A 144,179-nucleotide genomic window follows, 5' to 3' on the forward strand; every position below is an offset into this window, starting at 1 on the left:
CCCACCTCACAGTGTCCATGGATGGTCATTTCAAATTCGCTTACATCTGTTTTAAGAAGTAATTATAATGAAATACCTTTCCAGCCATTATGCTAATTATAATGAGCTAACAATTTACATCCATAATTAGGAAACGGGGGAGTGAGCGGTTCCATTGCTTGAAGAGGGAGGGCGCGTGTGTTCCTCGAGGTAGAAACCACACAGCAGTGTCAAGAATGAAAATAGCGCAGCAGCAAGGACTGAGAGCCATCAGGCAGGGGAGGCCTTTCTGGAGACACTTTCAAGGTCCCAGAATTTTCCTGATGAGATATTCCAGTGAATCTTTCAGGACAAGGATGGAGTCAGTGAGCTTTAGTGCAGGGGTGGGGGGGGGGCGGGGGGGGGTAGGGAGGGAAAGGGAGGAGAAAGTTTTTTTTTAATTAAAATTTTAAAAGACCCTTGGGGCTAGAGCGATAGCATAGCAGGTAGGGCGTTTGCCTTGCATGCGGTCGACCCGGGTTCGATTCCCAGCATCCCACATGGTCCCCTGAGCACCGCCAGGAGTGATTCCTGAGTGCATGAGCCAGGAGTAACCCCTGTGCATCGCTAGGTGTGACCCAAAAAGCAAAAAAAAAAAAATTAAAATTTAAAAGACCATTTTATTAAAGCACCATGGCGTACAAAGTTATTCATAGTTGAGTTTTAGACATACAGTGTTCCAGCACTGAACCCACCACTTGTGTCAACTTCCTTCCACAGGGGTCCCCTGGTTGCCCCCTATACTCCAACGCCAGCCTGCCTTCTTGACAGGCACCATCTTAAGTTGAGTTGTTCAGGGGCTGGAGCAATAGCACAGCGGGTAGGGCGTTTGCCTTGCACGCGGTTGACCCGGGTTTGATTCCCAGCATCCCATATGGTCCCCTGAGCCCCGCCAGGGGTAGCTCTTGAGTGCAGAGCCAGAGTAACCCCTGTGCATTGCCAGGTGTGACCCAAAAAAACAAAACAAAAAAAGTTGAGTTGTTCAAGTTTGGCCTCATGACTTCAGAGTATCGCTTACTCTGTGGTTTGGGTATTTAGCTTGATCATTCCTTAACATCACCTTTGTACCTGACTTGGTTCCCATGACCCCTGCCGTGGTTCCTTCTCATCTGTCTCTTTTTCCTATTCCTCTCCATCCATTTCTTTCCTTCTCCTCCCTATACTCTGGGGCACGGGTGATGTGGGCATAGGGGAGGAAGTCTGTTTTTGACACCCTGAGGTTTTCTGACTTGGCCCTATAGCTTAAACTGATTCCAGCCCCTCCTCCCCTCCTCCTTCCTCCCCCCCAACCCTCCCCCCCCACACACACACTCAGATAAACAAGAGAAAAGCTAACAACTTTGTTTGTGGCCTGGGAAAATTTGTAAAGCAATAAGAAACCCCCACCCCCAACCTCCGCACCCAATAAAAGCAAAGCCTTTGGAAGGGAGGGTTGGGCTAAACTCAGCAGCATTCAGGGGTTACTCTGGCTCTGTGATCAGGAGTGATGCAGGACTGTATGGAGGTTGAACTGCGTCCCTGGTGCTCTCTCTCCAGCCTGAAAAAAGCATTTTTCTATTAGATTTGCTGTGGAGTAGAAAGTTGGGGGAGCCCATTTCTCCGCGCCCGCACCCCCAGAATGACTGACGAAGAGGACGGAGCTGCTTGGGACACCGGCAGCCCACCAGCAACCTGCAGTATGTGACTTGAGAGTTTCCGCCAGGTCCCCCGTGCGGAAATCTCTCTCTCTCTCTCCTTCAACTTTCTCCCTGGACTTTAGACAGAAACCCAAAACCGCGCGGCCGCGCGACTTAATGTCATCTTAGTATCAGCAGTATGTAATGGTTCCTTCTTAATGGGTCGGACTTTTGTGGGTGATCCTAACAAGAATAGTAAGTATTTTGTTGAAATATTGAAGGCAATCAAAATGGTAGCCATCTCTCTAGACTGAACTAAGCTATATCCCCACGCTGGCTGAGAAGAAATATCCTTCTTTCTCGGGAAGAAACGTGGCGTGGTGTCAAACATAGTGTGATGTCCATTAAGCAAACAGACCTGGTGGCATGGGAATGGGAAATAAGGGGAAAAATTAGGTACATGGACCAGCGGGACGCTGGTGGTATCTCGAGTCGGAGCCGATATCAGCGCAAGAGCTTTGGTTCCAGAAACTGCTTCCAGACACTCTAGACTATCAACTAAGCCAGAGCCCCACGCCGGCTGATGACGGGAAATAACCATCCTCTTCGGTTTTTTTTCCCTTTGTCAGACAGCGTGGCGATTACTAAACAGGCGTGAACTCGGTGGCGCGGGGCAAGGGGGAAAAAGAAAAGTTATGTAACAAACAGCAGGACTTAATATCTCTATATGCTTAGTAATGGAGAATTATCAAATGCCTCATTGGCAATAGGACTGTCTTTTTCTTTTTGGGGGGAAACCCCAGCAACGGTAGTGAGTTGTGTGTTGAAACATGGAATGTAATCGAGATAAGCGCAAATGAAGTGAAACCTATCACGTATAAGGGTGGGGACTAGGGAGGTGGGAGGGGGCGGCAGATAGACTGGGGGGGTTGGGAATGTAAGATGGGCACTGGTGAAGGAAGGGGTATTTGAATATTGTATAACTGACATAATCCTGAGAACTTTGTAACCCTCCACTTGGTGATTCAATAAAAAAAAAATAAATAAATCAAAAAAAAAAAAAAAAAAGAAAGTTGGGGGAAACATGATGGGGAAAAAGGGGATGAGTTAAAGGAAAGGGGAGCCTGGGTTTGTCTGGATGCTTTTCAGGGCTTCTCAATCTCTGTCTTTGGAGCAGGCGGTTCTCAGGACCTCCTTTAAGGGCGACACAGGAAGTGGAGGAGATTGCCTTCTCTTTCCCAACTCCTTCGATTAAAAAACAGCCTCTAGTTCTACGCACCAGGTTCGAAGTAGTTGGTTTTTTTTTCAATCTTTCCTCCCTGGCAGCAGCATACAACAAAACCAGAATAACCAAACTTGAAATCTCCCTTATCTCCAAGATAATTTAGTTCATGTTATTTAAAATTTTGTTTAGAAATGAGTACACTGTTTGAAAAAAGGTTTGGTTCCAATTCAAAAAAAAAAGATTGATGGGGGCTGGAGCGATAGCACAGCGGGTAGGGCGTTTGCCTTGCACGCGGCCGACCCAGGTCCGATCCCCGGCATCCCATATGGTCCCCCAAACACTGCCAGGAGTAATTCCTGAGTGCAAAGCCAGGAGTAACCCCTGAGCATCGCTGGGTGTGACCCAAAAAGCAAAAAAAAAAAAAAAGAAAAAAAAAGATTGAAGAATTGTAACTTGTGAGTCTCTGCTTGGATTAATGTTTGATGGCCACACTTAGACATGGAAAGCCGGGCTCAGGGGATGCTTTGGAGCACTTACCAACTCTTGACTCTGACCTACGTGGAAAAAGTTTCTGGTTCCTATGGAATTTTGAGTCTTTTCTTTTCTTTTTAAGTTTTTCCCTTTCTCCTTCCTTCCTTCCTTCCTTCCTTCCTTCCTTCCTTCCTTCCTTCCTTCCTTCCTTCCTTCCTTCCTTCCTTCCTTCCTTCCTTCCTTCCTTCCTTCCTTCCTTCCTTCCTTCCTTCCTTCCTTCCTTCCTTCCTTCCTTTCTCTCTTTCTTTCTCTCTTTTTTCTTTGCCACATTAGACAGTGCTCAGGGCTTATTCCTGGTTTTGTGGTCAGGGATCACTCCTGGCGGTGCTTGGGGGATCATATGTGGACCCAGGGATTGAACTCAGGTTGGCACATGCTAGGCCAGCACACTAGCCATTGCACTTTGCCCAGGACCTTGAGTCCTTTCTATATGGCACCTTTGCCAGTGATGCAGGTGAACATGAAAAATAAAAAGAGAACCATGCTAAGGGGACCAGCTCTCCCCTAGGGCTTGATGGCTCTGTCAGTGACAGGCTGGGGGTACAATGCAGTTTCTCTCCAACTAGGTAGGGGTTCCAGCCAGACACAGTCAGCCTCTGCTGTCCAGCCCAGGCCTTCAGTGCCCTGCCACTCCCCATGACATGGAACCTAATGGTAAGATTACAAGGAACCAGACAGTTGGCACTAAGAAGTTTACCAAGGCTTTCCTTATTATTATTGTTTCAAATTTCCCTTCTGTGGGATTTCATGTTTATGAGCCTGTTCTCAGGAAGGTTGTAGCTGCTATAAACCAGCAATGATGAGTGTTAGAGTGGGGCATCTTTGTGTTCTCCTCCCAGTTGATTGAGCACACTGGTAATGTTTGTCCCTAGCAACCAGGACACCCAGCGTGGGGAGGGCTTGTACTGAGTTTGATGCTGTTCCCAGAAGCCACCGAGAACAAGTTCCCTATTATTATTTTTTCCTAGTGGGGCTCTGAAGTTCACTGCTGCTGATTCTTAGCTCTCTCTATTTTTTATTTTCATTTCATCTGAGTCTTATTGAGCTAGGGAAAATAACAACATAAGGAAATTTCATCCAACAGTTAATTTTCTTCTCTCATCATAATTCTCCGAGGAGTAAATAATCGCCTATAAGGGATATCAGCCAAGCTTTCTATCTTGTAAGAGTCTAAGGAATCAGTATATTTATCTTTTTCCTTATGTGCTCTTATTTGTATTAATAAAATGAAATTATGTTTTTTTCTGGAGAGCCAGATAAATGAAATCACACAGCTAGAAAACTGTGTCTGCAGGATAATGACTATCAATGATGTGGCAGATAAATGACTTGATAATACTGATCTAAATGCATTTATCTGAGTTTTTCAAAGTTTTCCTTTTTTGCCTAAAAATAAAGACTCTGAAATCAAAAGGAAAGCTAGACACTAACTCAGATTTTTCAAAGAAAGGAGCCTATAAATAAACTAATTGGACTATCACTTGATTTGTATGTCAGATATGTAAGTACTTAGAGAGAACACTGTTTGTTTCAGCTGTTCTCATCAGTATGATTAATGACTACTTAAAAGTGCTTGATTCCATTTGTATGCCAGCTGTTCTTGTGTAAAACAAACTGGGACTTTCTCAAGATAATCAGAGTCCGACTGTCTGCAGGATTTGGGGGCTGATACCTATGATCTGAAAAGGGAAATGAATGCTCTTAGCTCAGGACCCTGAGGTCAGACCCAGAGACTCATGACTGAAATATACTCTAAGCTGTCCCTCATTTCTAGGGACTCTTGAAAACCGGGGCCCGCCCCTTTGCAGGTTCTGGTTCATTGAAGACAGTGAGTAAATGTGGAGCCCTGTACATTATTAGCAAGTCAACGTGGACCTGTAGTTTTAACTACACAAACTAATGGTACTTTAAAAAACATGAATAGGTGTGTTGAGGTGTGAATCACCAACCAGCTAGGCCAAGTCCCAATGTGAAACCATGAAACTGTGGCAATAATGTGGTGTGCTTTCCTCAGGAAGCAACAGTGCACAGCTACACACACACACATATGGGGAAGGAACTCAGATAAAGTCCCAAAGACAGTGAGCATGCCTGTATTTTAACTTCCTCCCGCACAAGTCCAAGAGTACTGTATGCGATCATGTGTCCACTACGCCAAAATGCATGAGGACATCCTACTCAGAGATGTAATTTTCTTTATTTACTACCAAAAGTATCAATATGAAGGCGAAAAGTAGCAAAAGTCCCACTAAGTCTGTAAAATTTAAAGTATAAAGATAGTCAGCAAATACTACTCCTGCCATCTCATGCCAGTCATTTTGTGAGTAAATTTGCCAGCCCTGAAGCAAGCTTTCCATCCCACTGGATGAGGTCAAGGCATAGCAGCTAACAGCTGTCAATTGCTTACTATGTTTAGCATTATTCTGAGCAACTGTATTTGCACTATCTTATTCATCAGAGCAACAATTTTTAGGTCATTATATTTATTAAAAATCATATTAAGGTAAGGAAGCCAAGATATTTGCTCAGTATCCCACAGTTAAGAATAGTAGAAACATGGGGCCGGAGTGATAGTACAGTGGGTAGGGCGTTTGCCTTGCACTCTGCCAACCTGGGTTCGATCCCTGGCATTCTGTATGGTCCCCCAAACACTGCCAGGAGTAATTCCTGAGTTCAGAGCCCGGAGTAACCCCTGAGCATTGCTGAGCATGACTCGAAAAGAAAAAAAATAGTAGAGACAGGATTTAAACTCAATTCTCTCTGACTTTAAGAACCAGGCTTTTCCCTTAACTCCTACCTGTTATACACATGCTTTAGGGAAAATATTTTATAAGTAGTGCCAGGTAGTAAGCACATGGGAAAATGCCTAGATGAAAGTTAATGAGGGTGTCTTAGAAGTTCATCAGTAGAACAAAAGCCATCTGAGAAGATTAGGGAAGGAGGAGAGGCTTAATCAGGATTTGGATTTAGCTTGATATAGGAAATTATGACCATATTTTCTCACCAACACTCCTTTGGCACTGCCTGAGAAAGAAAAAAATGGCCTCATGAGTCACTGAGTTCAACTATTATGACCTTTCTCAAGCAACTATAATTGTGTATATATGTAATTATAGGATAAACTTTTACATATGTCAGCTTTTATAAACTTTAACATAAATGTGTATATAATTATAGGGGATACTGGTTAAAGTCAGTTCACAGAGCTATTTTTTGTTTTTAAGTCAAGAAACTCCATAAAGCCATGTATACTACAAGACTTGGTAAAGCTACTGGAAGACAATTTTTCATGAGTCTCTCTCATATCTTTATGTCTTACAGAGGTTTTCTGACCACCTTTTATCCCAGATTATCTTTTCAAGGCTGCTAGGGGAGATGCAATATCTCTCTGGTGAAAAAAGCAGGCATGCTTATTATAAAGGATTGAATTTTTTATGCTCTGGGTTTTTCTCCCATACAGAAATTACTGCACTAGCCAGCATGCATCTGGGTCTGTCCACCTTGTTCACAAGAGACTTGGAAGCAAAGAGAATCGGCCAGTCTGCTGTCTCACTGAGGTTTGCGCTGCCCTGAGTAATAAAGCCCTTTGTATTTGACCCAGGGAACCTTATGTTTTCTAACTGCAATTATGAAACTGACCTTCTAATGACCACAAAGCCTCAGACCCTTCACACTTCAGAAGACTGGAGAATTTCTTTACTTTTTTTTCACATAGGTCAACTTTATTCTCATCCTTGTTGGAAAAATAAGGTATCAGCTCTGGCATTCAGAGAATGTGATGAATACCAAGTAGATCTGGTTTGGAGCCTGGAGAAATCAAGGAAGACAAAATTTCCAGGGTGACAGTTTTTGAAAACTTAGTCCAGATACCTAGGGACACAGTTAAGGAAAGCACAGTCCCTCCCAGGTCTGTACTTTAAAAAATGCTCATCCTCAGAAGGAGGGATTGAAAAAACAGCCTGTAAACCAAACCTGGCAACACTTCTTAAATATTGATGAAGTGTTATTATTATTTGTTGTTGTTGTGTTGGTCACACCTGACAGTGCTCAGGGCTTATGCTTCGCTCTGTGCTCAGCAATCACTCCTGGAGGGCTTGGGTACCATATCAGATGCTGGAGAATCAAACCTGGGTCAGCTGCATGCAGAGCAAGCACCCTGCCTGTTATACTCTTGCTTTGGCCAGAAACATTATTTAAAAAAATCTTATCTATGGCCACATTTGTGCTACACAGGAGAGTTGGAGTGGTTGCATCAGAGACTGAATAGTCAGCCAAGTCTCACATACTTCTGGCCCTTTAAGGAAAATATTTGTTGACCATAATCTAAATGCAGAAACAAATAAGGGAAGAATAGAGAATTCCCTCCAACACTTTAAGTGCCCTACAACAGGTGGAATGGATAAAGAAGAGGTGGTTTAGACAAACAATGAACTACTATCACTCAGCCACAAGAAAAGATAAAATTCTGCCATTTGCAACAACCTAGATTGTCCTAGAAAATGTGACGGAAACAAATGCTTAGGGAAATAAATCAGATGGAGAAGGGTAAACATTGTATGATTTCACTTGTCTGGGGTTTATAAAGAAACCACATAAATGAACTAAGAAATATATGCTTAGACTATAAAATTAAATTGGTGGTTATCAGAAAGGGAGAAAGAAGAGAGGATGTTAAATGGAACAAAAGGGGTCAGTTGTATTGTGAATGCTAGAACTGGACAATCAGTGGTGAACTTGATGTACTATGTATAGATGTTGGTTGACAATGATAAACACCTAAAACTTAATTGCATTTTTAAATTTAATATGAATTATAGTAATTGGTCTTAAAAATTTCCTTAAAACATGTAGGACATAAACGTATGACCACAACATTGTATACACAGAGAATTAAGAATTATAAATGCAAACACATAAATATATACCTTCCTGTTAGATGCACATATACATCTGTCATTTGCATGCATGGCTCTGTTTCATTCTTTGCAGCTTTACTAGGCATATAAATTGGGCTCATGACCTCTGGAGGCAAACTAGGCTCAAATGTAAAACAGTCACTTATTAGCTGAATGAACCTGGGATAAATTACTTAACTTCTCTGTATGTCAGTTTTTTCACTTGCCAAATGTGATGGGACCTGAAACTCAGAGGGTTGCTGGAAGGATTAAGTAAAGGATTAAATCAATAGTCTCGGATATGTAGCAAACATACAAATATTTGTTGTTGTGAGTCTCTGTTTTCCAGGATAGTACAGGACAGAAAGATTCAGTAGTTTTGTCAGGAAGAAAAAGGTAGAATTAGAACTTAATCTCGCCAAGCCCAGGTACACGGGATCAGCAAACACCAGAGCTCAAGGGACAGGGGATATGCCCGTCTTCCCCATCTCCCTGTCCCTATGGGTCCCCGGAGGTCATGCCCATGAACTGCCTCGGGCTGCTATTTAAGCTCCTTAATGGCCATAATCCAGAGACATACAAAAGAATCTTGGAACAAGCAGCTCAATGCAGAAATTTCTCCAGACCCTAATTATCTAAAATTTTAGAATTCCAGGAGCACGTGGCCACAAGCTTATACTATTCATAACAAGCAATACAAAAAAAAAAGTTATCTAGCATCTGCCTTTTCGGCAGGTTTGAATGGTGGCGGGAAAACTCAAAATAATGGTGATGCGAAGGTGGAGTGGTGGTGGGACTGGTGTTGAAATATTGAATTGTAATCCATTATTGTGAACAACTTTATGAAAATTAAAAAAAATTTAATCTCACCTATGAACCCAAATCTGGGCTTTCAAAAAAATGAATATTGCTATTATATTGCCTCTCAATATCTTCCATTATTGGGTTTATAAGTAAAATAGCCACCATGCTATTTCTTTATTCTCACTTGTTTTGTTCATGGACTAAACCGGCTATGCTCAGGGCTTACTCCTGGCTCTAAATTTAGACAACACTCTTGGTGGTGCTCAGGGGACCACACGCGGTACCAGGGATTGAACCTGGGTCAGGTTCATGCAAGGCATGCAAGACAAGTGCCTTACCAGCTGTACTATCACTCCGGCCACTAAATATATCTTTCTTTATTTGCAAACTCTATAGGTTATTGTATGATGTGAGTTCTCCAAGAATCTTACTTAAATTCACTATATTAACATATTCTTGACTCTGGAGATAGGCTGTAAAATTGCATCCAGTTTTATTACTAAAATGATCATATTTTTCTGGTTTTTAAAATAGAGCAAATAATAGTATTAAGTTAACTTTAGAGAAAATTACTTTTAAATACTCTAAATGATTTGATGCTATTTTGTTCCCCCCAAACAAACAAAAAACTGAAAGTCGTGATATTTCCCATAGTCAATCCTACTGTTAGCATTTAGTTGAGATAAAAACAACTGCCATCACGATATAGATGACAGTCTGTGAATCACATCTCCTGAAACTCACCACAGCTAATCTCAGATGATTGCTTTAGGTAGAGTAGCTGTAGGGCAATATCCTGCTGGAAAATAAACCACTATTGTAAAAATTCCGTGCCAATCAAAATAAAAATCAGTATTCATTTGATTTTGCATACCCTTTAGGTCTGCTAGAAAATGTGGCTTTCATAGATGACTGAAGATTCTTTGACCAGGAAATAATACGTTTGAAATTTGATGTGTACTTAGCAAAAAAATGCAGCACAAACTTGCATCGTTGCTATGTAAACTTGCTCAAAGGCGGAAAACCTGGCAAGAGGATTTTACTAGACCGTTTACTTCTTTATTTGATCCGTGATGTTTATGAGAGTTAGATATTACTTTTAGTGAAATGGTTTGATCTTCAGAAGAGAACTGGAGCTTGTGATCCTGATAGGGTAATAGTTGCTTTGTAAAAAAAATATTTTAAAATCTGACAGCCACAACGTTTGCCAAAATTTCCCGAGTTTTGAAGATTCTAACACAGATCTCCTTGGTTGCAGACATGTTCCATCCCACCCAGGTTTATTCTGACCAAAGAACATGTGATTCCAGCAAAACCTATAATTCCTATAGGAGATCTTAGTGTAAGCCATGTAATGTGAAAGAAGACACAATGTGAGGTCTGGAGATTGTTGGCACTAGAGATGGCCCACTCACATACGGGTGCCTTTACCGTATCCAAGTAGATTGTCTTTTCCTCACTGGTTTATAGAAGCATTCTGTTTATTAGAGATATGAAAATTGTATCTGTCACATATGCATTTTATTAGAGAAATGACAATTTTTGTCTGTTACAAATGCCTGTTATACTGTTACAAATTTTTCTTCCTGTTTATAATTTTGTTTATGCTTTGGTTTGCTAAAGATAAACATTTTTGCTTATACTATACTTTTCTGATTGAGAACTAGTCGATAGTTTTGGAGGGCTTGGAGGACAGTATGGGAAATTGAATCCAGGGTGTCATATAAGGCAAGGATTCTACAACTGAGATAAGGCCCTGGCCCTTCAAATAGGAATTTAAAAGTTTTCTGTAGCCAGGCTTATAATTCTATGAATTTTAGTTTTTTTGTTAAAAATTTCCAAGATTGCAATTTTGCCACTGGCATTTATTTCCCCCTAGGGGCAGAAAAGCTACTTTTATCAACTAAATCCCTACCTGTATATGTAGTTATATAACTGGACTTATAATATTTTTATGCCTGTGCCATACTAATTATACTTATTATTGATTTATATTTATATTATTATATATGATGGATATGGTGCACATTTATTTCTATTTCAAAAATAATATTGATACTCATATGCATTCATTCTTCTAGAGAAATTAAATTTACAGAAGAGAAAATACATTTGTATTCCAGTTAAAATGATATTAACAGCACAGATAAATATGGGGGACACTAAAATCTTCAGATTGCTGAATTTTCCATTAAAGAAAATCATATGTATCTTCATTTATTCACATCTCACTAAGATGTCATAGTTTTTCTTGTATATTTGGTACATCTATTGCTATGCATTTTATAATTTTTGTTGTCATTGTAGATGTGTTTTAAAATAAATAGATTGGCTTATTATTAAATTTTATGCTTCTACACTTAATTTGGTAATACAAAATAGATAAAAATCAAGACCTGTCTGAAAATAAACTCTCCTATTGAATAATTATCTAGGAGCTAGTTGAGAGTATATCTAATTGTTTAAAAAGTGTAGTAAAACAGCAAAATGTGTCTTGGGCATCCATAAGATGGAAAATAATGTGGTGTCTACTGAACCATTTGGCAGTGGCTGCATGGGGCACTTTTGTCGTTTTGATATTAGACTATTGGTTTATGAAAACTCTTCAGAATTTACTAGGAGGTTGTTTTTCAAGGATGTTATTTTCTATATTACATTTGTCATTTATATGAAACTCCCAAAGAGGAATTCCCCTGGTCTTTGTTTCTCCTGAGAAACTGCTTTTCCTCTTTAAGCCAGAGGACCCTGTTATAAATCATGAACCTGATAGCATTTCCCTCTGCGGTGGCTGCTAGGAAGCTTAGAGTCAAATTTTCACTCTCCTCTAACAAATGCATCAAGCTTGCAGGGAGGCATTTGCATTTCAAGCTTCTTATTCCTGGCTCTGCAGAACTTTTTTTTACAACACTCATGCCTGTTTGTCATTTGTTTTTTCTCTCTTAGTATTTCTTAATGTGTGTTTGTAATCCACTTTAAATGCTTTCTGGATCAAAACAGACTTGAAAACATGGATTGGTTTGTATTTTATAATCCATACCCTAGATCAGAAAATTGCACGATAAAGATCATTGCCACACCACTTGCTGTAAAAACCTTTATTCTGAAATTTAAAATGCTATGTTCTTGAAATTAAGAACTGGTTCATACAGAATACAAATCTCAGAACTAATTTCTAAATTCAAACTCGTTTCTGAAAAGCTTATAGTCAACTAATTATACACGTAAACTTGAAAATAAAGTCTGGCCAAGAAACACCTATTTTATGCAACATGCTCATACTACTTATCTTGTGACCATTTGAAATGTGTTCACCATTTCATGTCCAGGGCTGAAAACACAATACCTCAGCAATGATTTTCTCTGTTTCTGTATTTCAGGTTTTCCCCCACAAGACTTGAAGTGATGGGAATTTAAATATTTCTTTTGTGACCCAGCATGAAATTTGTCAAAGTAAATCAAAATTGTTTTGGAACTGAAGATGTATTTCTAAGTCAACAGAGAGAAGACAAAGACAAATACAACTTATGAACAAACTTGCTAGAAATATTTTTATCTCGGGCAAGTATATTAGGAAAATTTCAGAAAGCATTTGCACTCCTAAAAATAGATATATAAACATTCAAATTTATCAGTAACCGTACTTTTTGAAAGTGAGACTTAGGTGGCCGAGGCACTTTCTGAAAAAGGAACTTTGTCTGGGCAAGACTTCCTGAAACATGCTGGACATAAATATTGATGGTCCTGAGGCCAGTGAACTTTCCTGGGCATAGCAACTGGCACCCTGACACCTGATTTCTTGAGGGCAAAGATGCCACTGTGGGCACAGTAGGGTGAGTTAATGCTGACAGTAATAAGTTTTACATGAGGGACATAAAGTTAGCAAATGGATCGACCTCTTGCCAAAAACCTAAAATGGAAACATGTCTGAGTTTAAGCCATTTCTAGACAGAGAGTGCTTTTCTGATATTTTTTATTTAAAGAGATTAAAACAATGGGGGAAATTCACAGGATGCACATGTCCGGACGGCTTGTTTGAGGCTGTCTTGTTCTTGCTTGGTAATTTAGAGATACCTGTACAGATCTGCCTCTTTGCTTCTTAGCTTCAACAGTGTTCCCGGAGAGAACATTAGGTCAACTATGTATTCGTGAGGGGGCAGGAAACCCCCGATCTTCCCCTTACTCGATTCATTCATCAACTTAACTTCATTCCAAGCTCTGCCATACTCCCCTCGAACCAGAGAGCAGCCGACAGCGATTCTATCTGCCAGAGCCTGTTGGGGGCGGGGGGAGGGGAAATTGGCATGATCAACCAAGAGTAAGAAGCCAGAGGGGCGGAGAAAACTGCTGAGCTGTAAAACCCTTCCTTGGTCAGAGGTGAAGTAAGCAAGTCTTGCAAAGAAGTGCTCAGAAAGGAGCTTGTGGGTTGAGGGTGGAATGTGGCACTTTGTGAGAGACGCCAACAAAATGCCCCTCATTCCTCCAGATTCTGTGTTACTCAGAATCTTTGTGTAGATCCTGCTGGGAAGTGACATTTTCCAGGCAATTCCTCCTCATTGTATCAGCACAAGATTGATAAGGACATTGCAGCAAAGCTACTCCACAGGCTTGCGGCACTGGTGTACCTATCAATCTTCCCAGGCTGCTCCGGCTGCTGGGGGTTGTGATATGCAGGGGAGCTGAGTGGTGGGGCCCCACTTTCGGCTGATTTATTCTGTGTGATGTAGGCAGGGGCAATGGAGCAGAATTTTGAGTGGGTGTTCTTGGCTGCCTGCAGCCACATGCACCAGGCTTACTTAAACGTTCATTGCAAGCTGACTCCCCAGTGAGTCCTGCTTTTAAGGTAAGAAAAAAGCCCCTTTCCAAAATAACCTGAAAAGATTTTAGCCACACTATGGTGGATAAGAACCAGCTCGGTCTGCCTGGGTTTGCATTTTGACTCAGCTGCTTCCTACACGCTGTCATCTCCAGTAAGTGACTCAGTCTCTGTGTTTCCTTTACTTCTGCTGTGAAATGAGGTGATGACAGTACAACCACCTTAGTCCCAGGGTGCAGGGGGTTAATAGGTGTCAAGTACTTAGAGCTGGGAGTTCGGGCAGAGCAAAGTACTCTAAAAATGTGGTAAAATGGTGTGGTTGTGATGGTCTGTAATGGTTTATATTTGAGTATAACTTGCTGACTTGTAATAAGGAACGAATGCACCAAGGAGCCAGTAGGCCAAGGTCTTTGAGACATGGTTGGCATTGTAAAGCCTTCTCTTCTGTCTAGTCTGAGTGTGCCTGCAACAGCCAACTATAGAACCACAACAGATGAATGTACAGAATTCTGTGAGATTGTGATTTATATTAAATACACATTTAATATAAATACACATATAAATTTATATTAAATGTGTATTTAATATAAATACACATATAATATACACATATAATATAAATGTAAATGTTCTGAGGGGCTGGAGCAATAGCACAGCGGGTAGGGCATTTGCCTTGCATGAGGCTGACCAGGGTTGATTCCCAGCATCCCATATGGTCCCCTGAGCACCGCCAGGAGTAATTCCTGAGTGCATGAGCTAGGAGTAACCCCCGTGCACCGCCAGGTGTGGCCCAAAAAGAAAAAAAATATGTTCTGAGTCTTCATCCCCATTTTTCACCCGAGCTTCTTAAACCAGTGGGTGTTACTCTCCATGTCTATAAGCTTGTAACTTTCTCACGGTGACTCAATAAAATTAAAAAAAAAAAAACAACCCGTGGGTGTTCTGAATCAACAAGTGCCACAGAAGTATCTTTTGTTCTATTTGTGATGTGACTGTCTGAGAGGGTGTCACAAAATGGGGATGAGTCATGTGACTGGAGGGAGGCTAAAACTTTTAGCCCTACAGAAAGGGAGAGGGGCTGGATATTAAATACAGTCACCAGTAGTCAGGGATTTAACCAATCATGCCATGTAAGAGGTCGCTATAAAGAAGAACAGAAGAGGCCCTGGAGAGTTTCTGGGTTGGTGAGCAAGCAGAGATTTGGGGAGAACGGCTTGCTCAGAGAAGACATCACAGCTCCGTGCCTTTGCCCTATACCTGGCCCTTGCACTTATACTATCTGGCTCTGCTGAGTTCTAGCCTTTGGAATAAATATGTAATATAATAAGTATAAATGTTTTTGTGGGCCACTTTGGCAATGTAATCAATCTGAGGCAGAGGGAAGCTCATGGGAATCCCCTGTTTAGAGCTGTGCTGTCAGAAACACAGGTGACAAACTGAGTTTGCAACGGGCACTGTGATTCTTATTGAGAGTGAGCAAATGCCAGTGGGAAGTGACGGTGTGCCAAGCAGCTGAGAAGATCGAACATTTTGATCAGAAATATGTATCTATGGGAGGAAAGATAGAGTAGCTTTTTAATTCAGATAGGATAAATTCGTCCTCTAAGTATCAGACTTTTTTGTCATTAAACTTTTAGTATTTCTGAAACTCTACAATTATACTAACCAGTCATAGCCCAGAACATAGGCTAAAAGATGGTGATGATGGTAACAGGAATGAAAGGGAAGGAGATAGATCTATACTTAAGTATATACTTAGGAAGAAGGAAAAATTGATAAAGCAAGAAATATGAGGAAAGAATGGCACTGGACTTAAATAGAACTCATGTAGAACTAAGGCATGAGACATGTAGATGTAATATTTATAAGTGTTTGGGAGACAGTAAGAATTTTGTACATTCAGTCTATAGATCACAGGGCACACTCCACATCAGGTACTGGGTGCAATGGAGCACCACCACCACCACCAACAACAACAACAACAAAAAATCAAACCACTCATAAACTGGATCTTTCTCTAGAGCTTCCCATGTCTCAGTGAGTAATGGGCCTTTGTTCCCAGCTGCCCAACCCACAGTGATCGGATATCATTTTGTTCTTCTTATGCAATCTCTCACACTGCATCTGACCAGTCACCAACTTTTTTCAATTATATGTGTTACATATAACTACATAAAATGTTATAACTATATGTAATAACCCCTGCTCAATTCATCCCCTCCTTCCCAGTCTTGTAACTGTGGCTGGATTATCTTACTCCAGTTACCTTCCAATTAGTCCTCCCGTCTCCAGTCTTGCCCCTGGTCTAATTCATTCCCTGATCTGCTGTCCGAATGGTCCTTCAAAAGCTTGTGATTGCCTTCCACTAATGACTTGCATTTCCTACTCCCAGATTTGAGGTGTAAGTGCCAATGAGATGCTTTCTGATCTGGGCCTTTAGCATAATGCAACCCTTCATATCCAACAAATACCTCCACATCTCTCCAGAAGCATCATTAACTCCTTTACCTGCTGTTTTGTACATAGTTCTTGCTTTGCCTAGAATCCTTTTGCCTTCCTTCTTTTGGGGAGTTGGGTGGGTTACACACATGGTGGTATTATGAGTTACTCATGGGGATTACATGTGATATTAGGGAATGGGTCAGGCAAATGCAAGGCAAGCTCCCTACTGGCTGTACTGTCATTTCAGTCATTGTCTTCCTTCTTTACCTGCTGAAATTCCATATAACTTTCAATATTCATGCTACAAGCTCTTACTTGCTTCCCTAAAACTTTCCCTGACATCACCTTATAGCCTACAAATCTAGTTTATGTGCCCCTGGCATTAAGGGACTATTAACTTTAGTATCTATACTCCCAGATCCTAGAAGAAGCTCGTGCCTATAGCAGACATGAGAAAATCATTGAGTGGATAGAGTTTAGCAGTCTGATTAATAGATATGAATATATATGTAGTATATAGGTATCTACACATATATGCAAAACTTAAATATATTTAGTATACCTTTAATACTATCCAGTTAAACACTAGCCACTGATCCACTCCATTATGATACAGATAAACCGTCTTTTCCTAGTGGCAAAATTCAGCTTACATACCTTAAAAAGCAAAGCTCGGTGGTAAAAGAATCCTTTCTTGACCAGTCCAATTGGGACTACGTTGGATTTAAGCTGATATTTTAGTTCACTTATATGCAGTTCCCAGCTGAAATCTTGTAGCTTCTCTTTTGGAATTTTACCACCCATTTTTTCTGCCACATACCTGTGTCAATTACATTAAGATCAAATCAAGTTTCACATTTCAGTTTGGAAGCTTTAAGTGTTGTTAAGTTGCTTTTGTTCTTCCTTTTATACTACTTGCTTTAATTTTAAAAATATACTCACTATATTTCAATTAACATGCTTACTGCATTTAAACTACCAGGTATAAAATGAAATTATAACAGTTCCATTTAAGACATAAAATAAATGAATTTTAATTTTCCCAATATTTCCAAAAACAAACATATCAACATGACACTAAATTTACACCAATGCGGTTTCAAAATTTAATGTTTATCTAGAAAAGTATTTTTACAGTTTTAATCTGAAGTCCAAGATATTGTACTCTCATATGATCCTTCTTTTAAGGAGTTTAAATTCAAGAGAAAAGATAACCATAAAGAAAATTTCCCATTAAACTTACAAATAGTTTCAAGTTTAAGCCTTTTATTTAAATTTTGTTAGTCTTTTTTTTTTCTTTTTGGGTCACACCTAGCGATGCACAGGGGTTACTCCTGGCTCTGCACTCAGGAATTACCCCTGGCGGTGCTCAGGGGACCATATGGGATGCTGGGATTCGAACTCGGGTTGGCCGCGTGCAAGGCAAACACCCTACCCGCTGTGCTATCGCTCCAGCCCCCTAAATTTTGTTAGTCTTATATTTTGTGTACCACTATATCACTGTCATCCCATTCTCGTTGATTTACTCTATCGGGCACCAGTAATGTCTCTATTCCTCCCAGCCCTGAGATTTTAGCAGCCTCTCTTTACTCGTCTTTCCCAACGATTGGTGGGTCTTTCAGGGTCAGAGGAATGAGACCTATCGTTACTGTTTTTGGCATATCAAATACACCATGGGTAGCTTGCCAGGCTTTGCTCGTGCGGGCGGGATACTCTCGGCATTTATTTTTCAATACTGTGTGCACTCATGCTTCCTAGATCTTATAGGTATGAATGCATATTTTTGGAAATACTGTGCATGTATTTGCAAAGATTTTTAATATAATAATCATAAATATTATTTTTCAATAGTATTTCAATAGTATATTTTGTGTAGACAAATAAACTGTACTTGGGTAATGCTGTAATTCAAAAAGAGAGGAAAACAGGAAAAATCAGTATAAGAATCAGGTTGGATGGGTTGTATGCTTGAAAATTGCTCCCAGGTTTTTTGTTCTCAGGAAGATAGCAAACACACTTGCAAGGATCCTTTGTCAAGTAAGGCCATAGCACTCTTGAAGACTCACAGTGCACATTGCTGGGAAGGAATTTCTTTGTGTTGTATACAGAACAAAGCAAAAGATGAGATTTTCTTTTTTTTTAATTTATTTTTTTTAAATTAGTGAGTCACAGTGCGGGTACAGTTACAGATTCACACATTTTAGTGCTTGTTTTTCCCTCATGCAATGTTTAAGAGCCCATCCCTCCACCAGTGTCCATTCTCCACCACCCATGAAACCAGTATCCCTCCCACCCTCCCAGTCCTATCCCCCCACCCCACCCCGCCTCTGTGGCAGGGCATTCCAATTTGATATCTCTCTTTCCTTTTGGGTGTTGTGGTTCCAAATAGGGGTATTGAGTGGTCATCTTGTTCAGTCTCTAGTCTACTTTCAGCATGCATCTCCTTCCCACACAGGATCTCCAATCACATATTACTTGGTGTTCCCCTCTCTATCCGGGATGAATTTCCCCCAGTGTGTGAGGCCAGCTTCCAAGCTATGGAGCCAACCTCCTGGTATTATATACTACTATTCTTGGGTATTAGTCTCCTACTCTGTTGTTCTATATTCCACAGATGAGTGCAAGCTTTCTATGTCTGTCCCTCTCTTTCTGGCTAATTTCACTTAGCATGATACTTTCCATGTTGATCCACTTATATGCAAAGTTCATGACTCCATCCTTTCTAACTGCTGCATAGTATTCCATTGTATAGATGTACCAAAGTTTCTTTAACCAGTCATCTGTTCTCAGGCACTCGGGTTTTTTTCCAGTTTCTGGCTATTGTAAACAGTGCTGCGATGAACATATAAGTGCAGATGTCATTTTGACTATACTTTTTTGTTTCTCCAGGATATATTCCCAGAAGTGGTATTGCTGGATCAAATGGAAGCTCAATTTCTACTTTTTTGAGAATCGTCCATATTGTTTTCCAAAAGGGCTGGACCAGTCAGCATTCCCACCAGCAGTGGAGAAGAGTCCCCTTCTCCCCACATCCTCTCCAACAGCGGTTGCTTTTGTTCTTATGGATGTGTGCCATTCTCTGTGGTGTGAGGTGGTATCTCATGGTTGTTTTGATATGCATCTCCCTGATGATTAGTGATGCAGAGCATTTTTTGATGTGCCTTTTGGCCATTTGTATCTCTTCCTTGGGAAAGTTTCTGTTCATTTCTTTGGCCCATTTTCTGATGGGGTTGGATGTTTTCTTCTTGTAGAGTTCAACCAGTGCTTTATATACCCTTGATATCAACCCTTTATCAGATGGGTATTGGGTGAATATCCTTTTTCATTCTGTAGATTGCCTTTGAATTCTGGTCACTGTGTCTTTTGCGGTGCAGAAGCTTTTTAGTTTAATATAGTACCATTTGTTTATCTCTGTTTCTACTTGATTGCTTAGTTCTGTGTCATATTTGAAGATACCTTTAGCTTCAATATCGTTAAGGGTTTTGCTGACCTTGTCTTTGATGTACCTTATGGATTGTGGTCTGATGTTGAGGTTTTTATCCATTTTGATCTGATTTTTGTGCATGGTGTCAGGTCAAGGTCTAAGTCCATTCTTTTGCATGTTGTTGTCCAGTTATGCCAGCACCATTTGTTGAAGAGACTTTCCTTGCTCCACTTCACATTTCTTGCCCCCTTATTAAAGATTAGATGATCATACATTTGGGGTTGTGTGTAGAGATATTCCGCTCTGTTCCATTGGTCTGCGGCTCTGCCTTTGTTCCAGTACCATGCTGTTTTAATTGTTACCGATTTGTAGTAAAGTTTTAAGGTTGGGGAGGGTGATGCTTCCCATCATCTTTTTCCCAAGAATTGTTTTAGCTACCTGTGGGCGTTTATTGTTCCATATGAATTTCAGGATTGCTTGATCCATTTTTTTTGAAGAATGTCATGGGTATCCTTATAGGGATTGCGTTAAATCTGTATAATGCTTTGGGGAGTATTGCCATTTTGACGATGTTCATTCTCCCTATCTATGAGCAGGGGATATGTTTCCATTTCCTCATGTCCTCTTTTATTTCATGGAGTAGTGTTTTATAGTTTTCTTTGTAGAGGTTCTTTACTTCTTTAGTTAAGCTGATCCCAAGTTATTTGATTTTCTGGGACATGATTGTGAATGGGATTGCTTTTTTCATGTCCCTTTCCTCTGTCTCATTGTTTGCATTATAGGAAGGCCATAGATTTTTGGGTGTTGATTTTATAGCCTGCGACTTTACTGTACAGGTCAATTGTTTCTAAGAGTTTCTTACTAGAGCTTTTAGGCTTCTCTAGATATAGTATCATATCATCTGCGAATAGTGAGAGCTTGATTTCTTCCTTTCCTATCTGAATCCTCTTAATATATTTTTCTTGCCTAATGGCTATTGCTAGTACTTCCAGTACTATATTAAAGAGAAGTGGTGAGAGTGGGCATCCTGGTCTTGTGCGTAATCTTAGAGGAAAGGCCCTTAGTTTTTCCCCATTGATGATAATGCTTGCCATAGGTTCGTGGTAGATGGCTTTGACTATCTTGAGGAAAGTTCCTCCAAAACCCATTTTGGTGAGAGTTTTTATCATGAATGGATCTTGGATCTTGTCAAATGCTTTCTCTGCATCTATTGATATGATCATATGATTTTTATCTTTATTTTTGTTGATATGATGGATTATGTTTATTGATTTCTGAATGTTAAACCATCCTTGCATCCCTGGGATGAATCCCACTTGGTCATGGTGTATGATCTTTTTGATGAGTTGTTGGATTCTATTTGCTAGTATTTTGTTGAGGATCTTCGCATCGGTGTTCATCAGGGATATTGGTCTATAGTTTTCTTTGTTAGTGGTGTCTTTATTTGCTTTTGGTATTAGGGAGATATGTGCCTCATAGAAACTGTTCAGGAGGGTTCCTGTCTTTTCAATTTCCTGGAAAAGCTTGAGGAGAACTGGCAGCAAGTCTTTAAATGTTTGGAAGAATTTGCCAGTGAATCCATCTGGACCTGGGCTTTTGTTTTTGGGAAGACTTTTGATTACAGTTTCAATTTCCTTGATATTTATGGGCCTATTCAGGTATTTCAAGTCTTCTTGGTTCAGTCTTGGGAGATTGTAGGAATCAAGGAATTCGTCCATTTCTTTTAGGTTCTCTTGTTTTGTGGCATACAGACTTTCAAAGTAGTCTCTGATGATCTTTTGAATCTCCTTGGTTTCTGTTGTGATGTCCCCCTTTTCATTTCTGATTCGGTTTATTGGGGTTTTCTCTCTCTCTTTCTCTGTGAGTCTTGTTAGAGGTTTATCAATCTTAATTATTTTCTCGAAGAACCAGCTCTTTGTTTCATTGATCTTTCGGATTGTTTTTCGGGTTTCCATTTCATTAACTTTTGCTCTAAGTTTTATTATTTATTTCCTTTGATCTGGTTTGGGTTCCTTTTGCTGGTCCTCTTCTAAGATCTTGAGCTGCGAAGTCAAGCTAGAAAGATGAGATTTTCATCTTTTGAGGTTGGTAGATGGACCAACCTATGGTTTCACCCAGCTGGGTATACTGTAATAAAAGCTCAGGAACCAAAGGCATGGAATACATCTCTAGCCTGATGTGAGCTCAAGTTAGAAAAATATTAATGGTAATCATAAAAAGTATTTCTTTTTAAAATTTTTTTCTTATTAGTGAATCACTGTGAGGTACAGTTACAGACTTACAAACTTTCTTTTTTGGGGGGCGGTCACACCCAGAGATGCACAGGGGTTACTCCTGGCTCTGCACTCAGAAATTACTCTTGGTGGTGCTGGGGGATCATATGGGATGCTGGGAATCGAACCCAAGTTGGCCTCATGCAAGGCAAACACCCTACCCTCTGTTCTATCACTCCAGCCCCCACAAACTTTTGTGCTTGCGTTTCAGTCATACAATGGTGAGTGCCCACCCCTCCACTAGTGCCCATTTTCCACCACCAATGGTCCGAGCAACCCTCCCACCACCCACACCCCGTCTTCCCCCCACCCCATCCCGTCTCTGCAGCAAGGCATTCCCTTTTGTTCTCTCTCTCTCCTTTTGGGTGTGTGGTTTGCAGTAGAGATATTAAGTGGCCATCATGTTATAGTCTACTTTCAGCCCACATCTCCCATCCTGAACCAGCCCTCCTAGCACCCTTTACTTGGTGGTCCCTTCTCTATCTGAGCTGCTTATAAAAAGTATTTCTTATAGGGACAAAGCATGAGGAAACTTGACAGATGATGCAATGAGGCTGAATCAGCATTCTGCCTGACTCATCATTTCTCAAGGACATCAAGGAAAACTTCAGTAGCCAGAAATGTTTTCTTTCAGTTCTGGTTGACAAGATTTCAATGATCTGGCGGCTGTGTTTCTTGCAGTTGTCACCTCCAGGTTTGACGACTGCAACTCCCTTTTATTGGAGTAGGTCCAAGCTCCCACAGAGACCGCAGCTGTTCCACCATCCAGTAGCTCACTTACTGCTTAATGTCAATCACGAAGGCAAGAATCACAATCCATTTCTAGTGATTCCTAATCCCTTAAACTATCAAGTCCCCAACTTCTCTTAGTGGAATCGGATTAAATGCTCTAATTAAGACAACTTCACTGGCTTAGAGAGTGCTGAGTCTGTCCAAATAACCATCTCTTAGAATGGTTAGCAGCTCCAACTTTTTAGCAAAGCAAGCCACGATATGTCAGACCTAGAACATTAAAACAGGGGAAAGTGATTTGTTTTATTAATTTGAAATAACTTGTGAGTTTACAATGAGCTCACAATAGAAAGCTTAAAATTCTAAGGACCCAATCTACAGCAGGAATCATTTAAATTCCAAACTTTTTATTCATTTACAACATCTTCAGGATTATACTGAAGGTTCTAATGTTTTAGTTGAGAAACAGCACAGGCATATATGTACACACACACACACACATATATATATATATATATATATATATATATATATATTAGAAATGTCAATTTTATTTCAGTACCTAGTTTCATTTTAAAATCAAAGTTGTGGGGGCTGGAGCGATAGCACAGCGGGTAGGGCGTTTGCCTTGCACGCGGCCGACCCGGGTTCTAATCCCAGCATCCCATATGGTCCCCTGAGCACCGCCAGGGATAATTCCTGAGTGAAGAGCCAGGAATAACCCCTGTGCATCGTCGGGTGTGACCCAAAAAAAAAAAATAAAATCAAATCAAAGTTGTTGGGCAAAGTTTCATAATTTAAAATTCGTAATAAGATTGATAACAACATGAATAAATGATTATTACGTATTGACATCAATAAAATTAGACCAGACATATGTAAAAATGTTTAATTGTAAAAAGGTTACATACTTGCTTAACTGAAGCAAATATATTTTATCTCTTTATTTCCAATGATAACTCATTTCATTTAGCTTTCTACCCAACTATTGCTCTACACAATTTTTTTCAAAATTTGGTAATTAATTAATTAATGACCAAACTGTAATTCCTTAAATATTCCTTAAAATAAATATATATTTAATCTTTTTTACTCCATTAACCTGTTTGATAAAAAAAAAAGTAAAGGACATCACTAACACATGAGTTACAAGGAAAGGGACAAAGGTCAAGTAATAGCTGTATTATTCAGTCAGCAAATGATCTAATAATCTGGTAAGATACTTTAACTACTTCTGATACAAATGAGATAAAACTAGTTCCAAGGTACTTAACAGGCTTAGTATATTTTTTTGCCAAAAATTTAATTTTCACTGTGTTGTGGTCAAACCTTTAAGGCAAGTGTTCACATCTAAGAAAAGGCAGTGTTTGTAGGTACAAAAATTATTATATCCAGCAGATGGCATCCACATGGTCAAGATATATCACTTCACTCAAGTTATATCTAAGAAGGCGGCAGTATTTGTAACTACAAAAATTATTATACCCAGTAGATGGTATTCTACATGACCAAGATAAGAGAATCCTTTATAAAACTAGATTTAAATTTTTTCTCATATCTGATATGTGATAATTACTAGCATCTCAAAGGCTAAAATTAGAAAAAATCAGAAAATAGAAGCACTCATTTATTAATACTTTTTGCTTTGAGGAAAATAGAAATTATTCTACTCCAAGAAACCAGCAAAATGAGAGAACTATAACTGACATATTGTATCTTTTTATGCTGTATGCTTTATGTGTTCACATATGAGATCAGTTTTGATTTTTCACATTCTTAATTTCTTTTGTCCAAGAGCCCACAACAAAGCCATTATTTAAAAGTTGTTCACAATCAAAGTCATTTTTCTCCACTGATATTTTCATGCTAGTACATAAACTACAAAATGGCAGATGACTAAACCAGTTATGAAGAAAACGTAGCATAACTAAATGTATATTTACAATGACTCTCAACAGACCTCTACAGGAAGCCTAACAGTTGCTATAGCATGAGGTCAAAATGAACATGATTTCTTCCATATGTTCATACTTCACTTACAGCATCATAAAATCCAGATAAGAAATCTTAGTGGATCCTTCCCAAACTGCATAATTTTCCAAAAGATTTTTTTCTGGTTGTAGAGTATGTTAATTTTTTCCAGCCATTTTTTAGACACTTAGCTTTTACTCTATCTATCTATCTATCTATCTATCTATCTATCTATCTATCTATCTATCTATCTATCTATCTATGTGTATGATGTGTGTATCACTGTATCATGTCATCCAGTTGTTTGTCGATTTACTCGAGCAGGCACCAATAACGTCTCTATTACACTCGGCCCTGAGATTTTAGCAGCCTCTCCTTACTCGTCTTTCACAATGATTGGAGGCTCTTTCAAGGTCAGGGGAATGAGACCTATTGTTACTGTTTTTGGCACGTCGAATACACCACAGGTAGCTTGCCAGGCTCTGCCGTGTGGGTGGGATACTCTTGGTAGCTTGCCGGGCTCTCTGAGAGGTATGTATATATCTGTCACTGTATTTGGGATATGAGTACACCACGGGAAGCTTTCCAGGCTCTCCCGTGCAGGCAATAAGCCTTCAGTAGCTTGTTAGGTTCTCCAAGAGAGAGAACTAGGCTGTTAGATGTTCAGAATTTGGTTTTATAGTCTCTGGATGTTGGCCATTGATGGGATTACAGGTCTGTGGAGACAGTTTGTGGGTGTGACTGCCTAGCTACTGGAAAATGGGGGTCTGGGTGGAAGAAGTCCAATCCAATCTGAGCGGCCTTGGAGATCTCAGCCCCGCGCCCTGTACACCTGGGTTCCTCTGCCAGTACCTTCATGCATGAGGCTTATCTGAGTGTGTGGAGAGTGGCCTTGAGCATGACTGTGGGTGGGTTCCAGAGGTCTTCAACTGTCGAGGCTCTGCTCGGGACTCGGAGGGAAATGCAACCCACCCTCTCCGAGGAGCCCCGGTGAAGACAGCCAGGTACAGGGGCAAGAGACTCTTCGTCGCTCTCTTCCGGGAGTTTGGTTTTATAGTCTCTAGATGTTGGCCATTGATGGGATTACACATCACCGAGGGCAGTATGATGTGTGTATATATACACACATATATGCATATATATGTGTGTATGCTATGTGTGTGTGCATATATATGTATGTATGTGTATATACATATATATATATATATATCCATTTTTGTTTCTTCTTTTCCAGGACTGCACTTGCTAGAAACAATGGCATACTGGTCAAAATAACCATTAAAAGAAAGTCATATGGGTCCTTGGCAGTCCATTCTCTGGTACTCAGTCAAAGTCTTAATAGGAAATATCTTAATAATAACTTTATGCATGAGTTAATCTCTATGTCCTGGGATTATTATAGAGCCAATCACAACTTCAGATTACTTTGATTGACTGTCTTCTTTACCTCAGACTTCTGAGAACTTAAAAAGGTTTGGCCAGCCAGCCCGAAACAGAAGGCAGAGGCCAAAAGGTGAGATTTGCAGCTGCAGCACATAGAACTTGCCTGTGGAAGTCAAAGGATCGGTGTCGGGCTGACCACGCAGCTTCTGGATGGGTTGGCATTGTTCTTTAATAAACAAGTCCGAGCTACTAGTCCTGATTCCTGGCACAAAAATGACTGAAAATAGAAACTGGGGATGTTTTTGAATTCATTGCCTTTCTGCTCAGAGATAATGTATGTTAAAAAGTTCTTTTATCATAATAAATGCTTGTCTAAAACTAATGCACCCCCTCCCACCCAACCAAAAAAGTTTGTGTACATGTAGAAATAGCTGTATGCGTATAGTAAACTTACTTTGCAAGACTCACAATCTGGTCCTTAATATTGATGATGGGGAGTATGGATTTTGTGACTTCATACACGTAAATGCAGAAGTCAGGGTCAGGGGGCAAATGCCATTCTCGCTCTGCTGTTCCTTCATTTGACTTTGGTGTTGCCGGGACCTCTTCCTCCTCCTTCACTTTTTCCTCTTCTTTTTTCCCCCTGCCTTTCCTTCGAGAGTAAAACAACCACCATAAAAATCAGAAATGAAAAAGCACTGTCTACTCTTGAGTTCATCAGAACAGCAAGACAAAAAGTCAGCATTTTGTGCCTCAACAACCATACCACCTAAAGTTTTCAGTCTTTCACTCACAGTGTTTGAGTTTGAGGATTTCTAAACTGTGCGAGAGAGCAGGTTTTGTTTGTTCTTTATCTTTGGGTCACATTTGGATGTGCTCAGGAGTTACTCTTGGCTCTGAACTCAGAGATCACTCCTTGTGGGCTCAGGGGACCATACAGGGTGTTGGGGATCAAACCCAAGTTGGTCATGTGCAAGGCAAACGCCCTACCCATTGTATTATCACTCTAGCATCAGTAAAGCAGTTCTAAAGCTAAAATTATTTAACTGCTCACAGTTTTAAAAAAAATGTAATAAAAATAGGGCTTCACAATTGCTGGCATAGAGTAGTATGTAATACAATATTTTTTTAAAAAAATTTTATTATTGAATCACCATGTGGAAAATTACAATGCTTTCAGGCTTAAGTCTCAGTTATACAATGCTGAAACACAAATTCCACCACCAAAAAAACCCCAGTATACCTCCCATCCCTCCCCTGACCAACCTGTGTATCTGATAAATTTCACTTTACTTTCTCTTTACTTTGGTTACATTCAATATTTCAACAAAAAATTCATTATTATCATTAGGAGTTCCCCACTAGAGACAGACCTGCTGTGGAGAGATATGAGGCCACGATTGTGGCTGCGTGGTTTTGGATTTCTGTATTTTAGCAACTAAGTCCAGGGAAATTTCTTCCAAAAATTGGATCATTGTGAGCTTGTATCTCTCATTAGTAGTCCTCATAATATGGCGGTCGCCACGCCCTTCCCCCCCCAGCCAGGAAAAGGCAAGAGAGAAAAACCTTTCCCCTCCAGGGCAGACATGGGGCCGTGCCTTAGTTCTCAGTCTGGAGATATTCTGCAAGGAGCTGCTGGTACCAAAAGGATTATAATTGCCAGCAGCCGCTGCGTTCTGAGATTGGTTTCTGTGCCTCTAGGATAATGGACACCCAGGGGTGGCAGCACCATTCCTGAGCATATATTTTGTTTATCAGGAAAGGTGGCGCGGCCGCATAAGCAGCTGCGCGGTTTGGAGGTGTCCCATTCCCACACACCGGAGCTGTGTTAGTAGCTGCTCAGTGTCGCCGGGGCTCCATCAGGAGAAAGCGTGCCAGCTGTACCTTCTCCGTCTGGTCCCCTGGTGTTGTTGGCCTGGTCTGGGTTCCGGAGCAATCTCCAGCCGGCAGTGCCTGCTGGAGCGGCCCAAATTCTTCACTGCTGTTATGGCAGGATGCTGAGGGTGGGTCGAGGGTATGACTTTACAATATTTTTTGAATTGAAAAAAAAACAAAGGTTGTCCCCACCCCATTCCAGGGCCTGTGCCAGTCTTATGTAATCTCTGGTTTCAGTTGAGACAACTGGATTTAGATCTTTCTTTCTTCTTCCTTTTTTTTTTAAAAGAAAAATTGCCAAAGAGGTTGTGCTATGAATACAGAATGAAATCTTACACAGTTATAAGAAAAGATGGAATCTGATCTTTTGCTACAGTGTAAAACTAGACGAGAATAATATTAAGTAAAATAAGTCAAAAGAAGAAATAAAAATGCCCGATGGCTTCTCTCATGTATGGTATCTAAAGAAACAGAAAAAGGCAATAGATAAAATAAAAAATAATGTAATATAATTTAATAGTCTAATATAACGCCCTTGGATTTTGACTAAGGGAAGGAGGTTATTGGGGATGGATGGAAAAGGAAGAGGTAGACTAGAGGTGACATAAGGACCCCGGTGGAGGGATTTTGACACTGTGGTTCACAAAACCACAGTTTTTTGGGGGTGGGGACTGCTATCTGTTTGAAAAAGGGAAATTGGGTGCATGAAGCAGTTTTGTTAGTGATTTTGTAGGCTTTACATGGACACCTTTGTAACCCATATTTGCTCAGGTGTAATTGAAAACATTTTTCTTTGTTTTATTAAAGCACCATGATTTACAAAGTTATTCATAGTTGGATTTTAGACATACAATGTTTCAGCACTGATTCAGCAGCCGTTGTCGACTTCCCTCTACCAGGGTCCCTTTGCCTGCCCTCCCACCCCCAGCCTGCTTGCTTGTCGGCGCCTCTTTTAGTTTGGTGGTTTAAGTTCCTGTCTCATGATTTCAGTGTTGTTAACTCTGTGGTTTGGGTATTTAGTTCTATCATTACATTAAAAATATTTAACCCAAACTGGGGCAGAGTGATAGTATAGTGGTTAGGGTGTTTGTCTTGCATGTGGCCAACTGGAGTTAAATCCCTGCACTACATATGTTTTTCTGAGCCTAACAGGAGTGACCTCTGACAGCAGAGCCATTGGCAGATGTGGTACAAAAATAGCAACAACCAAAAAGAAGATTTACTCAAAGCATGGCAACAAATATAGATGGTACATTATTCTTACTTTTTCAGGACATCTGAAGTTTATATATTCAAATAAACTTAGTTCTCTACTTAGGGGAAATGTTATGTACTTACTAAATTATAAAAAATATTGCTTAAATAGGAGGTATTATTATTAAAAATTCCAGAAGTAGGATAGTTGCAGTTAGCAAAGATTGGTGTCTGGTATAGAAGCAAGTCTTCAACGTTAAAATGGAAAAGATATTCCCCCAAATTACAGTTTATTATCCTGTAGAATATTTACCAGTGCTTTTAAGTAAATCAGCAATCTTTTTCTAAGTTCCTGGTTTAAATTGGATATAACTTCCTTGCTCCTCAAATGTTCTTTGAACCAGTATTAATATTTCACTGAATCCTTCCTGAATTAATGAATTGAATAAAAACAAGAACCTGGATTCACATTCCAGGTAGCACCAAGCAAGCATATTGGTCCTGTTATCAAAGAAAGTCCTAAAAAGGGCCAGAGTAATACTACATCGGGTAGGGAATTTGCCTTGCATGCGGCCAACCGGGGTTCATTCCCCAGCATCCCATGTGGTTTCCTAAGCACTGCCAGGAGTAATCCCTGAGTGCAGAGCGAGGAGTAGCCCCTGAGCATCGCTGGGGTGTGACCCAAAAAGCAAAAGGAAGGAAGGAAGGAAGGAAGGAAGGAAGGAAGGAAGGAAGGAAGGAAGGAAGGAAGGAAGGAAGGAAGGAAGGAAGGAAGGAAGGAAGGAAGGAGGGAGGGAGGGAGGGAGGGAGGGAGGGAGGGAGGGAGGGAGGGAGGGAGGAAAGGAAGGAAGGAAGGAAGGAAGGAAGGAAGGAAGGAAGGAAGGAAGGAAGGAAGGAAGGAAGGAAGGAAGGAAGGAAGGAAGGAAGGAAGGAAGGAAGGAAGGAAGGAAGGAAGGAATAAAGAAAGGGAGTCCTAAAACCTGAACAAGGTATATGCAAAAGGGACTTGAAGATTCTGGAAAGTAAATAGCCAGAAGTTCTATAAAGACTGATTTGAACTGCTACTCAACTGAAGATGAGTTTACGTGCTATTTTTTCCCCCTATATGCAATGCTGAACTAAAACCTAGTCCAAAACCTACAAGTGGGCTTTAGCACAGAGAACTAACAAAGAAGCCCCTTGAGAGACAGCAAAGAGGAAATATGGAGGAAGTTTTGTTTTGTTCTGAGTTGTGTTTCTCCATTCTCTAGTGATACAGCCTCTGAGGAATCCTGTGAGAGCTCTGGTGACATTGGATTCCCAAAGGAACCTAAAACTGTTGCATACTCTACAAAAAACTACTCTAGCTTTTGCCTGTACACGAGGGTATAGGTCCAGGCAAGAGCAGGGAAGGGCATGCTGAATAAAGTTGTCTGTCCTGGGAGTCAAAAGCTCAAGGAACCGGAAAAAATAAGGGCAGCCTGGAGAGAGGGGATCCCAGGAAAGCAGCCCTGCAAACTTGTTTATGAGTTCCTACACTTTCTCCTAGGCCACACATTCATAGTTCTGACTGCAAATACTATGTCCAAGATTGTGAGAACTTGAGACAGACCATCAAGTTTCAAATTGGACAGATGTGGACACATGTGCAGAAATGATCCACAAAAGCACTGCAAAGTGGACAGCGGAATTTTTAAATTCCAACCCAAGAACACACGTTGGAATTTGAAAACTGATACCAACTGGGTCAAAAAATAGAAACATTCTTAGAATGTCTACACAGTCTGTAAATAAGGCCTGTAGGATTCATGATTTAGTATTACAATCTATTTAGCATATGAAGAAAATCATATGCTAAGGAAATCTCAGTTCAGGGGAAAAAGACACTCAATTCACAGTGAAGCCAAGATAACTTGTATAAAGTGCTATAAGGTCAAATGCTCCAGCTATGAATAGGAAGTTAGGAAGCTTTAGATATAGAAGATAAGAAACCAAATTTCAAGCTGAGAAACACAATAGTTAAAAATAATTTAAAGCCCTCATAATTCCTCAAATTACTAGCATAATGGAGATAATGGAGAAAAGTACCCCCAAAATTGTCCAAATCCAAGTAACACAGAGAACAAAACATTGAATGGGCCACTGGAGAATATTCAAGCATCTATAGTACTGCAAGAGAGATCTAATATTCATGTCATCAAAAACCTAGAAGAGATACGGGATGAAGTAAAATATTGAATGAATTAGAGTTCAACTGGCTTTCTCAAATGGTTAAAGACACAGAGTAAAGATTCCCAGATTTATTTGACCTAATACCCCCTTTTCAAAAACAAAACTACTTAGTGCCCCCAATCTCCCTTTTTAAAACAGATAGTAACCTCCACTTCAAATTGCATCCAGCTATTGCTGCCTCCATGGGTATTTCCAGTGTCTGTCCCCCACAAGTAATATCAATCACTTTGGTCAATGTTGGTCTACACAGTGAAGAATTTTACAAAGCAAAGTAAATCAAAGAAATTCATTCCCAAATACAGCAAAAATAAAAGATTGAAAGTTAAAGACAACACCTATACACAGTTGTTCATGAAGGATATCCCAAGAAATAAAACAAGAGCAAAAATCCTCAATGTAAAAAGTGTGTTCATCAAGATCTCAATTATATAAGCTCAACACAGAAATCAGTTATGTTTCTCCAAGTAACAATGAACAAGTGAAAAATAAAGAAAATAATTTCAAAACAGAATACTTACAATTGTTCCAAAGAAAATGAAATCCTAAAAACTTTGCAAAACAGGGGCTGGAACAATAGCACAGCAGGTAGGGTGTTTGCCTTGCATTCGGCCGACCCAGGTTCGATTCCCAGCACCCCATATGGTCCCCTGAGCACCGCCAGGGGTAATTCCTGAGTGCAGAGCCAGGAGTAAGCCCTGTGCATCGCTGGGTGTGACCCAAAAAGAAAAAAAATCTTTTAAAACATGTATAAGATTTCTGAATTTCTGAGTACTGAATATTAAAAAATGCTGTTTAAAGCAGTCAAGGAAGACCCTAAATAAACAATGAGGTACTGTTTCCAATATTTAAAGATGCTACATACTAAAGATGCCAATTCTTGCTCAAATCATATGTTTACTTAATGCAATTCCTATTGAAACCTGAGCAAAGGTTTCTGTAGACATGTGTTATGTGGGGAGAGTATGATCCCGGAATTATCTAAATAAATTTTTTTTTCTTTTTGGGTCACACCCAGCGATGCTCAGGGGTTACTCCTGGCTTTGCACTCCTCAGGAATTACTCCTGGCGGTGCTTGGGGGACCATATGGGATGCCGGGGATCGAACCTGGGTCGGCCGCATGCAAGGCAAACACCCTACCCGCTGTGCTATCGCTCCGCCCCTATCTAAATAAATTTTAACAAAGGATCAAATAAGAAGTAGCATGTTTCTTGGTACAAAGACTCACTATATAACAGCTATGGTAATCTAGAGTGACTGGTATGTTAGTTATGGAGATATTCGAATTAATGTAAGAGAACAGAAGATTTAGAAATAGGTTTACAAAACTAAGCTTAACTGAGTTTTTCACAAATGGGCAAAAGCAATTCGACCAAATGATGCTGGATCAGTTAGACATCAATGATACTTGAGACATAACTCCTTATCACCCTACATATAATCATATGTACACAAATGTACATGTGTGATAATATTGTATGGAATTAAATTCACAAACATAAAAACTGAGGAAACATAAATAAAATTGTATTCCTTTTGTGATCATACTATAGTTTTCAACACACAACCACTGGGGGAAACTAGACTATGGGTACATGGATTCTCTATATTGTTAGAACAACTATTGAATCTATAATGATTCCAGATAATTTTTAATTAAAATTCCATGTGCATAAATTAAACATAATTTAATATTGGACTCTATTCTGTTTATTAATATGTCTGTTTATCATCCATAAATACTGTACTATATTTAGTCCTACAGTTCCTCCCCAGCTGGTTTTTTTTCCCTTCGCTTCTACTTTCCAATAAACCTTTCTATTCTTTTAAAGAAGTACTGTACTATATTCACTATTGCAACTTTATAAATAAGTCATAAAATCAGATCAAGTAGTTCTTTTTCTCCACCTCCTCCTCTTCCTTCCTCTCTTCCTCTCCTCTTCTGGTTTTGAGGCCACACCCAGCAGCCCTCAGGGCTCACTTCTGGCCTGAGTTCAGGGATCACTCCTGCTAAGCTTTGGGGACTGTATGGGGTGCTGGGGATCAAACATTAGTCAGTTGTGTGCAAAGCTAGTGCCCTATCCACTGTACTATCTCTCTGGCTCCAAAGTTGAGTAATTCTTTCAATTGTATTCTTATTTTTTTTAAATTTTTATTAGTGAATCACCATGGGGTCAATTGTATTCTTTTAGAGAATCTTTTGTATACCATCATTTATTTATCTTTTCATAAGAGCATGTCTATATTAATAGAAATTTTAACTGGAATTTTAATGGAATCTTATAAACTCTATAGATTACTTGAGTAAAAATGGTCTTTTTTCATGTTAAGTTTTCTAATTTCTGAACATAAGTGAACATCTCTTGACTTATTTGGTGATTCTTGGATTTCCTTCCTCAGTGGTTGAAAAAATTTTTTTAAATTGAAACAACATGAAATACACAGTTACAAAGCTGTTAATGATTGGGTTTCAGTCATGCAGTGTTCCAACACCCTTCACTCAGCCTCTGCATATTTCCCATCACCAATGTCCCCAGTTTCCCTCCTGCTACTGTCCCCAACTCAGTCTGCCTCCTCTATGACAGGCATCTCTCTCTCTCCTAAGTTATGGATTCACAAGAATGCAGAATACTGTTCCATATTCTGTCTCGCAGCAATATAGGGTAAGAACTATCTTAATTTTTTGAGGGAGTCAAATTGGCAGTGCTCAGGAGCTACTCCCAGTAATATTTTGGGGACCATGTAGTGTTTTGGGGTTGAATTCAGGCTTCATACATGCAGACCATATGCTCTAGCACTTTGATCCATTCCCTGGTCTGAGAATTATCTCTCAATATTACTTGAAGCATAAGATGGAAGGGGAAATGACTGAAGTCCATTTGAGCTTTTTCTGCATTTTGAGAGGAAAAATATAGAAAAACCATTCTATCAGTAGCTACTGGAGAATTACACAAAACTATATGTACCACAAATATTAAATGCTTTATATTTTATAACTCAATATTACATTTACTTTAGTTAAATAGACTCAAATAATATATTTAAATGGATCTATAGTGATAAAAATATTTAAACAATAATGCCTATTTCCTATCTCATATCATAAAGAAATTGAACAGCTTCCCATAAATACTAAAACTTGGGTGAATTACGAACCAATATTAGAAAGGTCAAGTAAAATAGTGGGAAGCATAGATTAGCTAAAATTAGAGATAGCTTCATAAGATTGGAGAACTGTGATTAGACAGACCCATCTACAAAATAAAGCAGCTGTATTTTCCATTGAAAGTGTTGTCTGAAGTAAGGAGAGTCATTTGGCCTCTGGAAGATGCTATCCAGTGCACTGGGATAAATGCATCAAGCTGATTAAAAAGAGATAATTGACTGAAACTCCTCAATGTAGTCTCCTGCTGCTGTAAATAGAACTGTTTTATTTGGACTTCTTTCCCATGAAGGTTGCCAAGTTGTGTTAATAAGGACTTTCATTTTTAAATAGGGAAACAAGAGCTCGGAAGTGGTAAAATTAACTCCTGCAAAATTAATCCTCAGGAAGAACCTCAGTATGTGATTAAAGAGCAGAACTGTTTTCCTTTCTTGAGGGACTTTAACAAAACCAGCTCAGAAAACAGATGTATGGTGGAGACCCAAATCAATATGGATATTTTCTATGCATCTAGATGGGCTGAGTGGGTGAGCAGATAGAGGAATTTATATGGCTTCAAATTGTGTGCTGACATTTTCAAAGTGTAATATTATCCTGCTTCTTTTTTGATACCATCAACTACTTAAATAGTTAGAAGTTATAGGGTAAACCTGATGGGAGAAACATAAATCATAAACCCGGCCCTCTTGGTATTTCTGTTTAGATTTGGGTTTGTGAAAAGTAATTATAATACTAGGAAATATTTGATAAGTTCCACATTAGTGATGAAGAAAAAATGGATAGAATTCTGTATTGGAAAAAATCTATTCCCATTGGGTATTCTCTTCTACCTGATTTATTCTAAAAGGATGAGGAGGGATTGTTGTACAAATCAGGATAGGAATTATTCTGAGCTTAGAAGAACACAGTGTGTAAACACGTGTGTGTGTGTGTGTGTGTGTGTGTGTGTGGTGTGTTTGGTTTGTTTTCTATCTCCCCACTAGTAAGTTATTTGAAGACAGAGGGTTATTTTGTTTACTTCTTTATCTTCAACACCAAAACAATTATTTCTGGTCTCTAGTAGGTGCACATTACTTTTTGAAAGGTGAATAAATTCAGGAAGGTGGGAGGGTATCTTCAGGTATCCCACAAGATCTAGGACAACCGAATATTCAATGACAGAAAGTGGGTAAAGAAATTATTGTCAACATACACAATAGAATCCTACTGTTCAGGTATAAGAAATAATAAAATCTGACTGTCCAACAGGCTCTAAAAGATGGCAGCCACTGCACTGCTGGAGTGGGGGGAAGGGTAGAAGGGATAAACACCTTTCCCCACCCGGGGTGGCATGGCGCCATAGTTTAATGCACAGTCCAGATGACAACCAGGTATGAGATGCAATGACCAGACACAGGGGCCTCACGGGATGGGTGGGTGGAATCGACCCTTCTCCGTGCCACAACGAGGCCCAAGTTGCTGCCCACAAACGGCTCCCGACTTACTAAAATATCAGAAATCCAAAATTGTGCAGCCACTATTGCAGCCATGCGACATCATATACTCTTTATAATCAGCAATAGAAAACAAAGTATATACTGATGCCTTTTCAGCAAGTCTAATTGTTGGTGAAAATTCCAAATAATAATGGTGGGTCTCTTGTCGAAATATTGAATGTAATCAAAGTAGAGAGATAGTGAAGTGGAAATTATTTGCCACACAGGCAGGGGGAGGAGTGGGCTGGGGGGTATACTGGGGGTTTTGGTGGTGGATAATGTGCACTGGTAAAGGGATGGGTGTTTGATCATTGTATGACCGAGACAAACTTGAAAGCTTTGTAACTGTCCTCACGGTGATTCAATAAATAAAAATAAATAGTTTCTTGATTATTTGAGATCCAAATTCTTCCTAGTGAAACTGATATGTTAAAACAATCTCATATTTCTTTTGTAATTCTCGAAGCCTAATATTTAAGAAAATATCAAAAATAGACTAGAATTCAAATAAAGTTATTTATCTACTTAAAAAAAAGAAATAGCACAATCTTGCTCTTTGAGACTACATGTATGAAATTGGATGGGTTGTAAAACAGAAGGAGAAAGACAATTCCAGACGATCACATGTGGACCTGGTATACAAAGAAGCAAAGTATAGGAACAGAAAAGAAACCAATGTAAATAAATATGTGGGCTTCGACCATGGAACTGAGGTTACCAGAAATGAAGTGGGAATTAAAGGTGAGAGGGGTTCCAGGGACTGGGGTGAAGGGCTGGTGGGTGTGGTGTAGTAATATATGCTCTAAAGAAGCTTGAAATTGTGCCCCTAAAATACATACAGTTGTGGGTCTGGGGTTTGTGGCTTAGTGGTAGAATGTATAATGCCTCAAACATGTGAGAATATGAATCTGATCTCCAGCACCTCTCCACATTACTGAATGCAACCCTAGTGGCACTGTCATTGTGATCCCTAACACCATAAAAGTGTGTCACCCGTAGGCACCACAAGAACCACAATAACAAAGAGAAAAATGAAACAAAAACCCAAAGCAAAATCACACACCATTATGCAAACTAATGCTATCTCAATTTTTTTAAAAAAATAACTAAGAGACAATACCTATTTCTGAAAGATTTTTGCATTTAACCAAGATATGGTGAAAGAATAAAAGCAACAACCCAGAACGACAAATAACAATAAGAGGACTTGAGGGTTTGTTTTAAAAACAAAAATGTTTTAGGAAATCACTGTGGTAGAGATCAAGATTATTTGAGCAGTGGAAATAAGACATATGCTTTAAACACATAAAAATAGCCAGAAACAAGCAGATTGGAAGAATATGAAATAGGAGACAGAAAACAATAGGTGTTTAAATGTATATAATGAATTCAATGTAATCAGCCTAATATTTACCAAAACGAATGAAAAGTCAGTACATAGAGAGCATATACAGATAGCTGGGTCCAGAGCAATAGTACAGCAAGTAGGGCACTTGCACGTGACCAAGTGTACAAAGTTTGATCCCCAGTATCCCATATTGTCTACCGAGCCCTCCAGGAGTGTTTCCCAAATGCTAAGCCAGAAATGACCCTAGAGAATTACTGGGTATATCCCCAAAATAAAACAAAATAAAAGAACATATACAGATAGAACATATAACACACTTCACAAATTGGTATAGAAAATGTTTCTTCTGAAGAGAACGGTGACTCTAGAAGAGTGTTGGAGAGGGCACATGAGAGGCACCGGTAGTAGTGAAGCCTATGAAGAAGCAGAAAGGGAACCGCACAAATTAAAAATAATGTATCCAACACCTCTCCTAGGAGTAATTTGTCTTGAACCCAAATCTCCAGACATAAAATTAATATGGTTGTTGGTCACTGGATGAGAATCTCTCACTTAGGAATCTCAATTTACATGGTACATGCTAATAATGCTTAGGAAAAAGAGAGTAACATTCTTTGCTTTCCTTGTTCACAGACGCCATGTCATACATAATTGACTCACTTGCTTCCCACATCTTCTCTCCATTCCCCTTTTTAAAAAAATTGGCAAATTGATGGCATAAATGTTTTATTACTCTTGGTCAGAATTTCTTTTGTCTTTTTGTTAACATTAAGCATTTCTTTCTTTCTTTCTTTCTTTCTTTCTTTCTTTCTTTCTTTCTTTCTTTCTTTCTTTCTTTCTTTCTTTCTTTCTTTCTTTCTTTCTTTCTTTCCTTCCTTCCTTCCTTCCTTCCTTCCTTCCTTCCTTCCTTCCTTCCTTCCTTCTTTCTTTCTTTCTTTCTTTCTTTCTTTCTTACTTTCTTTCCCTTCCTTCCTTCCTTCCTTCCTTCCTTCCTTCCTTCCTTCCTTCCTTCCTTCCTTCCTTCCTTCCTTCCTTCCTTCCTTCCTTTCTATTTATTTATTTTTTATTTTGGACCATACCTGGCAGTGTTCAGGTCTTACTGAGTGTTATTTTGGTCTCCACCACATCACCAGTTTCTTTAATTTTTTTTTCAGACTTACAAATTTTCTTGATTGCGTTTCAGTCAAACAATGTTCAAGTACCCTTCCCTCCACCAGTGCCCATTCTCCACCACCAATGTTCCTAGTATCTCTCCCCCAATTCCCACCCCTTCCCAACCCCTTTCTCTGTGGCAGGCACATTCCCTCTTACTCTCTCTGTCCTTTTGGGTGTTATGGTCTGCAATACAGGTATCAAGTGGTAATTGTGTTTGGTCCATAGTCTACTTTCAGCACGCATCTACTATCTCAAGCGAGCCCTCCAACCATCATTTACTTAGTGCTCCTTTCTCCATCCCAGCCATCTTTTCCCCCAGCACATGAAATCGCCATGGGGTAACCCGCCTGACCCTGATTTCTACTATCCTTAGGTGTTAGTCTCCTATAATATTATTTTACATTCCACCAATGAGTGCAGTCATTCTGTTCTGTCCCTCTCTTTCTGACTCATTTCACCTATCATGATACTCTCCATGTTGATCCACTTATATGCAAATTTCATGATTTCATTTTTCTAACAGCTGCATAGTATTCCACTGCACGTCACCAGTTTCATCTGCCACAAGTGCTCCTAACCAGGAAGGACTTGACCCTATTCTCCTTTGTCCCTCTGGATGCCTTTTTAAAGTGTCAGAAAGTCAGATGGGGATGGGGTGGCTGCCATCCACGGTGGGGCTCAGTGCTGCTGACACAGGGCAAAATGTCCAAGTAGCTGAACTTTTTTTGGGGGGAAGTCGGGTGAGGGACTGCCTCCCAAGCATTTGTTGGGGCTCTGGGGCCTAATCCCAGAGATATTTAAGCAAGCAGAACAGCATTTCAGTGCTCTGGTAGTGTTTGTGACCCCCAGAACTACATGTAGTAATACCCAGAGGCCACAGGTACTGGGGGATCCAAATGATTGGGTCTTTTGGGTCTATAAAAAGTGTCAGTTTGGAATTAAAATAACTTGTAAATTATACCTTGTGAGTCCTGCCTAGGACAACATATGGTTCGCATCTGAAACATTTCCTATGTAAAACCTCCCCCACCCCCCACCCCTCACCCTTTCACCAGCGTGATTGGGTAGCAATGAAAAATGGACATGATCACAATGAGAAAACTACATTTCCTACCTTGGTCCTCTATCTCTAGAGCCACTTTTGCTAATAGCAGTATTTCTCCCAGACGTCGATTCTGATTTCTCTTCTGTGGGAGAGGCAAACCCAATACTAAAAAGGAAGAGTAGAGTTTTTGGTTTTGATATTTGAAGCAAGCTGATCTCAAGCAGCGGTCAAGAACCACATAGCACCTCATATAATTTATAAGGCGTTTGCTCTCCCATGTTACTATCACCATTGGCAAAAAACAGAGTGCCAGGCTCAACTGAGGAGGGGAAGTATGGTCCCAAGGAATAGACCCTGGTCTCCTTTTCACAGGGACACCAATAGTCACCCAAGCTCACAGAACCAGGCTTCCTGGCTCTTTTGTCAGACACCTTTTCCACAGCCATTTTAAGCAGCGTTAATGAGTTTTTCCTTCCTGCTAGTTCATTTGCCTTAGTTATTTACATTCTACTTATGAGAGAAACCATCCGGTCATTGTCTCTTTCACTTCCTGTCTTCCTCCACTGAGCATACTTATGCAAATTTATGATGATTAGTGGAGAGGATTGGAGTGATAGCACAGCGGGTAGGGCATTTGCCTTGCATGCCTCGGACCCGGGTTCGATTCCTCCGTCCCTCTCGGAGAGCTCAGCAAGCTATCAAGAGTATCCCGCCCGCATGGCAGAACCTGACAAGCTACCCGTGGCATATTTCATATGCCAAAAGCAGTAACAACAAGTCTCATAATGGAGATGTTACTGGTGCCCCATCAAGCAAATCAATGAACAAAGGGATGATGGTGCTACGGTGCTACAGTGGAGGGAAAAGGAAATGAATAGATCTGAGTTTTTGGTGACGGGATGGTACTGGAATTTGGCTCTGGGTGTGTGACTCCCCGACACATAGAGGAGGTTAAGTTACATTCTTGACATCCTATAATTTCATATAGTAATGAATAAATAAGAGACAAAAGAGAGTCCCTGTGGGACTTTCTAACCCATTTCAACATTTTTTAAAAAGCAGAGGAAATTATAGTAACATAAGAAGAATAAATATGAAGTTGCCCAAATGTACCATTTTTTTACTCCCAGACTTAGGGGAGAGTTAGGTGAGTATAGACAAAGCATCACTTACGTGATCTTTTCTTTACTTCCTTTCCTTAATGAAGATGCAGTAGAAACACTTCGTCCATAAGCTGTATCCAGTGGTTTATCTTCTGTCGGTTGAGGTGAAACGCTAAAATTTTGCATATTTGAAATTAGGTTTAAATTAAAACAACTTATTTGCTAATGTTGGCTTCGTCTTACAAAACATTTCTTTATGAGTTCTACATGTTATTTTAAAAGTATAGAGGAAAGATCTAAGGTAAGACAAAAATTTTAGCTGCATTATTTATATATACATATACTTTCATATATGTGTATCACTGTATCACTGTCATCCCATTGTTCATTGATTTGCTTGAGTGGGCGCCAGTAACGTCTCCATTGTGAGACTTTTTGTTACTGTTTTTGGTATATTGAATACGCCACGGGTCGTTTGCCAGGCTCTGCCATATGTGAAGCTAGTGAAGTAACTAAAAATACTGAAAGTGAAAATGACTTTTATAATTTCTTAATTTTATATCAGGGTAAAAATGGCTTTGTAAAATAAGTTTGGAAGAATTCCACCCTCCTCAATGTTTTGGAAGAATATGAAAAGGATAGGAACTAATTTTCCTTTTTTTTTTTTTTTTTGCTTTTTTGGTCACACCCAGTGATGCACAGGGGTTATTTGTATATATATATATATATATATATATATTTATACACATGCATGCATATATACATATATACAAATACATGTGTATATATACATCTAGATGCATATAGATGTATATAGATGAATGGGCAGTAGTTGTACACCTGCATGTAATTCTGGAGCTTAGTAAACATGGTTCAACTTGATTTGACTAATCTACTGATATTTTCTTCAACTTTCCAGAGAGTAAGGGAGTCCTGGCAGAAATAGGACATATGGAATTGATTGTTAACAGGCACGGGGAAGATCATAATGGTGGTTATTCAGAGGCTTCTACTACAACAGGCAATAGATTTACGGAGTGCAGCTTATTTTCATGGTGGTGTTACATCCAGGGGGGATAAAAATGATAGTCTGTAGTCATGATGGAAAAATTAAAAAATCCCATGAGTCATTGCATCCCTCTTCCCCACCCAAACGCACACATCAGAACATTTACTGTTAATTGAGAGCACAGGACGATGATCATTTAGCTCTTGTGACCAGAGATCCTTCAATGGTGGAAGCTTAGTGCCAGGATTTATCTGCAAACAATTAAAAGACTGAAAAGTAATATCTGCATAAGCACATTAAAAATTAATATCATTAATACATTCAACTTTTGAGGTGTCTAATTTCACACACACATATGTGAAATGGGAGCCTTTTCCTTGTCCCCTCGCCTTTGGACAGAAGATATTCCTAGTTTCTCACTACATTTGAATTTGAAAGTCCATCTTTATATATGAGATAACTTATTGTCTGTGATTGTAATTACTAACTAAACAAACAACTAAAAATGTTATAATAATACGTGAAAATAGGATTGGCAAAGTCATGTGCTTAGATCTTACCAGCCCAGGGAACAGGGTTAGATGACATTAGCAAGGTTTTTTTTTCTGTTACATTAGAATTATATCCCTCTTTCTTCCAAGGTTCAGTAGTAAAATTTGGTCCAGTCCAATTAGATCATAATAAAAATATGCATACTTTATCAATAACCCTGACTCCTAGAAGTAATAGAACCTAGAAATTAAAAATGTTTTTCTTCTATATCTAAGACATTAAGACTGGCATTAGCAAACTGATTTAAGTTTTTATTAACATTGAACACAACACAAAATGCTACAGTCAGATAAAGTGAAAGAAGTCCTGATCCCAAATTCCAGTCTATAAAAAATATTTAACTTAGGTAGTTTTACAATTGCAACAGAATGGAATCATGACTAAACCTGAAATCATTATCATACGTACTAAAGTGTGATTTAATGTTGCCACTTACCCGACCATAGTCATAGAATCCATCAGTAATTATGTTACTTGATGACAAATAGCAGAGCAGGCTATATTTCAGAGATAGATTATAGTTGAGTAATTTGTTATAAGCTAGCTCACTGAATTTATTTTTCCGCCTTACTGATTGATTGATTTCTTCAAGTATCTCCAAAGCCCTATCAATAAAAGCAGTAGGTATTACTTGCTTCATACAAGCAATCCAATATTAAGTTCCCAATAACGTGCCAAGCTAACTTCCAGAATGAAGACTGGGAAGGAAAACTTAAAGCCACCTGTAGCTCTTATAGATGAGATGCTGCTCACAGAATTATAAAGACAAAGCAGGTCGGGGCTGGAGCAATAGCACAGCAGGTAGGGCATTTGTCTTGCACGCAGCAGACCTGGGTTCGATTCCCAGCATCCCGTATGGTCCTCTGAGCACCGCCAGGGGTAATTCCTGAGTGCAGAGCCAGGTGTAACCCCTGTGCATCACCGGGTGTGACCCAAAAAGCAAAAAAAAAAAAAGACAAAGCAGGTCTTCAGGAGAGCACATATATAGCTGTATGAACACCCTGTCAACTAGCTGAGAAGCTGTTCATTTAAATTAGACTTGGTTTTGGACTCCAAATTTAACAGCTAAGCAGGTGATAGTCAAACCCTGTTGCTGATTGACTAGAAGCAACAAACTCATCAGGTGCTGGGAAGGAGAAGGCATCTGATGAGAATCATTAAAAATAGGGAATGGAGAGGCAAGTCCTGGCTTGACACTGAGGGTTTAAAGAAAATAGGGTTGTACTTACCAATAGCAGAGGAAAGGGACTGAGAAGCACTTAACAAAACAGAAAGATGGAGAGTTGGTCAAGTGAAAAGTATCAAATGTCGGCTGGAGAGACAGCACAGAGGTTATGGCTCTTGCCTTGCAAGTGACCTTCCATCCTCAGCACATAGGGGAATAGCCCCAGAGTACCACTTAGAGTGGCCCCCAAATAAAAAGCAAGGGCCAAAGAGATAGGACAGAGGGGAAGATGCTTGCCTTGTATGTAGCCGATGTGGGTTCAATCCCCAGCACTCCATGTGGTCCCCTTACACTGCCAGAGTGATACTTAAGTGCAGAACCAAGAATAAGCCCTGAGCAGTGCCGGGTGTGGCCCTCCCCAGCAAAACACAAAAAAGATTCAAAACAAAACAAAAGGGATCAAGTGTATGGCAGCAGATGAAACTGGTAATGTGGTGGTGATTGCAATGTACTATGTATAATGTTGAATTCTAGTGCTGTATACCCGACATCAATAGAAAGTGACACAGCAGTTATTTCAATGAAAATTTTATCAATAAAAATTCAGTCATAAGAATAAAATACGTTTTTGGAAGGGGACCCCAGGCAGGGCGCAGAGGACTCAGAGACCACACCAAGATTCTTAGCCTGGCTAGATGGTCTGCACTGTTCTGAGCTCACCAGATGGTGCAGTGCTGCTCAGGCCCAGTAGCACTGGAGACCTCCAGGACCACCCCGGCAGTGCTCAGGGGACCAGGCAGTGCCTGGGACCCAACCAAGGGCCTGCACAGGTGAAAGATGTGCTTCAACCTGCTGAAATCTCTCCTTGGCACCTAAGATACTTTTTTTGAAGCCACCAATATTCATGTTAAAACTGCATTTCACTTGCTGCTGAATTGATGAGTTGGTTAAATTGATTAGAAAACAATTAGGATCTGCATAGTGGGTCCTCTGGACTAGAACACTGGCTAAACCACGCATTTAAAGAGGGAAGGATAGAGACAGAAGCATTGAGAAGGATTTAGTGAAGGTGGGTTGAGATCTTTGGGATGGGGGGTCGAGGGGGTCCAGGCAGCCCCGTCTGAGAGGAATCCAAGCCTGCCTGCAGTCTTAAGGAAACAGACCACCCTTGCCTTTCCTCGGGCTTCCTTATCTTCTCCTGAGCCAGAAGCCCGGAGCAGCAGCCACTAACCCTAATCTGTACAATTCCGTGCTCATTGACTCATCGCTGGCGCAGACCATGATGGCCCAGCTGGCGTTCCTCCGGACCTCGTCATTCTTGGAGTGCAGGAGCTCCACGAGGGGCTCCAGCCCCCCGGAGTTTTTCAGCTGGAACAGACAACCACATTTCATGCATTGAGGGTAGAGAATAGAAAACATTTATGCCTCTTGGGGTGACAGCACAGCGGATAGGGCATTTGCCTTGCATGCGGCCGACCTGGGTTCAATTCCTCTGTCCCTCTAGGAGAGCCAGTCAAGCTACTGAGAGTATCTCGCCCCCACGGCAGAGCCTGGCAAGCTCCCCATGGCGTATTTGATATGCCCAAAACAGTAACAACAAGTCTCACAATGGAGATGTTACTGGTGCCCGATGGAGCAAATCGATGAACAATGGGAGGACAGTGCTACAGTGCTATGCCTTTTGGGGAAAAAGAGTATCTCATTGTTTGGTTGCTAACGGGTTTATTTAAACCAGGTCAAGAAACATTAAGGGATGTGTCCAGAATAAGTTTTGTGAACTTCAGAGAGAAATAAATCAACGGCAAAGCCTTACAGAAAGGATCGCGGTTTTCTACTGGTTGCCAGAAGGATTACAGTATAGTTATGAGGGAAGGTGCCCCGGGAAGCGGCAGCTTGGCACGTGGATTAGTTGGAGATAAGGTCAAACGGGGTCAAACAGACCCTGGAGAAACGTTTTCCACTGCCTTAACTAGAACAAAAATTTGAACGCAATGCACAGATTGAGAGTGACCTCCAGAAACAACCCTTCTATTAGAGCTGTCTAAACAACAACTTAGCTTTGCATATTTCTAAATGCTAAAAACACGAAGTCCTAAGTGTGTGAGTGGGCAAGGGTGGTGCGGGCGGGAGCTGCTGTCTGCAGCCCAAGTTCATTTTTACTACTGTGCAATTCCGTTTTAAGACTTGATCCCAATTTCTTCACCCCTTCTCTTAACTGGACAAATAATAGTGTGTCTCCAGAGGTTTAGATCATACAGGAAAAAAAAAAAAGACCCTCCTCACCTCCGTGCGGGCGTCGTAGTCGCAGGCGGTGGCGGCCACGGTGAGCGCCGCCTTGCTCTGCACCTCGGTGTTGGCGGAGCGCAGCGGCTGCAGCAGGGCCAGCATGATGCCGCAGCTCTGGATGCTGGCGCGCAGCGGCTCCTGCAAGGCCATGTTCGTGAGGACCGTGGCGGCGTTGGCGATGGCCCCGTCTCGCTTACTCCGCAGGGTGTTTATTAGGGGATCGATGCCGTCGGCTTCCGCGGCAGCGCTAGGTGTAGAGAAGAGACGAATGTCATGTGTCTGAATTCTAGGGGTGATCTGGGGAGCCTGGGGGCTGGCTGAGGACCTAAAGACAATTTTAGAAGTAATTTACAAGGCAACGAACTCAATGAAGTTGAGCCGCTAGGATTCTGATGGAATCTGGGAAGATGATCTATAGAAATACATTTTTAACATCCTTTCTGACGTCCATCAACAGCTTTTGGTCACTCTAAAAATATCTTATTTTATTTTTTGCACCAAATTCCCTGGTCAATTAATTTTTAGGGAAAAATATGTGTGACTACTTCTTAGAAACCCTTGTACAAGTTTCCATTTTGAAAATAAGGAATATTTCTAAGACCAGGGCATATTATTCAAGAAATTCTGCTAAGGACTGGTACAGAGGGTAGAACACTTGTCTTGCACACCGCTGACCCAGGTTCCATCCCTGGTACCCCATATGGTCCCCTGAGCACCACCAGGAGTAATTCTTGAGTGCAGAGCCAGGTGAGTGAGCTCTAAGCATTGTAAGATATAGCACAAAAACAAACAAACAAGAATTTCTGTTAAAATATCCCTAACCAGTAGGAAAACAAAAGTTTGAGCAAGAAGAAAAATTATGAATCCCTAATATAAGTTAAAAATATTTAGCTCATCTTCCTCTTTTTTCAAGTTAGGTTGCTAACTGCAGGCAGACGTGAGCTTGTTTGAAGTCAGCAAATTGTTCTGTCGGTGAATGTTGCTTTGACAAATTAAACATTCAGGACTAAGGCTACGGTATTGACATCATAATGTAGTACTGTAGACATACTCAGTTGTTAAATTTCTACTATAAAAAGAATAGTTATCCACTAGCATATTAACATTCTTGTCTCTTAGAGTGTCTAATCTTTTAAGAGTACCATGTGTCCTAAAACTCTTGCTTTGTAATCACTTAAAAAGTTAAAACAGCAAAAAACATTTTCAAAGCTCACTTTACCACGTGCAAGATGATTTAATTATGCTTTGTAATGGAGCTGCCTTAGGAACTGCTTCAAGTAAGAGATGCCTTAAGCAATAAGATAAATAGAATACCCTGGTTTTAAAGGAAAACCACAAATATAAATCCATTTACATCTATCATGGTAACCTAGGTAATGAGACAAAAAACAGAAACAAAAGAACCGCTACTCCAACAGTATCAATATTTCCATCTCTTTTTATTTAGGATCGTATTAATAACCCGAAGTGAAAGCAGCCATCGGGCTATCTGATTTAGCTCATCTCTGTGGACTTGGGTGAATTCGATTGAACTGGGTACTGTCACTTCAATTTGCTGATTGTGCAGGAAAACTGACAATCGCAAGAGCAGAAGTTATCACGTTGGCCCATCAGAGTATCGGAGCGTGGGGAGCAAACAAAACCTCTAGCAGGGGATTAGTAGCTCCAGGAGAAAGGACAATGTGATGGTCTGAGGTGCAGGGAGCTCAGACTAGAGGGGCGCCTCCCAAGTAAGGGCTCAGCTGCTGCTAACCTTGGCAGCACCTCCCAACACTGGCTTAGGAAATCCATCCGGAATTCCCAGGGTACTGAACCAGGCAGAGTAGACGCCCAGTCCCACCTGGCCTGTCCTCCAGTTCCAGTCCCTGCTGCACGCCAACTCTTCTTGTCGGCTTCTTCCATTTGTAACTCTGGGAAAGAAACCCTCAAAACTAAAATTTGGGTGGATGCCAAATAAAATTGTATACTTATTTGTAGCACTGTGGCACTGTCATTCCGTTGTTCATCAATTTGCTCAAGTGGGCACCAGTAACGACTCCATTGTGAGACTTGTTACTGTTTTTGGCATATCGAATATGCCACAGGTAGCTTGCTGTGTGGGTGGGAAACTCTTGGTAGCTTGCTGGGCTCTCCGAGAGGAATGGAGGAATCAAGCCCGGGTTGACCGCATGCAAGGCAAACACCCTACCCGCTGTGCAATTGCTCCAGTGTACTGGGGAAGAAAAGCTTGGGAGGATTCTCAACCAGGAACATCTGTGCTACTAGTGACAAGAGCCTGACCTGGGGGTTCTAGGGATGGAACTTGCCAGATAGTGAAAAAAAAGCTCAAAGAAACTCTTTGAGCTTCCTCGCTGGTCCCAGCAGTTTCACTTTTAATTCTATTCTTCATTATAAATTGACATGGTGTCCATTTGATTTTGTGAATGTGGCAAAAAGAAAATCTTCTAATATCAACGTCATCTCGGTTTTTTACTTGGGAGTAGAAACAATTGAATTTCTGTAACCGCCAGCAAGAATTTGAAGCCTCAAACCTTTTCCAAAGCCATTTCCCCCTCCCCCCTCTGACTTATTAGAAACTTAATGGCACAGACCCCTTAAACCAAATACTTAGATCTTAATCTTTATAAACATTGGCTAAAATGCACAATTCCTTTGTCTCCTCTTGGTTTTTCTCCGACCGCATTCTCTTTTGAATGACTTCCTCTTCATAGGGGTCACACACAGCAGTGTTCAGGCCTCCCCCTTGGCTCTGTGGTCCAGGATTGCTCCTGGACAGCATGGAGTGCTGGAGATGGAACCCAGGTCAGCTGTGTGCCAGGCAAGCACCCTGGCCATCGGACTGTCTCTCTGGCCCTGCACGGTTCATTCCAGCACTGTCGTTGGGTACAAAGAAATAGCAGCAACAGCAGCGTGTCAACGGGGGATGTCAGAAGCCAGAGCATCTCAGGCAGCTGCAAACCTGCTGATTCTCAAAGCCTTGGTATTTCTGTGTACTAACGGAGCTTGTTTTGTTTTGTTTTCAGAGAAAGATTTTTTTAATAAAGAGTACAGAGCACCACACTCCATCATTTAGCTTCTCTTTACTGTAAACAAAAACAAAGCACTGGCTCTAGGAGATGTCGGGATTTCACTGCATTTGCTCCTGCTCGCAGCCTCTTTGCTGGGTTTTCCTCTCCTTTCTCCTTCACCGAGGCGATCCGGGTCTGAGTTCACACACGCTTTTACCTCTGCTCTTCTCTTTGCTCTTTTGTGGGAGAGTATGGAATACAGGAGAACCTGGCTCTTTAGAAAAATAATAGTAATTCCAGACACACAGTGGGATATAGCTTGCTTTCTTTGTTCTTGAGCCACGCCCAGTGGTGCTCAGGGCTCTGTGCTTAGGGGTCACTCCTGGTGGGGCTTAGGGGACTATGTGTGGCGCAACAAAATCTAGGTCAGCCCTGTGCAAGGCCAGCACCTTACTCCTCTATGCTACCCAGTCCTGGAAAATAGGTTTCCAGAAACCAGCATGAGGACAAATCAGGCAGGCAAAGCCGAGATTGCACTGTAATTGCATGACAACATGTCTGCCTGCAGTTCTTCTGCACAGCTCTGTTTACATGTACAAAGCACAAGCAGGTCGAATTATGATGGTGAAAAAATATTTATTCTTACCTTAAAAACCTAATTTCAATTACAGAAGTAGAGTGTAGAATTTGTACTTTTCCTTTAAAAATTGCATTAATTTCATGTCTTTCAAACCCAAGACATTCTGTTTTGGTTTTTTTCCCCCTGTCTTAGATGTACACAAGCTGAAACCTGTCATATTTTTAAACACATCCACTTCCTAGATCGTATAGTATTATCCAAATGAATGGGACAGCAGTCAAACGGCTTTGTTACAAAATTCAGAATTAGAGGGCCATATGTCATCACAGTAATCTGAAAATATTTTCTGATATTTACTCTCATTAGCCTCCATCCAGTTGGAGTTAAATCAAGTAAGAGTTTAATATGTAAATTTCAAAGGCAACGAACTAAAACATCTGCTTATAGCATTTGATATATGTAAATTGAAGTCAAGTTTGACATGTCATATGTGTCCAATTTATATTTTCCTCCTCCGTATTCCTCAGATCTCTTTTTTCTCCTTCTCTCCCACCAAAGCCACCGCAATATTGTCTCCCGAGGATTGATATGCTCTCCTAACAGGTCTCTCTTCTCCCCTTCCAAGTCTTTTCCCGTCTGACAGATTAAAAAAACTTTAAAAATAAGTGGAATTGTATTTCTTCCCTGCTTAAAATTCTCGCCATTTCTCATAGCTTGGAATGAAGTCCCGGGTTCTTCACCCGGTCTCCAGGCTCCTGTGAGAAGTGACTTTCTCTTCCCACCAGGATCCTTATCACCTCCTTCCTGCTTCTCTGGACTCCAGGGTTCTCTGCTGTTCTGCAATAAGGAAGATCAACTCCCCTCGGGGTCTCCTTGCCCCTGCTTCCACTTTCTGATGCTCCCTTCTCCTGGGAAAGTCCCTATTGCATCTTTTAAGCCTGGACACAACTTTCTCCCCCTTAAGGAAGACTAGCTCGATCCCAAACTAGGTCTCTTTTAAACATGAGCTCAGAACATTTGTTTGCAAAACACACATGTTCCTTTTTGTTTAAAAAAGTACTGGTTTGGGATCTAGAGATATAGCACAGGGATTAAAGTGCCTACCATGTACCCAGATAACCCTGGTTCAATCCTTGGCTGCCCATATGGTCCACTTAGGCATGAGACCAGCCCAGGGGTAGGCCCTGAGCACTAACGGCGGTGACTCCCAAACCAAAACTACCACAACAATTAAAATTGAACTTAATTATTCACAAACAGGGACACAGTATTATTTTATAACACTTGTATGAAAAAATATTTGGCGCAACATTTTTTATACGTTTCCACATTCCACAATGAAGCGGCACTTAGAACATGAATGAGAAGAACATGAAGAAACCCAGTCACACAATGTATACTCACAGCTCACAGAAAATACTACACCTTTGTGTGGCAGATGTTGTAGCGTTCCTGTTCCTTTTGATGCAAACAGCCTTCCCCCACCTCACACCTCACCCTCACCTCCGCTCTTCAGACCCTGCTCTCCTGTTGCTTCCTCTCCTTGGTGATGATGGCCATCACCGCCCTCCGCCTGCTCATCATTCAGTCTCGGGGCTGTGTCTGCACCTTGAACCCCCTCAGAGGCAGGTTGAGCTGTGTGGAGCCACTTCCACACGGCAGCCGCCACCTCTGAGGCATGGGCAGATGATGAGGAAATAGCTATATACCCACAAGACCAGAGCCCAGGAGGAGGAAGAGGGCCAGGGTGCAGCAGGGCCTAAAAAAACAACTGACATGAGTCAGTGTGAGGATTCCAGTGGCTCGAGTCAGTTTTTGACTTCTTCCATGACAGGGGCCTTCTGTGATGGGGCACTCAGACTAAAACAAATGATGCAAGGAGGCTTGGAAATTCCAAGAAATCTGTTAGAGAAATGAAAAGGCGACAGTCAGAAGTTGCATGTCTGTACCACTACTCCGAGGAATGCTCGTCTGTCTGCCTCCCTTCTGCTTCCTTTACTTCTACACCCTGAGACAGTGAGAGCAACCTCCTCACCTGTCTCATCACAGCCCACTCAACATGAGGATGGGGGTCGGGGTATGAGGTTGGAGCCCTTAGTGATGATCCACTTTCCCTTAAAGAGCAGCAAAGACAAGATCTGTGCCCTGAGCTGCTCTAGTTACCGGCTGGCTCCCCAGCAGAGGCAGCAGTTAAGATTTGGGGGAAGCCAATTCCCTTCTTAAACGGTTCTAGGATCAACTGTATTTTATTTGGATTGAGTCAACAAGGCAAGTGACAAAGAAAGTGCCTTCATGATGGAGAAGGAGGGAGGAATGAGTAGCCAGCTTGATTTGAATCTACAAGGGGTAGGTCTCAACAAAAATGAGATGTCCACGTTGTCACATAATATGGATGCTCAGAAATCAGTTTGTCCCCTGTATACATGCAATAATTCTCTGGAATTCTGCAGTGAAATAAATTTTGTATGGAGTTTAATATGTTAAAGCCTGCACTTTTAGACAACTTTTGGAAGATATATCCTTTTTTCCTTGTCAAGAGAGGACTCTGTGTATGTTTATGTGTTTATGTATAATTATTTTTGCAGTTATCAGTTGGGTATTTTGTAGTGGTTGTCCAAGCAGTGCCAGAGAGTGTCCTGGCATAACTCAGCCTGGGACTGTTCAAGCCCAGCAGTGCTGGGGGTCAAGGGCCATCTGGTTGTGCTGGGGTCGAGGGTCGGGGATAGGGACGGTCAGTGTCAGGAATCAAACCTGGTTCCTCTGCGCAACGGGCATGTGCTCCTGCCCTTGAAACTGTGTCTCTCGCTCCTTTGCCGCTGTTGTTGACCGGGCTTACCTCTGTCATCGGAGAATCCCGGGAAGCCCCTTTCAGAGTGTGGACCTTGCTGCAGTCTGCAGGTTCCCATGGCGCACATCTGCAAAGGCTGGTTACATGCATCAAGGGTGACCTTGGGCTGTACAAAAATCTGTTTAACAGAGCCCACATCCTGGGTAATATGTGGGACTCCGTGGAACAGATGGTGATGTTGGCAATGAGAACCTTGTTTGTTAACAGTGATTACAGCCGTTCCCACCCGCATGACTTTTCATCTGTCTCAGAGAGCTTTGCCACCAGGAGGATGCTGGCGCAGACACCCTGGAAGTGGTCAGGCTGACGCCCCTACACCTTGCCAGCGCCCTGTGACCTTTGCAGGTGCAAAGGCGTGGACGGATGAACAAGCCACTAGGTTGCCCCCGCCAGAGTTCAGATGCCACAAACAAGGTTTTAAGATTCCAGAGCCCTGTTCCAGCCATTTCTGAAGGGACCTTGTTCAGGAGGGTGCCACTTTGGCCCATGTCACACTTTCTGTATCCATAGTGGAAGGACACAGGTCTGTCACGAATGAGCTGCCATTATGAGAGAAGTTTCTCTATTTTCACATGGCTGACTTGTCTCCTGATAAAGTAGGCATGATGGGCTTGGTGTTCCAGTCTTCATCAGTGAGTGGCTTTCACTGTTGTCCAATGTTTCCATGTCACTGAAAATGTCCATTTATCTATCTATAGATGATCCCCAAATGGGACAAGAAATAGCATGTTGCTGACTTTTCTCAGCCCCGACGATGAGACTGATGTATGTTCTGGGGTGAGAGAAGTCAAGTCCTCCTGCCAGGCCCCTCTCCAGCACTCGACAGTTTCGTGAGCTCTCAGGGGGTTGCACCCCCCTTTCCCCACACATTGCGTCTTATACTTAGCCTGCACTCTAATCATTTCTGAAACCACCTTTCTAGAGTCACTCATGTGTTGTCTCCCTCTTGCGCTAAGTTTCAGGAAAGTAGTTTTTGGGTGAATCTTCATCTTATCACAGCCATAGAGCCTTAGAGCAGCGTTGTGCTTGGCATAGGAAGAACACTAGAGCGAAATAATGACCCGCTCAACCTAGATCCATAGGAATAAATGATTAAAACTTGGGCATGAAATGATCAAACTGGTTCAGACTGGTCCATCTGAACCCTAAGTGAAAATAGTGTTTCAGGCTCCCTAGAAGGCTGGACATAAGAAATCCCTTAGAGGACCCTTCCTCCAAAGAGAACATCTAAGATAGATTTACTCCTTCTTTAGAGGTAGAATGAGGAAATGAAGAGAAGCTAAAACCTGTACACAAAACATATCCACCAACATGGGATTGAAACTGTAGTTTCTCTTAGTCCATTACCTTTTTACAACTCTGTCTCTTGAGCTTAAGAAAGCAGTTTATTCTAGTAAACATTAAAGAACAAAAGACAACTAAGCCAGCCTGTTTAACATTGCATCATTCCTCAGGGAATGAATGGAGGGACCAATCAGACTTCCAGCCTAGCAGGAAATTCTTATCACAGTGGGATATATCTCCCCATTTTCTTATTCTTTCTATGGGAGAGGGAAATAAAACACCCAGGGAAAATATGGGAAGGGGGTAGGAAGGAGAGGGGAGGGGAAAAGGAAGGGGAAGGAAATATAAAAGCTCAACCTTTCAAAGGTACCCAGTGCCAGTCTAGACTGGAGGTGAGGAGAGCTCAGAAAAGCTCTTATCAGAAAAGATAAGGGGAAAGTTTTGGTTAGTCAGTTTGGGGGAAGTTCAGCGTCGGGGAGGCACTGAGCAAGAGACCAAGAAAAGATGCAATGCAGGGGGCTGGAGCAATAGCAGAGCAGGTAGGGTGTTTACTTTGCACACAGCCGACCCGGGTTCGATTCCCAGCATTCCATATGGTCCCCTGAGCACCACCAGGGGTTATTCCTGAGTGCAGAGCCAGGAGTAACCCCTGTGCAGAGCCAGGTGTGACCCAAAAAGCAAAATAATAAAAATAATAATAATAATAAATTAATTAAATAAAATGTCTCCTCTCTCATCTGGTAATAAGTCAGCTCTACTCTAATAGACTTCTTTTAAAAAAGAAAAAAGAAAAGATGCAAGGTGGGAGGCTGGGAGCTCTCTCTCCAGCCAGTTTCCCCAGGGATGTACGCGTGGCTTCGCTTTCTGTAGTTTCATTTGCGGAGATCAACCATGGCCCCAACATATCTCCTAACTGATGTTGTGAGAGACCACAGTCACAAGCCTTTTATTACACTATCTGATGGTAATGGCTATTAGCTCTTCCTGTGTCTAGCTTACACAGAAAATAGAATCCGGGGCAGGTAAAAGAGAAACTATAGTCTGTTGTTTGATACATGCTTGGCTTCAGGTATGCATGGAAGGTCGGAAGGTCGTGGACTATATTCCCATACATTAAAGTGTTCTGGTCTACACCTTACCATCCTGGTGTGTGTATGTGTGTGTGTACCTCACTTTTGTGACCTGGAGCAAGGACTATGTCTCATGGTCTGTGGAATGGAGATGACAAACTTATTCACTACACATGCCAAATCCTTATAGACTAAATTCTCTTTCTCCTCCATCTCTCCCTCTTACTCAAAGAGATTTTCCTGTCTCAAGTTCTTGGGTCATGGGGAAAATATACTGTTTGCGAATTTGCGTGCATGTACCCAGTTTTCAGTTTCAGCCTCCCAGCTGGTCAGCCATCTTCCAACATCTCCTCAGGCATTCACACAAGTCTTTCCAGTCAGTACTAATCAGTGAGTATAAAAGGGTGTTTTCCAGAGGGAAGAAAATCCACTGAAAAGGATATAAAAAGTCAAGTGAATTGAGAGAGAATTCATACAAGTATAAAGGTATCAAAATGATACCTGGATACACTGGAAATTAGACCTGAAGGAGATCCTGATAACTTAAAATTTTAAGATTCTGCAGGGTGGGTCCTGGTTCTTGGGTTTAAAAAGTGGCAGGTAAAATATTCTAACCAAAAACTTCGAGGGGTTCGCCTGGCCCCATAAACCTAGTAACTAATGAAATTTAAACTTTTCTTGAAGGTGGATTATGTTTCCACACACAAAATAGAGATGGGGTAAAAACCTGTTTATTCAAATCCAACCTGGGTTTCCCCAACCCAGTAAAATTCATGTTTGCAAGGACATTCTATCAAGTGCAGAAGGAATTTAGATTCTAAGGGGTAGAAATTAAAAGTATTCACTGAAAAAACGCAGTAATATTCTTTAGTTGACCCATACAGACTCTTCTATAACCTGGTGTATGACCCTTGGTAAGCCTTCCTGATAAAAATGTATGAACACCACAGAAAGATACATGTGTTAGGATGATGATGACAATGATGAGGATGATGACGATGATGACGATGACAAGACAATGACAACAATAAGAGGAAGGAGTCAGGAAGGGAATAAGAGACAAAGACAAACCAAGCAACTAATAACATTCACTTAGCAATAGAGTCTTCGCTTTAAACGCATCATAGAATAGCTTCTGGATAGTATTGCTTTATTAATGCTTTTAAATCGCTATTTTAGATACACTGCAGAATATTTCCAATCTAATTTGTTTTTCACTAGAATTCAGAGCAATTCTTTCTTCACCTTTTTTGCCCCTCCCCCAATTTCCTTCTGAAAGGCCACTAGGGGGCAGTATGAAAACGCAGTTCCTCTTACTGATCAAAGGGAAAATGAACTCAAGGGGGAAAAAAACAAAACACAACGATCTCCCCGTGGAAAAACCCCTTTAACAACAAAGACAATAACTGCACAAGTCTGGCGTTATTAAATCCAACCGATGCATCCAGTCTAGAACACAAGTTTGCATTTTTCAGGAGCTGGCATTTGGTCAATGTTTAATATAGTATTTCAGGCGACCAGGTTACTTCTAAGTGAATTTGTGCTTATTGGTTCTAAAGCGAACGCTGAAATTTATTTTCAAAGGATGAAAGCACACCTCTAGCATCTCAAAGGCACACGACTCTCTCTTCCCATCGAAGGAAAGGGAGCAAGTGCAACCTGCAGTATTTTTGCCAACTCTGAAGGTTTTCTTTTCTCCTCCTTAAATATGACTATCATTCACAGAACTACAGTTTTAAGTGCACGCGTGCACAAGCGCGTGCGCATACACACATACACACACACTCATACATCTTAAAAATTCTAAGGAATATAGCATTAGTCTATACTAAAATATATAGAATAAAAGATATAATAAAAGTAAGTATACAAATATATTGCCTCCATCCACAACTCAGTTTAATAGGGTGTGAATGGGACTTAGGGGGTGGGGGTGGAGGGAGATTTAAAAATTCTTTCTGTACAGACTAGATTGATTGAACGGTCTAAGCAATCCCTTGAAGCCAGGCCCTTCCTTCACTGCCAATAGTGAAATAAGTGAAAAGCTATGAATAAATGAAGTGTTGCCTTTTCTTGAAGAACAATATGAATGCCTGAATGCAGCATAATTTTTAAATAGCTTCTCCATTTTTCATGCTATTCTCAAGCATGGTACTCCATAAAATATTCTACTAGGTATTACATTGATTCAACTCACGGTTGTTTTTTTTTCTTTCTATGTTCCTGCAGGAAAATACCACTACTTAGAATACAAAATGAAGGATCATTTGTATATAATGATATTCAAAGGTCCCATAAGTTTGGGGTCATTATTTCTTTATGGAATCTCTTCTGGGGGTATGCTCAGTCTTGTCCTCAATTTCTTTGTTGTGATTCTGATTTAAAGTCACATAGTATAGCAGCAGGACAATCCCTGGAAATGATGACTTTCACTCAGGTAGTGTGGCGGCGAGAAGGGCCTACAATCATTCATACAAAAGCAACTATTTTTAGGTCCAGATAGGTAGTCCAGGGGGAAGATATTTGCCTTACATCAGGCCACTTGGACCGCAATCCTGGTTTGATTCCTGGCACTGCATACGGTTCCCCCAGCACTGTCAGGAGTCACTACAGAGCACAGAGCCAGGAATAGCTCCTGAGCACAGAGCCAAGAGTACCTCTTAAGCACCACCAGATATGGCCCCAACCTGCACCTCCTCAAAATAATTTTTTAAACCAACTACCATTTATCCGCTGTGTAGAACTTCTTGACTGACTGATGATTTAGGAAGCCATGAAGAGATATAAAAAGTTAAAAATTAAAAACAAAGTGATGGAGAAAAATAAAAGGCCTCCAAGCTCCAGGCAAAGAATCCAATGCCGCAAGCAGTTATTGTGAAAGATCAGAGTATGATTGAAGAGGGAACTCCAGACGTGCTTATGTATTCCAAGCAGCAAAACAACAGGTTAAGTAGGGTATAAGTGGGGGCTGGAGCGATAGCACAGCGGGTAGGGCGTTTGCCTTGCGCGCGGCCGACCCGGGTTCGAATCCCAGCATCCCATATGGTCCCCTGAGCACCGCCAGGGGTGATTCCTGAGTGCATGAGCCAGGAGTGACCCCTGTGCATCGCCGGGTGTGACCCAAAAAGAAAAAAAAAAAAAAAAAAAAAAAAAAAAGTAGGGTATAAGTAGCACTGTAGCACTGTCATCCGTTGTTCATCAATTTGCTTGAGCGGGCACCAGTAACGTGTCCATTGTGAGATTTGTTGTTACTGTTTTTGGCATATCGGATACGCCAGGGTAGCTTGCCAGGCTCTGCAGTGTGAGTGGGATACTCTCCGTAGCTTGCCAGGTTCTCTGAGAGGGACAGAGGAATCGAACCCGGGTCGACCAATGCAAGGCAAATGCCCTACCCACTGTACTATCTTACTTTCTATGCTCTTACTTTATTCATTTTTTTAACCATACTAATGATGTATTTGAAAACATCCAATTTACTATCATACTGCTTTCTAATATTATCATAACTTAACAAAAGCTCAAATTTAGTTTGTGTTGAAGAAGGGGTATGAAGTGCATTGAACTATAATTCTTAGGTTAAGCTGGAAACTCTAATTCTCATTAAATCCAACAGATGGCAGTGATGGCATAAATGAATAGGTTAAAATAGTGTAATAAAAGGCTTAGCACCCAAGAAGAATCTCTTCTTAGAAAAATTCTCCCAGAACTGGGAATAAATAATGTAAAACTTTAATATGACTAATTGGATAGAATACAAGTTGAATATAGCATTCAATTTAGGTGAAACAATAGTTCCTATTAAAAAACTTTAAAAAATTAACCACTTTCTCCTTTCCAAGAGAGTACTACAAATGGAGGATGATTTTATATATATATATATACATGCATACATACATATGATCATATATATATTAGTAGTGAAACAAGAAAGGACCATGGAGTTCAAATTAAGTGAATGGAATTTTAATATAATATTTAGTCTTCTGGGTTTCCATTTTTAACTATTTATATATATATATATGGAGGTGGTTTTAGCCACCTCATTTTTTAATTCATTCACTTAAAAATAATTTTTCTTCTACTGTCTAGCACTTTAAAGAAGTAGCTCTATTCTTCTCTCATACCTTCGAGTAGTTGATTTTGGTCTTATTCACTGCCTTTTCACATTTTAAAATATACTTTAAATGACCTTTCTTCTGTATATGGTAGAGGGAAAACTACTTAGAGAAGTTTTCTTTTCTAAGATGTGACTGCTGCGGTTTCTATGATCTAAAAACACAACGCATTTGCTCAACATTGGCTAATGTCACATAGACTTTCTTTACTGTTTGCGGTATAATCTTTGTTTCCCCCAAATGCATACCTGCAGAGGCACTACACAAGATGCTTGGGGTTGGTTGAATGAAGAGGATCCCTTTGTGGGGTGCAGGTGAGAGGACAGGGGATGGAAAATAGTAATAAACACAAGAAGTAGGTCACACAGTGAGTTGGAACATTGCAGGCACTACGGATAAAGAAAGGGCAGCAGGAGGCTGGAGGATAGAGTACAGGGGACAGGCACTTGCTTTGCATGTGGCCAACCCAGGTTTGATCCCTGGGCCCCTATGATTCCTAGAGCCCTTCCTGGAGCACAGAGCCAGAAGTAAGCCCTGAGCACCTCCAGGCATGCCTCCCCAAACAAAGCAAGAATGAAAGGGAAGGAGCATGGAGAATGGGGGTGTGGGGTGCAACTGCAAACACTGGTGTCTTGGCAGGACCTTGCAAAAGTGACAGATCTGTCCTGAGGCTCTAAGGGCGGTAGGTCGCGCTACCCAGGGGTATAGGCTTCGCTCTAAGATAGCCATCTAATGAGTCAAGGGTCCACTGACATTGTCCCAGAACATATCCGCATTCTCCCCCGCCCCCAGTTTCTTGCTTCTCTGAATGAAACGTTTCTCAGAATGAAAGGCCTTTCGCCCCGCTGGGCGAAGCCTCGCCCAGGAAGCCGACTGACAGCCTTCCCAAAGGGGCCCAGACTCTCCACAGCTGCTCACAGGCCAAAGGATAACCCTTGACCCCTAAGTTTAGCAACTGTATGGCCAGTCTCAGAAGGTTGGCAAGGACGGGGGCGGGGGGAAGAGGGACAGGATTTTTGATTTAATATTTTAATTCAAACTTTTCTTTGATTTTAGTTCGCTTCGTTGATGAAGAAGTAAACATTTATATATCTAGAAACCTTGAGTGTTTAGAAAGCCCTTTTCACAAAGAATCTTCAGTAGTAAACAATCTCCCAACTAAGGAAGATTTATCATTTAAGTTGAAAATCTTTCATGAAGGGGTAGATATGGTCTGGTTATTTATTACTGTTATCAAAATAATACATCATCTTGCCATTTAATTATATAGATGTATACTTAAATGTGTGTGTGTTTTGTGAAAGAGTAAGACCCATAAACATCAGAATTCGGGTATTTCAGATAGTATATTTATCTTTGTGTGTTATACTTACATTTTTAGATCATAAAATACTTTTAAAAGGTCACATTAGTTTTTCCAAAAAGAGTTGTTATAACCTATGGTTGATTCTTTTTTTTTCCTGATCACTGACTTCATTAAACAAATTCCAGGGAAGTACCCTGAGAATTTGTGTTAGAAATTTTAGAGACACAGAGCGTGGGAGAAGGCGGCGTGAGTCCATACACAAAAGTGTAAGTGTCTGTAATCCTTACCTGCATTATCGGTCAGCAACTACCAGGTAGCCAAACAGCTGTCAAACGCACCTGGCAGACATTTTCTCTGGGGCCTTCTTGCCTTCAAGAGGATGAAAGGCTCTTGCACTTCTGAAACCTGCCAGCTCCACTGGGCTCCTGGCAGTGCTGGGACTCAAGCTCAAGCTGGGGCAACATTGCCAAGGAAGGTGATGCTGAAAACACCCGGTGTGAGCTAATAATCTTTCAAAAACCATCTAAATAAATATACTTTCTATTGACTAATCTGGTTTCCAGTGGGGTGGCAGGGGGAGGGTGGAGTGGTGGGGAAAGGAAGGTGGGGTGCTGGAGGCTGGGTAAAATGAATAAAGGGACTCATGGGTGATTCATGGAAACTAGTCCTTTGGTGGTGATCATGATATATGTAGTTTATACAGATGTCAAGTCAAATGCTAGGCATATGAATCTTATATGATATTATAAACCTATGTGTTTTTTTTTGCTTTTTATTGGGTTATACCCGGCAATGCATAGGGATTACTACTGACTCATGTACTCAGGAATTACCCCTGGCAGTGTTTGGGGGACCACATGGGGTGCTGGGAATCGAACCCAGGTTGGCCGTGTGTAAGGCAAACACCCTCCCCACTATGCTATCACTCCAGCCCCACAAAATTATTGTTTTTAAAGGAAAATAACCAACCAGCCACCTTCCTTGTCTCTTTGTTAGCTTTAGTAATGAATACTTTTATGAGGTCTTCTAGAATGACTAATGATCTAGTTTATTTGTTCTTATTCCTTTGGATTGATTATGGAATCTTTTCCAACTCATCTTCAATGTATAGCACAACATGTCAATTAAAATTCCATATCCTCTTCAAAAACACTTTTTAGCATAAAAATATGAAGTAAAAATTATAGTCACCAAAGGCATTCATGAAAGCACTTTCATTATACCCTATTTTCCTTACTAAATACAAGCTGGAGGAAAAAACAGCAAATAGTACACAATAGGTTAAAGCAATGAAAATTTTAGAAAAGTAAAGTGAAATTGCGAAACTAAAGCTGATTATTATAGAGGAAAATTTAGGCATCATTTCATCTGAATTAAGCTCTTTGTATTGATAAAATGAGACTAAAACAGTACCAGATGACATGTATCTGTGAACTAGATCATTAAATTGTAAGGAAATCTGAAGGGAGCCTCTTTCAGAACTACTTACCATCCTCTTATTCTGTGATTTTCTATGAAACTGTGAACTGATAAAATCTAAGCAAGCTTACATCAAATCAATGCATCCTCACACTCTAGGGGCCTATTACAGTATTCTGGATAAAGCATAAATCTAAGTGCCCTGGAAATAGAAGTGTTTAGGGTTGCTGTTAAAATTTCACACCATGCAGGGTGGGGATTACTGCATATGCTGTTTTCAAATTACTACTTACTATGACACAATATTCTAAAGTGTGTGTGTTTTTATAAAGATGACAATTACCCAGAATTTAGGAAATTACACTGTCAACAATGGCATTATTAAAGGAATACAATTTTGTTTTGATGTTTAACCATTTCAGCTTTGTTTTTATTCCACATGTTAGATCCTTAAATCATCCCTTTAAGAAATGACATAAAAATATTTATGTGGGAGAAGAGAAAAAAATAGTGACTAATAAACATGTTAAGTGATGGTGGTGGCAAAAAGTTATCTTTTGATGAGAAAAGAACCATTTTAGCCACAAGACCATGAAAGTTTAGCCAGAAGCAGGTGAAAGTTAACAATGTATGGGCAGTTCATCACATGTGTCAACTGTGTTTTGGATCTGGCAGTGCTGATTCCTGAATCTGAGTTCAGGGATCACTCTGTCAGGGTGCAGAAGACCATATGTGATACCAGGAATCAAACCCAGGTTGGCCACATGCAAGGCAACTGCCCTATCACTCCAGTTCATATGAAGCAATATGACTTGGCTTTTGTTATCTCCAAATAACCAGAGTTGGTAAAACATAGTTTTTGTGTATGTTTGTGCTGGTGTTTCCGGATGATATTGGTGTTTTAATTGGTAGATGAGGTGGCCTCACTGTGGGAGGGCATAACCCACGGAGCTGGGAAGTTCTCAGCCTCTAAGATTACATGAGCTAATTCCTAGTATCTATCTCAATCTTGTTTGAAACAAGACAATGTGTCCCCCAAATGCAGCTGTTTATGCTAAACCCCGCAACACTATACTGAGAAGTTAATTCCAGTTTCAACCTCTCCCAACAATACAATTCTTAAACCGGTCAACCAGGAATCACCGGGTGAACGTGGTCAGATCATTACCAATCTGCTTCTTGCTAGTACAACTTCCTTGTTCCATTTCCTTCTGCCTGTAAAGGTCTTGAACTGGGTGCTACCTGATTCCTGAGTCATTGAATAAAGCCAATCTGATCTCTATAATTTACTCAGAGATTTTCCCCCCTTGGGTTTGTTTGTTTGTTTGTTTTGTGTGTGTGAGGGACAAAATCCACAAACTCTCTAGACAAGGATGTATCTTACCCTCAAGCTAGATACTCTGCCCTAGAAATTTGTTATTGTAACATTATCTTATTGATTCTCTTTCTCTAGAAAATCCTAATACTTACATGAAATATTGAAAGGATAATTATTTTATTTATGAGAGTTTCCCTCAAAAATTTATTTATTGACCCCAGTGCTACACGTGTGTGGCCTCTCCGAAGCTGCATGAGCATGATCCCAGAGGCCAGCTAAACTACTTTTGGTACTGGCAGCTTCTTGCAGAAATGTCTCTAGACTTTGAACTAAGCCATGGCCCCATGTCCAATTTCTGTCACAAATTTCCGTGGACTTAATTAGTAAAATATAGAAATCCAAAACTGTGCAGCTGCGCAACTTCAAATCTCTTCAGGTCTGATTCTAGGGGTGAAACTCCAAACAATAATAGTGAATTTTTTGTTGAAATATTGGATGTAACCAAAGTAAAGAGAAAGTAAAGTGAAATTTATCAGTTACACAGGGGGCTTGGGGGGCTGGGAGGGTGGGAGGTATACTGGGGTTTTTTTTTTGGTGGTGGAATATGTGCACTGGTGAAGGGATGGTTGTTTGAGCATTGTAAAACTGAGACTTATGCCTGAAAGCTTTGTAATTTTCCACATGGTGACTCAATAAAATTTTTTTAATTAATTTATTTATTTTGCTTTTTGGGTCACACCCGGCAATACACAGGTATTACTCCTGGCTCTGCACTCAGGAATCACCCCTGGCAATGCTCAGGGGACCATATGGGATGCCCGGGTCAGTCTCGTGCAAGGCAAATGCCCTACCCGTTATGCTATCGCTCCAACCCCAAAAATTTATTTTTTAAGGACCAGAAAAATAGTATAACCGGGAAGGCATTTGCCTTGCATTCAGCTAAGCCCCATTTCAATTCCTGGACTGTATATGATCCCTGAGCGATATCGGGAGTGATTCTTGAGCACAGAGTCAGGAGTAAGCCCCAAGTACAGGCAGATGAGGTTCCCAAACAACAAAAACAACAGAAAGGAATCATTTTTTAAATAAGGCAATTTTCTGTCAAGGAAAGAATACAAATCTGAGAACCCAACAGACCTAGGTGTAATGACCAGCTCTGTTATTTTATTTTATTATTCTTTTAAAACATTTTTGAGGGAGTTGGTAGTGTGAGGCCATCTCTGGCAGTGCTTGGGATCTACTCCAGGCTCCCAACAGTGGGTGTCCAGGGAAACATGAGTCTAATCTAGGGTCTTATACATGCAAGGCAAATGCTTTGCCACTGAGACATGACCCTAGCATTATCTCAGCTATTTTAATAAATCTGTGAACCCAGAAAATTTGGCTGTCTTTTTTTTTTGCTTTTTAGGTCACACCCAGCGATGCACAGGGGTTACTCCTGGCTCATACACTGAGGAATTACTCCTGACGGTTCTCGGGGGACCATATGAGATGCTGGGGATCAAACCCAAGTTGTGCAAGGCAAATGCCCTACCTGCTGTGCTAACACTCCAGACCCTTGGCTGTCTTTTAAAGTATCAGTTTCCTGATTTGTTGGCAAATTATCTTGATAACTACAATTATAAATGAGTATAGATTATATACTACACTACTTGGAAGACTGAATGCATTTCTTTCAAATGCCTCTTCATAATAGAATTCAGAATAGATTCGAATTAGCTTTGGGAAATGTTTTTAGATCTATGTAATATTTTTGTTCTTTTTCAAGTGGGTCATTAAAATTTCTCCCCCAAGATTTAGCAAATGCTTATATAGTGTTGTCTCAGATAGTTTCAGAATCCTGCAGTGTGATTTGTATGGGAACTTTCCACAAGGATTAGCCTGTGTTGTGAGTCAAATGATCCACACATTTTCCCAAAAAGCTCAGAAACAGTAGAGGTTTTCATATCTTTGGAAACAGTTTTCTCTGCTGATTCTATTTTTATAAGCCTTTTTTTTTCTGGAATAACCTTAGACCAGCTGAAAGAATCCATAAACTGCCTTGAAAGTCAAAAGAGAGCAATGAGAACATCTTGAATGGTCAAACCTAACAGAGTAAGTGCTGAGTGGCTGCTTGGGTACTTACTTGGCATTAGCTGGGTTGTTAGTGGTCAGGTTAGCGAGGGCCAGTGCAGCTGCTTCCTTCACTTTTTCATTGTCACTTTTTAGCAACTGAATTAACTGGGGAATCCCTATCAACGAAAAGAAAGGTGAAGTATGACCACATAAAACACAGGTATGAACTAGAATGTGGTAACCTGAAAGTGCTCCGGAGAATTTTCTGCAATCTGCTTACCCTGAGTATTGAAAGATTCTTTGCTACTTGTATTCTCACACATCACTGAAATAGCTTGGGAGGCAGCAATTTTGGTTCCATCATTTTCAGAACCCAACAGGGTTACGAGGCATTTTTCAACCTCTTGCTCATGGAAAAATTTTCTGTTTTCAGCTTTTGCCAAATAAAAAGAAAAAAGAATCAGAGTTTAATGGCAAAAATAAAAATAATAATAAATTAAAATGATGTAAGGATAGCTAATTCTTCAGCCAAATACAAAAAGAATTCAAACCACTTGCTAGGTTAGTGACAGAGTCCAAATTAAACAAAAGAGACACCTATTTCTCCAAGAAAGAACAGCAGTTCTGCAAAAATGAATCATAAATATTGCATTTCTTTTCTATTTCCTCATAGGATATTAATATCATGGCCAAATATTTTTCTAGTTATACAGAGGCAAGTTTCAGGTTTAGCAAGAAGTTATATAATACTAGTTATTTGTTTGACATGATGACATAATCACCCCTGTTATCTCCTTACTAAACGTATAAACCTATTTACTTAAGGGCCAGAGTATGGTTCAGTGGTAAAGCACTGCCATGCTTTAAGGCCTGGGTTTTGTCTCCTAGGTTTGATATACAACACCAAAACTTATTGCTATACTATTTTTTTTAATTAAAGACATCAGCATTCAAAGAAATCGAAAACGGTAAAAAGTGGTGAGCAGGATATTTAAGAGAAGAGAGAATCAAACAAGGTTGGTGATATCTGGTCTAACCCTGTTTTAAGAAATCCTTATGTCAAAGAAATCATGATCATCTTTTATCTTCAGTGACAGTGTAGGTTGTCAAAGCAAAATCTAAGTAAGCATTTTCCTGCTTAGCTACTATAAATATAATCTCAACCTGCATTATGGCATAATTTTCTTTATTGGGAAACAAAGTCATGACTAGACGTTTATTCCATCTTAACCTCATAAAAACGCTAAATTAAACCAAAATTTTTTTTTATTAAATTTATTTATTTTTAATTAGAGAATCACCGTGAGGGTACAGTTACAGATTTATACACTTTTGTGCTCATACTTCTCTCATACCAAGTTTGGGAACCCATCCCTCCACCAGTGCCCATTCTCCACCACCCGTAAACCCAGTGTCCCTCCCACCCTCCCCAATCCCATCTCCCCCCCACCCCACCCTGCCACTGTGGCAAGGCATTCCCTTCTGTTTTCTCTCTCTAATTAGCTGTTGTGGTTTGCAATAAAGGTGTTGGGTGGCCGTTGTGCTCAGTCTCTAGCCCTCATTCAGCCCGCAACTCCCTTCCCCCACATGGCCTTCGACTACAATGTAGTTGGTGATCGCTTCTCTGAGTTGACCTTTCCCCGGAACGTGAGGCCAGCCTCGAAGCCATGGAGTCAACCTCCTGGTACTTATTTCTACAGTTCTTGGGTTAAACCAAAATTTTTTTGTTTTTGCTTTTTTGGTCACACCTATCGATGCACAGGAGTTACTCCTGGTTCATGCACTCAGGAATTACTCCTGGTGGTGCTCAGGGGGACCATATGGGATGCTGGGAATCAAACCTGGGTTGGCCACGTGCAAGACAAATGCCCTACCCACTGTGCTATTGCTCCAGCCCATACCAAAATATTCTTTTTTTTTCCAAACCAAAATATTCTTAATGTTCTTCTTATTCTCTAAATGCTTTTAGATGACTTAATTTGATATTTTAATAAATAATAATTTTGTTGACATATACTGAAGCGGAATTGCTTAAACAAGCAAAAATTTACTTAAATAAAAACCTGCTTTTTTGTCTTAAATTTTATAGCTAATTCTAAATGTTACTATCTATTAAAAGCAAGTAATAGAAAAGGTGTTAAAGCAAACTTAATTTTAAGGCCATATATCAGAGATTTGTCTCACTAGAAACAGTTTACAAATAACTTTGTTAATTTATTTACAGTTTCTTAAAAATTGTTGTAAATTTGATTCTCCATCAGTTAACCTTTATGAAGTCATTTTACGATTGAAAAAAATAGATGCTCTCAGATGATGACACTGAAGAGAAAAATACTCAGTTTCAAAAACTAAACAGATTCTCTGGAGAATTAAAATCTTTGCCCAAGAGGCTAACACTAATTTAGATCACAACAGTACATGTCAACCTGAAACAGTCTGTCTCTTAAACATAATTTTATTAACCTGCCTTTCCCCCCAGTAATATTTTTAGAAATGATTGCAACTAGGTTTCTATTTTAAAGTTAACATCTGATTGCTGTCTTCCAGCAAGCACTTTTCAAAATTGCCCTTCCACAGAAGCAATATCACATTCAGATGGCTCAGTATTTGCAAATACTTTGGACCTTTGATCATTGGATACACAGATGTCTGCCACACAATATGGCCATAACTAGCACAAGTTACTCGCACTTCTGTTCATTCATCTTAAACCAATCATGAACTGTGTCCTGTAATCCTATCATTTTAATCCCTTGCTCCTTTCATTTAAAATTAGAATTCAGGCAGGCCATAACTGTTTCATTAAAATGCTGCGATTCATACTTAAATCTCAAGTATGCGGCTCCAAAACTATTTGAAAATATAGGGTGTCCTCTTTAGTTTTCCCAGAATAAATAAGATATGAAACTTTTCTGAAGTCTCTGACCTTAAATGCTTAGGATACACAATTCTTTCTGGATGGTTCTAAATCAACTCTCCAAAACAGAATAGTCAGGGTGTGGATTCTGTCAGGAAAATCATCCCACTAAAAACAACAACAAAACCAGTATAGATGCAATTATTGGAAAGATTTTTTTTAATGATTTAAAAACTCTAGGCAATTAGGTTCTCAACCCTGCTGGGAGTGTTCTGAAAATCCAGCTGTGTTCCCCAAACCTCAAACGTGTTGGCTGCAGAGTGGCTATAATAGATTTAAGAGATGAATTAGCATATTAACCAACTACCTTCCCTGAATTACCGTACTGAGAAGTATTTATGTTTTAATTACCCAGATAATAAAGATGGCAAGGTAATTGTGCAACTAAAAGAGTAATGTCCTTTAAAAAGAACACTTATTCAGTATTACTAAAATAAAATGCATGCGGCTTTGTCACTGAAAATAAATCTGTACGTAATGATGCTTTTCTTCAGCCAGTCTGGGAGTGCTATTGCAAGCCACCTTAGCTCCTGCTGAGATGTTAATGCCAGTTCATAAACCGCCTGGCAGCACGGTAATTAACACCTTCTTCCTTCTGGTGTCAGGTCAAAGGCACACTAGTTTGGGATTTCCATGGTGAAGGAAATGCATCTTACAACTTTGCCTGGCAAGCAAAACTTTAAAAATGTGGATGATGTGTTTGTTGTGCCTGTGTTTTTGGCTAGGCAATGATAGTGCATTGCCCAGCTTAGGGCAAAAATAATTTTATTGATGACTATGAAAAGAGAAAAAAGTCAATGAACACAGATGGTGATGTCTGTTAAAAATCACTTGTAAATGAAATCTCCTAACTGAAAAATTTTTTTACCATCTTTTCATGATTATTGACTTTTCCATAAATAAGTTAGGAGATAACTTGGTTCATCTTTATTATTTTTTTACAGTTTACCTTTATCTTTATTATTAGAATAAAGTATGCAAAACAAAAGTTTAAATCATACTACAACTGAGAGAAACAGGCAGACTAAGAAAGACGGCAAGTCTAGAGGAGGCATCAGTGGAGCGGAAGTGAGGGTTCTAGGATTATTGTGGATCTGCATGTGAGACCAGGAAACACTAGCATGTAAGTGTTGCAATGCCACATTAGAAAAAAATTGGGATACAAAGTCCTTTGTTGGGAAAACAGGCAGAGGGCATCTCAGAATTATTGCATATTTATAAAAAACCAGGCCTATATCAGGCACACCCCATTCCATGGTACATAAAATACTAAAAGCCAAAACTATGAGAAAGTGTATAGTAGTGGATATGTAACTAAAAATAATAAATAGTCCTATGTAAAAAACTAAAGAGCGCCGAGGGGGCGAGTACACTCGCGGGCTCTCCGGGCGGCTCTGTCTCACCACCCGCGTTCGGTGCTCTGGAACCGCAGTGTGTGGACTGGACCGGGACAGCCGGTGGTCAAGGACAGGCGAAGGAAGAACGAGGACCAAGCTGGTTGCTGATTAGTTACCGTTTATTCAATCTTCAATCTTTCTCATCTCCCGCACTCCCAGCTCCGGCCTCTCTCTGCATCTACTGCTCAACTCTGCCTCTCCCTGGCTTCTCTCCCTCCTCCTTGTCTTTCCCACCTTGCCCTCTAGGCTACAACCAGCCAGGTAGCCAAATCAACATAAGAAAGCCCTTCCTGAGGGCAGGGCACTCCAAAGCCCTTCCTCACTCTTAAGGTTTTTTTCTTTTCCTTAGTCCAGGAACTTATTAACATCTCAATACTAGTTATTTTTGTATGGACATAGCAAGGGATACATTGAGGCCTGCAAGGCAGCTCTCCTGGCAACATCTTGCCACAGGCTCAGACCACAGCACTCAGGCCAGATTAATCATTCCTCACCCTAGCAGGGTCCAAATCTAGTATCACTGTTTGGATCATGACATCATTTGTCCATGATCAAGCTCTTAACTTATAGTTAAGCATTAGGCACTTTGGCCAGGCCCATCTCGATGCCAGGGTAGCACACAACTCACCGCTTGCCCTGGGTCCTTCTTGTCCCACGTTGGGACCGTGCTTTGGGGGTGCTAGGCAGCTGAGGCTTAGGTCAAGAGAACAGATGCCCTGGAGGAAAATATCAAGTAGAGTCAAATGACTCCCAGGTTACAAAAGCATAGCATTTGTTAAGTCTTCCTGTGTCCATACAAAAAGGACTTGCTCTGAATAAACTATGCAAAGGACTCAAGGAGAAGAGAAAAACATTATTTACAAGTCAACAGAACACCAAGAAAGAAGCTACAAATAAACAAAGAGGAATAGGAGCACTGTAACGGGAGTAACCCAATAAACCTAAACTACTGAGGCTATGTTATCCTACAGTCCTAGGGAAAATCAATAGAAATAATAATATAAAATCAAAGATATAATTGGAAAATGAGTCCTATTTTAAAGGGAAAAATATTCTGGAGATCTAAAAGGGGGGAAGAGAAAGAGAGTGAGTAAGAGAGAGAGAGAGAGAGAGAGAGAAAGAAAGAAGATAGAGAAGATAGAGGAAAAACTCAGACCATTTTAGCAATTTTTTTAACCCCAAGAATAAAGATTCTACCCAATATACAGTAACTTATATACAAACAAGGGGGAAGTCAAACTAACCTTAGACTCAGATGCTGTAATAGCAAGGTTCATTGATGAGATGGGAGGAGGAGGAGGTGAGAGGTGGGGGGAGGGATGGGGAATCAAGTCTAGGACCTCATTTACGCAGTGCCTATGCCTATACTAAAATACTACATCCCCAGTCTCCCGCAGATATGTGAGAGAAAATGTTATGAAGCAGCAATTATCAACCCAGTTAACCTGTCATTTATGCTTAGAGGCAACTGACAGCAATCATGGGTAAAGTTCTCAAAACAAGCAAACAAAGAACTACACACACATACACACAAAACACTCTTGATTGTTTCTGAAATAAATTTTTAACTGAGAGCACATCTGGTTAATTGAGAAAATAAAATCTTAAGAATGGACACATTCTATTATGAGAATTTATAATGGACTCTTAAACAGATTTGATGGGAGCCTAACTCTAAATGGTATAAATGTTTGGGTGATTGGAATTGGGGAAGTGATTCTTTAAATAGGGAGGCTAACAAAGATTTATAAAATAAGAGTTCCTAAACCCAGAAATATGGAAGCTAAGTTGACAAACATCTTTTTCCTTTAAAAATACAAAAAATTTAAAACTACATAACAAAAGAAAAATAAGAAAACATAGGAGATAGCATAGAAATATTAAAAGCAAAATATAAAATACATGATGTCAGAAAGAAAGCCAAATGCAATAACCATTAAAAAATCAAACTATTTTCATCACCTTGCCTTTGGATTCACAGCCATGAAGGTTTCCCTGTGTTACTAATCTATGGGACCTCACCATTCCTGTTCATTCCCTTGACTTTAATTAGGCTTTCTGAAAGTAGCCACTTCACTTTGTTTCTTTATTTAAACCATCTGGTACATTATAATTGTTTTTAAGCAAGACCATATTTGATGACTCATGGCAATCTTAATATCAAATTGGATTTGAAGTTAAAAAGCAGTAATATTTAAAATTTATACTATTAGGGGCTGGAGCAATAGCACAGCATGTAGGGCATTTGCCTTGCACGCGGCCAACCTGGGTTGGGTTCCCAGCATCCCATATGGTCCCCCGAGCACTGCCAAGAGTGATTACTGAGTGCAGAGTCAGGAGAAACCCCTGTGCATCCCCAGGTGTGATCGAAAAAGCAATATATATATATAATATTAAAGCAAAGTTGGGTAATTCTGGATAATATTGGATAATAACCAAAGTTGGATAATAACCTCATAGGAAACTTCTACTCTACCACTCGCCAACATACCACAGTGATCAATCAAAGTAGACATAAAACAAATTAAAACAAAAAAGGACTTGTATAATATCAGTAATAAAGCGTAACTAAAAGATAAATAGCAAACTCCACAGGGAAAAATTCCTTTTTTTTGTTTGTTAAACAAATATCTATTCATTTATCTCATTTCTTATTTATCCTTATCTTCTGAATGATGCTTTGCACATAGCACACGCATAATTAATATTTGCTAAATAGTAAACAAATAGTATATCTTTTCAAGCATTTATAGAACAAATGCTTATACAGAGATTATATACTAACTTTTGGCAAAAGTGCAAAGCAAAACTTGCAATTTAAAAAATGCACATTAAAGAAATGTTAGAATTTAGAATGAAAAGACTTTGAACTCTGGGTCCTGACTGAGAAATGGATCTGGGGTTCATTGCTGGCCTTTCTTTCAAATGGCAGGGCCTTATGTGCTGATCTGGTCAAAGGCTGACCAAAATACTTAGTTCCTAAGACTAAAGTGAAAAACAGGCTTAAAATAACCCATCCAAATATTATATAAAAGATGCACATGCTTTCTAAATGTTATTCATTACATTTACCACTATAAAAAGAAAAGAAAAAAATTTAAAAGAGATTGATTACAGGATATCCTCAGAACACTGTACATGGGGAAAGCCCAAATCAGATCAAGACTCTTTCTGGAAAAGGGACGGTTGAAGGGAACATAAAAAATGAAAAACGTTGCAAATGAAACAAATACAGATTCAGTTGTTAGGTTCTAAAATAGAAAGCAAGGAGAAACAATTTGGAACCTGAATATAGTGATTTTATAACTAACATAAGGAAGTCGATTCATAAAACATTAAGTGACAGATGGGATTTAAATACTATCTGGTGGAATTTCTTTGTGTTACAAATAAAGAATGGATTTCAACAAATGGTGCTGGGAAAACTAGGTATCTATGTGCAAAAGAATGAAACAGGATCCTTATGCCAGGCATAAAAACAATTCAAAATGGATCAAAGACCTAATGGAGAAAGTAAGTCTTATTATAAAGCTTTTAGAAGAAAACATAGAGGAAAAGCTTCGTCATGCTGGATTTGTTCATGATTTCTTGAATGTGACATTAAAAGTACAAGCAACAAATCACTGTCACTGTCACTGTCATCCCGTTGCTCATCGATTTGCTCGAGCAGGCACCAGTAACGTCTCCATTGTGAGACTTGTTGTTACTGTTTTTGGCGACCTGGGTTTGATTCCTCCTCCCCTTTTGGAGAGCCTGGCAAGCTACCGGGAGTATCTCACCTGCACGGCAGAGCCTGGCAAGCTATCTGTGGTGTATTTGATATGCCAAAACAAGCAACAAATAACAACAAAATAGATTAAATTGAGTTACGTAGAGTAATTCTTCTGTGTAATTCAAGGACACAGTCAAATGAGTGGAATGGCAACCTAAGGAATGGGTAAAATCATGTATTAGATAAGAAGTCAACACCCACGGCCCAGGCCCAAGGGCTAAAAATGCACCTGCCTTGACAAGCTTGAGGCCTCCGGTTTTATTCTTGGTACTTCCACATGCATAGAACATGCTCCCAGATCTACTGTTTGAGAACCCCAACACTGCAGCAGGCTATGCCATCTCCAGTACACAACCAGGTGTGTGTGAGCACTGCAACTGTAGTATAGAAACCCAAGGAAGCACAATTGAAACATATGTGTGAGCACTGTGAACAGGTGCATGACACTCAGTATGTAGAGAGCACCACAGTGAGCTCCAGCAAGAACTACAAATAGAATGTGTGACACCACCACAACTAAGAGTGTAACCACTGGTGACCACATGTGAAAGTAGCACGGTTAGCACTGTCCCATTGTTCATCAATTTGCTCAGCTGGGCACCAGTAACGTCTCCATGGTGAGACTTGTTACTGTTTTTGGTATATCGAATATGCCACGGGTGGCTTGCCAGGTCTGCCATGTGGGCGGGATACTCTCAGTAGCTTGCCAGGCTCTCTGTGCAAGGCAAACGCCTTACCCGCTGTGCTATCAAAATAAAAGTGTGCGGCTCCTAGTAAGCACCATAGCTAATGTGTGACTCTGAGCAACCACTAGCCAAGTATCCAAGCACCATAACCGTGTGTGTGTGTGTGTGTGTGTGTGTGTGTGTGTACAGTGACCCCCCCACTCATCACAACAACAAAGGGGAAAAAATATCTAGAATATATAAAGAACTCATTAACATTCTACTCTATTGAGAAATGGGAAAATTATTCCAATTCTTCTCTAAAGAAGATAACCAAATAGCCAATAGAACAGGAAAACAATGCTAAACATCACTAACAATGATGGAAGTACAAATTTGAACACAAAGAGATACCATTTCACATACTGTAGGAAAGCTACTTTCAAATGCAAGAATATATTAAGTATGCTCGAGCATGCAGAGACTTTGGCATTCTGTCCAATTGATGGGAATTTAAAAGGGTGCAGTTGCTATGGAAAGACATGATGCAAATTTTTCAAATATTAAACATAGAATTACCATATGTTCTAACAATTCTACTTCATGGTATTTACTCAGAACAATTGAAAGTAGGTACTCAGATATTTGTATATCAATGCATTGTTTATAACAGCCAAAAATAGAAATAGACCAAATGTTCATCAACAGATGAATAAATTAATGAAATGTGCTATAGATATACAGTATAATATGATTCAGCCTTAACAGGGAGAAAAAGTCTGGTACATGCTCCTATACTCCTATATTAATAAACGTGGAGGCCATCATGCTAAATGAAATAAGTCAGTCCCAATAGGATAAAATATTAAGTGATTCCACTTATGCAAGTACTTAGGAAATGAAGGGTGGTGGTTACCAGGGATGCAGGCTAAGAGAAGTAGGAAGTTATTGTTTCCTGGGTACTGATGTCAGTTTGCAAGATGAAATGAATGCCATGGATGGGTGGTGGTGAAATGTACATATCAATATACTTCATGTCAATAAAATAGTATGATGATAAATTTGATATGTATTGAGTTTTTTAATGATAATTTTAAATAAGGAAACTCAATTCCTTAACTCAACACCTGTCCCTCTTCTTGCATCTCTCATTTCTGAGAATGGCACCCAGCTTTCTTAGCTAGAACCCTGACCTTGTCCTTAATATCAGCATCTTCTTCCCCACCCCAGGCATTCAAGAATGTTGGCCCTTCACAAGTCTTGTGCTGTTGGTTCTCCTTGAAACTGCCTGGGAGTCCGTCCTGAGCACTATGTCATATTTCAGGACACCTCACCTAGATACTGCAGCCAACCTCTCTCTTCCTTGTCTCTGTTTCTGGTCCTGTCTCCTTCCGGTTTGTTTTCTTTACAAAGAGTGCTCTTTCTTTAAAAGGTGAAAACCTGCAGTGGTCACTAAGTCATTTCCATGAGTCTTTGTTGCTACCAAAATAAAGCCTGAAGTCCTCAACTTGGTAGATAATGCAGACTAGCATTTGGTACATCATTACTTCTACTGCTTAAGATTTTGGCTGCCTTCTACTCACAGACCCATTCCTGAAAGCTTTTAGTTCTGGAAAACTCCATATTATTTTCTTCCTCTAGTATTTAAACACGCTTTCTTCTCGATAGAACAATGCTGATCTTCCCTGATCTCATCAGGGGCTTCCGATTTCTGTGATGTCCTCTAGGTCCTAAATTATCAATCACCCAAGAAGACTTATCTTATATAAATATGCCATAGGTGGCCCTCCAAGAGGGGCTGTTCTTCTGTTCTTCTGTCATGGAACAATTTAACATTACATTATGATTGCCTCTTTCCTTGCTGAGTTATGGGAGAAAGACTCCATAAATAATAAATGACTCAATAGCTTAGTCCACTGAAGCTATAACTCAGTGAGTGTAGTGAAATTAGTAACACATCGGAAGACTGGAAATTTGATCCAGGGTCCTTTCTACCACTGGGTCAGATGAGGGTAAGAAAGCCTGGAAATTCACTGCCCCAAAGGGTGGAACAATCTCCACATGGCACAGCTATCCTAGACCAACGATGAAAAAACTTTAGGTTTGAACCTGTCCATGTTTCCCTTGGCTCTCTCTTTTGAGAGAGCTAAGAAGGCCTGGGCTTGATGGAAAACAGAACTGATCAGTCTTAAAAAGGGCCAAACATCTAATATCATAAACTATCCTTGCATTTATACTGTAATTCACAAGGCACTCTGTATTCACTGGACAGTGAAATATGGCTTCCTGAATTAAATCTTTGCCTACAGGGAATCCAGTACAGGTTGAAAAGGGAGTGTTTCCTATCATATACATGAGACATATACACAGATATAAGTCTATATATTTAGAATATGAATCATTAAACTAGTCAAAGTTGTCATCATTTATAAGAGGAGCTATATGAAAGAGGAAAAATAAAATCATGCCATTTATTAAACAAAATACCCCAAGTATACATAAATTAAAACTATAATTTTATTTTCAGTGCTTGTGACATAATTAATCTCTTACATATTTATGTCAACACAGCTTTCTAGTGAAGTGAAAATTGTATTTTATATATATAGTATGAGCATATTATTTTCCACATCTCTGTAACAAGCACTGCTAGACTCCAGCTGAAACTTGAAATTACTCTACAGATATCATATTCCAAGTGTGTATTTATTGAAATATTTTCAGGATCACAAAAACTGCCTACCTTCTTTATACTTCCAAGACCAAAGGGTTTAGAACTTAATTTAGGAATAAATTATCTTTTAAAAATTAAATCATTTAGAGTTTATTATATGTTTGACCAAGCGATCTCTAACCCATTTGCATGAGATGGTTTTTGGAATTAAGTAATAAACAGCACAATTCTGAAATGATCCTTAAAAGCAAATATTTTAGTGTTAATATTAACCACAATAAAAAACATAAGGGCAATATGGATATTTGGTTTATATAAATGAAAAATACCATCATTAGCGGCTTTGGTGATCGCTTTTGCAGCATTCTTCTGAATTTCAGGAATTGTAGAGTTTTCTGCAAATGTTAGTAGCTTCTTCAGACCTCCTGACTGATGGATCAACGCCATAGTTTCTGTGTCTTCAAGGCAATTGGCCACCACTGCAAGTGCCTCTATGTGAAGATCATTCCATTCCTAATAATAAAAACAAACACAACTTTGGAAACCTGTTGTAAAAGAAATTTACACAGATCAAACTTGACGAAGAGGGAATGCATACTGATGAGTGTCATTGATTTTGTTGTGATAGAGACCCAAGGAAACTATTCTGTTTATAACAGTAACATCCCATACCCTAACTATTTGTTACACATGTAAGTGAGGTCCATAGGTATTTGCCTTCTTCTAGCTAGCTTATTTTCCTTAGCATAACACCCTCAAGGGCCATCCAAATTGTTGCAATGAAAGAATGTCCTTTTTTGTGGCTGAATAATATTCCTTTCTCTCTCTCTCTCTGTGTGTGTGTGTGTGTGTGTGTGTGTGTGTGTGTGTGTAGATACACCACATTTTCTTCATTCATCCATCAGTTACAGAGTAGTTTCCATATTTGGGCTTTAGTAAATACTATGCAATCACTCCCCACAATATTAGACCTAGTTCAGTTCTAGGACCTGAGGATATGGTATTTGCTTGGGCCCTGTGATACTGGGGTTTGTACAGTCACATTCAAGGTATTTAGGGACCCACCAGGCCACACTCAGTAATACTTTAGAGGCCATATAGGGCTGAGGATGAAAATATGGGTCTAGCATGTGCCAGACCATTGCACTACTCCCAGAACTCCATTTTAAACTTTAAAAAAATGTCTTATGTGGTACTAGGGTTTGAACCCAGTGTTTCACATATATTATATGTTCTCTACAGCTGAACCATATCCATGAGCTTATTTTTAAGTTCTGAAGGAAACTTTCAGAAGATTAAAAAAATATTTTTCACTGACCTCTATCATTAGCCTTACTTAGCTATGCAGATAAATTGCACTCCAAATAAGCCAATTAGTTCATTATACTTAGAGCATCATGCTTAAATATAACACAATTTTATTTAAGGCAATTCACACTTTAGGAGAGTGGTATTTCTTCATAGAGGATTGAATACATTTTACAGTACCTTAGTTTCTAAGATCTTATTAAGCTGATCCACTCCTTGATTATCTCTTAGCATTGTTCGTATCTCTTTATCATGTGAAATAAGACTTAAGGTTTTGAGAGCCAACAATTGAATAACTGGATATTCTGACTTCAAGAGCTCTAATATAGGAGGAATGGCATTTAGTTCTTGAAGTGCGGTTCGACACTGAAAATCCTGCCATGAAATACAAGTCATCAAATAGCAAAATACCATCTCAAGCATGAAGAACCCCTCTTTTCTAAAAGAGAACACTCTAAGTTGTAATTTACCCTATATTCCCTTTACCTTCATTTAAGTTGTAATTTACCCTCTATTCATCTTTTACCTTCTATTCCCTTCCAAACTAACTCACAAACAAAAAAAATAAGCAAACCCTCATAGACAATATGAAAATGCTCATTTTAAACTATGCAAACACTGTCAATGACACAAAATAGACATGAACTATGGACTTTGGCGGTTTTTGTTTTTGTATGCAGCAAATTCCTCTGCCGAGAAATATGGCAATAAGATCTATGAATAATACAATTCTTTTCCTACTCTATATGCTGTTTCAAATAGAATGTGATAAAAATGAAACAAGGGCACCAATTCCTTGCCATTTTCATTCAAATGGATTAGCTGGGAAATATTTACATGCACAGTCATCCATTGGCAAGCCTGGTGCATGTGAGTTTCCATCAGGCTTAGTTTTGACATATGACCTTTATTTAGAACATTCACCATGGAGGTTCTTCAGGATCGAGACAAGTGGTTTTTCACTGTGTCCCTGTCACTTTGCGTGAGTGGTGGGGGCAGGGATTGGTTGGAGTGAGCCATGGTAGGCCAAGGCGTGCCAAGCCTCCCAATGGTATTCAATCATGACCTTTTCAATCAAAGCGTGGTCAATGTCAAATAGCGTGAAAGGTAGAAAAGACTGCTGTCCCAGCGCTCCTTTAGGCATCGTCTCGCTGAGTTCAACGCTGTTTCCTTCAGCCACCACCCTTGCAGGTTGCTCTTTGCTAATGGTTGCCATGCATGAAGAGCAATATAACTAGTGTTGTACTAAAATAGGGCACGGGAAAGCTTCTGCTGAGAAAGAACCTTTATTCCAGTCTTCAACCTGGAGCTGCCCGAGGACTGGCCCAGGTGACCGACATCTAAGGAAGCCAACAATTTGAATATCCTACGTGAAAGGGGACTGGAGCGATAGCACAGCGAGTAGGGCGTTTGCCTTGCACGTGGCCGACCTGGGTTCGATTCCTCCATCCCTCTCAGAGAGCCCGGCAAGCTACCAAGAGTATCCCACCCGCACTGCAGAGCCTGGCAAACTACCCGTGGTGCAGTCGATATGCCAAAAATAGTAACAAGTCTCACAATGGAGACGTTACTGGTGCCTGCTCAAGCCAATTGATGAACAATGGGATGACAGTGCAGTGACAGTGCAGTGCGTGAAAGGACTGACGGAGGTGACTGTGTGACCCCTCCACACCTTGTGACTCTTCACCAGACCATTTTCTGACCTGTCCCCTTCTCTTCCTTTACCTTCTCCCCTTCTCTTGCTCTCTATACGAACCCCCTGACCTGGGTCCCTCTGATATATATTTCATTTAAAAATTGTACTTGCCCTTTTTTGTTTTGTGTTTTGTTTATGGAGGCACACATCCCACAGTGCGCAGGGAACTCCCAGCACAGTGTTTGGAGGTCACTCACAGTGTTACTAGGTGACTGCAGAACTGGGGATCAAACCTGGGCCTCCTACATGCAGAGTACATACTCCAGCCCATTAGCTATCTCTCCAGTGTCCCTACCCCATGTTTTAGGTTATACGTCTTAGTTTTAATCTGTGTACTCCAAATTTTAATTTTTTGCTATTTCCAAACACACATATTTCTGTTGGTCCACTAACCACATTGTTCTCTTATTGCAGACTAATAACTATCCCCCTGAAAATTGTATTTTCATTTACTTCTAAATATGGTATTATTTGGAATCCAGGTAATGGTGGAGTATCAAGAGTTCAGGAGATGAAGGAGAAGGTAGGCTCTCAATTCTGCCCTGCAAGATGGGTGTCTTTGTGAGGGGAAGGGGACAACAAAAGGAAAGATGGCAATTATGTAGCTTTGCCTACCAAATGTCAGAGGGAGGGCAGTCATCAGCAGAGGCCCTAAAGAGTCAAGAGGGGACTCCTCTGTGTCACAGAAGCCTTGTCCCTACTGACCCTTTGTTTGCAAACTTCTAGCATTCAAGACTAGAAGGGAATCAATTACTGTTGTTTGACCTCACCCCCTGGATTGTGGTACTTGTTACACAGACTGATGAATGGTTACACAGAAATAAATGCCCCGCTATTAACCAGCTTTTACAAGGAAGAGTAGAGTACATATTTTCATTTCTAGCTGATAAAAAAATAGAGAAATAAGAACTCTTAGGGGATAGGTGGAAACACACACCTATATAGAATTATTCCTTCTCTAACTATAATTCCTAAATTTACCAGAACTGACAAATGAATGAAAGCTGGTGAGTTTTAAAAGCCCTTTTAATTTTATTTTTTAATGGGAATATTAATTCTATAATTAGCTTATTCCAAAATGTCACCAGAAGGCCCTTACCTGGACCAGGTTGTAAATACACTCAATGGAATTCTTCTTCACGTCCGGGTCTGGGCTGTTCAGGAGTCTGATAAGTGGCTCTAATCCACCGCATTCAAATATTTGCACTTTACCCGTAAACTCGACAGACATGTTTGCTAGGCAAAGACTAGCGAACTCATGGATAACGATTTCTTCTGCATATCAAAAATAAATAACACAAGTATGCCAAAAGCGTCTTCAACCCGTGCTCAAAAGCACGCCTAAAGAACTAATCCTCTATTCAAGTTCTGTATTGGTTGGAGTCCACTTGGGCCTAAGAGATTTTAATGACAAATAGCCACTGATATTTTCCATAAACCTATCATCCACAAGTAATGGAATCAATTGGGAAAAAAATCAACCAGTCTCATGTTTGAAATGGATGGTGCCCAGAAAGACAGTGCAAGGGTTAAGGCATTTTCCTTGCAGGTGGCTGGTACCAGTTCGATTCCCAGAATCCCATGGTTCTCCAAGCACTCATGGGCCCCAGCACTGAGCTGAGAGTAGCCCACAAACACCAACACGGTATGGTCCCACAAGTCCCAAATAATTAAGAGGGGAGAGGCTGTAAACTTACCATCTGGAGCTAGCTGAGCAATGATAGAGTTCATGATGTCTAATTCCCTTAACAATTTTTTAACATCATCTGCAAAAGAAGACACTGAATATTAGTATTTGTCACATAATAGTAATTACAGTAACAGCTTCTGCTGAATGAATCTATGAAGCAAGTGCTATGATCCAATTTTACAGATAAGGAAACTGAGGCTCACAATGTAAGTGATAGATCCAGGATTTCACATCCACACATGCCTGACCCAACAGACTCCAGTGTATGTTTCTTGAGACCACTGAACTAAACTGAGCTCTACAACATGAGGAAGGAACCCCTCAGCCAGGTCAAGTTACTGAACACTGAACCCGTTAATTTTTTCTTTTGTGTCACACCCAGCGATGCACAGGGGTTACTCCTGGCTCATGCACTCAGGAATTACTCCTGGTGGGTACTCGAGGAACCTTATGGGATGCTGGGAATCGAACCTAGGTGGGCCGTGTGCAAGGCAAACGCCCTCCCCCGCTGTGCTATCGCTCCAGCCCCGTTGCACCAGTTAATTATACAATAATCATTCTTTCTTTGTTTTGTCGGGGAGATATTTTTAAATATTGATTTGTCATGGGGGGAGGTGAGAAGGGGTGGGAAATGTTGGGTCACACCTAGTATTGTTCAGGGCTTACTCCTGGCTCTGTACCCAGGGATCACTCCTGGCAGTTCTCAGGGGACCATATGGGGTGCCGAACCAACACCAAACCCATGTTGCTTATAAGCAAGCAAGTACCTTGCCTTCTGAACTATCTCTTTGACCCCTAATTTGATTTTAATAAAATTTGCACAGAATACAAATAAGAATTTTGTTACATTTTTATTTTATATTAATGCATCTTATTTCTCTTCCATTTAATGATGGGAAATATCAAAATTACTCTAAGATTATTGCCATTCTAAAGTTCATTTTGTATCATTTTTGTTAACCTTTGAAAGTTAGATGTATGTATGCCTCTACTTCTATTAGCCATCCTTAAACTCTTTCCCCTTTCCCCCATGAATTTTTCTCCCCCTTCCCCTTTTTTTAAAAAAGGCATAATTGCATCTTTAGTTCTGCAGTTTTCCTTCCTGGTCAATTCTTTTTATATGTCAGCCAAGATTAACATTACCAGCGCTTTAGAAAAGTTCATTTTGCAGCCTCAGAAGCAGATGGTTTCTTGATGAATTCTTCCTCATTCAGCAGTAGATATACGTACTTGGCTTTCATTGGACACCATTTCCTATAAGATCCAGGGATGGGGATGTTCCTCAATCTGTCAAAATCTCTAGACTCTCAGCTTATGTTTAAAACTAGTAAATCAGGGCCACAAAAACTACAGCTTGCTCTATGTAAATGAATAAACTTACAATATAATACAAACTAATCAAACTTCTGGCAAGGGTAGCATCCCAGAGTAGGGAACACCATTTTTTTTTAATTCTTTTATTGATTCACCATGTGGAAAGTTACAAAGCTTTCAGGTTAAAGTCTCAGTTATACAATGCTCAAACACCCATCCCTTCACCAGTGCACATATTCCACCACCAAGAATCACGATATACCTCCCCCCTTCCCCCCACCTCCCCAGCCACCCACCCCGCATGTGTAACTGGTAAATTTCATTTTACTTTCACCTTACTTTGATTACATTCAATATTTAAACAAAAAAATTCACTATTATTGATTTGGAGTTTCTACCCCCTAAAGTCGATCTGCTGAAAAGAAAGCATTTGGTAATTTGTTTTCCATTGCTGAGAATGAAGAGATATGAGGTCAGGAGGCCGCACTAGCAGCAGCATAGTTTGGGATTTCTGTATTTTAGTAACTAAGTCCAGAGAAATGTCTGCCAGGAATCGCAACATTGTAAGCTTGTACCTCCAGCTACCTTATATTCCACATATGAGTGCGATCTTTCTATGTCTGTCTCTTTCTTTCTGACTCATTTCACTCAGCATGATACTTTCCATGTTGATCCACATATATGCAAATTTCATGACTTCATGTTTTCTGACAGCTATGTAGTAGTCCATTGTGTAAATATACCAGAGTTTCTTTAACCAATCATCTGTTTTCGGGCACTCTGGTTTTTTCCATATTGTGGCTATTGTAAACAGAGCGGCAATGAACATGGAAATGCAGATGTCATCTCTACTATACCTTTTTGCCTCTCCGGGATATATTCCCAGGAGTGGTATTGCTGGGTCAAATGGGAGTTCAATTTCTAACTTTTTGAGAATCGTCCATATTGTTTTCCAAAAGGGCTGAACCAGTCGGCATTCCCACCAGCAGTGAAGGAGAGTCCCTTTCTCCCCACATCCATGCCAACACCGGTTGCTTTTGTTTTTTGGGATGTGGGCCAGTCTCTGTGGTGTGAGATGATATCTCATTGTTGTTTTGATCTGCATCTCCCTGATAATTAGTGATGTTGAACATTTTCTCATGTGCCTCTCAGCCATTCGGATTTCTTCTTTGGAAAAGTTCCTGTTCATTTCATCACCCCATTTTTTGATTGGGTTGGCAGTTTTCTTCTTGTGGAGTTCAACCAGTGCATTGTATATCCTTGTTATCAACCCTTTATCTGATGGGTACTGCATATATACCCTTGACATTCTTCAAAGAAATGGAGCAAGCGCTCCTGAAATTCATATGGAACAATAAGCCCCCACGAATAGCTAAAGCAATCCTTGGGGAAAAGAAAATGGGAGGAATCAACCTCCCCAACTTCCAACTCTACTACAAAGCGTTAGTCATTAAAACAGCATGGTACTGGAACAAAGGCAGAGCGGCAGACCAATGGAACAGGGTTGAATACTCTGACATACACCCCCAAATATATGATCATCTAATCTTTGATAAGGGAGCAAGAAATGTGAAGTGGAGCAAGGAAAGCATGTTTAACAAATTGTGCTGGCAAAACTGGACAGCTACATGCAAAAAAATGGGCTTAGACCTCCATCTATCACCATGTACAAAAATCAGATCAAAATGGATTAAAGACCTCAACATCAGACCAGAATCCCTAAGGTACATTGAAGACAAGGTCGGCAAAACTCTCCACGACATTGAAGCCAAAGGTATCTTCAAAGCTGACACGCCACTGGCCAAGCAAGTGAAAACAAAGATAAATAAATGGGACTATCTCAAACTAAGAAGCTTCTGCAACTCAAAAGAAACAGTGACCAAAATACAAAGACAGTCTACAGAATGGGAAAGGGAACACCATTTTTGCAATGAACTCTCATTAAAAAATATAGTTTTACCTAGTTTTATCTCCATAACTTAGGCCAGAGTCGTTTTGACTTAATACTCACTCCTTTCACGCATGCTGATGATCCCCAGGAGCTCAAACTCTGGAAGAGTGTGTTGAGATTGTCTTGTCACGTGTGTGCATCTGTATAGCACTCTGGTTTATATTTGTGGAGTCCACAACCAACATCTATTTAACATGTGTCACAAAAGTGTTCCTGAGCTGTTGGATATCCACATCTATCCTTCACTCAGCATCCCCAACAGTCTTCCACATACTGTGCTGACCACGAGGCCCAGAGGCCCCTCCCCTGGACACTTCTCATTTCACTGCAGCAACTGCTCCCATGAGCCCAGTTCCTCTTCCTCCTGCCTTATTCTTCTGTGACTCTGGGCCTTGGTCTACCCAGACATGTGAAAAGTTTTCACAGAGGCTCCTCTGTGACAAATTCTGAATATAATTTAGCCCAAATGGCCACTATGTTCAACAACAAACCTGCTCCATTGACTCAGATCTTTTCTTTTTCGTTTTCTTTTTCTTTTTTTTTTTTGGTGGGGGGACAACTTGGCAATGCTCAGGGATTACTTTTAGTTCTGAACTGATGCACTCAGGAATTACTCTTGGTGGTATTCAGAGGGCCTTATGGGATGCTGGGAATTGAACCTAGGTCAGCCATGCGCAAAGCAAGTACCCTCCCCTCTGTACTACCTCTCATGTTCCCACTCAGGCCTTTTCTTATAAAACAATGGTGGATCCGATTCCTGTAAGTTGATGGCACAAATTGCTCAGCATCAATTTGTCATTCTGCTTTTACTCACCAGGTTGTTCAAAGAATCTTTTTTTTGAAGTTAAATCAGCAAAAATCAAGGATAAGCTGCTATTCTTCCATAGCGTAATATGGACCTCAGCCCATCTTTCTCAGCAGGAAACACACAGATATTTAGAGAACTGAATGGAAACTGACTTGTGGTTCTAGTGGACAGTGTGATAGCTACAATCGTAGGTCGTTGTTGCTCAGCTTCCAGCTCCTTCCCTTTCCGGTGGACTGTCATGAACTCTGAGGCTGTTTTATTGGTCTCTCAAGGGGTACCCAGAGGCCTGAGTCTCCTCCTGGCTGTTGTCCCAGATCAATGGGAAAGCCCCAGGACATGCTTCTTAGGTCAGGCAGAGCTGGTGATACCCTGGGCCACACTGGCAGTGCTCCAGAGCCATGCCCAGTGGTGCTTGGAGACCACCACGGCTGGGCCTTCAATGCTCAGGGGACCATGTGGTGCAAGGATTAAAGCTGAGCTGGCTGCCTCCAAAGCATGCGACTTCACCTGTTCTAATTGCATTCTTAACCACAATTCTTTGATTTCATAATAATGACCATCTAATTTATTCAAGACCACACGTACTCTTTTCCATCAACCTTTTCTTTTTTTAAATTTTTTTTATTGAGTCACCATGTGGAAAGTTACAAAGTTTTCAGGTTTAAGTCTCAGTTATACAATGCTCGAACACCCATCCCTTCACCAGTGCACATATTCCACCACCAAGAATCACAGTATATCTCCACCCCGTCCCCCCACACCCCTAACCCCCCACACCCCTAGCACCCCCAACACCCCTAGGCCCCCCCACTTGCCTGTGTAACTGATAAATTTCACTTTACTTTCACTGTGATTGCATTCAATATTTCAACAAAACTCACTATTATTGTTTGGAGAGTCTCCCCACTAAAGTCAGACCTGCTGAAAAGGAAGCATTTGACAATTTGTTTTCCATTGCTGAGAATGAAGAGGTATGTGGTCGAGTGACCGCACCTAGTGGCCTCACGGTTTTGGGTTTCTGTATTTTAGTATTTTAGTAACTAAGTCCAGAGAAATATCTGCCAGAAATTGCATCACTGCAAACTTGCACTTCTCAGTTATATTATATTCCACATATGAGTGCAATCTTTCTATGTCTGTCTCTTTCTTTCTGACTCATTTCACTCAACACGATACTTTCCATGTCCATCAACCTTTTCTTGGGAAGGCAAACTCTTCAGATGGCAGAAGCAGTGTAAGACTCAGCTTTGAAAACTTACTTTTCTCCCAACAATCCTGATGAATTCTCTTTAGAGGACTTAATTCAACAAGCCTCTGTCAGAGGACTTTATCAAACAAATTGCACTCAAAACAGACAGCAGTACCGCTTCCGTTTTTTTTTAAAAGATTTTAAAAGGGGCTGGAGCGATAGCACAGCGGGTAGGGCGTTTGCCTTGCACGCGGCCGACCCCCCGGGTTCGATCCCTGGCATCCCATATGGTCCCCTGAGCACCGCCAGGGGTAATTCCTGAGTGCAAAGCCAGGAGTAACCCCTGAGCATTGCTGGGTGTGACCCAAAAAGCAAAAAAAAAAAAAAAGAAAAAAAAAAAAGATTTTAAAAAAGGAACTTAAATGTCACGACTGAGTCTGACTTGTTACAGACTTCAGTCACTCTGGCTAAATACAAAGTAATAAAATTTAAAGAAGAAAGAAGCAAGAATTCGTTCACAACTGTCAAAGGGAAGGTTGATGCTCATTGCAATTTTTATTAAAAATTTCCTGTTAGGGGGCTGGAGTAATAGCACAGTGGGTAGGGCGTTTGCCTTGCACGCGGCCGACTCGGGTTCGATTCTCAGCATCCCATATGGTCCCCCGAGCACCGCCAGGAGTAAATCCTGAGTGCATGAGCCAGGAGTAACCCCTGTGCATCGCCGCGTGTGACCCAACCCCCCTCCCCAAAAAATTTCCTTTTAAATGCCGGTCGGCTATATTTATTTATTTTTTCACAAGGGTGATCCATTCTGAATACAGCGTTAACTCTGAGTCCTCAAGAACCAGACAAAGATAAGAATGTCAGCAGAAACATCTGTTCTAGGATGCCTGTCTGAAGCTGATGATTCAGCCATGTGCCTGCAGCAATGTGTTTGTGCCCCCTGTATCAGAAACATGGCTTTTACTTAGATAATGATGATGAGAGGGAGGATAATTGATGATGATGTTTTGGTTTTGAGGCGGGGTGGGGGAGAGGTGGACAATATCTGATACCAGAGATTCAAACCAGCATTGTGGCCACAGCAACTTCATCTTAAACTTAATAGTGCCTTACCTCCTATACACTCTCTCTGGCTCTTTATCTAATTTTTTAATCCCAACTTTCTGGAGCAGGAATCAAAGTTTGAATCATTTTTGTTACCAAGTTGGCTCTTTTTTTCCTTTTTCCTTTGGGTTTAGGGGTCACACTCAGCTGTGCTCAGGACTCACTCCTGGCTCTGCAATTAGGGATCACTTCTGAGGTGGGGGCTCTGGGGACCCTATGTGGTGCCAGGGATAGAACCTGGGTTCACTGCATGCAAGACACATGAGTGATGTACCTGCTGTTCTCCCTCTATGCCCTCATATGTTGGCTCCCTTAACAGAAAGGAATATTGCAAGCACGTGAGGAAGCCAGTATTTTATCTGTGTCATCTGAGAGGTCAAAGAGAAAGTCCATTCATTCATTCCAAAAATGATTTTAGTTTTTTTTCTCCCACCCAATTCAAGGAATTCAAAGAAAGCTCTTGAAATTCATTCTTCAGGTGTGAGATCCAAGGGCTTGGTGACGATTATAAAGGCACAGAAAAGCCCTCCTATTTGCCAGAATGCGTGGTCTGTTCCTGGCACTACTCATAGTCCATTCTGCTGCTGGCTTGGGTCATTCAGAAAGCCCTTTTGCATCCAAATTTAAGAGCAAATCTTTTCTTCATTTTTCCTTTCTTATTCTTTTCCCTCTTGCAGTGCCAGGGCTTAAACTCAGAAGCTTACCATGTCAGATAAGCACTTTGCCACTGAGCCACACCCTTGGCCCTTGCAAGAGTGATTCTTCATAATTTGGGAACCACAGGCTATTTTAGAAATTCATGAATCTCTATATTAAACACCGCTCAGAAAAAATTTATAAACCATTTAGAGACATTCATGGGTTATAAACCCCTCATGTATTGGGAAATAAGAGTAATATGTGTTTAATTGATACTTACATGCAAATATTTACTAAATAAAATAATAAAAATTTAGAACAAAAGTAAGCAAGAAAAGGTTCTAGGTAACCTTAGACATTAAGTTAGAAGAAACAAGTTGATATAATAAATTGTATCTCTCCTTTCCAAATGTGACACAGTCTCCCACCAAATCATAGAAAGAACTGAACATTAAGGATGTCACCATTCACTGTGACGCTGAGAGGCAAATGCTAACCCCAGCCAGCATCGTTTCCTCTCACTCACAACCTGACAGGACTTTGAGCAAGGAACAGAATCCCGGGAGGGCTCTTTACTGTATTTGGAATGAGGGCTTGGGGCTGGAGAGGTAGTATGGCAGGTAAGGCACTTACCTTGCACACAGATTGCCCGTTTGATCCCTGGTTGCCCCAGCACTTCGAGGGATCGGTCCTGAACAGAGACCCTGGAATACCCCTGAGCAATGCTGGCTGTGGACCCACACTTTGCTCCCTCAAATAAATAATAAAATAAAAGCTTGCCCAAGAGGCACTTCAAACAAAGCACCTTCAGTTCTCAAATTCTGTGAATGCATGTAAATAGGGGCATGTGTGGAGAGACGTGCGTGTGTGTGTGTGTGTGTGTGTGTGTGTGTGTGTGAACGAGAGAGAGAGAGAGAGAGAGAGAGAGAGAGAGAGAGAGAGCATTTGAAAATCCCCCCCTTGTGGGGTCATAAATACATTTTAAGCCATTCTTGTGATCAACTAATAAAGACTTCACAGGGCCAGTGATTGCTCTCTTTGGGGCTTCTCTGTGCCTCATTTGTTGTGGGTAGAAAGGGAATAACAGCACCAAGGGGTCCGATTTACAACTCCCCAGCTCCCACCACACACACACATTCACACATCACACACATAGCAGTACACTCACACCACATGTACACCTCATTCATATCACAAACATACATACACAAATCATACACACATACTCAATACAATACCACACAAATACCACACCTCACAAACACCACATACTCCATATATGGCACATACATATGTATATATTTATATACACCATATCTACACAGCACAAACACGTACACACATATCCCCACATCCCTCCACATATGCACAGACTCATAATAAAGGGGAGTGCCTTTATTGGCCTGGTTTTGATCAAATTGGTATTCTACTGACCATAAAAGCAAATTTTAACAAATAATTTCCCTTTTATATATTACCTATATATATATTAATTTTTATATACTACCTATACAAAAAATCATGCATCAAAAGGTTCGATAAATATGTCTGAATTTATTTTTGGCAAAATGCACCTTGTAACTTCAAAACTATAAAAATGTCAAAGATCTTTATTCTGGGAATTATTTATATAAAATACATATGAAGTAGAAGTTACATATATAGCAGATAAATTATATACTAACACAAAAATAAACTATTTTAGGAAACAATAATTGCTCTCCCAATTTGTAATACTGGAACGTATAACATCACCAGTTTTAAGTGTTTTTGTGTCAGTCAGTTTATGCACAGTTTTATGTTTTAAAAATATCCCTTAAAGTATAAAACCAGACATTGCTTTAATATACTTACTTAACTTTTCCTTAAAGTCATTTTGAATAAAAAAATTCTTTAAAATTAAATCTAAAGGAAATATGATGCATTATATGAGATTATCTGATTACTTTTTCAAGTTTATACTTACTATTAGAAGCCATAATTCCAAATATCATGGTAGTATTTCTTCGGACAATTTTGTCTTCATGGGTAAGCAGTTTAGTTAAGGGTTCCACAGCTCCGAGTTCAAGAAGGGTTGCTTTATTTTCCTCACCTGACACAGGTAAAATAAAATTATACATGGGGCCAGAGAGGAATACAGGGGTTAAGGCACTTGCCTTGCATACAAACCAACCTCAGTTTGGTCCCCTATGCCACATATTGTCCCCTCAGCGCTGTGTGGAAGTGACCCCAACCACAGAACCAGAGTTACCCCTAAGCATCAAGGGATGTAGCCCACTCTCTCTCAAATAAGTAAATAAAGAATGAAATCATCCATGGTCATCCATTCTTTAGGTCATTGTGATTTCCTAGTGGTCATTTGCCTAGTGGTCATATTCCCATGAATAAACTTTAGGACACAGCTTTCTGCTGATGTTGACAAAACTGGCTTCCTCTTGTCATCTAGTTCTTGGTTCACACTGCACCTCTGAGCACCCTACCCATGTTAACAGGACACCCAAGTCTTCCTTGTCTCTATTTGTCCTGCTCCTTTTCTTCCTGCCACTTAACCACTTTCTATTGTGTACTTTATTCCCCTCACTCCTCCCCTCTACCCCTGCCCAAGAGAGAGATGCTCTCTTTTCTCTCTTCTATTCTAATTCCTGTGCTTGTGTGCTACCAGTCAGGTAGTAGTATGATAGATTGTGTAATTGTATGAGTTGTTGTAAAAATCAATGAAGTACATCATCTTCCCCACCCTGCGCCTTCAAGTCTGTGATGGAGTGTGCGGGGGGAGAGGGCTCACTTTACAGTCAGTGGGGTTAGAACTCCTCTACCACGTGCAAGATGGGCAGGCCTGTAGCCAGTGTGGGGGTACACTTATTGAGGCAATCCAGGGGTCACTGGGGATCCTCAGCAGTGGAAGAAGGAAGGCCAGAAGCAATCTATTCCTCCTTGCTGACTGCATTATCATCTTCCAAGGCCTGGAATAAATGATGAGGCTCTGACTCATTTCAGCTTTTCCATTTCACTGGGCTATGAATATTTTGCTTTCCCTTTTAAAACAAACTTGAGACTATAATAAGGTCAGTTTCTTTTTGCCTCAGTTATTGCACAAAATTATTTTGCACTTCAAGTTATATGGTTTATCTTCTGGAAAAGTGGTCCTCCAAAGAAAAAGTCAATCCTCCCATAGTCCACAGAATTGCCCTTATAACCAACCTCTTTACATCGACCACCTGTCAAGAATGTGCTAAAAATTTAAAAGTCACAGAACAAAGTTGTTATGCATGGCCTATACTTAGTTTGTCCATTCACTTACTGAAGGTCAAGTTGCTTGTTTTCTGGTTTCCGCAATTGGGAACAAAGTTACTAAAAAACAAAGGGATTTCTCTGTGGATTTAAGTTTTCAACTCCTTAGGGCAAAAACCAAGGAATCATTGCTGGGTCCTAGGTTGAGTTGATGGTCGTTTTCTAAGAAACCACCAAATTGTCTTCTAGAGTAGCTCTAAAGCCTGAATTTCACCAGCAGTGAAGGAGATGAGTGAATTCTGGTGCTCATATGTCTGACAGCATTTACAACACTCAGTGTCTTTCAACTGTTATCATTGCTTCCTTTAATTTTTAGTAAAATTCATCAGTGAAAACATGCCAGTGTGGCTTTATAATAACACATTTCAGTTTTGGTAATAGGTACAGGGGTTAGGTATTGTGTGTGTGTGTGTGTGTGTGTGTGTGTGTGTGTGTGTGTGTGTGTGTGTGTGTGTGTAGCGAACTTTGGGAGTTTGCATCTTGAAATAAATACTAATAAGTTCTGTAACTTATAATCTTCAATATTGCTATTGATAATTTCTTTTCTCCCTTTTTATGTATCAGTCTGGCTAGTAGTTTGACTTTCCTATTGATTATCTTAAAAAGGTAGAAATTACTTCCATTGCTTTTTAGTATCATTTTAATTTATCTTTTTATTTGATCTTTGTTTTCTATTTCATTGATTTCTACTCAGATGGCTATTAGATTCCTATTACTAGTAACAGGTTTTAATTTGCTCTTCCTTTTTTAGATTCTGAAAAGGAAACCAGAGGCCGTTGACTTGAGCCCTTCTTTCCTAACAGGCATTTACATGCAATAAATTCCCTTCTAACTCATTCAATAACAGCCTCAAGTATTTTATAGGCTGTTTTCATTTTCAACTTTGACTTTCCATTTGAATTCTTCTTTCACTCATGGGTTATTTAGAAGTACATTATTAACTCTCTAACTATTTAATGATTTCCAGAGTTCTTTGCAGTATCGATTTTTCATTTAATTCTATTGTGGTATAGCATATTTCATGTAATTGGAATTCTGTTAAATTTATTGAGGCTTGCTTTATTGCCCAGAAGATGTCTATTTTGATAAATGTTCTATACGCACTTGAAAAATAATGTATGTTCTCGCTGTTGTTGTAGTGTTCTATAAATACCAATTAGGTTAAATTAATTTATATTGCTATTCAAGTGTTTACAACCTCTACTCCTAGCAGAGCTTGGTCCATAAAACCAGAAGTATTCAGACCCATGGTATGTGGGGACCACTGGTTCATAGCTGGCAGTCCCTGGGGGAACATGAAGTACCAGGGATTGAACTCAGGGACTTGCACATGCTAGACATATGCTCTGCCATTTGAGCTATTTTCCTGGCCCTTCTGGTGTTCCTCCCTGTATCCAGGAAAAAGTAATCCTTCATAGCTCACAGCAAAAGAATAGGAAATGATATCACACCTCCTTAAGGCAGTATACTGATATAAATTATTTGGAATTCTTGTGCATCAGAAATGTCCTTTCTTTCCCACTTATTTATCCTGCTTTTATTTGTATCAGTATAAACTCATGAATAATTCATCTTCTACTTTAGGTTATAATTCAATGCTACTTAATTTTGTCACTCAACTTGTTCTAGCTTTGACTATTGGGATCACCAATGACATTGACAATTTTAAAAACTACACTAAAATCTTCTACCCAGTAACTAAATTGCTCCTTAAGATATTTAGTTAGGCGTATGGGGAGCAGATACATTACTTGGGGATGGTACATTAATGACAATCTGATTGTCTAAGAGAATTGACAGCAAGTAAACTAAAGAGTAGGGAGAGAAGTGCCCATGATGTAGTATATATGTTAAGAAATTAATGACTAGAAAGATAAAAAGAAAAAAATTCCAAACCTTTTAAAGCAAATCTATAAATGGCTTCACATGCTTTAGCCAAAATTTCCTCTTCTGGAGAATTAAGCATTAACACTACAGTTGCAGCTTTTTTAATTTCAATTGTTATTGGATCAAACTACAATGTAAAGAGAATAATGTCAGATTCACAGTTGAGCTTCAAAAATCATAAAACAATGAATGCTGCCTTGAAAGCTAAAGAGAATATAATTTACAAAAAGGTATCATCACTGCTTACTAAGTACATTATACATTTTCATTTAAAAATTATCACTGACAGACAATTTTCAACCTTGGTGACTTTGGAATTTCTAAGGTATGGCAGGTGGAATGAAGAGCTTTGGAATCTGAGGGTCAACTGTTCCATGTTCAATCAAATAAGTTACATAAGCAGGTTGAATTTCCATTTCCTTTTCTGTATAGTAGGCATATAATTACCTAATTCAAAGGATTAAGGAGAAGGTCAGAGATCACTTTTGTCAAACACTTTCATCTGGCATGTAATAGATTTTCATTACCCTGTATCTCTACAATTCATAAGAATTATATATAATACATGTAAGATTGGGCTGGAGCAATAGCACAGCAGGTAGGGTGTTTGTCTTGCATGCAGCCGACTCCGGTTCAATTCTTCCGTCTCTCTCAGAGAGCCTGGCAAGCTACTGAGAATATCCCACCCACACAGCAGAGCCTGGCAAGCTACCCATGGCATATTTGATATGCCAAAAACAGTAACAAGTCTCACAATGGAGACGTTACTGGTGCCCACTCAAGCAAATCGATGAACAATGGGAGGACAGTGCTACAGTGCTACATATGAGATTATGTATATGCATGGTACACATAATACATAAGAATACACAAGTTAATATAAAAGAATATTGAAGAGCTATATATGTTAGATACCCTAACAGTCTCATTAATATCTTCTTTCTAACTGCTACACATTTTCTGGAAAAACAGGAACTGCATATGTGAAACAACTGAAAAATCAATAGAAAGGTCAGAGAGACAGCCAGGGATCAGGGCAGGTGTGGGGCCCCAATTTAATCCTCAGAACCACATGGGCCCCAGAGCATCGCCAGGTGCAGCCCCTAGCACAGATCTCAGATCAGTCCTGTATTCTCAGCCCCTCACTCAGAACCATCTGGGCCCTGCTGACTAAGTATCCCTGAAGTCACCCAGGCCCTTTAGTACTGCTTGGTAACACCCCCCTGTGTCCCCCACGCCCCCCACAACATCATACCCCCAAATCAGTAGAAAATAGCAAAGTATAAAATTGGATAAAATCAGGACCAGGGGAAATAAGTACATAGTATAAGAAAAACTTTTAGGACTCTAAGACAAACCCTGAGTGCTTTGATGAAACCTTGGGAATTCATTCACGTGTAGCTTATAAGGACAATATAAACTCATGACTCCTGTTCAGGATTTTCTTTGGTCAGGGAGAAAATAAGTGTTTACAAAACCTTTTCTGTTTCCAGAGACTGGTGAAGGAGGGCGTTGTACTTCAGTTAAAGAAACTGAACCGGTCTTTCTCTCCTGGGCCGGCAGAATAGCTCCCACCAAGAAGGGCTGCAAGAAGAAGGGCTGCTCCGTCATCCATGAGGTCAGGACCCGAGGAAGCACCATCCCATCCGTAAGCACATCCATGGGTGGGTTTCAAGAAGCGTGCACCTCAGACACTCAAAGACATATGGAAGTCTAATGTGAAGGAGATGGGCACCCCAGATGTGTTCAGTGACACCGGGTTCAACAAAGCTGTCTGGGACAAAGGAATAAGGAACGTCCCATACCGAATCCATGAGCATTTGTCCAGAAAGCATAATGAGAATGAAGATTCATCAAACCAACTTTATATGTTGGTTACCTATTTACCTGTCATCACTTTCAAAAATCTAGAGTCAGTGTGGATAAGGACTAAACTCATGACATAATAATGTATAAAATCAACCCCCCTGCCCCCCACCCCCACCCCTGCCAATGAAGCAAAACATAATGTCCAAGTCTTAGATGGATGCCTTGCTGTATTCTGAGAGGTAATGCAAATTGGGGTTCTATCTCAGCAGAGAGCAGAGATTAGATTACTCTGAATAAGGAAGCATCATTTGTGGGGTCCTAAGAGGGAAGACAGACAAAGGAGCAATGACCTTCCGCTGGAGGGGAAATGGGTTTGGGGCTGTAGTGCAGCATTATTCAACTAGGCCTGCGCTTGTGGGCTTGTGGCATCTGTGCTAGAAGGGGTCAGTCATCCAGGTCACATAGCTCATTGTGAAGTCTCAGGCTTCTTTTGAATGAGGGCTCACTCCCAACTGTGCGAAGGGCTTTCTCCTGACTCTGCTCAGGGTTACTCCTGACAGGACCTGGAGGGACCATACGCAGTGCTGGGAATGAACCCAGGTTAACCGATGCTGACCTTACCTACTGCACTCTATTTTCAGCCCCTCAAATTTGATTTGAGGGGCAAGTCTTCAGGAAAATACTGTCTTCTCCTTCAGCCCCATGGCACTTATAATTTCTGGGACATGATGCTGGAAGAGACAATGGTGGCCAACAGGCCTGTCGGAGTTACAGATTAGGGGAGCACTTAGATGTGGGCAGCCATAGAAATATGAAAGGAGATCTCCTGAAAGTTCTAGGGAACTGATACTCCAGAGCCTTTTAAAAAGTATTCAAGGGTAGCCCCAAAATGCCAGAGGAAGGATTGGGCCTCAATTTTGTTACACAGAGGCCTCACTGACCACATTTTTTTTTTAGCTGAAAATTAGGTAGGGAGCTAGATTGTCTCTCATGGATCGGTTCCAGATATGAAATGCCAGGATATTATAAACTACAAAAGCAAATGACAGACAAAATTAGTACTGTGATAAGGAAGGGGAAATTCATTTTGTTTGGGCTAGAGGGAACGGGAAATGGTCTACAGAGGTGGTAGAATTTCGGATGTGATACGAAGATAGGAAAAAACAAGGTAGGATATTAAAATGGGGAAGTAACTCTAAGAATGTTTAAAATGGAAAAGAATTTTCTATTCATAGCAGATGAAATAGGAACTAGACTAAATAGAAAACACACCATGGAAAGCAGAAAAAATGAATAATGAGGAAATATGGAGGCGTCAGCAAATCACCTTGACCCTATCTTTATCTAACTGTCATTAGAGAATAAGCAACAGAATTCAGAGAGAAAGTCTGTGACCTTACAATTTTAAATCTGGCTATGTTATCTTTAGGTGAGGAAAAAGCAATATTTGGTCTTTTATAAAAACACCAAATACATCAAATATATGTATAAATAATTTTCCAACAATTCCATCTGACATTAGGTAGGGAAAGACATAAAAACTATAGTGGATATATAAGATAAGGAAACTGATTGATATGGTGGTATGAATCATAATACTTAATATTATTATTATGAAATTATAAGATTATTATTACAATACTAAAGTAATGCCAGCAGTATAAATATAGTTAAGAATTATTTGGAATTAACATTCTAGAGGGCTGGAGCGACAGCGCAGAGGGTAGGGCATTCGCCTTGCATGCAGCCTGCCTGGGTTCGATTCCTCCGCCCCTCTTGGAGAGCCCGGCAAGCTACTGACAGTATCTCGCCCGCAAGGCAGAGCATGGCAAGCTATCTGTGGCATATTCAATACGCCAAAAACAGTAACAACAAGTCGCACAATGGAGATGTTACTGATACCCGCTCGAGCAAATCGATGAGCAATGGGATAACAATGATACAGTGATATACTATACCAGCAGTTAGTTACTCGGTAAAAAAAACATCTGGAAACATTTTAAGTCCTCTCTTTCTTACACTCCCAAATCCAAACCTTAGCAAATCCTACTTTTTCTACGTACAAACCATGTCATCATTCTAGCCATGTCTCTCCTCAATTGCTACCACCTGGTCTTATATGCAGTCGTAACTTCACTACATCTGTGGATTTCAACTGTCAGTCTGCAGGTGTTATAAGGATTGAAAACCATTATACCAGATGATCACAAGCACATTACTGTTATTATTGCTATTACTATCAATACTAATTGTAGTTTCTAAACCCCAGCTCCCACCAAACCTTGAATCCTGACCTTGGATCACCTTGACCCAAAAAGTCTGTCTCCTCTGCACCCTGGCTGGTGGGTGTCCCCATTCTGTACAGATTTCCCTTCCATTTTAGCAGTTTCACCTTTGAGACATTTAATAATTCATTATTTCTAAAGCTGACTCCATAGTCAGAGTCCCTGGGAATGCATTCAAACAAAGATTCTGATCAGCATCTTCCTATTCTCCTTCTATGGACTCAAACACACTTCAGAGTCTTGCTACAGTTTCTGATCAACACAAAGAGAAGGTGGCTGGGGGGTGTGGGGGAGGCTCCCCCAGAAGCTGGAGCTGTTGGAGAAGGAGCAACACCAAGTTTGGCAGAGAGAAGGAACTCAGCATGACACTCGTTTCCCTGATGTAGCCTCCGGCATTATAGTAATTTTTTATTAAAGAGGGTATGGAGACCAAAATGATAGCTATCACAGAATGCCACCTGACGAAATAAATAATACTGCACTGTAATTACACATCCCATCTGCTTTCCCACAAGGGGCTCACAGTCAGTCCCCAACAAGCTGGGTGTAAAATGAGGATTTCGTGCTCCCTACAAAACAAAGGGTGAGAGAACATCCTTTATATAAGCAAAGAAGCAGGGAGGCATTGGGGCTGTTCTGAAAGTTAAGAGCGGTTGATTTAAGAAGCTCAAAATATTTCTGTCTATCTAAGGTGATATTTTTACATCTAAGAAATAAGGCAGCATAGATAGTGCTGTCTACGGACGAGGGGTGGAAATGTTTGGATTCTGCACTGTCCAGTCGCTGTGACCAGCAGTGACTACAGGAGACTTTTGAGTACTCAAATGCAACTAATGTGACTGAGGGACGGTGTTATCTTATTCTTAATTGTGAATCTTTATTTAATTGTTATTATCAATCAAATCTAAATAACTATATGTGGCTGGTGGTTCTGGTATTAAACACCAAAGGTGTAAGAGAACACAAAATGATAAAATAACTCAGTAGATAATAAATATTAAAAATAGTTAAATCATGATGGTTGAATGATATTCTTTAAATAATAGCACAGCAAATAAAATGGGGTTTTTTTTGGTATTTTTGGGAGCAGGTAGCTACACCAGTGAGCATTTGGGGTTATTCCCAGCCCTGTGCTTTGGAGTCATTCCTAGAGGCAATTGGGGGACCATGCATTGCTAGAGATAAAACTAAGGTCACCTTAACCTCTGTCTTATCTCTCTGGCTCCACAGATGCAATTCTTTCTCTCCCCTACCCCCTATTTTTGAGACACATTTGGCAGTGCTTAGGGCTTACTCCTAGCTTTATACTCAGGGATCACTCCTGGCAGGGCTCAGAGGACCATTTAGGGTGCTGGGAATTTAACACAGGTTGGCCATGTGCAAGGTAAGTACATTACTCTTTGTGCCATCTTCCAGCCCCTGGCACTTCTTATTTCTACTAGAGAGTGTTTACCACATTCCTGGTCTCAGAAAACAAGGAGACAATTACACAGGAAGTGAGAGGCAGGTAAAACAAGAAGAATAGAACTGCATCACTCTGTGTAAACTTGCAGCAGAGAGTTTCTAGACAAGTGTTTCATTCCACCTAAAAGCATAGACATTGAAATGCAAAGTGAAAATGACCTCTAGCTTTCTTTCCAATCTGAATCAAAACAACAAACTTACAGGCAAACGAGTTGATGATAACTTCTGTAATTTTTTACATCTGTGGTATTTATGAACTTGCGTATACTGTTTTTATTTTACTTATTGGTACAGGCAGAGACAGATGAGAAAATAAGTCTTGACGACTTTAGCTCTGGAGTAGCATCAGCAGCTATGCCACGGGGCTCAGGCGGAGTTCTGAGGTGGACAGAGTTCTACTAAAGAATGGGGCTTGGTTGCTAGGTGACAGAGAAGTTTTTGCCCTGTGTCTCGTGCTGATGCACTCACTGAGCTTAACTTTCCAGAGATATAAAAGTAGAGGTAGACACCATTCACATGAATCTTCAGTCATCTTGACTCTTAATCACTGAGATCACAGAGCCAGGTCACAGTCTCTTGTGAGAATAGATGCTATGGACTTATCCACCGAAGCTCACTCGCCTCTGAAATACTAAGAGACTACAGTGCTCATAAGTGGAAAGATCTGGCCATGAATCATGGCAGCTATACTTGGCAGTGGAGTCTGGTCTTCTGCTACTTATACCCTGCTTCTTTGGACAGACCATGTGAACTACCAGCATGCTATAGGTGACAAAGACTACCAGCATGCTGTAGATGATGAAGACCATCTTCAAAGACATCATGAATAATTCTGACATCTACTAAGTTTTATCTCATGCCAGACACTGTTCTAAGTCTCTAATATTCCTCAGACCATGTCTCACTTTTGTGAATAGATCTGATATGGAAATCATTATCCTTTCACTTGGATGAAGAGAGGTGAGGACACTTGCCCCGGAAGTATGGATAATAAGGTAAGTCCTCAGACTCTGGAACTATAACTCCAGAGCTGATGCCTTTGGTTGAATACCTTACCTTACACTAAGCATTGCCTCTGCCACGCCCACCTCCCACAGTGACAGCCAGGCTGACTCACCCACTTGGGCCTGCTCTACTGATTCATTCGAGCAGACTCGAGCCAAACAGCTAAAATTCACAGACATCCCCGGGTCCCCCAACCCTGGTTGAGAACTCTGGGACACCCTCAGGATGGGAGAGGGCTGAGTCCCTGACCCACAGAAGCCCAGGCTGCTGCACGCATAACCCACCACTGCACCCACCCCAGCAGCTCAATTCCTCCATCACAGAGACGTCGAACAGTGAAGAATTTCAGGTACTCCCACTACCCAGGCTGAGAAGTCTGGGTCTTTACAACTGATTGGTCCAGACCATAGATCCTAAAATGTCTGGACTGCTTGCCACCGTAGAGGCCTTGCGACACCTCCAAATTCATCAGTGCTGAAATTCCATTAGGAGCACACCAAATTACTTGGGAAAGTAGCACAACAGCCAATTAAATCAACAAAGGAAAATAATAACACTGAAGACTCAATTAGCAACAAATTGTTTAGTAAATCCTTAGACAAGAACTTAACAACTCTGGCGAGATATAACAATTTTCACATATTTTCTTTTACTGAAGTATTTTTTATAATTCATGTAGCCCTTTAGTTGCAACAAGCAATGTAAAATAAGTTATTGTGTATCTGTTAAGGGTGTAGGCATAGAGGATGGTTTGGTAAATGGGGACAGTGGTGGATGGAAGATCATTTTGGTGATGGGATTGGTGTTAGAATATTGAAAGCTCATGACAACTGTATTATGAACAACTTTGTAAATCATGGTATTTAAATAAAGTATCATATGTACAAAACAAAGTAAATAAATAGATATTACTTATCACAGTCATTTATGTTATTTATTGTTTTAGCAATCATTTTATGGTAAGCCTGTCTTAACTACTACATCACTAAAAAACCTTGAGTCAGACATGAAAATGATTTGGGAAGAAAGAATGCAGTTGTATTGGTCATTCAAACTCTATCTCTACCACATCTGGGCAGTTTCTTGGTGTTCTCTTTTATGCAAAGAATCAGACATCCGTAAAACCGTATGTGCACATAGTAACATATGTTTCAACAATAAGAATAATAAGAAAAGGGAACCTTTGTTTTAACCACATCACCAAATATTCTTCTTTATATTTAACAAATAGGTGAAAGACTGATAAAAATTTAAATCTATGTAAACAATATTTTAAGAAATATGAAAACTGACACCGGAAGTTTATTTTCTCAAGAAGTTGTGTATTTCTCTTTTAAATCTGTTTTCACCTATTTCATAGAATAAATTTTTCACTGACTGAAGAAGTAGGCTTTGGGAAAAAATCCCAGTACAGATACTTTAAATTAGAGCAACTTTCTTTGAAGTATTGGAACTTATACGAGGGAAAGGCTGTAAGATATTTGACTACTTCTCTATTCAATTCCATTATGATAGAGTCAGGGTAGGGGCAGGGGTAAATGACAATATCGAGGGACTGTTGGTAAGGGTGACACATGCTTTTGGCTGTGTCCCAAGACCGCTGAGCAAACAAGAGCTAGAGTTTTGTTAACCTAGGATTCGAATTAGTTCCTAGGTCCTTCACTCTGCTCCTCAAGGACTGGTGTAATGAAGACAAAACCAGCAAGACATTAAAAAATTACTGAAAGCGTATTAGAGCTATTAATGGTCTCCTCATTCTCATCTTAATCAGGAAGCACTTGTCAAGAAGCACTAAATTTTTGAGTGCCCTTTCTAGAAATACAATGTCAGTAAAGGCATAATATAACAAAAAGAGAAGAAATGTGAAGGTCTTTAATACAATGAAATTAAAGAGAATTAGGAACATTCTAGAACTATGGCCAAAAGTGAGCAGCCAAACTGAGGAAACCCCTTCAGGTGACCACAATTTTCTCCTCAGCAGCATGTTCTGAGACCCGGGAAAATAGGCTCTATTTCAACCAGACCGAAGATCACATGTAAATTTCAGTGTGCTCATACATGTGTGCATGTGTGCATGTATGTGTGCATGCATATGTGCACGTACACCTAAAGGATTCTCTCGATGATAGGTCTTATTCACAGTGTGTGAACTGTGTCTCAGGCACTGTGCTTTAAAATTTTTATTTATACAACAACTCAAATGAGTAGAACCATTACAATTCCCATTTGAGACATAAAGAAAAATTGAAATAATTTTGTGAAACTTGATAAGTTCACCCAAAATAAACAAAAAACACCCGAAACAAAATTCCATAGAGGCAGAGCTAGGATGAAGCTTATATTTGTACACACAATGACCCAGAGGTCTCAGGGAGATTTCTGCTGTACAATGAGACTCTTCCAAACACTTTCATTGAGGGGTCAGGGATGTGGCTTGGTGGCAGAGCACTTGCTTTGTATGTGTAAGGTCCTGGGTTCAAACCTCAGCATTGACAAAAGTAAAACAAAACAAAATTATACAATTCCTTTGAGTCTCCGTACTCAACATATCTTCTTTTCCATGCACATTTTATTTGAAGAGAAGCACATCAAACATCTATTTCCCAAAATGAGTTATAAACTGAAAAATGTTCAAGGTAAGTTTTTGTTTTTAGCATAATCACTCCATAATTGGTAAACAGAGACAATATAATCGGTCACTTAGAAGAGGAGATCTGGAACTGCAGAGAGAGTTTAAAGGGCTTTATATAGGCTTTGCATGTGGGAGGCCCAGGTTCCATCTTCACTACCACATGGTCCTCCCAGCATTGCCAGAAGTGACTTCTGAGCATGGAGCTGGGAGTAGCCCCTAGGATGGCCAAGAGTGACTGTCAAACCAAAATAGATAAATGAATGAATGAGAAGAGGAGGGTCTTTGTAGTTGGGGGGGAAGCAGTAATTAAGCATTTATCATAGAAAAGAAGATCCATCATAATTCAAGTAGTGGAACACATAAGTCACATCTATAACATCCTAAATTCAATCCCCTGTACACAACGGCACCCCCAAGCACCTTCGAACATTAAGAGATGTAGTCCTGTTGGCTCCGAAGCACCACCAGTCGTGGACAAGCTGGAGTGGCTCCACGCCCCTGACCACTGCCAGATATGGCCCCTTATACAAACAGACGTGCTGCACTCAGGCTGCTCTCTCATAACTGGAAAACAGGAGGAACTGGGGTGATAGTACAGCAGATAGGGCATTTGCTTGCAAGTGGCCAGGTTCAATTCCCAGTATCCCATATGATCCTCTGAGCACCACCAGGAGTAATTCTTGAGTGCAAAACCAGGAGTAACCCCTGTGCATCACCGGATGTGACCCCCCAAAAAGTCAAAAAATTTTTAAAAAGGAAAAGAACTGGAAAATGCAGGAGGTCAGATAAATGAATGGCCATCTCCAGAACACCTTATCTCTCTTACTTAGTAGTGATGGTATAACTTCCAGTTTTGTAAAATATTTTGCTTAGGTAATTAACAATAGTGAGAGACTGGTAACCTTAAAATAAGAGAACATCTCAAAGTGTTTATTCATTAACTAGGCTTATAAACATTCCATTCACATACTGGAAAAGCTAATAATTATTCCCTAATTGTACTAATTATGTAATGACAATGTTGTAAATGTTTGTTTATATAATGTTAGATTTTTCTGACTAATCTTATCATTAGTCAGACTTTGGACCTCTGCCACTGTGCACTCATGTATATACTGGGACATGCCAAACTGCTTCAACATTTTATTTTTAAAATGATTGCTAACATGCTACTAGTTAGTATTCAAATCAGATACTTACCACATCCTTAGGGGGAGGCTCTACTTCCTTCTTTATCTTCTTACCCATTCTGAAACAAAGATGCAATAAATGGTTAAAGTGCAATTTTTGAATAATGTATATAAATACCACATCTGTTATCTAGGTCCTTAGAAAGTTATTTATTTACTCTTTTAAATCTCACTTAAACACAGATTTGTGATATATGCGGGAATTATTGCACACGTATGAATGTCTCTACACTCTTATTTCAAATGTCACAAATTAAAGAAAAGTAATTGAAAAGATTGTTGCACATTAGTCCTGGTTTTCTGTTTGAAAAGAATAAAATAAGTGTGAGAAAGATAGTATATCAGGTAAGGTGCTTCACTTGCATGCATGTACTTCAATCCCTAAGATTCCATATGGACCTGAGAAGCCGCCAGGAGTGATCCTTAAGCTCAGAACCAAGAATAAGCCTTGAGTATGGCCAGGTGTGAACTAAACCCAGTCAATCCCTCCCCCCCCCAACACACACTCACACACACACACACACACAAAATCACAATGGAATATATTAATGACTTGTCTTTTGCTTACTTAGCAAGAATAGTTTACTACGCTTATTGCTTATTTATATAGAAGGTTGGGAGACAAAAAAAAACATTGCTTTTAAGATCTGCAAGACTGTTTTGTAACAAAGAGAGTTTGTTTTTGTCCTCTTTCTTGCATTGATCCATCCTGAGTACCTCAGACAGTACCTGGTACATAGTAGGTATTCATTCACTATTTACCTAAAAAAAAATCATTGTCTATTTGTGCCAGGAATCATGATTTTGTGAATGGGAGCCAAGATCTACCAACTCCAAATTAATATTTATATCATGTTCCCAACACACAGAAAAAAGTTTTCTCCAAAAGGTGAGGTTGAGATGACTGAAAAGGGAGCAATTAAAGGCTCCCAAGACCCACCACAGAAACCACATCAAAAGTGGAATTAAATACAGAATCCCAGCAGGCCCGGTTGAGAGAGTTCACTGGAGAATCCCACCACCATCTCCAGGAAAGTGTCCACTGCAGAGCAAGTATTAGCCGCTGCCCAGTCAGCTGAGGAGAGTCCTGCTAGATTCCAATAGAAAATGTCACTGAATCCAGGCAACCTCTGCGCCACCCTCCAGGGCAGAGAAAGTGCCCTGCGGAATTACAAGTACCTATAGCAGCAGGAGTACAGGACAGCGGGCCTGGAGAAATGCAGTTGAGTGGAGCAGAGTGGCTCAGGAGCAGACTTCAACTGCAAGCCGCTGAGGCACAGGGAAGCAGGGTGAGGGTACTCTGAGCACCCAAATTTCCCATCTATCAGAGCTGCTTCCACACCTACTGAATAGGGAAGCAAGGAACTACGAGGAAGCTAGCTGGTCAGAGCTAGCACCAGGCATTGTCTTTGATGCTGCTGGGGGCCTGAGGTGTGGCCAGTAGCAGAGCAGGCTCTCTGGTGGACACTTGCTTACCCGTGCCCAGCCCACTGACAGCTACCAGCGTGCAGGCCAGGTCTTCCAAAGCATTTTCAGCTAGTAAAGGTGTGGACATTCAAATCCAGAGACAGGGTGCAGTGATGAATGTGCTGCTGTCTTTTAAGCCCAGGTCTCTGCATAGGTTATCTATCCACACCGATTACCTGTCCCATCAGACCTTGTGAATACAGGACTGAAGGGGATTGTCAGGCTCTAGGACTACAGAGCGCCCACCCTGGCTCTCTCAATAGAAGTACCCTGATACTGTGCAACATGTGTGATCTGATACCTAGTTCCCCGGGGTACATATAACCACAATCCCTAGTCCCTGCATGTCATGAGTATAGACAAAGGGTTAATACCTAAGGTGTATGATGCATTTACAGAACTCAACAACTCAACAACAAAAACACAAACAACCCCATCAAAGAAAAATGAGGAAAAGAGCTGAGTAGGAACTTCCTCAAAGAACACATATAGACAATTAAAGGTTAGGGGGCTTGTGGTCAGTGGTTATCATGGAAAGCCAACTAATAATAAGATGTCACCTGAAACAGAAATGTATTTTTATCAGAAAGACCAGAAATAATAAGTGTTGCTGGGGATATGAAAAGGAACTCCTCATTCACTGATGGTGAGAATATCAACTGATTTAGTCTCTGTGGACTTCTCCAAAAATTCAAAATATCAGATGACCCAGCAATCCCACTTCCAGGGATCTATGCCAAGAGCACAGAAACATTCACTTCAAAGATACACACACCTCTGTTCACTGCAGTGCTCCTTACGAGAGAGCCAAGGGTTGGAAACAGCTCAAATGTCCCAAACAACAGATAAATGGATAAAGGAATTGTGGTGTAAAGGCAGTGAAACATACTATTGTTATAAAAGAAGATGAAATCTTGCCTTTTGCTACAACTTGGATAAAATAAGAGGGTTTCATGTTAAGCAAAATAAATCAGAGGAAGGCAAGTATCAGATGACCTCACTCATATATAATATATAAAGAAATGTAGGTAACGGACAGTGTCCAGTGACAACAAGCCTTTGCACTTTGACAATAGAACTGAGGTTTCTGAGCAGAGGTGGGGGGTCAGAGTGGAGAAGAAAGACATGGATTAGAAGTGACAAGAGGACTGTGATAGATCTTTGGCACTTTGGTGGTAATGATATAAAATCTTTGTACACCAAAAGCATAAACAGTAGCACAATTAGAAATGACCATATTGTTACCTCTATAATGAAATTTTTAATTAATTTTAAAAGGTTTTATCCATAATAATAATAATTAATCAAAATCAATTGATATCTAAAGAAACATATTCTGGGAAAATTGTAGTTACTCCTTGCAAGACCCTCTTCCACTTGCCCTTATATGTCCATTCCTGTGTGGGAAAAGTACATAAGATTGATTGACAAAGAAAAGTAACTCCATCTGGGTGCAGAAACCTGTCCAAGATGCCAGTGACTACTAGACTAACCTTAGATAGCTTTAGTGGCCCGAACCAGAAGAAGGTCAGATGCTTCTTCTGGTTTCAGGAAATTCCTAGCATCTCTGGGATATGGGAAAATTTAGAGGGAATCTACAAAGACCCCTGTTCATTCAGTGATTTGTCAAGGGAGAAAGGCAACTATTAGCAAAAGAGACACTGACCAATAGATACCAGAAAGTTACTTGTTCTTATAAATTCAGAGAAACTACCAAAAGCTTCAGTCCAGGTCCCTAATTTCAGTTCACATAAACTTTTAGATCTTTGAGTGTCTAGGTATTTGTTCTGTGATGCTACCTCACAATAATTATGTTAAAGTTCCACACATAGGTGATTGAACATAATTTTATTATGAAAATGTTTTGGAAGGGTTGGAGAGATAAGTCAATGGCTGAGAGCACATTCTTTGTTTGCAGGAGGCCTGCTGTGATGTCTGAGCATTGCTGGGTATGACCCTCCAAAAGAGGTTTCCTTTCGTATATGAAATTTTATATATAAAATGACTCAGCAATCAGTTTAGGAATCTGGAAAGTTTCTGAAAAATGAGAAAATTATTTGCAAATGCATTGTTAATTTTTTTAAAATGATAAACAATGACTTTCTGTTTCTTTTCATAGTTCAGATTTTTTTTTCAAATCTCAAACTTCTCAAACTTCTTTGAGATGCTTGAAAAGCACATGGCCATACACTTGTACCAATACTGCTTCAGCCAGACACAGAGAAAGTACTCCATACAAGTGAAAATCTATCCAATAATTCACCTCTAGGTAAATAGATTTCATAGTTCTTTATAGAACCAATTACAAGGTAGATTTACAAAAGAATTCCTTATGAAAAGATATCCAGGAAGCAATTGCATTATGACTGCATAAAACTGCTTTCAATCATCTGATTTTCACTCAGAATCTTATTCCAGGAGAGTGGTTTTGAATATTTGTATATTAATGAGTACAGGGGCTAGTGGAACTTTAACGTATAAGATTACTGTGAAGTAGAACATGTTTAGTTCCTATTTTTAATTGCCAGGATGAGTAGATTAACTAGTGGGTGAGAAAGTTTCTAGCTGCAATATCAGAGATGAGCCTAAGGACTTTAAAAAAAAGAAGAAGAAACAAAATTGAAATCTTCAACACTTCCCTTATAAAAGACATGATAAACCAAGATCACCCAAAAGTATTCTCAGGGAGTTCAGCTTGACTTTGACATCATTCCTTTTGTATATTTTTTCTATAATAACTTAACTATCCTACCAAGTGTCTATCTTCTATCTCCAGTTTCCCTTCTTTGGAACATTTCCTATTACACTCAGCCTAATTCATGAATTTTTCCATCTTCATTTATTGCTTCAACCATTCCCATGGATGAATCCACATATCAAGTCACTTATAATATCATTAAACCCCTATTATTTAGCCCATCTCTTATCATTGAGTGCTTGCCTCCAATTTTCTGAAATTACTAGGGACAAGGCTGCAATGAGCAAACAATCTTAGATATAAAATATCCATCTACACCTGTCAGTGTTTCCTTAAGATAAATTCCTAACACTGTAATAAGCAGGTGAAAATGTACAAATTTTTTAACATTGGATATGAGACTAAGTTTGAATTTCCATCTTCTTGACTTTTAGAGGAGTCACCTTTAGTTTCTCCCCCCCACACACACACGCATATTAATCACTTGTGTTTCATCTTGGTTAACTTTCAACCTAAGAAATCTTAATTTTTTTTAATGAAGCAAGGTAGTTTTTATTGAAGGAAACTTGCTTAGAAAGATGTGAGAGGAGAGAAAGAGGAGAAATGTGTGTTCAAGAGAGAACAAAGGTTTCTCCATAGAAGAAACAAGTAAACAGAGAAACATGGAGACCAGCAAGTAAGACAGTGTTGAGATTTGCAGCGCTTCTATTGTGCCGTCAGTTCTGTGAAATGTGGAGATGCGGCCAAGCGCCCAGGAACTGCGGAGCTGGGATGATTTGGTGGCTATGCGGGGGGAGGAGGTTCAGTTGTGGAGCTGGGCCGTTTCTGAGTCCCAGGACATATGGTGTGTGTGGAAACTCTGGCCCTTACAGCAAGAAGGATCTGCCCTCCCCCACTCCAAGAAGGCCCCAGAGTTCTCAGACCCTAGAGCCGTCTACCAAGGACTAGTCAGCAGCTTAAACCTATGGAACCTTGGGGCCAGAGCGATAATATGGCAGGTAGGGCATTTGCCTCACACGTGGCTGAACGGGGTTCGATCCCCAGAACCCCACATGGCCTCTGAACATCACTGGGAGTGGTTACTGAGTGCAGGACCTAAACACCCCCGTTTGGGGTTGTTGCCCCAAATCAAAACAGAATATGAACGCTTCAAGAATTTGCTTATCATCCTTGTGCAGAGGTCAAGCCAATCTTTCTTTTGCATCTATCATTCCAATTTTAGCCTATGAGCTGCCAAAGCGAACACCACCTTAAATGCTTTCTACAGGAGCAGATTAATTTCGGAAGTCCTCAAGGGGAGAAAGAAGGCTAGAGCAAGAGGGGCCCCGCTTCTTGTGCGGTTCACAGTCAAGTAGCAGAATAATAAATTAACCCTCTCATCGCCACCGAGAGTCTCGGTTTTGTCACCTGTTAAAGCGCGGGAGGGGTGGGCCCCGGATGCTTCGGAACCCACAGTCTCTTCTAACACCGGGGGCAGGACTGTCCACAACAACGGGTCCCTTCCACTCCCGCCTCCCCTGTCTCACTTGGACCCTGCCCCGAGCCTTTCCAAACTACCGGGGTCGCTGGGCTGCAGCCCGCCTGCCTTTACCTGCCGGGAGATCGCGCCGAGCCGGTACAACTCGGAGCCTGCAAGCCGCACCAAGCCCGGCCCCAACCGCTTACGGTCCAGTGTTGTCCTGGTTGCTAAGCAACGCCAGGACGCGCCTGCGCGTCTTCTCCCAAAGATGCCTTTGCCTAGGGGCGCTGAAGATGCCCTTTGTCCTGCAGGGGATTGCGGTCTAGGAGCCCCTACAGTTGTGTTTGGAGGCAGCGTAGGCACTAAGGCGTCTCCTGTTGCTTGTGGTTAAGGGCTGAACCGCGCGAACTCAAGTAAACCAGGCGGGAGTGCGGGGAGGCTGGCTGCGGAGGCACCGTCTCTGCGAGGCTACTCGGTTCGGTCCAGTTCTGGCCTGCGCAGACGACGCGACTTCCACTTCGCCTCTTCTGCCCCGTGTCCAAGCACCTACGACCTGCACTGCAGCCTTCCCATCCGGTGGGCGTTCATCTTCTCTCACCTCTCCACCCCTTCTCCCCTGGGCCTACAACCCCTTTGCTTTCCACCTCCAAACCCAGTCCGCGGTGACGTCAACTAGCTCTCTACCTTTTTGTTCCCTTTCATCCCCTTTCTTAAATTCTCACTGACTCCTCAGGCCAGGCCATCATTTGGGGCCTCCTAAGAGATAACACGGGCTTCTCTCCTTTACCAAGATATTTCTGCCATTCACAGAGAAGTCATGCCACTCCCCGACTCCAATTCCAGTGGCTTCCTCAGGGAAAGTCGCTGAACCCTCATCGACCTCTTCATTCAGAGCTGTCTGTGCTGTCAGTATTTTCCATCCTTCTAGGTTTCTGCTTACTTTGCTCCTACATCACTTCATCTAGTTAACAAAGATTTCCTATTGGCTATTTGCCACTTGTGTAACTTCTGGAAGTTCCATTTCTACTGAATTATGCCCAGTACAAATACTACCTCCCTAAAAGTGTCTTCCGTTAAGAAATTTTTACACCTCTGTACCCCCCCAAAAAAACTCACTTTTTTTTTTTTTTGCTTTTTGGGTCACACCCATCGATGCTCAGGGATTACTCCTGACTTTGCACTCAGGAATTACTCCTGGCAGTGCTTGGGGGACCATATGGGATGCTGGGGATCGAACCCAGGTCTGCTGCATGCAAGGCGAGCATATATCTTATATCCCCTTAGTTCTCTTCTACCTTTTTACCTAACACTTGTAAGCAATTCATTCTATTTTCTGTGATCAAATAATGATTTTTTTCATGCTACACTTGGTTCAATATGTTCCTCTCTTTCATCCCTCCCCCACAGCCTTTTTCTCATAAGTATATGCATACTGTGAAGTTTCTCCTCTGTCTTATGCAAACAAAACCAAGCCTCCTTCCATATTGTACTCTACCTGCTGTCGCAGAGCAGAAGATCCCTGTGAAAGCTTTCACAGGCAGAAGGGCTAACAGTGAGGAAGCAATTGCCATTAATTTATGTAGGAAATATTTTGACCCTGCCTAGACTCCCCAATTACTACACATGAAACACACGTAAGACAAGAAACCTAAAATCACACTGCAATGTAGTAGAAGAACCAAGCATATGACAAATACACAGCCTCTATGAAGTTGCTCCTGGGAAGGAATTTGAAGGTGCTATTCATTGGTCAGGTATAGCATTGTCTCTAGAAAGGTCTCAACAAAACAAACACCGAACACTTCCTATTTCCTGATGTGATAGCTCACTCTTGAAATGCTCTCCTTTTGTTGTAGTTGTTGTTGTTGTCTTGGGCCACACCTGGCAATGTCCAGGAATTATTCCTGGTTTTGTGCTCAGGGATTACTCATGACTGTGTTTGAGGGACCATATGAGATGACAAGGATCGAACTCAGGTCTGCTGCATGCAAGGTGAGCACTTTACCCACTGTGCTCTCACTGTATCCCCATGAAACACTTCTTGGTTTTTTCTTGATTCAAGGAAGTGGAATCTTAATTCTTAATTAATACTAATTCCTTTTTTTGGCTTTTTGGTCACACCTGGCATTTTTCAGGGGTTACTCTTGGCTCTGCACTCAGGAGTTACTCCTGGTGGTGCTCGGGGGATCATATAGGATGCCAGGGATTGAACCCGGGTTGGCCATGTGCAAGACAAACACCCTACCCTCCGCACTATTATTCCAGCCCCCAATATTAATTCTTACTTACCTTAATTCTCCTTCTCAGATAAATGACCACTGTCTAGAGACTTTTCCATATAGCTTTAGATGGTGATATTTCCCAAGGATCTATGCCTGGCTCTTTTCTCATACTAAATCAGTTTCTCTTGTTTCTTTTTCTCCCTAGTGTCATATTTATTTAGCTATGCATCAGATTCTAACACTGAGTATTAGGCTCATACATTCTTCCTCTTACAGGAAAGTTCTATGTGGATGTCTGCAGACACATCAAATATCAACATTATCCACCTGAGCTCACCATTCACCCAACATAAATATTTAAACAAAAGTTATCAAGGGATATCACTACCCACCTACATATACAATTATGAAGTCTGAGAGACATCCCAGATTCTCTCTCCTTCATACAGTTATTAGAACCCATTAGGCATCTCTTGAATTTATTCCATGTTTCCATTTTCATACTCCACTGAACTGGAGCAATAGCACAGTGCCTTGCACATGACCGACCCGGGTTCAATTCCTCTGTCCCTCTTGGAGAGCCCAGCAAGCTAACCAAGAGTATTCCACCCTCAAGGCAGAGCCTGGCAAGCTACTGGTGGTGTATTCAATATGCCAAAAAACTGTAACAAGTCTCACAATGGAGACATTACTGATGCCCACTGGAGCAGATAAATGAGCAAAAGGATGACAGTGCTACAGTGCTACTCCACATAATGAACATCACTATCCTTGACGTGATTTCATCTGACAATCTTCTCCTTATTCATAATCTTAGCATATCTTTAACTTCAGTTTATCTTCCCTAGGGTGGCCAAATTGATCTTTGTAATTAATCTCTCTCCTTGCTGGCTCCCAATCATTCCACCCCATACACAATGAAAAGTAAAAGTTTCTTCAGTTGGTACTCAAGACTTTGTTCTATCTGATTCCTCCCTCCTGCAATAGCTTGTCTTTTCATTCAGGAAAAAAAGAAGAGAAATAGAGCAAATTTCTCAATTTCTCATAATTCTCCAAGTACATCATGACATTTCATACCTTTCCCTCTCCTGCTCCATCAGAAAGCCATCTATTTATCTTTCAAATTTTATTCTAGCTGTGATTTCTTCCAGAAATCTTTATTACCTTCTTCAGAGTGAAAAATTTATCATTTGGTGCTAGCACTGCATCTCACACCTACTTTATTTTTCCCCTTGTCACATGATATTATAAAATATTTGTTTATACATGTGCCTTCCTCCCTAGGCTATCTCTAACTGTTCTTTAACTAATATTTCTCAAATGCTCATTGTGAGTCAGACAACAGTGAATTGGTTAAAGTGCATCAGGAAATTCCCATCATGATGCTTTTGGTTAAAATTTTAAAAATCAGGGGCTGGAGTGACAGTACAGTGGGTAGGGCATTTGCATGCGGCTGACTTGGGTTCAATTTCCAGCATCCTATATGGTCCTCTGAGCACCACCAGGAGTAACTCCTGAGTGAATAGCCAGAAGTAACCCCGTGCATCAACATAAAGTCACTCTAGTAATAAACGGAAGAACCAAGACTGAACCAAGTCCATTTTACTACAATTTGTCTCTTATTACCAAATTGTTGTTGTTATTGGTTTGCTGTGGAAGGAACATTTATTTTTGGGGTGTTGGTGGAGGTGGTGGACACCATCCAATAGTGCTGGATAGGGAGTGGATACTCCCAGACTTGATGACAGGGTCAGGTTTGGATAGAACCCAGGGCTCTGGACTCCCTCACGTAAAACAACACTCCAACCCTTCAAGCCATCTCCTTGGCCTCATAAAAAGTTGTTGCTGTCCCCAAAACACAAAAATATTAATCCAAAAGGAAATATGTACAACCATGTTCATCGTTAGACTGTGCAACAGAAAAGATATGGAAACAACCCAAATGCCCAATACTACAGATGACTTGATCAAGAAGTTCTAATATATAAACACAGTGGAATACTATGCAACTCTCAGAGCAAAATCATGCAATTTTTAGCAACATGGATGGAATTAAAGTATCTTGTGCTCAGTGAAGTCAAAAGGAAGGACAGATTCAGAAAGACTTAAGGATACACAGCAAAATAGCAATAAAGGTCCAAAGGTAAGATGATGGGAGAACTGATCCACACAATCGAGTTGGTGGGCTTGGGAGGGAGGGGTCTTGTCATCTTTTGTAGAAGAAAAGTGTACATTTGTGATGAATGTGTTGTTGGAAATATGAGGGTGAGAAATCATCAGTAGTACTCTAAACCATAGAAGTTCAATTAAAAGCTTATTTTTAAAAAAGGAAAAGTTGCTGTTGTTGCTTTTTTTAATGATGATACTTTTTAAAGTCTGAGAGGGTGGGACAATGGAAAGATATTCTAAGAGAACACTGTGGATCTAGCCCGAGGAAATACTGATGTCACAGAGTTTTAGGGACAGAAATGCAGCCCCAGGCAATGAAGTAGAGCCTTTCAGCTCTCACTGTCCAACAGTAATTGCCCACATCAATCAGGGGGTAACTAAAATAACTGTGAGGTTTGAAATGGCAATTGTATATGAATATTATCCGGCGACATGTTCTGCCCCCATTCTGAAAGGCTACCCATTCCTGACCAGCTTTCCATGAATAAAATTCAAAGATACCATTGATGGCAACAATTTCAGGCATGCACAGCCCCATGACTACCTATCCCGGGGTAGGATTGATATTCACCTTTTCTTCTGCTCCCATCTTTTCTTTATCTGTGTTTCCTCTGAATAGGTTATTGTTTTGGTTGTTGCCATGTTCTAAACCAACATATCAGTCTATCCTGGAAATAGAATGTTATAAGAAACAGAAAAGTTTTTTAATCAAATAATAACTTTTGTTTGGGCATTTTTTCCCACAGACTTAATCTTTACTACACATGCCTATTTTGATGAGCCCTATTTATTTCAACAAATACACTGAATGAGCTTTGACAAAAGTTTACAATTGTATAACCATGACCACAATGAAATTCTGGAACATTTCCATCATATCAGATTTCATTCACACCCTTTTGAAATCAAACCTTTCTTTTCATCCCACTTCCCTATAAATAAATAGTATGTATACTTCTCCCTATAATTTTGTATTTTCTAGTATGTTCTATAAATGGATTCATATAATATCCTGTCCTTCATGTCTGACTTCCTTAATTTGTGCCAACCCAATGCTTTTAAACTTTGTTCATGGGATCACATGTCCCTATGACTGAATAGCATTGCACTTCATGGTTCTATATTTCCCATTCACTACTTGATGGGCATTTGGGTTCTTTCCCACTTGGGGATATATATTTTTTTTAATTTAAATTTTATTGAATCACCATGTGGAGGGTTACAAAGTTCTCAGGATTATGTCAGTTATACAGTACTCAAACACCCTTCCCTTCACCCGTGCCCATATTCCATCACCAACCACCCCATTATACCTCCCGCCCCCTCCCGCCCCCCCAGTCCCCGCCCTTGTAAGTGATAAGTTTCACTTCGTTTACGCTTTATCTTGGTTACAGTCCATGTTTCAACACATAATTCACTATTGTTGCTAGGGTTTCCCCCAAAAAAAGAGAAGACAGTCCCACTGTCAAGGAAGCATTTGATGGCTCTCCATTGCTGAGAATGTAGAGATATTAAGTCCCGCTGTTTGTTACATAACTTTTCTATTTTTTTCCCCCCTTGTCCCGCGCCACCGAGATCACGCCTGTTTAGTAATCACCACGCTGCCTGACAAAGGGAAAACAAACCAAAAGAGATGGTTATTTCTCGTCATCAGCCGGCGTGGGGCTCTGGCTTAGTTGATAGTCTGGTAGAATGTCTGCAAGCAGTTTCTGGAACCAAAAGTAATACGCTGGTATCGACCCCGGCTCAAGATTCCACCAGCGTCCCGCTGTTCCAAGTACATAATAATTTATTCCCTTGTATCCGATTCCCACGCCACCAGGTCCGTGTCAGCTTAATGGACATCATACTATGGTTAACGCCACGCCACATTTCTTCCCGAGAAAGGATATTTCTTCTCAGCCGGCGTGGGGATATGGCTTAGTTCAGTCTATAGAGATGGCTACCACTTTGGTGGCCTTCAATATTTCAGCAAAAGACTTATTATAGGTAAATCTGCTCAAAACATTTACGCAGAGGTCTTTATGTGACTTTATGATGATTTTCCTTACTTGGGAGAATGCACAAGGATGTAATTTTTGGGTTTTAGGCTATGTGATAGGGATTTGAACTAGGATCAACTTCATGCAAGGCAGCTTCCTAACCCTCTGTGCTATCTCCCTAATCCTGTATTTTAAAAAAATATGGCGTTTAATATAGATCTAAGTTTTCTTTATCTCTCTCTCTCTTTTTTTTTTTTGCTTTTTGGGTAACTCCCAGCGATGCACAGGGGTTACTCCTGATTCTGCACTCAGGAATTATCCCTGGTGGTGCTCAGGGGACCACCATATGGGATTCTGGGAATCGAACCCAAGTCAGCCGCGTGCAAGGCAAACGCCCTCCCCACTGTGCTATCGCTCCAGACCCAGATCTAAGTTTTCTTTTCATTATCATACATGTAAAGAAAATGGGATCGATTTTCTTTCACCAAAATTTTGGTGATTCCCCCATAATCATCTCTACTTCATCTTTGTGGGACTTAGAAATATTTCCATTTTCTGTATATGCCCTGAGATAGAAAACTGAGTCTGAGGAACTCTGATTTAAAGTTTTTCTGAATATTAAAAATTCTGTGTTGGATCTTTAGGATTTTTTCCCAACTGTTCTGGTTCAGTAGCTTGACATTATCGATACATGGAGATCACCAAATACAGCTGTAAAAAATTTATAGTGAGCAACATCCCGACATTTCCCAAATTAGTGCCCATCCTTTCTTAGTATAAAGGCACTTGAGTATCAAATAAACCATCAGAATACTGTAAATATGAACTAAAATAGGAGAGGTAAGAGATCAGAAGGGTTTTTCTGTTGTACCACCTGAAGATTTTTTTTTTTGCATGAGGATTATTATGACATTCAGATGCAACATCAAGGGACTCAAAGACAGGTAACCATTTGCCTTGCATGCTGCCAACCCCAGTCCAATACTAGGCACTTCATATGGTTCGCTGAGCACTGTCAGGCATGATCCCTTGAGCACTGCCAAGTATGGCTCAAACCACCCCTGCAAAAAAAAAAAAAGACAATGTCAGACAACATCTTTCTTCCTTGAACTTTGCTAAAATCTGCATAGTTAGTATAAAGCAAAGAGATATTTTGTCTTCTCTTATTATGTGTGTTTTAAAATCAGTATCATTAAGTCTATCTCCTTCATATACCATGTGTAAGGACTGAGAGGTTTCAACTACTTGATGCTTAGAACTCTGCCATGTTAATCACTTGAGAATCCAAGTATAACAAAATTTATTTCATTCAGCAGACATGTTTCAGAAAATATGGGTTTGAAAAATGTTTTTGAAGTCTAGTTACACTTTCTCAATAGCTTGCCAGCTTCTCTGAGAGGGGTGGAGGAATCGAACCTGGGTTGGCCTCAAGCAAGGCAAATGCCCTACCCGCTGTGCTATCACTCCAGCCCACAGGGCAGAACCTGGCCAGCTACCCATGGCATATTCGATATGCCAAAAACAGTGACAACAAGTCTCACAGTGGAGACATTACTGGTGCCCACTTGAGCAAATTGATGAGCAACGGGATGACAGTGATACAGTGAATTACACTTTCAGGGCTTCACTCCCTGAAGATATCTGAGGCTGAACCACTTCATCAAGAGAAACACAAGAGCCTTTCAGTATATATATATATATATATATATATATATATATTTAAAAACAATAATCTATTATTTATCTACTTTATAAATCTAAATTTGCTTAAAGTGAGGGGGGTACATCCACATCATATTCATTTATCATAGTACATTTCTCTTAAACTATTTTTTTATTCCTTTTCATCAAATTAAATTAGTCATATGGTTGCCATAAATCAGTTGAAATTAGTTGAAGACAAATAATAAAAGTGGAAGACTTCTGTTTGTAACATTCAATTCTGTTTCAGTGATGTAAGGCAACCATAAACAGGATGGTAACCTTTTGCCTTTTCTAGAACGTTAGCACACAGCGTTTGCCAACATGAGCTGTAAATAATTGCTCTTTTTCTCAACAGCAGATCGCCACAAGGCAGCTTCTCCCACCACATTGTGTAATTTAAAAGTTATCTGCTTTTTTGGCTGCTGTTCAAGGGACTTCTTTGCCTGTAAATCCTCTTTATCTCGTGCTATGGTTGAAGCAAAATCTTGGCACAATTTCAGTGCATTTGTCTCGCTGTATCAGGGGAGAAAAAAAATTAAGACCCCAGAGACAAACGCTGTTCTTCAAAGGCTCATGAAACAGTGGGGAGTCCTGTTGGCTATTCAAATGGGCAATAGGACTCAAAACCCACGACGGAAATATAAGACCAGTGAACACAAAAGGCCATCATGCTACCGAGAAAAAGAAGATCATTGAACAATCTGAAAGACAGTTTCAGTGTCAACAATGTTGATTGTGTACTTGACCCTAGGGCTTTAAAATCAGCTTAACATAGCAGATCCAGTCCATATGGGGCAGTGAGTCCATATGGAGCAACCATTTAGGTTTTTATCTTGTTTTTACTTTCTTTTTACTCAACTCAGTTTCTATAATTTGAACTGTGAAGTGTCCTGGTTGTTTGCTAGAGATGGTGAGGCTTAGGAGAAAACGGAGTGTGTTTCACTTAAAGAAAAAGAGTGCTAAGCAATGTCCGAGAAAACAGTTTTGGGCAATGATATCTTAACTCCATGAAGCATGACTGCTTGGCCCTGTAGGGAATGTGTCTGTCATGCTGTTGGAGAAATGGCAGGACAGCATCACAGCAGTCCTTTGACAGGCAGAGAGCCCCTTGGTTAAGCTTCTGGTGATGCTCAGGGGATACAAAAAAGAAGAAAAATCAGTTGAGCAATAGGGCCTGTTTAAGAAGAACTCCTCTAAGTTGAGAATATGTGGATTTTCCTAGAAGACAACAAGATCCCCAGATCAAAAACCACTAGATTGATTTAAAATGTGGTTGTGGAACTCAAGAAACCAGTCTGGTGACAGTAGAAGTATTATTCTCAGCTCTTCCCTCATCTGTCATCATGAGTTATAGATTAATCCAGGAGCAAAAGGAAATTTTCAGGCTGGAATTCTGGGTCTAATCTCTACTTGTCTTTCTTCACCAAATAGGGCCCAAGAATTAGACTGGATTCCAACAGATAAATGTTTACTGCTAAGAGAAGGACGTCTGCACTCAGACCTTTCCAAAAGTTGGCATTGACTATCATCTTGCCATAGGGCCCTTTGATGTACAAAGGTTTGGAAGATCTAGTTCCCAGACCCCTCATGTGAGGTACATAAGGTTTTGATTCTACAGGTTATTGGCTTACGTCATCTGACTAATCCCTAGTACTGCATTTTATAATTTTTAAGGTTTTAAATTGCTTCTCCACATAGTTTCAATCAAAGGCTAAAGAACATGATCTATGTCTGCTAAAATAATCCATTATCAGTTTTGGTTTATAGTGATGGCATTGGATTGCATTCCCATAATCATTTACCCCAAGGCACCGATCAAATTCCTCATGTTTGGGGACTATATAACTGAGATAGATATACAGATACACATTTAAGTGTGAATGTGAATTCGCTAGATTTATGACTTGTAAAAATTATTTTATAAAAAAGCATTGGATGGTTGTTAAAGTGATAACATAGCAGGTTGGGCATTTGCCTTGTATGCAGTTGACCTGAGTTCAATCCCCAGCATCTCATACGGTCCCCCCCGAGTATTTCCAGGAATAATGCCTGATTGCAGAGCCAGAAGTAGCCCCTGATCATCACCAGGTATGACCAAAAGAGCAATAAATAGATAAATCAATAAAAAAATACATAAATAAAAGAACATTGTTACATATTTTGAGCAACATTCATAGACAATCCAAAATTTCTTTAAAGTAATGTTTTTAGGCAATGGAGAGACAGCTCAAAGGGCCAGTGTGCATACCTTGCTTGTAAGAGGTTAGGTTTGATTCTCATCATCAAGTGATCTCTCAGAAGTAATCCCTAAATACTGCTGGTGTGATCCAAAATACAACAGCAACAAAAAAAAATCAAATACATTACTCTTAGGGTGGGTACATTATTTTTAAAAGAGGGAACACATCGTTCATTGTTCGAGCAGATACAAAGTCCATATCAAGTCATTACTAACTCCTTGTTTTTCTCCTGTTTCTCATGCCACCTATTTGTGTTCGACTGAAACTTCACTTGTGGGCCTAGAAAGCTAGTTATTAATTAAAGAGACTGTTTTATTTGAAAATAAACAGTTATTAATACCAAAGGACTACTGAAATTTACATTTGATGATTTATATTTTATCTGATTCCTCTATTGGTATTTTTGGCCCAAGACATATTTTAAGAACTAAATTAAGTAAGGCCTGCCCATTCTGGAATATGTTCTCAACACAGCAATGATACTATTTATATCAGTGCTTTAGTTTGGTAAATTGTTTAATTTTTAAACTGTTGTCACTTCAGAGATGTTTTCTGATGTTTTCAGAGATGTTTTCATCTGACTGATGGAAACAGGATTAGAAATAGGTAATTTATATTTGCAAGAAGGGTGATTCATATCCACAATCTTAGTCTTTGACATACACTTCATCAATAACCAAGCAGCTAGATTTTGGTTTTGGTTAATTGGGGGGTAGTTGTGGGTATTGAGTCACATCAGCAGTGACTGGAGGCCACTTCAAGAGAGGTGCTTAGAATAAGCTTCTGACAGTGCTCGGGGGACCATGTGTTTCCAGGGATCAAAGTCAGACTCTAACATGTAAAGTATGTGCTCAGCCCTTTGAGCTATCTCTGTAGCCCAGTTTACATAAGCACAAAAGAAATCGAGAAGAGACCAGCAAGCCAGCATACCCCTAGGTCCAGAGAGAAGAAAGGAGCACAGACAGGCTCCAAAACACAGAGCATTCAAACTGACTTGGGATGAATTACGCCAGATTTTCAAAGGGATAGTAGGTGGATTCACTTGCGAGAGAATAAATATTAACAAAATGCACAAATAAACTTTGCAGGCTGCAAGATCTTATCAAGGTGTGAGCTGGCAGGTCTCTGAGAAAGGACAGGAGATGAGTCTGGGAGAGAAAGGGCTCTCATGCCCATATGGATAGTGCAAAGCATCAGGAGTTTTATCCTATCAACTTTGGGAAGCTCCTTTGAAAATAAGCCAACTGGTAAATTTTAATTAAAAGTAGTATACACCAAGGAAATTCCACACACTAGATGAGCTAGAGAATGTCTAGCTCATTGGTATAACAAGGAACCTTTCTCATTCCACCGGAATGTCTCTTGCAACACTCTCTGGTGAAGGGTCATTAAAATAAAAGGTTACGGTGAAATGTCCCTTTTTGATGATACAAAAGGTTAGACAGCGACCTCCTGGGTGATCAGAGACAGGCACCGATCCTTTCTAAAATGTCCTGCCTTAAACCAGGTTAAACCACAATGAACCATGACAAAGGTAAAAGCAGTTTAGCAAAAAAATCAAAGACAAAAAGGTCATTACTTCAGTGTTTCAGTAAGTATTCAAAAGCCGCAGACCACCAGTCAACTGCTGGTTGGAAATTTTGCTGGATAAATTCCTTCTATAACACCAATTCTGGGGAATGTTGATTATCCCACAAGATCAAGAACCTCATCTCCAGTTTCTTTTTTGAGCCTATAAAAGCTGCCAACCCAGACCTTGTTGGGACTTGGTGGGTTTTCCCCTGCCCAGTTGACTCTGGAGGGAAGAGTCTCCAGCTCCTTGAGTCAGTCTGACCTCTCTCCTGTAATAAACTGGTTTCTGCAGATTTAGGATTAGGATTCCTATTTCTTATGGGGGTGAGGGTGGAGGGAGGACACGTATTGGTAGAGAGTGGGGATTAGGATTCCTCTTTCTTATTGGGAGGTTACTGCTGGGGAGGGTGGGGGTGTTTGACAACACCTGGTGGTTGGTTCTCCAGGTGCCGACCAGGATACCACACCATGCTGTGAATCAAAGTGGGGTGAGCGGGATGCAAGGCAAGCGCCTTAACCTTGCTACTGTCTCTCAAGAATTAGGATTCTCATGAGAATCCTAGTCCCCCTCTTGCTATGTCCTGAGTGATCGATCCTACAAAATAACCCCTTCTCTAAGCGAAAAGAGCATTCGCCTCCTACTGGGCATCTCTTCCCATTAAAATGTACTTTGCATGTACATTACATGAAATAACTTTTGGTGAGGGATCATTTTCTTTTCAATTTCTTCTACTCTGATTTCCAAATTCCCTCCTGGGTGGGGAGGTGGAAGGAGAAGGGGAGTATCCCAGTCCGAGTTCTTCAGCAATTGTGATGCTGCAGAGAGAGTTCCAGGATTAAAGTGTGCGCTTTGTTCCACAAGCACCACCAGGAGTGATCCCTGAATACAGGGCTAGCAGTGAGCACTGAGCATTACTGGGTGGACCCCCAGGTCTGTTCCCCGCCAAGAAGCCCTAGAGAAAATAAACTAACACCTCATATTCAACTTGCCAAGAAACTATGAAAAAGTAAAGATTGTAGATGCAGCAAAAAGAAAAAGAAAAGACAGAAACAAGTGCAAAAAAAGGGGGGAGATGGCATCTAATCTGAAGCTTTGAAAATCAGAAGACAATATTAATATAGTCATAACAATTGTCTTCTATTTTCAGAGGCTACTTTCAGCAGTGCTAGGAAGAGGCACACATGGTGCCAAGGATGAAATCCAGGGCTTCACATGCCAGCCACATGCTCTGTCACTGGCCCTATCTCCCCAGCCCCAACACCTTCCTTTAGTTACGGTTTGCATTTATATTTCCTGTACATTAACATCCAACAACATTAATTTTTAAATACATTTTTCTAAATAAACATTTGTCTTCTTGCTGTTTCTTAATTGGAGTGTTTACATTTACATTTGATATGACCTAAGTGGAGTGTGTACATCATTTACATTTGATATGACTTCTATTCTGAAAAACAAAAATCACCCAAAGTTCAAATTACAAGTATTATACCTTAGATCTCCAGGGAATTATTAAGAAAGAAGAAACACCCCAGTATAATTTGTACTCTGCCAGTAAACTTACAAGCTATATCTGTCTTTATAATTTTATTTGCATTTTCAAGTTGTCTTGCTGTGTATTAATGTTACTTTTATTTCCCCCAGGCACCTTGTTTTCAATTCAAAAAGTATGCCATAGTTTAAATTTAAAATTTAATGTTTGTTAACATATATCCAGGCTGGAGCGATAGCACAGTGGGTAGGGTGTTTGCCTTGCACTCGGCCGATCTGGGTTTGATTTCTCCATCCCTCTCAGAGAGCCCTGCAAACTACCAAGAGTATCCTACCTGCATGGCAGAGCCTGGCAAGCTACCTGTGGTGTGTTCGATATGCAAAAAAAAAAAAAACAGTAACAACGAATCTCACAAAGGAGACGTTACTGATGCTCGCTCGAGCAAAGGACTTCTAATATAGTTGAATTTAAGTCTGATTTCTCTGGTTTTCACTCGAAGCAAACTTTGTCTCCCGGAACCACACCCTTTTGCTCTACTTTAGTGTTTCCCTGTATCTTTTCTATCAGCTTTCATTAGTGCTTTGATTTGTTGACTTCTTTGTGTGTGGCTCTTTTGTTTTGTGGGGCTTAGTATGTTGTTCTGGAGTTTGTGAGATTCACCCTTACTTAACATTCTACCATCAGATAAAATTGTACCATTGAAGCAACACATTTTGTCAGCTTTTGATTGAACAAATCTCTATTTCACCGCTTGTTCTTGCTTTCATAATTTTAAAACACATCTTTAACTATATTTTGGAAGGCTGAAGCAAACAATACCTACTTCTGTCCATGAAACATAGCACAATATAAGACACTTTTTTCTCCCCCTTTAGTTTTTGTGCTGCCCGTTTTGGTTTTTTTTTTTTTTTTTAGTAAGCACTGTAGCACCGTCATCCTGTTGTTCATTGATTTGCTCAAGTGGGTATCAGTAAATTCTCCATTGTGAGACTTGTTGTTACTGTTTTTGGCATATCGAATATGCCACGGGGACCTTGCCAGGCTCTGCCGTGGGGGCGAGTTACTCTCAGTAGCTTGCCAGGCTTCTCAAGAGGGACGGAATAATCAAACCTGGGTCGGCCGTATGCAAGGCAAACACCCTACCTGCTGTGCTATGGCTCTAGTCCTTTTTTTTTAATAAACAACTTAAAATTAATGCTTTACTGAATTCTTTGATTCATTTGTTTGATCCTATATCTTCCCCTTTAAAAGAAAAAACAAATTTAGTTTTGGATGTGATAGCTTTATGATGTGTTAACTTAGCTAGCCATTTCCCATAGTTCCCTTTAATGTATGTTTTGATTGGAATATTCACACATACTGTTATGGATCTACTGATGCACCACTAAGTCTGCAATTGTTCTGATTCCCCTACATCATCCTTCCACTTCTCTGACTCCTGAGTCAAATGAGTACATTACCTTAGTGATGCAGAGCCCAACTTCTGTAGGATATCCTTGTCACTAATATCAGAGGTTAAGAAAAAAATGGGCACAGGATTCAGTCTTTTTTTCTAGAGTCCCAGCAAATGTTTGTGGATCCTGTCTTGCTTGGGATCTTTTTTTCTCTGATTGCTTGCCCTGTGTGATTACTTCAAACTACTAGCAACTGCCTCACTAGCCCTCACAAATGTGCAGATGGGTATGTCAACTTCCTATAATACATCTCTTTGTGCATTGCTATGACACATGACAAAGTTTATGTCACCCCTAGTGGTCCATCTTCTCAATTTGCCTAACTGATATTCTGAAATAAGTCTATTAGCTCATAATGTTATAGTAGTAGGGGCATCCAGGTTCTTGCTCTCCATCAGTCAAAACTGAGAGCAAGGGAGTGAAGATTGAATGGCCAAACTCTTAACAAGTTTTATTTAAGAGAAGGCAAAGGGAAGGAAAAGAAGGCAATGCTCCCAGATTATAGGAGGTGTCTTCTTAAGCAGGATTCCAGAGAAAGGCAGAAAGCTTTTGAGTTTTATACCTTTTTGACAAAGAGGATGGGGGTGAGCATTTTTCATTGAGTTTAAAGTAGGCAAGTAAAACTTGTAGAACAGGATGTTGAGATAATTATCTTCTGGTATCTGTTCATCCAGCTGTGCAGTCATCTGGGCTATCAGGCAGAGCCTCAATCTCCCAGGTTAGGCATCACCTAGAGCACCCTTCTGACATTAATACTTGTGGTACCAATAATCCCTCTTTAGGGCCATGTTCTTAATCTCATTCTGCCTACTCTCTTGTGTCCCTATCAATAAAAGGTCTTTTATAGAAGTTCTCTTTACATTTCAGCTCTTGTTTCAAAAAATGTGAGCCTTGCTGCTTTCCATCAATTCTTCCTTGTTTTCTAGAGTAAATATGGATTTTACCAATTTATTTTATTTGTTTTCTGTTATTTCTTAGTTTAGGGCAGTGTAAGCATTCGGTGTGAATCATTTGATTTGTTGTTGTTGTTGTTGCTTGTTTGTTTGTTTTTGCAAAGCAAGACAGTTTTTTTTGAATTAAACTTGCTTAGGAAGACAGGAGAGGAGAAAAAGGAAGGAGCTATGTGCTAAAGAGAGAACACTGGCTTCCCCAGAGTGGAAAAGCAAGCAGAGGCATAGACATAATGGAAACATGTCTTGAAAAGCATGAAGATCAAACCCTGAAATTTTGTTGATATTTTTAAGCCAAGTGTCTGGGTGCATTTTTAGACAAAGGCTTAGTTTGGTTAGTTTGGTTAGTATGATTAAAGTTGATATTTAAACTTTTCACCAAGTTTAAATCTTTAAAAAGACATTTAAAAGAACAACAAGTAAGGGCATTACTTTCCGCAAGCATAAATTACTGATAAGTTGAACTGTATAATATCAAAGTAAATAAGTAACACTGCAGATTTTCTTCACCTAGGGAAAAGGGTGCACCTATTTGCTTAAATATCAAGTGGCTTCATTTATAGAAGAACATTTTATTATTGACTTTACTTTTACTTTTTTTGCCACATTCAAATAACTTTGATCTAAGATGAAAAATAAAGCTCAAAGAAACAACTGCCTATCAAATTTTTAACTTTTAAATTTATAAAATATCCTGAACTATAATAACAAGGCATTGTCACATAACTAGAGTTCCTTCAGAGGCTTAATTAGCATAATAATTGCTATGCAAATAACATACCCTGCTGTCCTGAAAATGAAGTATAGCACAGCAGAATTCTTAAGTGAATTAAGTTGAATAATCATTTTATTCTGTTAACTGTCACTCAATTTTTGAATTATTTATATTTTCACTCTACAACTAACAAGCCAAGGAAAAAAGTATATGAAGCACTTTATAGTCCTTAAATCTGCATGAAAAGGCAAAGTATGATTCTCCACACTTTTTGGTAGCATTAGGACCTATAAAAGTGGTCATTGTTTAGAAGAATCTCTCACTTCCTTATCAATAATATTAAACTCTCCTTGTCTATTTCCCTTTCACAGTTTTCAAAGATGTGGGAAAGAACTGTGCAGAGGTAAATCCTGCCAAAGGCTTTCTTCCAAAATGAGCAATTGTTTTTCCCTTGGTATATAAAAAGGATAGGATGCTTCCCACTCTAATTTACAAGTCTCTTCTGATAAGATAAATTGACTCTTGTAATGACCAAGTCCTGGTGCTGATCTTCATTAACATATCTTACTAATACAAAAAATATTATCATTTCAGGTTTGCCTTGCACTCGCTTCTAGAATATTCCTACCTTGGATTTCCAAAGTGTAAATGCAGTTTTTGATTAGCCACAATGTTAGAATGACCATGAGTTGCTTAATTTGGGATCAGAGAGATAGTACATTTGGGTAGGGAACTTGCCTTGCACTTTACCAACTAAAGTTTTGTCCCCCAAACTCTACATGACCCCCTGAATTCTCCAGGAGTGATCCCTGAGTGCAGAGCCAAGAGTGAGGCCCAAGAACTACAGGGTGTGGCCTCAAAACAAAAACAAGCAAAAAGAATTACCAGGAGTCCATCATAAAACAAACGTTTTAGTTCATTTCTTCACCCATTTCAAATGTAAATTTCTCTCTTAACTGACTTCATAATGGTATGTGTTTACAAAGGAAGAAAGTGCAGGTTCACTTGCTTTGGCTTCTTCCTCATGGAAGCCTTGAAAACTCTGAAATGATTAAAGTTCCTTCCTTACCGAAGTTTTCCAAAGGGCAGAAACATTTGTTTAGATTGACAGAAAAATTACAAAATGAAGTTTAAGTTGGGTTTGGAGAGATCTTACAGGAGGCACCCTCACGCCCCCATCCGCACCCCACACACACTTCCTTCAATCTCTGGCAGTGCATATGGTCGATCCTCCAGGGGTCACCCTTGAGCACAGAGCCCAGAATAGCCTCTAAGCACCACCAGGTATGTACCATTCACCGCCGCCACCCCCCCCCCCCCCAGACAAAAAAGAGGAAACTTAAGTTATCAAAGTCAAAAGTTTTAAAAGCTTATGGCATTTGAAGACTAAAAATCTCCCTAAGCTCTACTTTGCTTTTCCTTGGCCTCTAGTTAGAGAAGGAATGCGGTCTATCCTGGGCTCCACCCCACCACTTCTAAGATGCAGCAATGTATTAACTTAGAGAGGTCTGACCTTGGTCCCTTCTCTGGGGAATTCATATTTATAACTTTGGAATTTCCCCAGTCAGAGAAGTGTACTTGCAGTGGTCCTTCATACCTCATAGTTGACCTGATGAGATGCTTTATGGTGTGTTCTTGGTAGATTATATACTGAGAGGCCATTCCATGTGAATTATTTTAATGTGAGCTCTTCCCACATTAGAGAGTGACTAGACAGTTGGGACTTTGAGACACGTGGTCTGATCTCCAAGGAGGGAAGAGGGTTTAACTGAGTTGAACCTTGTGAACCACGATTCAATCAATCATGGCTAGCTAAATACAGCCTCAGGGAAGTCACCAAGGCAGGGATGAGCTTCCTAGGCTGACCACATACCATGGGCTACTGCCATGCAAGTGACACTGGAATAGTGATGTGTCCATTCCTGCAACATAGAAGCTTCAAGTTTGGAGCTCTCTCAAGCCTCAGCCCTATACACCAATTCCTTCAGTTGTCCAGACTTATATTATTTGTTTTAATAAATAATAATTATATGTAAAGTACTTTCCTGGACTAGAGCGATAGCATAGCAGGTAGGGCGTTTGCTTTGTATATGACCGACCAGGGTTTGATTCCTCCATCTCTCTCTGAGAGCCCGGCAAGCTACTGAGAGTATCCCACCCGCACGGCAGAGCCTGGCAAGCTACCCGGGCATATTCAATATGCCAAAAACAGTAACAACAAGTCTCCCAATGGAGACGTTACTGGTGCCCGCTGGAGCAAATTGATGAACAACCGGACAACAGTGCTACGACAGTGATACATAGTACTTTCCTAAATGCTGTTAGTTCTACCAAGCTATGAGATCTTATCAGATCAGTCTATGGGGATTGCTGAATTTGCAGTCCATCAGTTTGAACTAAGAGTACTCCTGGAGGTTCCCACACTTGTTCCTTGAGTCAGAAGTCTTAGGCAAACTTGGTGATCTGGAACACTATGCCCTTCATCTTGAGTTGAAGTGGATGGATTTGATATGTGATAAAATCAATAGCATTGATGGTTAATAGGAAGTTGAAGTACCAATATGGGGAGGGTTGTCATCAATAACTTCAGCCTGCAGTAGATGAATACTTCAGCCCTTTCTCTTCCCCGCCTGTCTGTAATGATTTCCTCCAGTTCCCAGTAAGACCAATGAGTTGTTTTTCTTTCTTTTATCCAACAAACGTTTTCATCCAACAAACATTTATCCGGTGCCTATTATTAATCTGACAAAGTATTGAGCATTTCTTATTCTCAAGTCCCCCACAGACCAGTGGAAAGATACATGAAAGAAAGATTTCCCACGTTATTACAGTGGGCTCTGATCTAGTCGTAAGGATCAAGAAGACTTGCTAGAAGCAGGAGCGCAATCTAGACAAAGGGACTCACTCAACATACAGAGACTCCTGCAGGGAGCAGTACATCGTAGAGGAAGAACTCAAAAGGGCTACACAGTGGTTTGGCAGCAGAAAGCAAAGCAAGCAGAGGTGAAAGAGAGAAGAAATTATTTTCTGGTTATGCGCAGACTGTACATGCTGTTAAAGGATATTGGGTTTATTCTTAGAGAAGCAGCAAGTCTTTGAAGAGTTTAGCGTAGTTCAAATTGATTTGTGCTTTAGGTTGTTTAATTGCAGTAACATTGGATACTAGAATGTATATGCTTTAGTGGAATGAGTTCATGGCTTTTCAGATGTGTGTTACACCCCAAAGTTCCAATAATTCCCCACCACAGTCCATGCACTCCTCCATCCTTGAATTCTGCTTTCTACTCATAAGATTTGTGTTTTCAACAATTACTTACACCACCCGGAGAATCCCTCTGCCCATCTCCAGAATCTGAATGCTTTAAGATAATCCTGTTGGGAGGAAATGGTAGCAGAGATGATAGTGTGGGGAGAAATGAAGGAGAAATGAAGGACATGACAGGATTGAGGATCAGCAGGGTTTATTGACTTACTGGACACTGGAGTGCTGATGTGGGAAGGATAATAGACATCTCCCAAGTGTCAGCTTTGGTGGCCAGGGTCAAAGTGATGCCATTCACAATACAATAGAACCAGAAAAGAACAGATGTGTCAGGGGAACATTCCAAACTGATGTAGACTTGCTGAATTTGAAGAACTTGTGAACTATGTGTCTAAAGATGCCTATTGTGAAACTCTAGTTCTGGGTCTGGAGTTCAGAGGAAGGGTCTCTGTCATATAAGTAGTTCTCGGGGTTGGCTTATAGAGTATACCTGAATTCATTAGCATGATTGGATTACCTAGGGAAAATGAAACACAAAGAGAAGTTCTACCACAAAGCCCCATACTCTGCTCAAACACAACCCTGCGGGGTTTTATCAGAGATAAAAGACTAGGAAGGGTACAAGCTCGATGAGGACAAGAGTGGAAAAGTCAGGGATGTTAGAGCTTTGTGGCTTCCTTTACACAGAGATGCCATCTTCCTCTCCATGCTCATCTCCTCCCTCCTCAACCTGGAAGTTAAGTTTCAGGAGAGATTTGGGGTATCTTAGTTTGGGGGAATTTTTTGGCTTTGAGGCTACACCCAGCAGTGCTTGGGTTTTACTCCTGGCTCTGCACTCAGGAATTACTCTTGTCGGGCCTTGAGGACCATACATGGTGCCGCAGGTTAGAGCTAGAGTAAGCCACATACAATGGAAATAATTTACCTCTTCTATTATCTCTTTTGGTTTGCTACTTTTTGTAAGTTTTCTTCTGGGGGAAATGGGCATCTATTTTGTGCATAAATATTAAGATTATATGAATTTAATTTACTCTTGAGTAATGTGACATCGTGAGTCTATTGGAAAAACAAGTTTTTAAGAGTCCTTAATCAAGCAATAATTTTCTAAGAGATTAAAAAGTTGAAAGCCCAGTGTTTCCCAAGGTGGGAGATTACCCCCCACCCCTAGGACTGCTGAAAAGATCTAAGAGGTGGTAGTTGCCTTGGTTGCAATGCAGGAGCACTAGCTGTTCATTCACTTAAAGAAGGTAGAGTTCCAAGAGGACTCGGTCATTTGTCTCAAAGGGGCTGGTAAATCAAATAAATCTCTGAATGAAGCCCTGGCTCTCCTCTCATTGCCAGCCTATTGCCATCACCCCTAAGCACTGAGACACCATGATGACATGAACTTCGCAGCAAGTTCTGAAACATCAGCAGTTAAATCATATTTTATAGAAGAAACACATGATATAACATGATATCCTCAGCCCCATTCCCTCAACACCAACATTATAAGATGATTTCACTCTCTTCAGAATAGGCTATGACAAAATAGTCACTAAGCTATGGAAAGACTGGGTTTTAGCCAATATCATCGTCTATCTTTAACCACTTAAATAACTATGTGGCTGACCAGCTCTCATTATGACCTTCATTGGTCAGGCTCTTGAAAATAGTCCAGACACTTCCTCCACAACCCAAAGAAAGGCACCCTACTGAGAAGGATGAGGGAGGCCAGTGTGGTGGGGGGAGAGAAAGAGAGGGGAAAAGATAAGGAGAAGGAGGGAGGGAGAGAGAGAGAGAGAGAGAGAGAGAGAGAGAGAGAGAGAGAGAGAGAGAGAGAGAGAGAGAGAGAGTCTATGCAAGCTCACAGCCTGAGCAGGGCATTCTGCTCCCCAAATGCCATTTCAGTTAGTGCTATGGATGAGCCTCTTTTTCGTTTTGAAGGGTCTTAAAGACCTGCCTCATTCCCACCCCAGACAGATGCTCCTAAATGTGGGGACAAGGGTATGGGATGTAGTATCTTAACTTATTTGCTCCCTATGTTTATGTTTATGCTCTTGTCTGGTATTTCTGTATTCCACTGACACCGAACCTGGTTCTAGAAAGATTTATGAAAGTTCTCTAATAACATTGGAGAGAGCCTCTCAACTAATTTTTCAGAAAAATGTCACAAATGCTTAGCTGCTTGCTCTTCCTCTTGGTGCCATGCAAAATATTTCTAGAGTATAAACTGGTTTGCCCAGTTCTTCCTATTCCTAGAGAAAAATCTGCCTGATCCAAAATAGTTACAGTTCTTTCAGAACCCCTTGGATGTTGATAGATTAAAGAACTTTTTTCCCCACTATTACTCTACTCTCTCTTCTATTAATGATCATGAGAAGAAATCAAGAAGATCAAGAAGATATTAGAATCTGAATCATACTATATTTAAGGCTAAGTAAAAGCAAGACCAGTATAGGTTCATCCAATATTTTAAATGCTCAGAGACTTACTTTTCTTCTTAGCTTGCTTCTCTTTCCCTCTCTCTTTCTTCTTCTTTTTCTTTCTTTCTTTCTTTCTTTCTTTCTTTCTTTCTTTCTTTCTTTCTTTCTTTCTTTCTTTCTTTCTTTCTTTCTTTCTTTCTTTCCTTCTTTCTTTCTTCCTCCCCTTTCTTTCTTTCTTTCTTTCTTTCTTTCTTTCTTTCTTTCTTTCTTTTTTCTTTCTTCCTCCCCTTTCTTTCTTTCTTTCTTTCTTTCTTTCTTTTTTTCTTTCTTCCTCCCCTTTCTTTCTTTCTTTCTTTCTTTCTTTCTTTCTTTCTTTCTTTCTTTCTTTCTTTCTTTCTTTCTTTCTTTCTTTCTTTCTTTCTTTCTTTCTTTCTTTCTTTCTTTCTTTCTTTCTTCTTTGGTCACATCTGGCTATGCTCAATGCTCAGGGATTACTCCTGGCTCCTACTCTAGGTGGTGCTCAGGGGACCATATGGGATGCTGGAGATTGAACACAGGTTGGGCACATGCTAGGCAAATGCCCTTCCCACTGGACTATCGCTTTGGCCCCCTGAGGGTTACTTCATATTTGGAAGTAGCCATCAGTCAATTTCAAGGTCATAGGAGAAATGTTCTGTACACCAAAGGATGTTGTCTGCCTGGGGCAACCTAGGTCCCTTTTCATTATTTAACTAAAATTAAAAGCAATAAAATTACCACGTCTAAAGTGAATAGATCTGAGAGTTAGGATTCATACTGTCATTAGTACAACTCCTCCAGCTAAGAAAAATAATGCATCCCTCCTTGGGTTTATAGTCTTCCCCTTGGTCTAATATATCTGCTTTGTGTTTGATATTTTTCCAGGATTTATATTCAAGCTGTGAAAAACATTCTCCCATCAGCAGAATCTGGCACAATAGCAGACTCTTCAGATCGCAGGGTTGGCATTTTTTAAATTCACTCTGGATTTGTTAAGTGGTTTGCAGCTGAGAAGCTAGATGAGCTGACTTCCTACTGTATGCATTTCAAAAATGTTCGAGACAAGCATCTCCTTAAGAATTATGATATTCTGTGGACCATGTAATCAGTACATTATCAAAATATATGCTCTTTTGATTATTATAGTAATCTAAAAAGCACTAATTATATAACATGTTAACAAAACATAATTACAGACAATATGTTATTTGATGTATATTCCTGTTCCTGGCAAACTCTGACACTAGTTACGTGTTATTCCTATAAAAATCAACATTTGTCCCCAAGTGTTAGACTCGGTGAAGGCTAGAAATGCTTCAAGTGGGGTAAGGAAAATTACAGCTTTCTTCCCAGTGACAGTCCGTGGGGAAACATCCATCAATTGGATACAGTAAGCAAGAATGAGGGAACAACTGCTGCAATTATATTTTTTTCTGAGTTTCTGATTCCCTTCTAAATGGATTATTCCATTGCAAAGAGCTCTTTGAGCCTTTGTCTTTTTGAGTCTTTTAGATTGTTTGGGACCACACTCAGGACACAGTGCTCAGGGTCAACTCCTGGGGGTATTCAGGGAATTGTGCAGTGCCTGGGAGATAAATTCAGACCTCCCGCATGCAAAACATATGCAGGAGCTTTTATTTATTTTTAAAAATTTTTTATTAGTGAATCACCGTGAGTTACAGTTACAGACTTACAAACTTTCGTGCTTGCATTTGAGTCATACAATGGTCAAGGACCCATCCCTCCACCAGTGCCCATTTTCCACCACCAATGGTCCCAGCATTCCTCCCAACCCCCCACCCCATCTTCCCTATCCCACCCTGCCTCTGTGGCAGGGCATTTCCCTTTGCGCTCTCTCTCTCTCTCTCTCTCTCTCTCTCTCTCTCTCTCTCTCTCTCTCTCTCTCTCTCTCTCGCTCTCTCTCGCTCTCCTTTTGGGTGTTGTGACTTGCAGTAGAGATATTAAATGGCCATCATGTTCAATCTATAGTCTACTTTCAGCCTGCATCTCCCATCCCGAGCGGGCCTTCCTAGCACCCTTTACTTGGTGGTCTCTTTTCTTACCTGTGCTGCCTTTTCCCCCAGCATGCATGAGCTTTTTGAGCCATCTCCCTAGTCCCTATATTTGCTCTTTTTATCATAGCTTACCTGCCCCCCCCGTCCACTTTTAATAGTCAATGGAGAAACCAAAAATGCCATTTCTTTAGCACAACTCATTCCCTTAATAAAGCCCAAACAATACAATTTCATTGGATATTACGTTTAACTTGACATTACGTTTAACATTCTTCCAATGTTATTGTTAACAAAGTACAGGAAGTCCTCACTTAACCTCCTTCACAGAGTCTTGGGAGCCTCAGCTTGAAGTGAAACAATGGCTAATGAAAACAGATCCTCCAATTAAGTGGTTTCATTCAACACAAGCTGGGGTTGCTTTTTCTCATTAGTGTTATAGTGAGCTTGGATGAAAACGATGTTACTCAAGGACCTACGATATGTGGAAACGGTCCACCACCCAAAACAAAGGCGGAGGGGGGGCGGGGGGGTTGACAGGAGGGAGACTATTAAGTGCAGGGACTGTGGGTATGGGGCCAGAGCAATAGAATAGTGGGTTGGCTCCTTTTTGAACACTGCCAACGTGGGTTCAGTCATTGACATTCCATATAGTCCTCTGCCAGGAATGATTCCTGAATACCTGAGTGTGGAGTCAGGAATAACCCTTTAGAATTAAGCTCTGAGCTCCTTATATTAAGAATTTAACTAAGAAATCATCTGTTTCAGGCTTTTGTCAGCTGGTTTCATGCATATACAGTCCTTACTAGTAAGATCCCAGATATCCTGATACTGGCTTAAGATGGTAGCACCAGGGTTTGAACCCATGACCTTAAGCTTTCAAGATATGCCTTCCAAATCACAGAACTATTCTTTCAGGACCAGAGAGGAGTCTTTAAGAGTTCATTTCATCCAACTACCAAGATGTGATCCTCCCAGGATCTCTGCCTACTGCCCCAGGTGTTCTCGAACGTCTCTGTGTTCTATCTCCCAACCCTGCATGGTTCCTGGGAACTGCTCTACTCAGAGCAGCCAATAGTGACCTGTGCATGGCACCTCGTTTCACCTGTGTAAAGGTTAGTGTCCAGCCACAGATTGATGGATCGTCTGCAGATGTATTTCTTTCCATCACTTTTGTTCTGTTGATCCTCTGCTTGGTTTTTCCCTGCTTGCTGCATCATCTGCCCGGCAGCTCCTAACTGTGCCACCTTCGCTCGGTTGGAGAGTCAGCAACCATGGCTAGCGGGCTCTGAACCACAGCAGCTCTGCTACCGCAACACAGTGTGACAGATGGCGCCTCACCCCTCCTCTCCTCAGGGATGAAAGTTCCCACTGTCTGGTGTTGAATGTAGGAGCCTACTGAGAAAGGGTCTGGTTTGTATTTCTGAGCCCAGGGAGGGGCACCAGTGGGCAGTCAGTCTGAGGATGGGCAAGACAAGGACACAGTGCTACTTAAAGTATTTTGTGTCTTTCTAAAAGCAGGCCTGACTTTCGCCATCAAAGAGCAGCTATCCAGCTGGGTGAATCTTTGTCTCACATGCTTCAGATGATTTTGAGGAACTTGAAACTTCATAGCTAGAGCTAAAAATCTATTTGTACTTCTTTGCAGATTGCCTTCTCCTTCTCAGAGGTATTTCTTGTTTGGGATTATCATTTATTTATTTATTTATTTATTTATTTATTTATTTGCTTTTTGAGTCACACCCAGCGATGCTCAGGGGTTACTCCTGGCTCTGCACTCAGGAACTACTCCTGGCAGTGCTCAGAGGACCATATGGGATGCTGGGAGTCGAATCCAGATTAGCTGTGTGCAAGGCAAACACCCTACCTGTTGTGCTATTGCTTCAGCCCCTCATTTATTTTTTTATGGCTAGGTGTCAGGAAGAGGCAACAAGAATATAAAACATACAAAGTGTGACTGGTATCACCCAGACTAGTTTTTGAGAATTATTTCTTATTTAAAAATATTTCTGTATGGTGTCATCCCTAAGATGGGAACTACTTTGAGCACCCCAGTCTATAGTCTTAGCTCCCCTTTGAAAGGAGGAATCTGGGGGGGAACTTGCATCTCTCCAGCTACATCAGCTCTCGGGTCTATGTGCCTCTGTGCTCACAGATCCGAAGGGCTCACTGTCTCTGCCTGTGATTGGCTAAGGCTAATGAGGATGTGAGCCCAGACACTGCTTGCAACTGTCCCAAACATCGCCTCTCCAGAAGTGCATAGAGATGAAATCTATGATGGCTGAAACTGTTCTGACTGAAGGGGCGCAAATATGTGTAGAATGGGGGGTGGAGGTGGGGATTGACAAATGGGGACAGAGTTTGGGGGTATGTATTTCACCCTTGGAGAATAGATTTTCTCCCAGAATATCTAAAATCAAAGTCTCACAAAGATACCCCGTCCATAGAAAGTTATCATTTCCTATTTATGTCACTCTACTTCTTTCTTTTCTTGTGTGGTGGGGGGATTGGAGTCATACCCAGGGGTGCTCATGGGCTACTCCTGGCAGTGTGTACCAGAGATCAAACCACAATTGACCACATGCAAGGCAAAGGCAAATACGTTGGCCCCTGTAATATCTCTCTAGCGCTAACTCTATTTCTCATTGTTGCAAATCAATACTGGTGGACTTTTTTTTTATGCACAAAGAGCATTCACACCTTTCCCTAACCAGAGTTCCTTCACAATGGAGGCCCTCATATGGAATTGCTCCCCTAATTCTGAGAGAAAGGGAAGAAGGATAAATGGTACAGGAAGGAAAATGTCAGGGCACAGAATTTTCCAGAATACATCAGCAACCTAGACTACTAGCAACCTTATATTCAAGATTCTTCCAATGCCAAAATGTAGGCTCCACCCTACTTTCTGCTTCTAATATAATTCTACAAAACATATTGTATCAAGTGACAACCCCCAATAGGAGGAGAGAACATGTTTTTGCCAACAGGGAACTATTATAGTGTGGTTGGGCTATCCAAAACTAAAGATATGATACTAATTGCCCCATTTTTCTTTTACTTTCTTTTATTTCTGCCACAATCTTATCTTTTCAGATCTGGTGGATCTGTGGAAGAAACTGAGATTAACCTCTGGAGTGGTTTTCTGTTTCTTTCTATCTTTATCTTTTTAAGGGACAGTGGTGTGTCCACAAAAAAATTTGTTGCTACACTATTAAATTTTAGAAACCAAGATATAACTACCTTATATGTATCCCCTCTTTCCAGAACTGCTTTATTCCCGAGAGGGAGGGCGAACAAAGAGATCATTGGTGGAGGTCCAGGGTCAGCTTGCAAAAAAAAAAAAAGTGATTTTTCTTTTCTTAATTTAAAAGAGGGTCAAATAATTTTTCTTTTTTTAATTTAAAGAAGGTGATTTATCTGAGAAGAATTGTCAAGGAATAAATGATCACAGGCCATGAACAATCAACTTGCACTCAGAGTAATACACAAGATAAGCACACAGACAGAGGGAGAAAACAGCATTCAGGATGCAATCCCGCTTTCAGACTGAATCGATGGGTCACTCTAGGCAGAGAATTCAACTCACCGATCCTGCTTCTCATCTCAGGAAGGGGATATTATTTAACTCAAGTTGTTAAGGATCTTGGGTTGCAAGAGTTAGTTACCTCTAGACTCTGGCGTTAATTCATTAGTTCATTCCATTTGTTCATCATTTACCTCTCCCCAGACATCAAGAGTTTTGAAGAATAGTCTTACACTAATACTTAGAATGATGAACTTTTATCCTCTAGGGAAATCAAGATGAGTTTAAAGATTGTCTACAGTAGACGGCTAGGATGTGACGCAAGGGTGTATGTGGTGGGGTGGGGAGAGTGGCTCTTAAGCTCTTTGGTAGTGGTGAGTGAGGTAACTGTGTACATAAAGACCTAGTTGTACACACACAGTCTAACCTGTAATAGTTAATAAATTAAAAAAAATTTTCCAATTTAGAAAGGAATAGATCCAGAATAATCTCTCTCATATATGAAACTAAAGAGACACAGCAAGGAAGCAACTATGGTCCAAAGGCAGCATAACTGGAGGACTGATTCACACAACTGAGTTGTTGGAGGTGAGGTATGAGATGGAGGGATTTAGGAGTTTTTCAGGGAATAAGGTAGGCACTCTGGGAATCAGTATGGTGTTGTTGGAAACACATATATGCAAAACCATTATCAACAGTATTGTAAACCACAGAATCTCCATCAATAAAAAATAAACAAATAGAAAACATAGTTGATGCTGCAAAAAACCTTCCCAACTTAATTTTCAATAAAAACTGAAATAAAAGAATAAAAATTGTGCACATTTTCATCTTATTTTGCCATTAGCACAGAACTACATGACCAGGTAAACATAAGTACTCAAAACAAGAATTAACCGTAAGCTATTATTTTTAGAGTATTTTGGTATGCTAAGTATTGTCACTGTCACTGTCACTGTCATCCCATTGATCATCGATTTGCTCAAGTGGACGTCAGTGGCTTCTCCATTCATCTTAGCCCTGAGATTTTGGCAGCCTCTCTTTACTTATTCTTCCCAGAGGTGCGGCATTGGAGGCTCCTTCAGGGTAAGGGGAATGAGACCCATCATTGTTACTGTATTTGGCCTATCAAATATGCCACAGGGAGCTTGCCAGGCTCTGCCATGTGGGCAGGATGCTCTCAGTACCTTGCCAGGCTCTCCGAGAAGGACAACTAGGCTTTAAGAGGTCATGCGGCTGTGAATGCAGCCTCGAGCTTCCAGGAGCTTTGTTTTATAGTCTCTGGATTTTGGCCATTGATGGGATTACATGGCACCAGGGGAAGTTTCTGGGTGTGCTGCCAAGCTACTGAAAAATGGGGGGATCTGGCTGGAGGAGGCCCACTCCCAATCTGAGCAGGCTTGGAGATCTCAGACCCAGGTCCTGCACACCCAGGGTATGCTAAGTATTATTTTTAATTAATTATATTTTAATATCTTGCAGTACATAATATAAAAATGATCATGAAAAGAAATGTACTCATTCATAATAATGTTCACCGAGAGCCTCCATGTTGAAAACAGCATTACATAATGTCAGCTGAAGTTCTGTGGAACATCTTTGCCCACTGACTCGAATTATAGCTTTAAAGAAACAATTTTATATCAGTTCTCAAATTTTGTTTCCAGCACATGCTATTTCAAGTTTGTGTCACCTTGTATGTAATAGATGGATTTTGTCTAAATAACCATAAGTAGTGGACAATGACTGGCCGGACTTGGATAAATTCGCTGTTCTACAATGTAAAAGAATATCCTACTGGTAAATAAAAAAAGCAGTAGGTGTGAAATCTTTCCCACAAAATGTTATAAAGCAATGATATTTCAGTAGGAGAGAAAAAACAAACCTTTAAAGGAAAGGCAAAAAACAAGTCAACAGGGAAATAATACTGATCAAGGGGCTGATTTGGGATCAATAAAAGGAAGTCCTTAGTGCCCGGCAGAAAGGCTCAGTGCCTAGAACACCTGCCTTGCAGGTGTGGGTCATGAGTTCAATGCCCAGTGCCAACACATGTGCTGAGCTTTGCTGTCTGTGCCCCAGCGTTACACAAGGTTTCCCAGTCATAAGCAGCCAGGACAGGTACAAGAACCACAGCTAGGGGGGCACAGTCCACTGCATCACTGAAGGGAAGAACGTGCAACACCTTGGCCAGAGAGTACGATCCCCGGTGCACACTTGTGTGAGTGTGTGAGCACCTCAACGAACATTTGCACCCAGTTGTTTGAGAGTGCCAGAGAAGCACCGTGTGCCAGCTTCAGTGAAGCCCAGGGCCAAATGTTTGAGAACCATGACCAGGCGTGTATGTAACCCCCAGACATTACAACAGCAACAACAACAGAGATAATTTTTCTAAGGAAGTATAAAAATAATTGTAATAAAATGCATAAATAAAATTGTTTCGATATCTGCACACATTCACTTTAAAATAGTCCTCGGGGCTGGAGCAATAGCATAGTGGGTAGGGCGTTTGCCTTGCACTTGGCCAAGCCATGTTCGAATCCCAGCATCCCATATTGTCCCCCGAGCACTGCCAGGAGTAGTTCCTGAGTGCATGAGCCAGAGTAACCCCTGTGCATCACCGTGTGTGACCCAAAAACCAAAAAAAAAAGGAACCAAATAAAATAGTCCTCTTTGACACAAACATTTACAAAAGCAACCTCAGGTGTGAAAGAGTCAGGAAAACCTTCTTTTAACCTGGATAATAACAAGGCTGGAAGGCTCAAGGCAGGGCCTCAGAGGAAGCACAAAGAAGCCCCAGGAAGGGCAGACAGCAAGTGAGGCTGAAAATGTTTGCAAATAGCTGCCCGCCCCTGCCAGCCCCCACATGGAGCCAAACAAGGAGCCCCTGGGAGAAGCAGCGGCCAGCAGCAGCCAGCTGGTGAGAAATAAAATTTCAAAGAACTTGCCTAAATGAGAGAGGTGGGGAGAGCGCTTTTTTAAAGCTCTCTGAAGATAAATACAGGGCTGTGGCTGTGGGAGAGGGAAGCGCATCCACAAATAGAAGGTGGGAGGGATCCCAGGAGCCCAGAGGGACAGGGTCAGGGTACCTGCTCTTCCAAAGGCGCAAACAAGCCTTGGGGATGAGATCATCCTGCCCTCAGAGATCCCCAGGGCCACTCTCCAGCTCCATGATTACACGGACACCAAGAAGGGCACATCCAAAGGGAATGTGCCGCTCCCTAAACTCAGGCAGCAGTGGAACTTACATTTGATGCAAAATGCAAGACACTGTGTTCTTGTTCCATGGGAGGAAGAGAAAGCCAAGAGATGATTAGATTGATTTCTGTAATTTGCAAGCATACACACACACACACACTCACACACACACACACACACACACACACACACAGGTTCAATTCCTCCATCCCTTTCAGAGAGCCCCGGCAAGCTACAGAGAGTATCCTGCCCTCATGGCAGAGCCTGGCAAGCTATCTATGGCGTATCCAATATGCCAAAAACATTAACAACAAATCTCAGAATGGAGACATTACTGGTGCCCGCTCAAGCAAATCAATGAGCAATGGGATGACAGTGCTATATATATTTTATACATATATATATATTCAGCTGATTTCCTGGTCTCTATTTTCACTAGGAAGCAGATTCAGTTTTGTTTAAGCTATATATTATGAACATTTGGATTTAAATGTTAAAATTATTGCCTCAAATGGGGTTCAAACCTACTTCAGACAAAATATTTTGAGAGAAGACAGAGACAGAGACAGAGAGAGAATGAGAGAGAGAGAGAGCTTAAAAGTGCTTGCCATAGTGGCAGGCAGTGGGACAGGGTGGGCGATGGCAGGAGGGAAACTGGGACCATTGGTGGTGGGAAAAATACACTGGTGAAGGGTCGGGTGTTGGAACATTATATGACTGAAATTCAATCATGAACAATTTTATAAATGTGTATCTCACTGTAATTCAATTAAAGAATTTAATAAATGGAAACTTTTTTTAAAAAAGTAAAACAAAATGTTTTGAGGAGGCTGAGTGATTTGGGCCACACCCTGTGGTACTCGGGGCTTACTCCTGACTGTGCTCAGGGATCACTCCTGGCAGAGCAAGGGCTGGAACTGGCATCAACCACACGCAAGGCTAGCACCCAAACCCCTGCACTCTCTCTCGGGCCCAAGTTAAGGCAAATTCCAAGAGGAAAGTCTCCTGTGCTGAGGGCAGATGCCAATCTGGAAGCCCGCCTCTTCAGGATTTGATTTAGCTTAGCTTTGGTGAAAATTAGAGGCGAATGTTTTCTTCTTTGATTTTAAAAGAGACATTTACTTCCTACAGCTTGAGCTGCTGTCTTTGGTCTGTCTCTGTGGCGCTACTGCTTTGCCCTGCCCACATCTAGGGTCCTGCCACTCACCCGCCTCCTCCTCAACCCTTCCCTTCGGCCCTCAAAGAAACCCTCCCCAGGTTCAACTCACCCTGGCCTTCCAACTTTCCTTCCTACTTTCTTCTCTTCTTCCCTCCCTCCCTCCCTTCCTTCCTTCCTTCCTTCCTTCCTTCCTTCCTTCCTTCCTTCCTTCCTTCCTTCCTTCCTTCCTTCCTTCCTTCCTTCCTTCCTTCCTCCTTCCTTCCTTCCTTCCTTCCTCCTTCCTCCCTCCCTCCTTCCTTCCTTCCTTCCTTCCTTCCTTCCTTCCTTCCTTCCTTCCTTCCTTCCTTCCTTCCTTCCTTCCTTCCTTCCTTCCTTCCTTCTTTCTTTTCTTCCTCCTTTCCTCTCTTCCTCTCTGGCCTGAGCTGAATCCTTCTGTCCACATCTTAGAGCCTCACACACACTCCACCTTTTCTGCCCACATAGCAGGAGCTTTCTCCTCACAAAGCAGTTAAATTTTCTCTCTTCGCTGTCCTCTCCCCTTTTCCCTCATCTCTTCAACTCCCCTTTAGAACTGGTCTTGCTGGGCTGGGAACAGATTCAAGGCTGGAGCAGGGTCTCCAAGCCCCACTGGGTATAGCCCTGGCCCTGACGGCCGCCAGCACGGCTGGGCCCCGGATTCGGGGCATCCTCAGATCCAAGCACTGAGCCCATCAGCCTGCTTGGCCCGGAATTGCCAGCAGTGCTCGCTGGGCACCCCTTGCCCAGGAGATTCCTCACTCCAATTCTGTTCGTTCCAGGGTTCTTAATAAACGTTGTGACCCTTGACTCTGTGGGCACATCTCACCCCACAACACAGCAGCGTTTCACGCTACCCACGCCCGCCTCACAGCAGACACTCACTCTCCCCTGGCCAGAGAGATGGCAGACACCCCATCTTCTCTCCACCTCTCTGGCTGCCTTCTCCCCTTGGCACTCATCCTCCTAACTGGCCGTGAAATACGCACCCCAGGGTGCCAGGCCCTCCACTTCCTTGTTTTCTTTTTTACTCTATGTTCTCTCTTGATCATTTTCACTAAACTCAAGCTGCCACAGACACCTGTCTCGAGACCAGACAATCCAGTAGAGCCTGAAACCCACTGGACCGCTTGCCAACTTGTCTCCATCTGGATGTCTCAAAGGCAGATCAATGTTTCAGGATTTTCTTTAAGTGTTTTGTTTTTGTTTTGTTTTTTGGACTGGAGCAATAGCACAGTGGGTAGGGCATTTGCCTTGTACACGGCCGATCTGGGTTCGATTCCTCTGTCCCTCTCGGAGAAGAGCCCGGCAAACTACCAAGAGTATCCCGCCCGCATGGCAGAGCCTGGCAAGCTACCTATGGTGTATTCGATATGCCAAAAACAGTAACAAAAAGTCTCACAATGGAGACATTACTGATGCCCACTCGAGCAAATCAATAAACAATGGGACGACGGTGCTACAGTTTTTTGTTTTGTTTTGTTTTGTTGTTGTGCCTCACAAAACACAGAAGGCTGCTCCTAGCTGGTGCTTGCTCCCAGATGGTGCTCAGGGGACCACAAGGGTACTGGGGATCCAATGAGGGCTCCAGCACACAAAGTCTGCAGTCTGGTCCTTTGTCATGCCTCCACTACCAACAAAATTATACTTTTGTTTTGTTGGGGGGGGCATACTAGAGAGCTACTCCCAGCTCAGTGCTCTGTTCCAGGGGTATTCAGGATTGAGCTAAGGACTCTAGCGTGATTTGGATGTGCTCCAGCTGGTTGGGCCACATGCAGCTGTGCTGAAGGCTTATTCTTCCTCTACTCAGGGATCAGATGCAGTGTTGGGAATCCAGCTGGTGTCAGCTGCTTGCAAAGCAAACACCTCACCCTCTGGCCCCAGAACTAAACTTCTGATCTCCCCTCCCCCATAAATGGCCTCTTTTCGTATCTCAGTGAAGATACTTCCATCGTTCCAGTTATATATTCTAGATACTTAGAATTTTAACTCCCCTTTATTCCTCTTTTCACATACTGATTCTAATATCTGGTCTGGTCAATTTTCTTCTAAATATCTCATAAATCCATCCTCAAGCCCTGCTGCCATCAGTTCCTGTCTACATGACTTCCTCTTCCTGATACAGCCTAGCGCTCTGCCTGGTTCTCCCAGAACCACTTTTGGGTTCCTCCACTCAAAGCCAGAGGGATCTTTGGGAAACAGTTCTGAGAATGACACTCTTGCACTGAAAATCCTTCAACAGCTTTCATTGCTCTACAAAAAAAAGATCAAACTCTTTGTCTTAGTACAAAGATGCCTATGATGATCTTCCACACTTCTTTGGGCCACAGGGCCTTTGTTCCTGCTGTTTTCTGTTTGGAACAGTTAATTCTTTAGTTAAGTTTTCTCTCATAACTGTAAGTCCAATACCCGATTATAAAATATTCTCTCATATGGGTTCAATTTGACAGTTATTGAAAGCTTGTTTAATGTTTTTCTCCCCTAACAGGGGGGAACTGTGAACAAAGAGACCGTGCTTGGCCAGACTCTGAATTGCATGATGGTGTTAGCTGGCTGCGAGGCACAGTGCCCAGAGCAACACAGCCTGGAACATTCGTTAAAGGAACCAATGATCGAGTCCATGAATGACTGATCAGCATTTTGCTCATGTGACTGTACAGGAATCTGCCATCTAATTTATAACTTTATGCTTGGGAAAAAACAGTTTGGCTGGAATTGTTGGATTTTTCTTCTTTTCTCTTTTTCTTTCTTTTTCTCCTTCTCTCTCTTTCCTTCTTTGTTTCTTTCCTTCCTTCATCTTTCTTTCTTTCTTTCTTTCTTTCTTTCTTTCTTTCTTTCTTTCTTTCTTTCTTTCTTTCTTTCTTTCTTTCTTTCTTTCTTCTCTCTCTCTCTCTCTCTCTCTCTTTCTTTCCTTTTTTCTTTCTTTCTTTTTGTGATCCCATGGTTCAAACCTAGGGTCTCCCATTTGAAAACACTCATCTACCATTGAGTTTCTTTCCAATTCCAGAGTATTTTGGCAGGGGTGTGTAGGATGACATTACTTTGTCCTCTCCCCGCTTGCCACAA

The 144,179-nt window shown here is 40.6% G+C and overlaps 2 protein-coding genes and 1 pseudogene across 2 annotated transcripts; 1 reads left to right on the forward strand and 2 right to left on the reverse strand.

Moving 5' to 3' along the window:
• Positions 1–13,051: 13,051 nt before the first annotated feature.
• ARMC3 (armadillo repeat containing 3) lies at positions 13,052–109,219 on the reverse strand. The gene is made up of 19 exons (XM_055147221.1): positions 109,156–109,219; positions 103,410–103,458; positions 93,024–93,141; positions 89,803–89,928; positions 80,836–80,904; positions 80,238–80,413; positions 77,623–77,817; positions 76,464–76,647; positions 64,990–65,142; positions 64,780–64,885; positions 45,704–45,953; positions 44,652–44,788; positions 42,692–42,860; positions 41,854–41,954; positions 40,765–40,866; positions 39,661–39,756; positions 26,582–26,779; positions 17,002–17,164; positions 13,052–13,360 (listed from the first exon to the last, which is right to left on the reverse strand). Exons 2-19 carry the CDS (start codon positions 103,455–103,457, stop codon positions 13,151–13,153), a joined length of 2,601 nt encoding a protein of 866 aa, XP_055003196.1. The 5' UTR covers position 103,458; positions 109,156–109,219; the 3' UTR covers positions 13,052–13,150.
• Positions 93,161–94,960, forward strand: LOC105942825 (60S ribosomal protein L31-like). Its single transcript, XM_055147067.1, is given in 3 exon segments — positions 93,161–93,244; positions 94,510–94,655; positions 94,657–94,960. Coding segments are annotated over 3 exon segments (534 nt in total).
• On the reverse strand, positions 108,698–108,810 carry LOC129398993 (U6 spliceosomal RNA; annotated as a pseudogene).
• Positions 109,220–144,179: the final 34,960 nt, after the last annotated feature.

Source organism: Sorex araneus, chromosome 9 (genome assembly GCF_027595985.1).
Source record: "Sorex araneus isolate mSorAra2 chromosome 9, mSorAra2.pri, whole genome shotgun sequence".
In the NCBI taxonomy this organism is placed as follows: Eukaryota; Metazoa; Chordata; class Mammalia; order Eulipotyphla; family Soricidae; genus Sorex; species Sorex araneus.

What these genes read in the sequence shown, in the direction of transcription:
- ARMC3 (XM_055147221.1), bottom strand. Translation starts at nt 103,457, where the DNA reads ATGGGTAAGAAGATAAAGAAGGAAGTAGAGCCTCCCCCTAAGGATGTG. An exon ending in TTATAGATTTGCTTTAAAAG is followed by an intron (nt 89,929 to 93,023) that starts GTTTGGAATTTT and finishes TACCTGTGTCAG; the next exon opens with GTGAGGAAAATAAAGCAACC. An exon ending in AACAACCCAGCTAATGCCAA is followed by an intron (nt 45,954 to 64,779) that starts GTAAGTACCCAA and finishes CTCTACACCTAG; the next exon opens with CGCTGCCGCGGAAGCCGACG.